Source organism: Rhamphochromis sp. 'chilingali' (assembly GCF_963969265.1).
Source record: "Rhamphochromis sp. 'chilingali' genome assembly, chromosome: 5".
NCBI classification, from domain to species: domain Eukaryota; kingdom Metazoa; phylum Chordata; class Actinopteri; order Cichliformes; family Cichlidae; genus Rhamphochromis; species Rhamphochromis sp. 'chilingali'.
The window spans coordinates 23,792,145-23,924,407 of NC_137932.1; the positions used below are offsets into that span (position 1 = coordinate 23,792,145).

At 40.0% G+C, this 132,263-nt stretch overlaps 6 protein-coding genes and 1 long non-coding RNA gene across 12 annotated transcripts; 2 read left to right on the forward strand and 5 right to left on the reverse strand.

The window, feature by feature from the left end:
* Positions 1–23,779: 23,779 nt before the first annotated feature.
* LOC308397029 lies at positions 23,780–35,414 on the reverse strand. 2 transcript variants are annotated; one of them, XR_013971684.1, is made up of 3 exons: positions 35,337–35,414; positions 30,874–31,143; positions 23,780–26,613 (listed from the first exon to the last, which is right to left on the reverse strand). It is a non-coding gene; the product is annotated as an uncharacterized lncRNA (long non-coding RNA). The 2 variants fall into 2 exon arrangements; XR_013971685.1 differs by lacking the exon at positions 23,780–26,613 and adding an exon at positions 29,224–30,692.
* A 6,922-nt stretch (positions 35,415–42,336) lies between these two features.
* LOC308397496 (uncharacterized protein) lies at positions 42,337–46,742 on the reverse strand. Its single transcript, XM_080883426.1, has 7 exons — positions 45,726–46,742; positions 44,976–45,157; positions 44,724–44,837; positions 44,434–44,462; positions 44,199–44,240; positions 42,898–42,969; positions 42,337–42,613 (listed from the first exon to the last, which is right to left on the reverse strand). The coding sequence occupies exons 2-7, from the start codon at positions 45,154–45,156 to the stop codon at positions 42,527–42,529; spliced, it is 525 nt and encodes a 174-aa protein (XP_080739552.1). The 5' UTR covers position 45,157; positions 45,726–46,742; the 3' UTR covers positions 42,337–42,526.
* Positions 46,743–57,061: 10,319 nt separating this feature from the next.
* Positions 57,062–73,125, reverse strand: flvcr1 (FLVCR choline and heme transporter 1). Of its 2 annotated transcripts, none has more exons than XM_080882467.1 (10): positions 71,480–73,124; positions 70,869–71,013; positions 69,989–70,129; positions 67,201–67,268; positions 64,964–65,067; positions 63,933–64,043; positions 63,428–63,533; positions 62,987–63,098; positions 62,794–62,861; positions 57,062–60,972 (listed from the first exon to the last, which is right to left on the reverse strand). In XM_080882467.1, the coding sequence occupies exons 1-10, from the start codon at positions 72,176–72,178 to the stop codon at positions 60,874–60,876; spliced, it is 1,653 nt and encodes a 550-aa protein (XP_080738593.1). In that variant the 5' UTR covers positions 72,179–73,124; the 3' UTR covers positions 57,062–60,873. The 2 variants fall into 2 exon arrangements, with proteins under 2 accessions (XP_080738593.1, XP_080738594.1); XM_080882468.1 differs by lacking the exon at positions 57,062–60,972 and adding an exon at positions 61,035–61,547 and having other exon boundaries at positions 71,480–73,125.
* An 8,419-nt stretch (positions 73,126–81,544) lies between these two features.
* Positions 81,545–87,402, reverse strand: tatdn3 (TatD DNase domain containing 3). 3 transcript variants are annotated; one of them, XM_080881996.1, is made up of 10 exons: positions 87,235–87,401; positions 87,055–87,087; positions 86,759–86,832; positions 86,241–86,325; positions 85,134–85,196; positions 83,197–83,306; positions 82,709–82,764; positions 82,528–82,640; positions 82,357–82,437; positions 81,545–82,269 (listed from the first exon to the last, which is right to left on the reverse strand). In XM_080881996.1, exons 1-10 carry the CDS (start codon positions 87,289–87,291, stop codon positions 82,135–82,137), a joined length of 807 nt encoding a protein of 268 aa, XP_080738122.1. In that variant the 5' UTR covers positions 87,292–87,401; the 3' UTR covers positions 81,545–82,134. The 3 variants fall into 3 exon arrangements, with proteins under 3 accessions (XP_080738122.1, XP_080738123.1, XP_080738124.1); XM_080881998.1 differs by having other exon boundaries at positions 82,130–82,269; positions 82,357–82,450; positions 87,235–87,402; XM_080881997.1 differs by lacking the exon at positions 85,134–85,196 and having other exon boundaries at positions 87,235–87,402.
* Positions 87,403–87,446: 44 nt separating this feature from the next.
* Positions 87,447–95,547, forward strand: nsl1 (NSL1 component of MIS12 kinetochore complex). Of its 2 annotated transcripts, none has more exons than XM_080881999.1 (6): positions 87,447–87,686; positions 89,256–89,328; positions 89,433–89,566; positions 89,823–89,877; positions 94,600–94,667; positions 94,762–95,547. In XM_080881999.1, exons 1-6 carry the CDS (start codon positions 87,495–87,497, stop codon positions 95,017–95,019), a joined length of 780 nt encoding a protein of 259 aa, XP_080738125.1. In that variant the 5' UTR covers positions 87,447–87,494; the 3' UTR covers positions 95,020–95,547. The 2 variants fall into 2 exon arrangements, with proteins under 2 accessions (XP_080738125.1, XP_080738126.1); XM_080882000.1 differs by having other exon boundaries at positions 87,449–87,686; positions 89,436–89,566.
* A 676-nt stretch (positions 95,548–96,223) lies between these two features.
* On the forward strand, positions 96,224–98,631 carry batf3 (basic leucine zipper transcription factor, ATF-like 3). The gene is made up of 4 exons (XM_080883803.1): positions 96,224–96,618; positions 96,962–97,066; positions 98,044–98,088; positions 98,265–98,631. Exons 1-4 carry the CDS (start codon positions 96,544–96,546, stop codon positions 98,406–98,408), a joined length of 369 nt encoding a protein of 122 aa, XP_080739929.1. The 5' UTR covers positions 96,224–96,543; the 3' UTR covers positions 98,409–98,631.
* Positions 98,632–115,615: 16,984 nt separating this feature from the next.
* Positions 115,616–120,083, reverse strand: atf3 (activating transcription factor 3). Its single transcript, XM_080883356.1, has 4 exons — positions 119,674–120,083; positions 118,247–118,505; positions 117,996–118,103; positions 115,616–117,824 (listed from the first exon to the last, which is right to left on the reverse strand). The coding sequence occupies exons 2-4, from the start codon at positions 118,502–118,504 to the stop codon at positions 117,522–117,524; spliced, it is 669 nt and encodes a 222-aa protein (XP_080739482.1). The 5' UTR covers position 118,505; positions 119,674–120,083; the 3' UTR covers positions 115,616–117,521.
* Between the last annotated feature and the right edge of the window lie 12,180 nt (positions 120,084–132,263).

Here is a 132,263-nt window from a genome sequence, read left to right on the forward strand (position 1 = left end):
TAGCAGCTGGGAAAGAACAATTTTTAGTCATATGACACCGGTTATCCTCAAATAATTTTTGCGTGGGAGGTCTTTCGTTATGAATTTGGTCAAAACAACAGCAGAGCTCTGGAGGTGTTACCCACAAATGGACAAAATAATCATGAGGTGTGAACACACTGATGTTAGTTTTAACTTGCATGAGAAACTCAAACACTGTCATGAACTGGCTGTGTGGCAGGGACCATGACAAACACAATGCCCCTCTTTGGAAACTTGGAATAGTATGTTTTGTTTTGTTTTAAATAGCATAACAGTAAACAGCTGCGTCAAGACAATAATTAGAAATGACTATTTCTAATTATTGAAAACTGATATTATCAGTTCCAAGAGTAAGTTTGGGTGTGTTTTTGTGTGCACTGGTTAGATTAACTAAGGTCGATTCAGAGGATGGTGAGAATGTAGGTAGAAGAGCAGCAGGCCTGTAGTTTTAGTCTCTAACAAAAGCCACATGACTCATTCATGGACATTTGAGGCCAGTCGGTCAGTATAATACACCTTCCTATAATTCACAGCATCTGTGATGTGTGTTTGTTTCTTTGTCCACTAACTCTGGTGCACAACTGGGAGCTGAGAGACAAACTTTGCAGGTACACCAAGGCCTCTTAGCATCCCTGTCTAAATTATACACTGTGATGCCATCATGTTGTCCACAGACTACCTTGCAACACGCTGAATAAAGCTATTTTTAGCATATACTGTACCCACATATACTATGCCTATATGTTTTTCACACTAATGGATTTTACTGATGTTACCAGCTTTATTTTAACTAATATTGTAGTGTCCCTCCAACAGAAGATGGTATTAGGTATTCCGTTTACTGGCTGTTTATTAAGAACAGTAACACAGTCAACTGCGGACCGTAGCCAATGCCAAAACAACAGGGAAAACGCTCTCTCCAGAATCAAAACAAAACAAACAAGTCACTCTCTCTTCACCTTTTCATGATCCTTTTCCCTGCATAGACCAAAGGCACACTCTCTAACACCCACCCCCCAAACACTCTCAGCCAACCACACGCATGCTATCCTACAGACTCTCTCTCATGATCTGATTGACAGGCCCAACGGCCTCTAGCACTAGATTTACTAAACCTGTGCAAATTTGCGTAACTTCCCTCAACCCAACACCTCCTAGAATTACTGGCTTTTTTATTTTCTGGTGCAAGTCCCGAGGTGTTAATCACCCCTGCTGAGATTTTCACAGGTCGTCAGCTCGTTTCTCCTCCAGCTTTTGTTGTGCAAACCACCCATTATCCTTGAGGCCTGGCACATTTGCATTTGCTCACTCAGAGTTGCTCAGATCCAAGTCAGGCCAAACCTCTGTGTTACAACTTTCAGAAATGCCTGCCGTATCTATACAAAATATCCCACACATTGACTGACCTGCAAATATAAAAGACACACATTCACACCTTCCTTGACTCTCAGCACAGATCTTCCATTGTTCCATTGTCACTGTGTATGTGAGGAAGAGGCATTGCTTGACTACAGCACAGTACTGTGCATAAAAGCAGACCGACCAGGCGGAAGAATCATTTCTTGTTCACATTTCTGAGAACGCACATCAGGATGGCCTCCGTATCACTGCCACGCAGGAAGAACCTCTCTGTGCAACAGGCTTTGGCCTGGCTTCAGGAAATGGACAAAGCAGATTTTGATGGAGGAGAGGTTTCATTTGTCCAGCAGGCCACTGATACCTCCTCAGAAGAATCTGAAAAGGAGACGGAACAAGAACCCAACATGATTCCACGGAAGAGGCACCGTGGTACTGGAAAGCCCTGTTTGAGCCACACGGCAAAAGATGGCACTGTGTGGATGAGGAGGACATTGGAATGCCCAGTGCAGTAGCAAATCGCTCGTGCTTCACTGTGCAAGCTGGACCCACAGAGTCTGCTAAGGTTTGTCACTGCACAGCAAATCCAGCATGTCCAAATTAACACTGTCAGATTAGATTTCAACACTATTAAAGTGTCTATATGGGTCCACATCAGAGAGTGTTAATTTAACTCTTTTTGGAGAGTTGGTACGTTAACTCTGATTTAGTGTTAAACACCAAATCTATCTGGAGTTGATAATTTAACATTTACTAATGCTAACTAGGTGGTAAGAGTTTATATATTAACTCTCAAAGAGTATTTTAGTTTAACTACATAAGAGTTATCTTCTAATTAATTCTAAAAAGTGGAAATTTTACTGTTCTGAACTTCTAGAAATTCCTTTGGAAATAAACAGTTATTAAAAAGATGCAATGGTTTTTGAAAAACATTTATTCTGAACTGTGCACCACAATTTCAAAACATTTTCTGAAAGATGTAACAGTGTACATGTTCTCACTTTCATTAGAATTTTGTTTGACATAGATGAGCTGGTAAATGCAAATAACAGCGTTCTCATCACTTATTTCTTCAATACAATATGCATGTCCTTCATTCATCACTTTGTGGAACTTCAACGCACTTCTGCTGTCCCCCATATTCCATCTTCATATTCACAGCATATTCTGTGTGGAGATCAGAGAGTAACGCGTTACTGTAATCTGATTACTTTTTTCAAGTAACGAGTAAAGTAAGGGATTACTATTGCAAAAACGGTAATTAGATTACCGTTACTTTCCCGTAGGAACGCTGCGTTACTGCGTTACTAAAACTGTGATTTTTTGCGAGAATGTCTCACGACAGTGACGTAAGCGAGTGCGCCGTTAGTGACAACAGCTGTGTGCAGATCAACAATGGATCACATATCGAGTGCGGGAGAGAGTATGAGCGTGCAGCGTTTAAAGCGTGGAAGTACTGACCTTACTTTGAGTTTGATTCCATAAAAAGTGACAAAAACATTAGCGTCCATCGTGCGTGGGAAGAAAACTTCTTTTTACAGCGAAAAAAACCCCTAAACTTCCAAGCAAGCACCGAGTGCGCTATGACGTAATGGGAAATTCACAGAGAAACTCGCGGATTCTTCCATTGACCACGGCACACCTGCACCAGGGTAAACCTCCGCCTACCGCAGTCCTGCTTTACAGGTGAAAATAGAGCAACAGGACCGCTGAGTCTTTGACTTTATTTATTTTCTGCTGTGTTTTACTTGCATCTACTTGAAAGACTGAGTGTAAACACAAAAAATATTTTATTTTATGTGCTGGAATGTGCAGAAAATAGGTTTAAATGTTAAACTAATTTATTCAAGTCAGAGAATGTTGCCTATAGTTTAATTTTTACTTGATGCATAAAGTTAAAAGATTAAAACTGATAAAACAAGTTAAAAAAGAGACTTTTCCATTTGATTACATTTTGTATGATGGATTATGCAGAAAAAGTAGAATTGGGCTGAAAGATCTATCTCTTTATCACCTCTATCAGGTTGTAAATCGTGTTTTTAAAAAGTAACTAAGTAATTAATTACTTTTGAAAATAAGTAATCAGTAAAGTAACGGGATTACTTTTTTGGGGAAGTAATCAGTAATTAGTTACTGATTACTTTTTTCAAGTAACTTGACCAACACTGGTGGAGATTGATTAAAAATTGATTAAAAATTAGTTGACACTAATTAATTGCACAAATAATCACAAATAATCATAGTAAAAAAAAAAAGGAATAATTTTTGAGCCATTACTTGTGTAAAGTATTTTCCCAAAAGACAAGGACACAGACAACAGGTAATACTGAACTAAATTTAAAACCTCAACCTTTTTAATTTTTACCTAAACCGTGTGCACAAAACTCTGGAGGGATCTAGATGCTAACGTAGAACCCAGTCAGGACATCTGCTACTGCTGTTTGCTCATTTTTTTATGGGAGATCGTTTTCAGGCTTCAAGTAGCACCATTATACCAACATTTCACATTCTAGACATTGTTTTAGGTGTATTTAAGTTGACCAAAAATTTGACTGAAAATTCACATGTAAGCTTTTTTTCAGGACTGTAGTATTTGCCCGCAAACAATACCTTCCACCTAGCTAAAACAGAATATTATGCTATCAGCGAGCAATATGGCTAATGCCTTTCACATAGCTTTGTCTAAACTCCAAAGAGCCACAGAAGTAAAAGCTAATAATAATAATTGAAACAATCTTTGAAAAAATGACTTACCAAGCATGGCAAACAACTCAAATATGTAGAGCAAAATGTTCTGAAACAGCTGAAAACAGACAAATTTGCGGCGATCTCCGACATCTGGACATGCTTCAACAAGAACTGTGCTAAGAGTTTCACTCCAGGAGAACATATGACCATAGATAAACAGATGTTCCCTACCAAGGTTCCTTGTCCATTCACACAGTATATCGCAACCAAGCCAGAGAGATTTGGAATCAAGTTCTGGATGGCCACGGATTTGGAGACCAAATATGTCTGCAACGCATATCCTTACTTGGGAAAGGACGCCAGTCGTCAGAAGGGAGAGAGGCTGGCAGAGAACGTGGTCATGAAACTGATGGAGCCGTTTTTGGATGATGGGAGAAACGTCACAACGGACAATTTCTTTACTTCACTGTCACTGTCGCACAGACTACTTCAGCGCAAAACAACATTACTGGGCACGTGAATAAAGTCCGGTGTGAACTTCCTCAACTTGCAAAAGATACTGCAAAGCGAGAGATATTCTCGACTTCAGTGCTTAGAAGTGGCATGTTTACCTGTGCAACATGTCACAAATTCACCTGTGCCAAATGCAGGGATGATGGACACTGGGTCTGCCAATGCTGTAAAGTTTGAAACACTTTGAAATAAAACAGACTTGTGTACCCATATATTGTGAATGTGTGTCTTTTGTATCGATACAGCAGGAATTTCTGAAGGTTGTAACACAGAGGTTTGGCCTGCCTTGGATCTGAGTAAACAAATGCCAATGTTGCACACACACACACACACACTGCTCTTGCTCTTGACGAAGGCGGTCGCACAGAAGATCTTGGAGAACGCACGGCTGCCGTGAATACTCAGAACAAGACCTCTGAGTGAAAAACTGGATTACATCTGGAGGGGCTAGCTCGAATAACACCTTTGAACGCAAATTCGATCACATCTTGGGGAAGTGCACTGCGGTCGTGAGTTCTCAGAACCTGCTCTTTGAGCAAAAAGAATGAAAACATCACAGAACGTAAGTTTGGATAACATCAGCTCGCGGCTCTCCAACAGGAGATTGAGAGACCAGTGTTGGACTGTTAGAACAGCTTTGAAATTCATAAGAGTTGTTCGCACTAAAGTAAAAACCATCATCACTTCATGCGGAGACCCCTTCGGCACCAGCTGCGGTCTCAAGGCTGGAGCTGAACAAAACACCCTAAAAACGACTGTGTTTAGACTGTTCCCCCCATTCCATGCAAGGCCACCTGGGTTGGCTGGAAGACTGTTTACTTAGCCTGGCGGAGCGAAGGACACTGTCTCAGCTGAACTCTGGACACACACACACACACACACACACACACACACACACACACACACACACACACACACACACACACACATACACTGATATGCACACACTGATCCCCCCTCCCTTTCCAAACGCCTTCCATGCTTGTGCCCTACCGGGGAAGATGGCAGTCGACTGGACCAGCGCAGACATGCTGCAGGACCGGATGCGCTGTCTACACCGGCTCTCTCTTACCCTTTACCCACCCCTGTTGCTTGTCTTGTGTTTCTATGGTGTATTGATAGTCATTTTGTGCTGAGGTGTTTTTTCTGTTATCAAACTGTTCTCCCACTAGGAGCTCAGTCTGAGTGGAGTTTTTTTTCTCCTCCTCTTACCTCATGTTATGTATTTTCGTTGTTTTTTTCCTATCAGCCTACCTTTCTGACATGTCTCCCCAATGTGATGTTTGTGTAAAGTTGGTCAGAAGGTTCCTTTGTAAGTGCGCATGCGCCATTAGCGTGCTGCCTGCTGTAACCCTAATTTCCTTCGGGATTAATAAAGTATTCTGATTCTGATTCTGATTGCCTACTCTTTCTCTTGTCTATTGTGGTGAAACTTATAAGGCGCAAATTATCTGTTCACATCCGTTATAAGGCTTGTGCGTAGTATCTGCGTCATTTGAATAATATCGAATCTTGACCGACATTTGCCGTCATGTTAAATGTTGTTGTGTGTTTTTGTCTCCACCCACGCTTATCCTGAGTACTAATGCCATAATATATTATCCTGATTACCTCATCTTCACTTACCAGCTGCAGATACATAAACGACGGTTTTATGCCGTTATAAAGATTGTGTTCCTGCTTTGAAATGTAACCCATGGTCTCTATGGCTATTGTTTGAAACTGTATTAAATCAACTTCTTGGTGGTGGTGGTGGGGGGGGGGGGGGGGGGGGGTGTCCTCTGTTGTTTAGATGATGTTTTTTGGGGGCAATATTTTTGTTTGATGTTTCCAGGATGTGCTTCATCATCAGAGAAAAACATAGATAAGCTATTTTAATTGTGTGAGACGTGATGTAATTTTCCCGAGAACTGAGTAAGCGATCTTTCATAAGAACGTAATGACAAGAGCAGCAGAACTTTGTACGTTTCTGCCTGATGTCGGGTTTGATTCATGCCACTTCTTACTATATGGAAACCCATGTGCATTAGACACAAGTGTAGCCGGATGGGCTACTCGCATTTCTTTTTCTCTCTCTCCCTCGCTCGCTCTCCCGCCCTCGCTCTCTCCTGCATTCGCAACTAGGTTAATTGGGAACCCACCTGCATATTGATTGCAGGGGGGCATCAGTCCGTATAAAGTGAAGCCGGTCTTCTCCTGGTTTATTCCTCCCATGCCTTTCGCGAAAAGCAGCAGTAATGCTGGCACACCGCTACGGATTGATCAGCAATTATTAATCCTTTATTTATCCAGGTAAAAAATCTCATTGAGATTAAAAATCTCATTTCCAAGAGAGACCTGGCATCATAATTGAGCAGATCATGTGACAGCTACAGCGCGGCAGCTTCTGTTTTACTCCAGCGTTGCGGAGAGAGGTGCTAGAGTTATCTCCACCAGTGCAGTATAGCGCCTCCAGTCCAGGGGGTTTGATTGCTGCCTTCACCTCTCCGTGGCAAATCGCCCAACCTTAATTGGAGAATCGAGACGCCTGCCTAGTCGCTGTTTGAGGGCTCCTCCTCAGTGCAGCTGCTGTCTTGTCTTGTCTGGTGTCATCTTTTATTTTCCTGGAACTGTTTTTATTAAGTGGGCTTACCTTTCTTTGGTCCACCTGGTTTTATTCTATTTTATTCTGGATTGCTGCTTGTCCCCACGCCTCCGTGATCGGGCTAGAGCGATCCTCTGCCCAAGTGTCGTGTTGGGAACTTTAAACTTTTTTTAAACTCCAAAACACATGCAAACTCCAAAACACTTGCAAATTCCAAAACACAACGGAAGTGCTCCAGGACGCTAGGGGCAGTGTTGAGGTTTTGTTACCTAGTAACTACACAAGCCAGAAAGTACCAATGACCGGATTTAGGCTGTATCCCAATTCAGGGTCTGCGGCCTTGAAGGCCGCATTTTAAGGCCGATTACGTCACAGCGACACGACGAAGGCTGTCCCAATTCAAAGGCTGCTTGAAATGTGGCCCCCAAATGCGTCCTTAATTTCTCTGAATTTTAAGGATGGGTCGGTGTAGCCTTCATGGCCCAACATATCCCAGATTTCATAGCGCGGCGGTGGTGTGGATAATTTTGCCGAAAAAAACGGCGGAAGCGGAGGCCTGGACAGTTACCACCAACCCAAGCTGTGGTTTGACTCGTGGGATGTAAGGCGTGTGTGTGTGTGTGTGTGTGTGTGTGTGTGTGTGTGTGTGTGTGTGTGTGTGTGTGTGTGTGTGTGTGTGTGTGTGTGTGTGTGATTTCTTTTATTAAAGCTATTAAAGATGATATGTAGCGAGCCTGATGCTCAGCGTCCTTTTATTCTTTTAACGTGTTGTTCTGTGTTTTATTTCAGTGAACAGAGGACGTGCCAGTGGTCCAGGGACCTCAGGTGGTGGGTCGTTTTCACACTTCCTTTTGTACAACACTGGGTGCCAGCTGTAGTGATTTTCTTTTTGTGTGATTTTGTTTTGGGTCCACGGCTGCTGGTTAGTCCAAGTTCCATGATTGTTTTATTGCACTTTTAGGACACTGTCAACTACGATGCTACATTAATGTATTAATTTTATTCTTTATTTTAACTATAAATAAAACTGTATTAATATTGGAGCCAACCTGCCTCGGTGTGCATCCTTGAATATGTGCGGCCTCTTTTATTTATTTTTCTTAAATATATATATTTCCTGGAGGTGAAATTCCTCTTGGTGGCGTTGTCATGTTATTACTATTTCTTTTATAACTCCGCCGACCACTTGGTCACACAAGCATTGCCCTATATGAATTTTTTTTTTATCACTCTTTCTTTTTTTTCATTAGTCAATTCAGTTGTGGTTGTTATGTCTTAGAATTTGCACAATCCAATAGCAGAATTAGCTAAGAATCAGAAAGGCCCAAAAAAGAAAGCATGGAGCATGAAAAATGCAGACAGTGGTGGCAGAGCACACTTTTCATTATTTTGAACACTGGTTTTCACTTCAGCTCTTTGTGTGTTATAGCTTCACTCTTCTTCAACAATAGGGTGATGGATCAACAACAGCACAAACAAGAGTACCCCACAGACCATTGGTATCCCTGGCAGACTGCCTCCACTGGCAGCAGAACTCTCTGTAGGTACATTTGCCATCATTAGATTACCAGCAGACCGCTTCTGTCACCCCTGAACCATAAATTCTAAATATGGTCATGCTTACGACTGCCTGTTAAGAGTTGGGCTGCAGCATCTGAACAAACTGAAGATGAGAGATCAGAGCCTGGCTGATACCAAAATGAAGACTATTACAGTACTCAACCCTGGATTAAATAAATGCACGTATCACTTTCTCGAAGTTAGCAAATGATAAAAATGTTCTTAGTTTTTGCAAGAGCCCTGAACTGGAAGAAGCTGGCTTTTACAACAGAGTTTCTTTGTGTCTTAAATGAAAAAAGATGAAGGACACAATCAGATTTTTTTGAAATGGGAGTTCTGGACTTTTCCAGAGCCTAGGTCACCGTTAAGAGAAAAACGAGGGTCAGAAGGTCCAAATAGTACAATCTCAGTTTTTTGATCGTTTACATTCAAAAAATGTAATGCAAACGACGATTTAATATCAACAAGGCAGTCTAGCAGAACATTTTTAGAGAGTCTTTAGAATTCTTTTTAAGAGGAAAGTAGGTTTGATAGACATTGGCATAACAATGAAATGAGATTTCATGTTTCCTGAAAATAAAGCCTAATGGGAGCATGCAAAGTGAAAAGAGTACTGGGCCACAGATAGATCCTTGGGGGGGACCCCACATGTAAGGTGCGTGGATGTGGATAAAGAGCTACCGGACCTGACCGAAAAACTTCTATCAGTTAAATAGGATCGAAACCAGTCAAGTGCAGTTACCCACACAGACCAGGTCACTTCTTCACATTTGTTATGTCTACTTGAAATATGTCAGATGATAGAAGCTCAACAAATACACACATAAAGAAAAAATATACGAGTGACGAGACATTAGATATCACAAATATACACACCAAATTTTAATCGCTATTTTAAAGAGATAGTAAAATGATAATAGGACAGCTTGAGAAAATAAATTTCAGCCATATATGTCTTTTAAATTTGTATTTGAAAGTTTTTGTTTGCTTGAAATATGCATTAAACTCACCCTATTTAAAGATAAATACCATCAGTAATATCAAAACACATTACTGATCTCTGTGTAAATATGTTTCTTTGACTGGAACACCGTGATACAGACAGACCATGAACTCAATGTTAAGAACATCCACCTGAGAGTCTGTAACTGATTGTCCTGATCTGAATCATGGTGTAAGGACCATGATCCTCTGATGTGACCTTTATAACCAGAGAACAGTGTGCTGTAACACTCAGTGTGTCTGATTTAGATCCAGCTTCTTTCTGAACCGTACCAAATTTACGTTGGTAATTGAATTCTTATCTATCTCAGGCAAAGTAACTCCATCTCCAGCTCTAACAGAGAAGCTGGAACTGGATGGCTGAGATGGAACTGCTGAGAAAAAATAAATAAATAAGGAGAGAGAGAGAGAGAGAGAGAGAGAGAGAGAGAGAGAGAGAGAGAGAGAGAGAGAGAGAAATGTAATACCTTTATAGGTTTTTGATAGGTTACGGGTCTGAAAAATACACTAAATTTGCCATGTTAAAAGAATAGGAAGAAAGAAAAGAAGAGGTTCATGCATAATATCAATGATATTCAGCTAGAAATTTCCTGAAAGCAATACTGTGTTAAAACCTTTTCTTGCACCTTTTCTTCACTCACCCAGACCCAGCTTAGCCTTCCTCCTCTCACAAACCTCCACCTGCCATTAGGGATGGGTACCGGTATCCGGTGCCATTATGGCATTAACGGTAGTAACCAGACCGAGTTGTCACACACTTTGGATTCTAGCCAATCATTTTACCTTTGCAAGGATAGTAGGCGGGCCCAGGTACGTACGTTCTTTTAGAGCAGACCTACAGATAAAAAAATCCCCAAGGCGAAGTGGTCAAAAGTCTGGCTGTACTTCACAGCAAAAGATGCAAACTCAGCAGCCTGCAACAAGTGCTTTAAGGTGATACTGTGCAAAGGAGGTAACATCTCGAATCTGGTGAAACACCTGGCGACACATGGCGTTTTTTTAAAAGCCGAGAAATGCACCATATTTGATAGCTTGCTGCGAGACCTCACACCGGCACATCTACTGCGGGTGTGGTGCCTGTTATCGACCCGGTGTTAGCAACATCCCCCAAGAACCCGAAGACGAGAGTCCTGGCCCCTAGCCCTGCCAGTGTAGCAGAATTGATGACGGATGATGATGGCAGCAGCAGCCGTTCTTCTCTGGTGAGTAGCTTAATGTTGTTCGTGTGTAATTTACGTTGAGTAGGCTAACCACGTTATTACATTAATAAGGTAAGGTGAACTAGCAAACACCGTCATAGTTACATGCGGCTGTCTTCTTGTTTGTTGGCAGATACTCCCTTCACCCTGGCCAAAAAGGCTAAAATGACCAAAGAAAAAGTGGGAAACAGCTAAACATGAGAGGTTTTTGGACAAAGTTGGTGTTTTTTCCAGTGTTTAAGCACTGCTTCCAGCCAAGAGTGATACAATATATGCCCTATAACTGCAAGGCTAATATTGTTATCTTTTTACAAAAAAAAACAGCTAACTATGAGAGGTTTTTGGACAAAGTTTGTGTTCTCCATTCTTTAAAACACCAGTTCGAGCACCGTTTAAGCACCGGCACCGTTTCAAAAGTACCGGTTTGGTACTGGTATCGGATAAAACCTAAACAATACCCATCCCTACCTGTCATCAATGACCCTGTACACCAGCTCATTACCTCTGTCCCCTCAGGTTCTAACTCTGTCTCTAGCCCACAGCCTCCATTCCCAGCCCTGATGTAGATTTAGTGTCTTGTTTCCTATTCAGGGTTATAGTCACAGCGTGTGTATATAGCACTTCATGTTCCTTGTAATAGTGTATGTAAATAGTGCCTCAATCGTTCTCAGCCATTGATTCCCATGTATTTGTTTATTCTCTAGTTTTGTTCACTGTTGCACTTCCTGTCACATTCTTGTAAATATCTCCACAGTCTCTCACTGTTGTAAATATTCGCATGTTGCAATCTTCCACTGTTTACCTTGGTATTGTAAATAAACGCTGTGCACATCAACTGCATCTCGGTCTTTATCTGCTTTCTAGGTCCATCTTGGGGTTCAGCTCTTTCAGTCGTGGCACAGGGAGCCTATGCTGCCCTCCCTCTTTGTATCTAAACCAGTTTATCCAGTTAACTAAACAACTCTCAGACTGAGAAGTTTGTGCTGCTGTTCTTCCATCATGTATTATAAGCATCCTGCTGTACCATGTGCTCTCTCACTTCTAGTGAGCCCCACCGTTTTACTTCCTGCTTCAATAGGGTGGAAGTATTTCACAAAAAAATAAGGGTTCTCTGAATATATCGCTTGGGCCATGGCATACAGAGGCCATGATAGTACCATTGCCTAGCCCAGGGGTGGGCAACCTGCGGCTCTTTAGTCTTTATGCTGTGGCCCTGTGGTTAGGGAGAATAAATTGTAAAAGTATTTAGCTGAATTGTATTTTATTTGTGTTAGTTCTTTTTTAACTTGTAGTTCTAAATTGAAGGATTATCATGATCTTGAAATATAAAAATAAAATTATATTTTATTATTTTTCGTTGCTCAAAGTAAGAGTCACACTCGTGGAAGCCGGTATACCAGCCGAAACCCGCCGTGCATTTATTGAGACTTTCAACCCCAGGTAGGCCAAGTATGGAGAAATGTAAAAAAAAAGAAAAGGAAAATATCTGAAGAAAATAGAAGATGTAATGATGCCTGTGCAGATTTATTTACTTCTGACGAGAGCTGCCTAACAGTATGCCTAATTTGTGGATTGTCGATCTTCGGATCCACATACGTGTTTGAGCAGCTATTCCCCACCATGAACAATGATAAAAACAAAAACCGCTCATGCCTTACAAACAACAGCTTACAGTCCTGCGTAAAGATGAAAGTGACATTGTACAGCCCCAGTCTGCAGAAGCTGTGCGCAGAGGTTCAGGAGCAGAAGTCCTATTGTAAAGATATCACGGCAGACCCGACGATGTTTGCATGAACATGTTTTACAGTTTCTCTTTGTTGATCAATTTCACACACGTTGCTGTACACATGCAGCTGGGTTTAGCTTTCCAGCACACAGCCCGACACATAACACAACAGCAGAGACAGCACAGACTTTAAGGCAGCGAGGCGTGATTGTGGATGACGCTCAGGTGTGACCACCTCTCTTGCAGCGGCACTGCAGGCCACGCCCTGCCACTGATTAATATAAGTATTTATTCAAAATATAGCAAAAAAATTAAAAGTGTAAAATGTTTTGCCTGTTAGCAAAGTTTGGAATTCAGATCACGCAAAGTAAATTGACAGAAAATATCTCATTTTTTTTATTAAACATAAGATGTCCGAAAAAGAAAAAAATGTTACAATTATAAGTTGTTGTTTTTTGTTTTGATTTTTGAAATTTGTCTTTATGAATCATTTAGGGAAAAAAAGGATTTATGTAGGTTCCTAAATGATCATCACAGTAATATCAAATAATATAAAGCATATTCTGATCATTAAAAATAACTGCCCCTGGATTTTTGTATGCTTTTCATGTTCATGTAGATCCTGTTATCATTATTGGAGGCTTTGCCAAAGGTGGAGAAAGTCAGTGCATCATCTTTATGGTCATTACTCTGAACCTGTAAAATATAGGAAAGCAGCACACACACACACACACACACACACACACACACACACACACACACACACACACACACACACACACACACACACACACACACACACACACATAAATACATAATAAATACACACATAAAAAAACTGCATAATTTTTCAGTCATCAGAAATAAAAAAAAATATCTATACAAAATGTTTGCTGCTGTGATTTGTTCTTGATCAATACTGGTACTTACCTGGGTTTTATTCCTGGACTTTTTGATGGAGGAATAGGAAACATCAACTGCAGGATTAGCCTAGACATTAAAAATAACCAGAGGTGATATGTTAATATTTTTGATATCAAATTTCTTGTGATTAACCTGTGCCTTCTTTTAGTATTTCCTAGTGTGCAGATTCAGAAAGATTTCTAGATTGAATTTACAGACATTTAAATCTCAAAAGTAATGATTGCAGATAGATATTATCTATTATTTATTTTAGAGGGACATACTTAAAAAATTTAGATTTTTTTTTTTGAGACAATAAACTAGTCTAGTTTAATAGTTGAATAGACCAGACTGGTGAAGTCATTGCTTTTTATACTTTTTTTGTTCTTCATGAATTTCAAACATGTGTGAGATGTGTTATTTTTGTTCATTGCACCCTTGATGCTTTGATTTAATCTGCTGTAGGGGTTTTACACACACACACACACACACACACACACACACACACACACACACACACACACACACACACACACACACACACACACACACACACACACACAAATCCTAACGCATAATGTAAGTTTTTTTTCATTCAACACAATTATACACAGCAAATTCTAATTGTTGAAATTTGTCTTCATGCAACAAAACTAACATTAAGTATAACCAGTGAGACAGCTTACTGGGGCTTTGTAGGTCTTGTTTCTGTTACCAATGGTATGATAGTAAGCAGGATCAGCCTACGCAGTAAAGTCAGAAAAATATAGAAAATGAACATAAATACTCAAATACACCTCATTACTTAATTTCTAGAGGTACATTTATAGTATATACTTTTTTACCATTTTCAAACTATTTTGTACTTTTACTCCAACACCATTCAAAAAAGGTGACACATTTTTTTTAATCATTTGCATTTTTTGTGAAGTTGCATTTAGGCAACAGGAAACTTTTTTTTTTTTTAAATATATTTGAGTATAGTTCAGTCAAATATAATCTGAGAAAAAAATGTCTTTTGATGTCAGTTTTATATAGATTTCAAATTCCTTATAAACATTTATAAGGAATTTGTAAGGGGCGACCGTGGCTCAGGGGGTTGGGAAGTGCATCTGTAACCGGAAGGTCGCTGGTTTGATCCCCGGGCTCTCTATCCTGGTCGTTGTGTCCTTGAGCAAGACACTTTACCCTACCGCCTACTGGTGTTGGCCAGAGGGGCCAATGGTGCCTCTGGTGTTGGCCAGAGGCACCTCTGGTGCTGGTGCCATCGGCCCCTCTGGTGTCAATCTGCCCCAGTGCTGCTGTGGCTACAGCTGTAGCTTGCCTCCACCAGTGTGTGAATGAATAGTGGCATTGTAAAGCACTTTGGGTGCCTTGAAAAGCGCTATATAAATCCAGTCCATTATTATTATTCTTTGTATCTGGACACCCAACCATCTACCCCTGACACTAAGGAAAATGGAAATGTAATGAGTACCATTACTTTTAATAATTGGTTCAGTGTATAGTGTGTGTGTGTGTGTGTGTGTGTGTGTGTGTGTGTGTGTGTGTGTGTTAGAGGATAAATATATCATAAGTAAAATATGAAACAGGTGTAATTTGCACTGGTGTGTGATCTCACCCCCTTCTGACTGGTTTGTGGTATACCGCAGTAATTCATGCTCAGTTCCTGAACAAATAGAGGTTGTTAGATATTTTTCATTTAAACCACTGATACTTAAAATAAAGTGATGTTATAGCCACAGAGAAATTAACTATAGAAGTCCTCGCTGTATAAACATCTTTGACTATTCAGTTTAAAACTCACAATTTCATCACTCTTCTGTGTTTTGTTCCCTAAAGAGACAAAATAGGGAATTCCAACAACAACAATTTAAGTCCAACAACTTTATTTAAAAAAAATATTTGTGTTTCTCAAATATAAATGTGGTGTTCTCACTTTTATTTCTCTTCCATCCAATGAGTGCCAGGATTATGAAGAGTACTAGAAAACCACCTGCTAAAATGATCAGCATGTGTTTGGTTTGAACTGGAAAAAAAATTTTATTCAGAAATTAACAAAATATAGCTATTAATTACAATACTATGTATTTATTAAACCAGTTATCAACATGGTAAATGATTTATATCCAGTGTATTTTCACTAAATGGGAGAGCGAGAGAGATACCCTTTCTTATTGCTCTAATTGCACCTGTGCAATATGGCAGCACGTGGCACTACCTGTCAGTATTTCATAAGATTTGATAAGTGTTGATAGGGCTTGCTAAAAAAAAGACTGCTACTTCCAGCCTATGTAAATTGTGGAAATAATTTATGTATTTTTAGTTTTTTAAAAAACATTTTGCCTGATTGAGACAATGTGCTACCAGAGTAATGTTAACCCTGTTTTTGGTGATGGTTTGATCTGTATTATTTACTCAGAAACAGCTTTTTTATTAAATAAACACATACAGTTTTAATTTTTAGATGCTCACACTGTACCTGTTTTTGAGGGTTTCTCTGGTTCTGTGGTTGATGTAGCGCTTTTAGATTCAGGGGCATTTGCTGATATTGCAGTTTTGGTTGTTGTTGATGTAATTATTCCTTTTGTTGTGTCCCCTTCTGAAATGTTAAAAAATCCAGTGAGAAAATATACACATTTACTATCTACAGTCATTAAACAAAAAACAATGGGTCTAAAAATTACAAATCTATCAATATAAAAACAAAACAATTCAGTATGAAATCTCTTCAAACTTTTTATCATATTCTCACTTGTATGCAACAGCACTACTGTACTATAAGATATGCAATACTTTGTATATACTGTAAATCACTCAAACAGAACAAATAGACCAGACTGGTGAAATCATCACATTTTTTATTTTAAATCATTTGTAAAGAATAAAAACTAATGTTTTATCTTTATACTGAATCATGGAGGGGAACATATTGAGCTTAATTAGATCAGAAAACTTATCCATGATTATAAATGAGCTATTAGATCCACTCACTGTAGGCGTTAATGTTCAGATTTTTCCTTGATTTTTTTAAGCTCTCATTAAATATACAGGTGTCAGCATAGGCCAAGATAATGTACTTATTTACTGTACTTTGAGTGCGCTGTAACAAAGCAGTTAAAGGTGAAAACAGTAATGTCAATACTCACTGTTAATAACAGACATGTAAACCAAAGAGTCTGTAAATTGCTCTCCTGATTTGAACTGTCTGCAGGTGTAATGACCATCATCCTCTGATGTGACCTGCTTTATAATCAGAGAATAGTCCGGTGTAACACTCAACCTGTGTGATTTAGCTCTGAGACCACCGTTAAACTGCCCATGTTCAAACAGTGACACTGTTTCATTGCTTCCTGAACCACTGAAGAGCCAAGTAGTACTGTTATAGCTATTGTGAAAATCTTTTCCATTTACACAAGGCAACATGACTTCACCTCCAACTTTAGAGCTTAATTTGGTCATTTGAGTAACTGCTGGTGACAAAAGTAGATAAATGAAAATGATAACGTTAGACTCAAACACAGCTTTTATATTGTATGTAGGGCATAATTTTATATTTATATATATAAAATACACATGGTTCAAGAATTTCCTAAACTCATCGTGTTAACTAAAAATAGTAAACAGTTTCAGTTACATGACTATTACGTCCTGAACCATCATTAGCAATGTCAGTATAGGTTTGATACATATTTTAAATATGTTTCTTTACCTGTAAATAGAAGCATCAAAATAAGAAGAATTTTAAATATTGCAAATTCAACCATTGTGCTTCTTTGTCTTCTTCTTTATTATAACCTCAAGTCTCAATGTCGCTGTACTTGTGTCTCAAGACAAGTGTAGAATCCAGCCTACTTCCTGTCTCCACCTCATTGTGACTGGTGGTTTTCAGTCTAGGCAGATCACATTAACGTCTTCATTTTGTTCAGTTTAAACTTATATCCTGTTTAAATCGAATTCACACTGTATTTTTTTAGCATAATATTGATGAATGAATACATTTTAAGAATATAAATGTTTTGTTTCAGAACTAGTCTCTAATGAATCGACCATGCATTACTTTTATATTTCAAAATTAGCATTACGACACAATATAATGAGGGTATTTCTATCCTTTAACCATATATACTCAACCAGCTAGCACAAAAGCGTGTCACTATACAGTATGTGTGCTTCTTTGGGAAAATTGACATTTGTGCTTTTTAAACAGCAGGATTCATGGCATGACGGACAGCACACGGAACTATGAGGGAGTTGAACTTCTAAACCATATTTGACTCCTAGATGTAACACATTAATGTTTTATAGAGGATAACACGGACGAGATATTTTAGTGGTCTGAGAACTGTGGTCATGAGATTATTTTTTTCTGAGAACTCAAATTCAAATTCAAATTTTTATTTGTCACGTACACAGTCATACACAGTACGATATGTAGTGAAATGCTTGGACAACTGCTCGTGACCTAAAGAGAACAAAAAAGGAAAAGGCTATGAATAAGATAGGAAATAAATATGAAAAATTAAAAAGGGTAAATTTAACTAGGAAGGAATAAAATATAAATTAAGGTTAAAAATGAAATAACTGTACAACACAAATTAGAATGAAGGGTAAATTTAACTGGGAAGAATAAGATAAAGATAAATATATAAATTAAAGTTGAAAATAAAATAACTGTACAACAAAATACACAATACACAATATAGAACTATATAAGAATGTATGAAGAAATCTAAATATAAATAAATATATACACAATAACAGCAGCTGTACAAGTATTAACCGGAAATGAAGAATATAGTGACCAGTGTTGTGCAAAAACAAAGTCCAGAAAGTCCAGTGTGTGTGTAAGAACCATATGTGTGGGTCAGTACTGTGTGGTGGTGTGATTGAGAGACCGTATCGCCTGCGGGAAGAAGCTCCTCCTCAGTCTCTCTGTGTTGGTCTTCAGGGAGCGGAATCGCTTTCCTGACCTCAACAGAGAGAACAGTCTGTTGAGGTCAGGAAAGCGAACTAGGGTACTAGGGTAGGAGGTGTTTTGATGACATTGTGGTTAATGTCAGCTCTGTTTGCGTGCCATACACATGACAAAAATAAGCATCAGGTTCAACCACACTGTCATATCTAACTAATTTTAAATTGCGTGTAAGTCACAAACCCACAATCCTACTTATTGGAAATGTAAAATGCTATCCCTCTATCTTTTAGCTACAAGGGCTTACTTCGTCCCACCTGGGTTATTGCTGGGCAGGGAAGACTTTCCACTAACATTGCTTCAGGAACCTCCTAGAATTTGTCCCTCTACGATCTAACATTTAGCAGATAACATATTGAAACATCATTAAGCATAGCTAAGCATTTTTCACCAGGACATATTGACACACACACACATCCTTCATCTAAGAAATAACTAATTTGTATGCATCAGGGACACCTCTAGGGACGCCTATAGCATCTATGTAAGTTGGAGAGTTTTTAGTCAAATCAGAATCTTCTGACATGGTTCTACCAGTTCTACTCACAACGGTCTCTGCAGTAGCATGAGATCCCATTAACACTATAGGGAGCGCTAATCTCACAATAGTACAAGTTCCTGACCAACCACTGGGCAGAGTGTCTCTCACGGTCTTGTCTCCACACCACCAGGAGCGGTCAGCACGAGCAACATTAATGCTGCTCATATTTGCCCATTCAGTGACATCTATGACCTCATTGCACCATGCAGCGTCTGAGTTTCCTATAGGGGTGACACTTACCCTGGTTAAACAGGTGTAATTTCCGGCCCTTGGGGAAAACAGAGGAGGAGTGACACCCTTCCTGACTACTGGGAAAAGTGCACTTAAAATTTGTCATGACCCACCTCCTCCTTCATGTGGAGCTGTAACATGCAGTCAAATCCTGGCCTGTCCTCCCTGAACAATAAAGGGGCAGTCACAGTGAACAGTGTGGGGCGCGCTGTAGAGCAGGCCACACACTCTATCATGTTGTTTGTACTGGCTGTGTATGTTATCCAATCCAGCCAGGTGTTTTTATCTATGTACCCTGTTTCTACCTGTATCATGTCCTCTGGTGAGGATATGTTTACATACCTCACAAATAGGTCTCTGGAGGTCTCGTAGGCCAAATCCGTGACATTCACCCCTTAATCTTTGTGGTGCTGAAGTGCCGTTGACTGGAATGTAACCCCCACCGACAGTTTCCGCCTTAGAGTGAAGAACTACCTTAATTATCCCCATGCTATCTGTGCCTGCCTGGTCTACTCTGATAATCATGTAAAATGAGTCTTCAGACAGATCATAACATCATCCTGAATATGCGATGGACCAGGGATTTTGTTTCAGACCATTTATGGTCAATAGCAAGGGGTTGGATCTGGTCCCAGTCCCACCCGGCCTCTCTTTAATGAGAAAAGCGCAGATTTCGTACCTTGTTTGGGCCCCAATAATTTGGTTGCAAGTGAGACCACACATCGTCCCAGCTACTGCACCAGCTTCGGTCTCCAGGTTCGGGCCATCCCCTTGGTGGCCTACACAAATACAAATCATACCCTCTCCAACTGTCACCCTTTCCCTTACAATTAATCACATTACACAGATCAAAACTTAAATCTTGAGTGGTTGAGTATACATAGTGTAGTTCAAGGCATCCGCCATACTTAGAGATTTGTCTCTCTGCTTGTTGGCAGTTCCTCCTATTGTACGGATGTCTCTGGGCTTTGGCATGGTGTTCAGCTGCAGGTCTTCAGCTGCAGGTCTCCCCAGAGGCTCGACCACAAGGCAGCCCTGTGAATAGCACAAGGGCTGCTTCTCGGTTTGGCACATCATTGCAGGTAGAGGGTAGCCTACTACCTGGATGAGGTGCGAGGATTATTCTGCCCAATGTGTTTTGTCTGGTTGTACTTTCTGTGTCACAGGCAATTCTCCTGTGAAGAGCTTACAATGGCTGACGTGGATCAACTTGCCTCTTTCCGCGACCTTCACTGCTGTCTGTGTGGTCAGCAGGAATTGGAATGGGCCCAACCAGCGTTTTGCCTTCGAGTGTTTCCTTCTTACGCCTTTCACCAGCAACCAGTCACCTGACTTGAAAGGGTGCAGGGGTTCCTCTGCCATTCTGGGAGGGACTGCCTTCGCTGTCTGGTGTATCTGCGAGAGAGTCTTGGGGAGATTTTGACAATACACAATCAGTTCACTGTTACATAGCTCTGTAGACACGCCTGTCCACTTTGGGGTTTCAGCCCCCATTCTGGCAGCTCATCCATACAACTCTTCATAGGGACTGAGGTGTGCTGGAGGTTTTCAAGGAGTCTTTCGCTATTTCTACAGCCCCTCCATGCACAATGTGTTTGTAATCTAAACCCCACTCTCACACTGATTTCTTTCAGTGCCTGATTTACAAAATGGGTGCCATCATCACTTGTGATTTTCTCCAGGATACCCCATCTGGAGATGATCTCTGATAGGAGGGCTTTTGCCACTGCGCTGCCATCTGCATGCTTATATCTAAATATGAGGATAAACCAAAATTTTCCCCATTACAAAGGTCAACTAATAATTTATTGGTTGAAAATTGCCAAACAGCCTTATAAACTTAGAAACTAAGATTGTTACTTAGTGTTGTATGTATTACCAACACAATGGAAGTACTATGTGAAGATTTAAAATATCATGTCATGTCACTACTTCTTCAGTCACCTTTCTCACTCACTGTGTTAATAGACCTCTCTGCATTGAATCATACTTGTTATTAATCTCTCCCTATTTTCCACAGCATGTCTTTCATCCTGTCCTCCTTCTCTCATTCCAACCAGTCGCAGCAGATGGCCGCCCCTCCCTGGTTCTGGTTTCTTCGTGTTAAAAGGGAGTTTTTCCTTCCCACTGTCACCAAAGTGCTTGCTCATAAGGGGTCATATGATTGTTGGGTTTCTCTCTGTAAGTGTTATTGTAGGGTCTACCTTACAATATAAAGCGCCTTGAGGCGACTGTTGTTGTGATTTGGCGCTGTATAAATAAAATAAAATTAAATGTTGACCTCTGACCTGATGGTCTGATGACTGTCTGTAGTCATAATGACCATCATCTTCACCTTTGTCCTTTTATAACGTGAGAAAGGTTTTCTGTAACACCCGCGCTGCTTTATTTAGCTGTGGCATCTTTGGCAGCCGGTGCTAAATTCCTGTGTTACAGCAGCATTATTGTTTTATTGTTTCTCTAATCAATTAGAGCCAGGTATTACATATTACAAACATAACATCTTTCATGAACATCTTTTCCATTTTCACAAGGTAAAGTGACTTCACCTCCAACTATGACAATAAATTTAATTTCTTCCAGGTGCTGCTGTTGAGGAAACAGCAAACACAACACTTTCTGTCAGTAATTAATACTTTACAAAGTAAACTGTAATATAAATACAAGTTTTTGATTGTTGTTTAAATATATGTTATATATTTGTTTCCTTACCTTTAAGTAAAAAAAAAAAATCTAAAATAGAAAGATATTAAAAATCTTTGCTCCAAATTATCAGCTTTTTCTTCTTTTATCTCCTGTTCTCAGTCTAGCATCTCTCAAAGGTTTCTGTTGCACTCTGTCATGAGCAGAAATGTGGTATCTACTTCCTGTGGTTAATGTCTCCTCCCCATGAGACTATAGTGTTGTTTATTTTAAGGTAGGTAAGCTCATAGTATCTCTTTCAGATTTGATTCATAACCAAAGACAAAAACAACATTTTTATTTAAAATGTTCTGAAACATAGTACATCCACATGCACTTACGTAATGTGTCGACAGTTGACTTTAGGAGATGGGAATCATGCATATTTTGTGTGGACATATTGCAATTATATTTGCAGCCTCAGACTATGAACACACAGATTCTGATAATTAGACAGCATTACAAAACTGTGCTTCTGCTGTAAGAGTCTATGTCAATCATATTATTTTACTTCATTGTTTAGTTACCATTTTTTGGATGTTTGATACTTGGCAATGCTGATACTATTTTAGAGGTGTGACAAATGATGCCGCTTCTGTTTTTCTGAGAACTGAGAAGCACTCAGGCAAGTGTGGTCACAAATCACAAGATATTCATCAGGTGTGATCAAAACAATGATGTCAGTCCTAACTGATCTATTATTATTTTGTGAGACTTATTAAATTTAAATGCAAAAAAAATGTTGCTAAACTCTAAATATAATATTTGCTAGAGGCTTTGTACATGTTTGTGTGTGTGTGTGTGTGTGTGTGTGTGTGTGTGTGTGTGTGTGTGTGTGTGTGTGTGTGTGTGTGTGTGTGTGCATTGTGTTTAGACATTGGTACAAGGATCCACAACAGCAGAATATCCTTGTCATCTGATCTGGTCTCACACTGTGTCTGTATAATACAGTTCATGTCAGTTTTATGTATATAGTGCCAATTCACAACAGTCACCTGAAGATAAGGACCCTACAATATCAAAAGGAAACCTTAATAATCAGATGACCCCCTATAAGCAAACACTTAGCGACAGTGGGAAGGGAAAAGCATCCCTTTAACAGTCTTGATGAATGCTCAATCCTCCAGCAGAACCAGTCTCAGGGACGGGCAGCTAGTGGTGGGCAAATGAAGCTTTCTGAAGGATTGAAGTGTGTATTCAAAAGGGGCTCATTACTCTAAACCTTTGAACACAGTCTTCTTTAGTAGCATCTGGTGGTCAGAAATATGAAGTGCGGCTTGCGTCTATAAATTAAAATCAACTTTTTCATTATGATTGTTCACTCTACAGATCTAAGTTGACAGCTTCTTTTAAAATATCACATATAAACAAAATAATGTTATGTCTATTTGAATATTAATTAATAAACCTTCCTTGTTTAAACATGTAAAATGATGTGGTCTCATTTGTACTGTGACTACTTGACATTTGTAAACATGATAAATTAAAAATAAATCAATCAATGATGTATAATAATACACAACACAGTCATATACTAGGTTGGGAGTATGTTTGTGGTGTGAGGTCTCTGCCCCCACATGGTTATGTGATTAACCAGTGGACAGATACATTTATATATAAAATACTATAACTTACATGTATAATGTATTTCTAATTTATTTTTTTAATCTGGGTAAAATAAAAAGTTCAAGTTCAAATTTATTCGCCACATGCAGGTTGCCCTGCAGTGAAATGAACCCGCCCCCCGACCTTACACACACAACACAGACATCACATGGGGATACAAGTCAGAGAACGGTTGCATTGCAGAAAAAAACACTGAAATGTACACTACAATGGGAAAAGTACAAGAGGAAAAAAAGAGACCTCTACTCATGCTGGGCTACAGGAGGACAGCATGTGAACAGGAAACAAAAAAACTCCTCTGCACAGAAAGCACATAAATGTCCACAGTACAACATTATAGAGCACATGACCAGCAACAGGGTTGGGTAGGGGATAAGGAGTAATCCCAGGCAACACAGCAGCCATCCTGCCACTGCGCCGACTCACCAGCACGGGCCCAGACCCGCCTCGTGTTCCCAGGAGGCAACAAGCATCGAAGGCATTGGAAGGGGAGGGGGGATGTGTGAGTGCTTATCAGTGTAAGTGTATGTGTGTGCGTGTCCGTAGTTCAGCTGAGACAGTGTCCTTCACCCTATCAGGCTAAGTAAACAGTCTACTAGCCAACCCATGTGGCCTTGCATGGGATGGGAAGAATAGTCATCACACAGTTGTTATCAGGGAGTTTTTGTTCGGCTCCAGCCTTGGACCCGTGCAGCTGGCGCCGTGGTGTCCGCATGTTGATGTTGTTGATTTTTCTTTTATGCGAGCAGCTCAGGAGAATTTCAAAGCTGTTCTTAACACTCCGACACTGGTCTCTCAATCTCCCATTGGAGAACCGCGAGCCTCCCCATGATGGTATCAAACTTCTGTCCCGTGGTGTTGTCATTCTTGTACAGATACAAACATAACAGATATAAGGTTATTATTTTTGTTGTTTATTTATGAACAGGCCGAAAGTCCTCACTGGCTCCATGTCATTAAGTCACACACTGGTTCGCTATCTCTGGATGGACATACCTAAACACATCACAAATCCCGCCAATGATTCACTTCCTCGTAAACCATTGAATCAGGTACTGAAGCAGTGACATACTGAATTGAGCTTTGGATATCACTGATCACGTGACTTTGACCAGATGAACCGAGCTTCGGCACTGTGCTTCTGAAGTTCTGTGTTGGGTTGTTGTTTTTTGTGGTTGTTTTTTCTGATACCTGGGACAGAAATAATTGGTTTTAAGCCTGATCTAAAATGTAGAGATGGTCTGTCTCCTGAATCCTAAAATGGCAGGGGTCTTTTAAAAACTCTAGGAACAGCAAGTAAACCTACAGTCTGAGAGCAAAGTGCTCTACTGGGATAAAAAGGTAGTACCTCCATTGCTGAAGCTGCTGCACTCAGCTGTGGCTGCAAAGTGGTTGGTGCCTGTGGTCAGGGTTTTAATAGTTTTGCAATGTTCATTAGTTTTTATTTTTATTTAGTTTTGACTTCAGATTTTCAATTTTATATCAGTTTTAATTAGTTTTTACCAATTGTTTGCTAGTTTAGTTTTTATTTTTTTGAAAATCCTTAGTTTCAGTTTAGTTTTGATTAGTTTCAGTTATAGTTTTAGTTGTGTTTGCAATAATTAAGTGCAACAAAATCCCAGTTTCATCATATCAGTCATTCTCTTCTGCTTATCCTTGGGTATGTTGCTATTCCAGCTACCATACCCTGCACTCTGGACAGGTCGCCTGTCTGTCGCAGGGCTAACACGCAGAGACAGACAACTCACATTCCCACCTATGGGTTCTTTAAATAAATAAATAAAGGCAGATGAACAACCATTGATACCAGGCAAATATAAAATTTATATCTTGGCCCCAATGAGACTATTAACTCTTGCAGCACCGGGTGTTCGTAATTTTGGTTCAAGTGAATTGATAAACCTTTTGAAGGCAATTGACTCACACAGTTATGTAGATATCCCCGTCCTGTTGTCTCGGGATGCATCACGCTGCCTTGCCTGGGGTTAGCTTCTGTTTTCTGGGGATGAGGTTTGAGTGCGCTCCCTTACCTTCTCAAGGTAAGCTAGGTTAGCCTTCTTGTGTGAGCTTTTCAAGTGCACTTTAAGGTTTGTGGGATTTTTTTCCCCTTTAGAAATGTCCCTCATAATTTGTCTCTTTCCACTACAAGACACTTGCTTTATCCAAAACACAGTCATATTCAAAGTAATCCCAAATTGGACTCCGGCGCTTTCTCCCGACTTTTCCTGACATGATTCTGCGCGTGGACGGAGCAGCAACACAGACGACTCGACTAACATACTGCCACCTGCTGGCATAATGAGACATAGCAAGAAAAAAATCTGGAAACTAAACTTCATTTTCACCCTTGACTATGACACACACACATCTACGAAAACTAAACACATTTTTGCTATAAATTCAGTTAATTTTAGTTAGTTTTGTGAACACATATTACAGTTTTAGTTAGTTTTCCTTTTTTTGTTTTTATTTTTATTTCCGTTAACGAAAATGTTTTTTCACTTCTAGTTTTCGTTATTTCGTTAGTTTTCGTTAACGATAATAACCTTGCCTGTGGTGGTGCTAAAACCCGAACCACCATGGGTAGATAGCACTGACATTATGAGAGGTTTTATTCCCTCTGATTTAATTTTGGTAAGCTTAGCAGATGTTACTGTAGATGCTCCTGGGGTCAGTTTCTGCCTTCGTCTTCGCAGCAGAATAAGTCACCGCCTCCTCGTTTTTGACCTGCTTCACACAACATTTACATAAGTCAGATCGTTACAAAGATTTTGATGTTGAGTTCAGTTTTTTTATTCAGTTTTTAAACAACTCACTGATTGAAATCAGAGGAGTTGAAGATAAATATATGCTTTGTAATACATCCTATTATATAGCGCTGCAAAGAAAATTTAAGATAAGATCATAATTATTGTAGGAAAAAACTGACAAACTTACCTTTTACTTCAGAGTTTTTTGATTGGAGTGGTCAATTGTGGCGTAGATGATATTCTCCTCTGGCTCGTTCTGATTAGAAACACAGTGGTTTAGATTGCATAAATATCAATACACAGAACTCCGCTCTTGGGTGAGAACTTTGACATCATAAATTCCATTTTAGGTCAACAAAAATACTTTCAGAAACTACAATATGTTGCATTTCTAACAATTATCAGTTTGTGCATTTTCTCTTTACCCTTTTTCTGTTAAAAAAAACTTTGGGGAATCTATAAAGGTGAAAATTCAATATGAAAGGATCAATGTGAACATAACCATAACCCTCATTTGTCTTTCTGACAGGTCAATGGGTCACTGTCTCCTGGTGGATCTTAATAGGTTAATTTAACTTTAATCTTAATTTGGCTGTACTTTAACAAGTATGATCAGATTATTGCAGTTCAATAATCTGCCACATAGGGCAGCACGGTGGCACGGTGGTTAGCACTGCTGCCACACAGCAAGAAGGTCCTGAGTTCAATTCCACCATCAGGCCGGGGTCTTTCTGTGTGGAGTTTGCATGTTCTCCCCGTGTTTGCGTGGGTTCACTCCGGCTTCCTCCCACCGTCCAAAGACATGCAACTTGTGGGGATAGGTTAATTGGATAATCCAAATTGCCACTAGGTGTGAATGTGAGTGTGAATGGCTGTCTGTCCCTGTGTGTTAGCCCTGCGACAGACCGGCGACCTGTCCAGGGTGTACCCTGCCTCTCGCCCTATGACAGCTGGGATAGGCTCCAGCACCCCCTGCGACCCTGAAAAGGAGAAGTGGAAGCAGATGGATGGATGGATAGTTATGAGGAGAATCCTGGAAGCATGGTAAGGTGTTGTAAACTAATTCAGAAAATAAATCAATGTCAAAAAACAAGAATTAGAGGTGGGCAAATGCCATTTAATCTTAGGAGATTTCTAGAGTATAGCACTTTTTTTTTTCTCTAAGTACAATTTTTTCCAAAAATTTGGAGTTTATCCTCAAAATGATCCATCATATTTTTAACCCTCCTGCCATCCTTTAAAAAACTCACACCCATCACCCTAGGGACCATTCTCAGCCACGCCATAAAAAGACCATATATCCATATTTTATTCCACTTTAAATTAGCCAACCTTGTAAAACTACTTCTCCCTGAAATATTCATGTAAAGTTTTAATTATATTTTCGTTGTTTTAACCCTTCAAATCCCAGTGTTATTACATGAGCGCCCTGTGTTATAAGCCCCAAAAACCAAAAAACGAAACTAAATATTTCCACAAAAAACCAGTTGAAGTAATATGTGATTGTCATTATAAGTAGGCCTTTAGATGGACCAAAGATTGGCACCAACATACATTTTGACCTGCCATTATTTTGTTTGCATTTTTTTTGCAATTTAAAAATTAAAACTTCAAGGCCCTGAGTCTTCATTGACATCCAAGAAAAGAAGAAAAAATAAAATCATATGATGATAATTTGGGGTTGAAAAATAGCGTTTATAATGGAAGTCAATGGGCAGAAAATGGTCCCCAGGGTGATGGGTGTGGGGATTTCTGCTGCTCAGCCATTTTAGGCTGATTTAAGGAATTCACACTGGAATATTAACATTGACAGGTAAAAACTATCCTGTGGCAAGTTTGGTTATATTCCACTGAACACAGTGGAAATGGCAGCCATTTAACACATAGCAGTGGCACAAAAAGGTCCCAAGAAGGCAGGAGGGTTAAATGCAGATTAATCAGATTAATGTTGATATCTATCTAATATAGATATTACCTAACTAGCTAATATCTACTATATGTTAATTGTAAATTTGATATTTCAAAGCCATAACGTAAAGATTTATCAAGGTAGCAATGTTACCTCACAGCAAGAAGATCCAGGGGAATTATTATGAATTACTTTGTTCAAGTGATGACAAATATTAAAGCTTAAGAATCATAACTTGGCTTTATTGAGTACCGCTGTACTTTTCAGTGCTTTTATTCTACCAACAGCTACTTAATGGGAAACACCTATACGTTAAGCAAGGCAGCCCTAGCAGAAACTAATAGACAGCATATATGGACCCATTTGAAAACAAGATGTTACACTATAGTCTATAGGTTTAGCCACTAATAATAAACTAATAATTAAATGCAATCATAAATAAACCTGTAGAGCCGGAAAAGGGAGATTTTCTTTTTCATTTTCACCAAGTGTTTAATTGTTGGGGTCTCTGTGTATTTCTAAATGGAAATTATTCAGACATTACAAAAGAAAAAGAACCTAATGATGAAATCAGTATTGCATTAAAGCTTATGTTCATTGGGCCGCCTACAGTCTTCTATAAAAGGTTGGTGAAGACATTTGTCGCTGGATTTCTGTAAACAAGCTTTACATCAGAAAAGGTGATGCCATTTCCTATTTCTTATGAATTAAAAGGCAGAATTTCAGAGGAAGTTATGTAGTTACTATTGCCCAATTACCATTTAAATAACACAAGATCCTAAATTTTGTCATAACATTTTAATTCCTTAATTTGGTATCTTTTGTGTTGATGTTGTTACGAAATCAGTTTCACCCCGGTTCTTTTATTCCTCGGGCATCCAGAGACGGCACCGGACTCAGTAGTCATTTTCACAAAAACCTTTATTAATCTTTATTCATCTTCATTTAAGCATGCACTTCTAGAAGAGGAGATGTGCAAGGCCAGTGTCCCTCTGCAAATCTTCCCTCCTTTGTCTGTGAAACATAGCTTTGTAGAAGCGACCCTATCATAAAACCCCCATGGTGTGCTGCAAACTTGTGTCTGTGTGTGTATACACGAACACGTGAGTGCCTGTGTGTGCACATACCCGTGTGTCCATGTGAGTGCACGTGAGTGAGTGTGCATGTAGGTGTGGGTGTGTCGTAACAGCCAAAGCACTGTGTGTGTGACTTCCTGCCGGTCATAAAAGTAATCTCCTCACCCAAGCTAAACCAAATTCCTTTAGACAACATACAAAACAGAGTTAACAGATTACAAACACTGAGACCCCCACTCTGCATCCACTGGGCCATTGGCCCCTTGTTGTCTTACAGTTACAGATAAGCGTGTGGAGAGTCTCCTGCAAACCTACTTCTAAGTTTATAACAATTATGAGTTTTTATTAAAGGTACAAGCATCAGCAATCCCCAACTGTAGCTTCCTGTCTCCTTTTATGACAGGCAGACCCCCAGTGTCCATAAATTCCTGTCCCTCAACAATTACACACTCTCAGGCCTACAGCTAAGCCAAACTAAAACACACAGACAAATCCTTCCCTGTTCCTCTCATCTACTGCTGGACCCTCTTATCTAAGCAAATTTAACACATTATATTCTAATAATTATTTTCTTGTACTCACAATGTGCAATGCTGCTACATTTTATTCAGCAAGAAGAACTGAAACTGCAGTGAACAAAAGCCCATATCCTTATCATTGTGACAGTCCAAAGGCAGGTAACAATACCGGGGTGAATGACTGGATAATTTACCACAGATGGGGAAAAAATGTGGGGGATTATTAAAATGGAAATTCTTATATAGTGAAGCAAGGTCAGGTTTATTTGTCTTAGATGGGTGGGCAAAACCAAAAATCCAAGTCAGAAATAACAGGGATTGAGCGTGGTTATTATCTTTATCTGCTAACCCAGGCTCTCAGGCCCTCAGGCTCTGCTCTCATACAAAAGAGCATTTCATCATTTCATTTTCTGACCAGGTGAGTGCAACTCAGTCCTAGTTCAGGGATTAGCTGAGAAGTATGATTATTACATTAGAGACAAACAATCTCTAATTTAACTCTGACACAAATAGTAAAGTGCTCATATTGACACAAAGATGTCGTTTGGTGTCCAAAGCTTACTTTGAAATAAGAACACGTGATATAAATTTCAAATTTTTTGAGTTTTTTTTTCATTCACTCTTATGTCTTCAAGTGGCTTTTTGCATCCTGAAAAGGCAGAGAGCACAGCAATTAGATTCAAATGTCAGATTGTTTATCAGTGCTCTATCAGGATCTAAATCGTCTCATCTCTGTCTCTGAGGACAAAAACAGTGATTGCAGTCATTAGGATCACTGCTCCAATGCGAAGAGTCCACATGATGTAGCTCACAGGAAACTGATCTGTGTACTCTATGAAAAACAGTACAAAAAAATGTCATGCTTTTGTAACTTTATTATTAAAATCTGGTCAAATTAATGTTTGAACATTTGGAAACTACAGTAAATTACTTCTACAAATAAAACCAAAGCTTTATTTATTGAAGTGCATAATTCAGATTATTTTGAAATTCATTTAAGCTTCTTATCATACCTATAGGTGTGTAGTGAGCTTCTATCTTCACACTGTTGTTCTTGATATACTGGCAGGTGTATGTTTTGTTGTGGGCCCTCTGAGGTTTCACAGTCAAAAGAGAAACACACATCGGTCCAATGTCCCTCGCACCACTGCCGAGCAGCACAGTTCCTGTTTCGTTCAACCAGACGATGCTGTTCTCGCCACACAATTGGGAGTCAGAGTATTTGAAGAGAGTGCACGTTAATGTGATGTATCCATCCCAGTTTTGCGTCTGAGATGCTGCAACTGAGAGAAAACAGGTGATAAAAGAAATCTAAAACTCTGTAACAGGTCCTCAGAACTTTTCCCACATTTCAAACAAATTTCACTGGATTCACTGGTGAGATTTCCCTTTTAATCTGTTGTTTCAGAGGTCGGCATGAATCTGAAACCTTTTAAATTCCCAAACTAAAACTGTTATATGATGTTTGGTCAAATCTTCGCCTCTTTCACAGTTTGTTAGTCTGCAGTTACTGCTTGCTGAATGTTCTGTGTACGCAGTTAATTTATTAAGACAAAAATGTAGTGAACATAACTGTAGTGTTTGGGAGGAGAGTCAAAGTGAAGAAAAGGATATGAGATTTGTCCAAGCTCAGAATCATTACAGTCTAAGTACTCACTGTTCAAAATATGCAGACCCACAATTGTATCCTGGGCTGTAGTGTTCCCAGACCAACACCAGTAAAGGCCAGCATCTTCAGCAACAATGTTCCTGATGCCCAGGGAGCAGTTACTGTACAGACTCAGTCTGGCTGCTTGAGCTGAGTTCTCCATAATAGCGCCATTCCAAACCATTTCTATTGTCTCAGAGTTATCTCTGTTATAAAACCACGTAATGATGGAGCATGATGAGTTCAATGAGGATGTGTTATCACAGGGGAGAACGACATCATTTCCCAGTGTGTAATAAACATCGATGTAGGTTTCACTGATGCATGCTGCAAAGAAATAAATATGTTTATTCTACTTTCTTTTTTCTTTGAATCCATGTATTTACCTATCAATCAATACCAAGAAACAGGAAACTTAAATGTTCATTTTTTTGCCCACAGCCTATAAAACTAATAGGAACCTCTCATACTCATGCTAATTTGAACTTTCTTTTTTTTTTCATAATCATTTCTGTGATGTAGGTTACGTTCCTTCACTTATTTTTCTGACTTTTATTTGAAGGCTTAAGTTAGGGTGGCATGATATTGTGATTGAAAGAAATCTCCGTCCCGGGTTTCTCCGTGGATCGGGTTTCCTCCAAGGCGTGAGCACCGATAAGCAGAGTTTTGTCCTTTCCTTATAAGATTCCTAATTATTCAAAGTAACGCTCAGGTATGCCGTTCAGCTGGGTTAGTTACGACGTCGGGAGCAGTTAGGAGAACAAAATGATACAGAGACTGTTCAGGTTGCTCTCCCACAATCAACTCAAAGGTTTATTCAGTATACAACAGTTTATATAGAAGAAAAAAAGGTTCGTGTGTCAGCAGGTTCTCAGTTCAAACCGGTACAGACCAAATAAGGAAACGTCTTCCTGCCTTCTGAGCAAAGAAGTATCCTTTGTGTAGTTTATCAGTTCAGCTACAATTTATGATCATCCCAGCAAAATACACTCCTAGACATAGAATACAGAGTTCTTTCATTAGTGAATTCTGAAACAAACCACCTGGCCTTTAACAAGCTCTTTTCTAAAGAATAAGGAAGGGAGGATGGGAGTAAGGAAGTGGTCTCGTCTCTGTGGTATTTTCGACCTTGGGGTACCAGCCTGTGAGTCTTACACATTAATTCTTGGGTCACAGAGAAAGAGAAAAACAACTAGTAAATGGGCCTTATTGAGTAACAGTTTTCCTGTATAATATCACTATAAAACAATATCCTGTAAATGCTACCATGGTATCAAAATATCACAACAGTGATCATCAGCAATTGCTACATTTCAAATGATGTTATATTGCTAAATTATTTTCAGCCCCTGAAAATAAGGGGACCATGTATATAAAACCTGTATGATGTTGGTATATCTCATAGCAAGAAAGTCCTGGGTTTGAATCCGCTGGCCAGCTCAGGTATTTCTCTGTAGAATTTAAGAATTACAGCCATTTATAAATATGGTCCCCTTATTTTGAGTTAGTGAAAATAATTGAGCAAACTAACATAATTTGAAATATAGCACTTGTTTTTAACATTTAAAAATTCTTTGCAGTCAATGGCTGTCTGAAGTCTAAAGCCCATGGACATCAACAAATGCAGTTTTTCCTCCTTTGAGATCCTCTGCTAGTCCAGCCTTCAGTTGCTGTTTGTTTGTGGGTCTCTCTGCATTCAGCTTTGTTTTTAATAATGGAAAAATATGCTCTGTTGGGTTGAGATCAGATGCCTGACTTGGCAAATGAATAACGCTACTGTGGCAGGATGTGGTTTGCAGCTCAGCTGCAGGGGAGGGGTGGAGTAGTGCATTCAATGGACAGTGCCAGGGAAGGCCTGCTGGCGCAGTTGATTTTCATCATCCTAACCACACCTTCCCTATTTCTAGTAGTTGCTGGGGCCTAGAGGAAGAGGCCCCAGAAACTGCCGGGGTTCTGGTAACGAGTGTTACAGTGGTGCCCAACTTCCAGGTGTGACGTGTCAAACCCACAGGTACCGCAGCCAGTTCAGGTGGCCCAGATGATGGGCAGATGCAGGCAGTTGTGAATGGGAGGCAGCTAGAGGACCTGTAGGTCAAGACTGGGCGTGGACACTTCCACCAGGAGTGCCCATTCATGGAAGCCAGCCATGTGTTTGGTGTTGCTGAAGTCCCAACAGACTCCCTGGCTCAGGAGGCACGTACAGGGATCCAGTAAGGTCCCAAGGGGGTACACGCCAGGCTATTGTTGACACGGGCTGTACACAGACCCTTGTCTAACAAACGCTGGTTCAGCCAGGGAGGTTGGAGGCTGAGTTGGTGGAAGTTAGATGTGTGACATACCCAAATATCCCATAGTGCCACTGCAAATTAAACATAAGGGCAAGACGCTAGAGGAAAGACTGTGCATCCCTTAATTCTGGGGACAGACTGGCCAGGGTTTAATAACCTGCTGGGGCAGTGTGCGGGGATGCATGGCCTTTAACAGTATGTAGCAGCTGTGCTGCACCTAGCAGTGACACGGGCTCGTCCGGGAGAGGAGACAGCAAGGCCCTGCTCGCCCCAGGAGATTTCCTACTAGAACAATTTCATGATGACACCCTGCACTCAGCCTTTGACCAATGGATAAAAATTGATGGTCACATGGTACACCCTGATGCAGCGCTGACCTACCAGCATTTTGTACTGATCAGAGATAGACTTCATAGAGTGAGTCATGACATTCCCAGTTGTTGGTTTCTAAAAGCCGCCAGAAAATGATATCGCCGTCGGCTCTAAAACTCCATGGCAAGGCATATGGGATATGAAAAAACTCAGGTGGACTGGCATCTCTACTGCACGTTTTACCATAATTTTGGGTTGGTGCGATTAATGTACATAAGTTTAAGGATATCATGGTTTCATCTGTTGAAAGTTTTTTTTCTGAACTGTGCATGCCCTTGAAGTTTTTACCAGCTCTCTGACAGGTTTCTGTTTTTCTGCCTAATGATGTCCTCCATCACTTCCATTCTTCTATTTGGGCCTCATATTTAGAAATCCAGTGGAAAGCAACAGTTTGAATCAAATTAATATATATTATCTGTTTTATTCGTCATGAGATACAAAAGAAAGAAAAAAAGTCTCCCCCGGCCATGAAACCACTTGCCAGTCAATTGTACAATTGCCTCTACAAAGCCTCTGAAAGTGTAAAACAGCTATGATTTCTGAACAGTTAATGCACAATTTTTATAAGATGCCTTTAAATTAAAGCCAAAAGTCAGCATTGCAATCACATCTTGACTGTTTGAATTAAAATCCACTGGTACTGATGTACAGAGGCAAAACTACAAAAATCTTATCTGTCCATAAAGTTCTTAACTCTACATCATCCCTATCAAGACCTGTGAAAAGATCAGTGTTTTTCTAGTAGCTTCTATCCTGTCATTTGCACCTCTCAGCCAACTGAAGATGTAAACATTATTCTAACACTGATATGCAGATTTCATTCTACAATTAATAATTAATAAACAATAGAAAAAACAGTAATAAACAAGAGAAATATGCTGTATATTCAACTAGAATGAACACTTAATTGATTGCTATGTGCATAGCAGAATCTACAGTAGCCCTGCTTTGTGTGAAGCGCTGGATCATAACCTTTTCAGTTTTCTGTTGCGGTTAAAGTCAATGGAATTGATCAAATTAAGGTCCAAAATCTAAGAATACAAAGATGTTGTCATTTTGTGTTGGCAATTGATGATAATTTTCCTCATGGCTACAACAATTTAAATGTTCATATTTCATAGCAACATAGTCAAGCACAAAAGTAAGAAAAGAAAATCTGAGTAATTACCTTCAAACTGAAGCATAAAAATCAGGATTGTTAAAAGTGAAGAAATGTGTTGTTGCATCTCTCTCTGCAGGCTCAAATTAGGCTCTCTGGCACAGAAGAACAGAAGTGATAACATTTCCTGTTCCTGGTTTCAGAGAAAAACTTGTGAAATAGTCCCATTCGTCACCCAATGTATCTGCAGTTTGACAGGGTATGTATGAATCTGAATGTGGGTCACAGTCCCTGGCATTGGGCACTTTTTTGTTTGATTTTACTGCTGTTCTTGTGCTCTACATTCATTTATTTTTTTATTGTTTGAGATTTGAATTCCCATTTTGATTTTGTTATTTTTGTAAGAGTAATTTCTAATGATACTGTTGAGTCTTTGTCTGTTTTACTGTCCATGTGTTACTCTTCCTGCTCTCTGCCTCATCTTTCTCTGTTCTGTAAAATTAGCTTTGTGTCTCTTTCTTGGTAATGATAACTGGACTTGCTCTCATACTGCTTTTTACTACAAACCACCAAGGGTGATCGTGGCTCAAGAGTTGGGTGTTCGGCTTATGATCGGAAGGTTGCTGGTTCGAGCCCCGGCTCGGACAGTCTCGGTTGTTGTGTCCTTGGGCAAGACACTTCACCTACCACCTACTAGTGATGGCCAGAGGGGCTGATGGCGCGATATGGCAGCCTCGCCTCTGTCAGTCTGCCCCAGGGCAGCTGGACAACTGTAGCCTGCCTTCAATGTGAGAGTGAATGAATAGTGGTATTGTAAAGCGCTTTGAGGGGTCCTGAAAAGCGCTATATAAATGCAATCTATTATTATTAATTCAAATAGGCCTTCAAGCACTTTTTCTAGCAGTCACACACACTCACGGCTACATCCAGGACAATTAGGAGATCAAACCTAGTCAAGAGCAGATGGAACCTGGGACTGAACTACTAATCTTAGAGATCTCTAATTGTTAGAGAACAGGTTCTACTGCCTGAAATCAACAGGTATGTGTGGCGGCGGTGTGATCGCTAGCTAAGCTGCAGGGGAGGACTGGGGCAGTTAGGCTCAAGTGGGTGGTGCCAAGGAGGCTGGAGGGACAGGTGGCGATGATTTGCCTAACAAGGTTTCTCCCTTTTTATATAGTGAAGCTAGAGGGAGGGGTGTTCGCAGATGACTAACTCAAAAGTTGGTGAACAGTGTGCCAAAACATAAAGCCACATGTGTGGTGCTTCAATAAACACTCCTCAAGTGAACAGCATCACAGTCTGTCGGGTCAATCTTTACAGTATGATGTCATTACCTACTGACCAATCAGTTATCTCGAAAAAAAATGTGACCATTCCTGTGAGTACTAGAGTTTGGGGTGGGGGGTTGATGGTATTATAATATCTTTTGTAGCTATTTTATGTATTCACACAGGGATATGGTAGTTTATTAAATAAATTAAAAAATAATCTGTGAATGCTAAAAAAAAATGAGGGCTCATCTCCTGCACTAACATCCTGAGATAACATCATCAGAGCAAACTTATATTAAATTGGCTCAACCAAAAAAGCACCCAACACTGGACACACTTAGACAAAGCTACCTCTAAATGCAGAGCATGCCGATGGTAAAAGTGGGATAGCAACCTCCTTATTCATGGGGATCAAAGAAATGTGATTCAGAAGGAGGTACATTTTTGGATTATTCAATCCTATCTTTAGGGTTTTTTTCTAATTTGCGCAGCTTCATCTCCTTGTTCTACCAGTGACATGGAGATCAGTTTCAGTATCTGTTGTGAATGATATCTCAATTGCTAAAATACATCTGGAGGACAAAGAAGACTGGAGGCTTGCCAGAAAAGCTGTGTTCAATGATGGAGAGGTGCACCCAAGTGTTTTTGCTTTCAGCATATAGCATATTGATTAATGATCTTTGATCAGTGGTTGTTGATCAATGGTCATGACAATTTGCATATTAATGATCAAGGAACTGACCTCACAACCCATTGTTCATTTAGTTGGCTGGTTTCAGTTATTGTCCAAATGCACTGTTTATAAGGTCTCAGCTGAGAGTGATGAGTGACGAAACGTTTCTCCCAGGTGAACAGAATCAACCTTTTGAGATTCAGCATTTAGAGTTTCCAAAAGAAGAATGTGAGGCAGCGCTTTTAGCTGTTGGCCTCTTCTCCTGTGCTGCCAGTTGGGATTTCAGAAGTCAGACGCCATCACTGCTTTAGGATTAGACTCCTAATTTTCATTTTTGATAAATCTCATAGGGATGATTCAGATGACTCTGAATTATCCTTTAGTTATGCTGCTACAGGCTAAGGCTGCTAATGCACTGAGCATTTCTTCTCCATTCACAGTTTTCAGCTTTATTTATCTTCAGGAATCCAAAGTTATATAAGCAAGAAGCAGCATCACTCTATTACTGCAGTTTCAGTAGGTAGAAAGTAAGATTTGACCGAAAAAGACTAAACCTGGTTACAGGTCTATTTTTTTAGTTGGATGGTGTACATTACATTATTGTTAATATACAAAAGACTTAAAGAGAATCTAAGTAGTTGCAAACGGATTAAGAAAATGTTGAGCTGAAGTATGTGCTCTGAAGTTCAATGCAGTTCAGAGTCAGCCAGACTTGCCACATTTTCATAGATCACTGTGCCATCATCGCAGTCACCAACATAATGGACCTGTAAAAAGCACACAAGCAGATGTTTAAGGGAAACTCGGGTGGCCACTGAAGTAATAACTTGAGGATTCATTATACTTCACATAATTGTTACCAAGGATCTGGCAGGTTAAAGATTAAAGTCCAGTCTAACTGTTTAGGACATTTATGTTTTCACATGCATCTTTATCAGGTAAGTCCTAGAAAAATTCAATACTGCCATGCAGGTGTGAAAACAGCTTTATATTAATGGTAACTCACGGTGAACCAACTTTCTCATCATCTGTCTTACAAGCTATTTTAGTTCCTCCTAGGTTTCAAACTAGCCAGTTCACACTGACAAATTGTGTATACATGAAATCTGCTTATCAGAGCCACTTACTGTGTACTGTTTATTGAAAAAATCCTACATAACATTTAAAACAAGATCGTTTTAAACTCACGTTGCTCTCTTCAAGAAGCTTTCTGTTTCCTTAAAAAAAGAGCAGCAATTTAATTCAAACGTATACTTTCAGTAATTATAGTTATTATGTGTAATCTGAATTGGCTCACCTGTGTATCTGATGACTAAAATAGTGATGACAATCATTAGGATCAGTGCTGCCATGCGAAGATGCCACATGGCATAGCTCAGCGGAGACTGGTCCATGGACTCTCTAAAGTCTGCACAAAGCACATGGTTCACAGTATTTCTTCATGCATTTCAGCGTTTGAATATTTGGAAACTAAAGTAGGACTCAAAGTTATTTTTACAAAATGCAGCACTGTGGAATAAAAGAGGCCATTTCCCTAAACATTGGGTTGGGGTTTTTTTTCTATATAAGTTATTGTATGCCTTTATTTTCTGTAAGAGTGGAGACTACACTGTACTCCAGAGGTACATTATAACAGTCAATTTTTCTTGAATGTTCCTAACTGGAATGTGATTATTAGAGCTATTCTATCAATCTGTTTCCTTATCCAAGTCATCATTGTGGAGGGGTTTGAGCCAATCCTAGCTGCCATAGGGTGAGAGGCGGGGTTCATCCTGGACAGGTTAAAAGCTATTTGAATTCTTCAAATACTAAGGAAAGAAGTCTTAAATGCTTTTTTTTAATCACCTCCTATAGCAAGGGATTCACCAGACCAAAACATTAATTAGAGTTTGATTCAGACCTGGTCCTGTATGTTGGTAAGATCTGCCAATGACGTTACAAATTGTTTGAAAATTAGGACACCCTGGAAGGTAAAAAGAAGAGCGTTGTAGAGTTTAGAAGCAGCTGCTTTGAAACCTTGGTTTCAGCTGTGGACCAAAACACTACTATCGTTTTAACCTGGTCTGGCTTCTACTGTCTTTTTGTCTTTTTCTTTGAATCACAATTTTAGGTGGTGGCCAACCTGATGGAAGGCAGCAGGCTTGGGTGGGAAAAGACTGACAGTTACACTCCCAGGTCGGAGCATGGAGCCCACTACCACAAGACCTATGACAACCCTGAGTGTGGTGTCCTTGAACCCTGAACTGGCCAGACTTTAATTTCCAACCCACAAGTTACCATGGTGGTTTTCCCCTCGTCACCGATAGAACTTATTGTCTTTTCAAATCTAAGGCAATTTGCCTTTTTAAAAATGTATTTATAGCAGCGACTTGCACATATTAGGTAGAATTAACCAGCTTATTTATTCTACCTAGAGGTGTGTAATGAGCTATGGAATCTGTGGACTCTGTTCATCAGTGTTTAATAGGTAAAAATCATCTAATCGTTATATATAACCTACCTATGAAGACTGGTGTGTAGTGAGTTTCCATCTTCACATTGTTTTCCTCAACAATCTGGCAGGTGTATCGTTTGTTGTGGTCACTGTGAAGCTTCACTGTTAGAAGTGAAATGCATGTGCGTCCAGTGTATCTGACTTTATTAAGCAGCACAGTTCCTGTGTCATCCACCCAGCGGATGCTTATCTCGTCACAAGGGAGGCTACTGAGTCTGAACAAAGAGCACTTTAATGTGATGTTTCCATTCATCTGTAGGTCGGGGTTTGATGGAGATGCTGAAACTGAAAATGAGTGACGACAGTTACCTCAGCATTAAGAAAAAAGTGGAATGTGAATTTAAATGCAAGTTCTGTAATTTCTTCTTACTGTCACAGGTTTACTGAGTGATTGTCCTGTAGAAAAAGTACTTTTGCACATTGAATATATGTAACTTTCATCCAGATGTTACTGTAAAATCTTGCTCCTTTTATTGCATAGGCATATCGAGTTAAAGCTCAGACTCCACCAAAATGGATTCATTCAGTTACTCCAAATATGCCTAATGATGGATTAAAATCAAGGCTGGATCCCTCACAGAGCCTGTGGGGATGATGGATGTTTAATCCTTAGTGCGGAGTGTCATGCACAAATTTGTTTTTGAGGGAAAGGGCCTCAGAGATTTTTTTTTTTTTTAAAAAGGATATTAATGACCATGATACTCTGCAAAGACCCAAATCATTTATGTTCAAGTACTCACTAGTCAAAATATTTAGATAGACAGTTGTGTCCTGGCCAGTGGTCCCCTCAGGCCGACAGTTGTAAACACCAGCATCCTCAGTAGTGATGTTGTTGATGCACAGAGAGCAGTCACTGTGAAGACTTAGTCTGGCAGCTTGGGTTGAGTTCTTAACATCTCCATGATAAACCACCTGTGTTGTCTGAGATGGCTCTCTGTTGTAAAACCAGGTAACCATGGAGCACGTATCAGGCGCCTTGTCACAGGGCAAAATGACATAATTTCCTGGTCTGTGATAGAGAAAGTATGGTTCACCACTGATTCCTGCTGCAAAGGAAAGGAAAGTTTCTGTGATGAATGACACGCATCATCCATCCTCTTCCCCGCTCACCCGTCCTTTTCAGGATAGCAGGAGCCCATCCCAGCTGTCTTAGGGTGAGAGGCAGGGTACACCCTGGAGTGGTCACCATCAGGGTTAACACAGAGAGACAGACAACCATTCACACCTATGGGCAATTTAAAGTGACCAGTTAACCGAACTGCATGTCTATGGACTGTGGGAGGAAGCCAGAGTATTCAAACTCCACACAGAAAGACCCCAGCCTGATGGTGGAATTGAACTCAGGACTTTCTTGCTGTGAGGCAACAATGCAAATGCAACTAAACAAATAATGAACGTAGACCTTAACATTTGCAACATGCATACATAGTGCATGAGTTCTTATATGAATAACTTTCAATGATATCTAACTTTACTGTACATCTCATGTAATCCAAAATCAAGACTAATTAAAAATAAATTCTACATAAAATTGAGAATCACTCCAAATATAACTCAGTCATTATTACTATTCTTTTTTTTCTCCCAAATACTGGCTACTTTTTAAAAACTGTTACTGAAGCTTATGAAAGTGGCATCTCTTTATCATTTCTGCAAAATTATTCAAAGAAATTTAACATAAACTGTCATGGCATTGCAGGATAGAGGACCCAAATGCAGACCCACGGTGACAAACTGAAGAAACACAAAACAACCTTTTATTTTGGCCTAGCATCATGAAAAAAAAGCAGATTTACCTTCAAACTGAAGCACAAAAACCAGAAATAATTTCCAAAGAGCCATTCTGCACCATTCCCTGTCAGCAGGCACACACTGTGAGGTATTTCTCTATCTTTATGTTGCTGCTGTTTTGTCTTTGAGCCCATCACACGCCACCCATTCTGTCATGAGTTTGGATTTCTTCACATCCGTGTCTGCAAATAGACTACACGCAAGTGCTTTCAATGAAAGACACTGCTAACAGGCTGTTTGATTTATTTGCTCTGACAGTCTTCCAAAATTAAAATATACATCAGTATCATTTACCCAGCTGAGTACTGTGTTGTGGTTCAGTTGTGAGGAACTGTTGCTAGTGCAAAATTTTTCTTTGCATAGTTTGTTATTTCTGTTTCCTTTGTTTATTGCCATTTTGGGACTGCCATCTCCCCTTTTTCTTTTTCCTATATATTTTTATCAGCACCTTAAGCTTAACCTAAAAATAAAATCAGTTGTTTTGAATCTGGACTTGTTGACTTGTTTCCCCATTTGGACATCTAATTGTTATTCCTCCTCATAGTTCTATGATTCTGACATGACTGACTACACACTGTGGACGCTGAGGAGGACAACCCGAGTAAAGACGGAGAAGGAATTAATTTAAACAGGAACTAAGAACTAGAACTTAAGTAACAGAGGCACTCTACACTGAACATCGGAAACTCAATATTCTGCAAAAATCAAGAACAAGTCAACCAAGCTCAAACACCTAGGTCAAATACCCAGGACCATGAGGAGAACAATTTAATTTATGGATGACTTAAACTAAAAAATTAAATAACATGTCAAAAACACTCACACACACAATTATACAAAAACAACTTTTTACTTCTTTAGTTGGATGAACTCATGTATTTTACGGTAATGTTGCCATATTTCATGTTTGTATGTATTTGAAGCTGACAAAGATGTAGGGTTATGTTTATCTCTGACAACAGCAAGCTTAAATAAAAGCAGTGACATTATGAGATGTTTTATTTCCTCTGATTTATTTTTGGTAAGTTTAGCTGATGATACTGTAGAAGCCGCTGGGGTCACTTTCTACCTTTGTCTTCACTGCAGAATAAGTCACCGCTTCCTCCTTTTTAACCTGTATAACAGAAAATTAAAGGATTTAAATAATTCAGACCATAACAAACACTAGAGAGTAGAGTCAAAGGAGCTTGCAAAGATGACCTGGATGACTGAGAACCTTCACAGACACTAGAGAGTAGATTTTTTTTTTTTTTTTTTTTTTGCTTTTTGTGTTTCTCAAAAAATTCACTGATTCAAATCAAATGGGTTAATGAATAAAACATGAATCTACAACTGTTATATAGCCCAAAAGTAATTTTAAAATGGAATATAAGTAAAAAACAAAAAAACAATAGTTACAGTTTTCCTCAGTGAGGCATTTTGATCAGTGTGGTCAATAGTAGCATAGGTGATGCTGCTCTCTGGCTCATCCTGAAAGCAAACACAGTGGTTCAAAAAGCAAAGACATGAATGAAAACTACTTTAGGTTCTATTTCAGACACATGATGATCAAACATAGTCTCAAAAACTAAATGTTAACTTTCAAATAAAGACTTGATTTTGGCTTTACTCTTATTTTAGTAAAATTCTGTATAAAAGGGTGAAACTAACCAAAAAACCCTTTTAAAACGTCCACTAAAACCAGTGAAGTCAGAGAAGAGGAATTACAAGCAGGCTGAGGTTATTATGCCATTGTGCCAAAAAAAAGTAATTGTTGTTCCTCAGTTACTCATTGCATCTCAAACCAGCTTTAAACTGCTGCAAAGTGCACCTGTCCACTTAGTCACAGGTATGTATTTTTTCCCCTCTCTATACATACAGACTTTAAATAACAGATGGATGTAGTGTCCTGGTTTTAATAATTTAATATAATGAAGACAGTACCAAGAGAGGATGCTTTAAATGCATGTGATTATGCATAGCAGATGTTGACAGATGTTTGATATATCTGCCACTGTCGATTTGACTTTTGCACACATTACATATCGCTTTGGTTTCACCTACAGTACTGATTGTAAAATGTTTCCACAAATGCATAAAATTCGACACAACTACACAAGCATTGTTCTAACCTTTTAACCGAACGTTAACGTTACTCTGTCAACAGCCTATTTGTAAATGACCGAGCTAACAGAGCTATGTAAACAGAACGAAGACTGCAGTCGTCAGTAATGCAGCGTAATGGAATAGTCTCCCGATCTTCGCGAAAGTTATAAACAGCGTCCGGAACCCAGTTAAGGTACAAAAAAATCTATTCAACAAGAATAGTGATGCAGTTCAGTCTTTTTTCGCTCAGCCGAACTGTCTCTGTAGTTGTGTGGAGCAGCCTGTGTCAGTCACCTCTTTCACACGTCACTCACTCATCCAGTCATGCACAGCGGTTTCATAAGGAAACTCAGCTTTTTGATATAAAGTTTTTCTTGTTCCCGAATACAAATATATTTTTAAAGTATTTGTTCGAAATAAGTATTCGTAAAAAAACACGTTATTTGTGCCTCTCCGAATACCGTATTCGGGTTCAGCATACACAGTAATCTGATGAATCCAGGTTTAACTGGAATACTTTAGACAGCAAATTAAGCCAATGAATTATATAAATAATAATTTAATTTATTACTATGTTCATTACTATATTTATTATAGATACATGAACTATTTACCGAGATCAGCTGGCCCAAGACTCCTTGAAGTATTTCCTCATTCTAAACAAGAAAAGGGAAGAACACATTGTCATCATATACTGTGGCACGGTCAGCATGTTGCAATTTTCCGAGTGATCAGTGGCAATAATGTGCAAGAAAAAAGTTCATTTGTAAAGGTTATATTAATATTAAACAAAGGTATTTCTGTTATATGTGAAAACATATCATATATAGTGTGTATCAATATACTTACATGTTTGGGTTGGGTGGGTTTTTGAATGTCTGGAAGAAAAAGTAGAATCAATAATCACAATGTAGAGCTTCTTAAATCAATTTTCCAGTGCAAAGTATATTAGACTGAAGTAACCGCAGTGAAAATGTAGCATTTTCACAAGTTAACATTAAGCTGCAATTATTGCAGATTGCTCAAAATGGGATAGAGCTCTTGTAATAATATATAATAGTAATAATAATATTAGATGAACTAGATGATAAGTAGATGACCCAAGAATGACCACATTTATATGTACTATAATTACTAACCCTCTGTCACTTTAGCACGCCTCCTGTATTTGATGAAAACAGCAGCGATGACGGCAACCACCAGCACCAGCATCACAGCACCAATGATGATGAAAGCCTTGTTTGGGGTGGAATCTGTCAGAGGATTCAAAGTAGTCAGCATTAAAAGTCTTTCAAAAGTCATTAAAAAGTATGTAATTCACTTTTTTAAAAGTGACTCACTCTTATATCCCATCTTATCTTAATTTACTTTTCTTATTGATGTTATCCTACCTATGAGGACAGGTGTGTAGTGAGCTTCTATCTTCACAGTATTGTTATCTTCAAACTGGCAGGTGTATCTTTTCTTGTTGCCACTCTGAAGCTTCACAGTCAGAAGAGAAACACACGTGCGTCCAGTGTTCTTCACATCTCTGTCCCACAGCACACTTCCTGTCTCATCCACCCAACGCATACTGTTTTGTTTGCAAGGAGGGAGAGTACAGCAGAGATAGAAATAACGCATTATTGTAATCTGATTACTTTTTTCAAGTAACTTGACCAACACTGATTAGGACCCAAGATGCAGGCTTCTGCTTCTGATGCAAGATTCATTTTTATGGTGAGGGTAGAAACAGCAGTGGTGATAGCATGTGCAGAACGTAGCCTGGCTAAATTAACCAGCCCAGAACACAGATTATCTTTGGGGTTCTTTTAATCTGAATGATAAAGTAAGCGCTGGAAATAAAAAGGTTGTAAAAATAAATGCATTTATTTCTTATCCAGTAACAGCTTTGTGCACTGGTAACCCACTGCTACTGCAGGTTATTTTCTCAACTTTGTCAGCATCTGTAACTCAAAGATGTCTAGCGTCAATGTGTGACTGATATAAACCCATCCAGAAACAAAATCTCAGCAGTGCAAAAATAATTGTAGTGGCTTCTCCTGCTGAAAGACAGAGCCAAGATTAAACAGTTAACAAAGGTACATTTTCCCTCTTACCCACGGAGATATTATAATACAAGTGTGAACTCAAATACATACAGTGCATTAATCCAGTAGAAAAACGGAATACAGATCCCTCTGAGATGAATGGTTGAAGTCGGTTGCAGACACTTCTGGTGCTTCCAGAAGTGTTCCACACTTTGCGTTTCAAACAGATCACGCAGCGAAAAACCGTCGTGATTACATTGTGGGCATTGCACACCCACATTACACCAATGCAAGCTAGCACTTCCGTGAATGTCTCTGTTAGGGTTGCCAACCGTCCCTTAAAATACGGAATCATCCCGTATTTAGAAAAAAAAGTACACGTCCCGTATTGAGCTAATAAGGGACGCACTTTGTCCCGTAATACAGTGAGAATCAAAAGTAGTCTATAAATGTTAATGGAATTAACGCTTTGTTTGAAAACATAATTCCCAGCCTCTCTCCTGCTTTGTGACCAATGAGCTGACAGCACACTTATGACAATTCGAGTATGACAATTCAGATTACCGCTCATCTCATTGGTCGAGGAAAGGTCGCTTGCGGAGAAAATACCGGAAGACAACAGGTGACCACAACAAGAAGCATGGCCAACAGGGAAACAAACGCCGACACTGCGGTGCACGTCTCGGACGACAGTACACCTAAAGCTGGGCAGACACTGTGCGATTTTTTCAGTCGCGATATTCAGCTCCTGCTCAAACTGCACGATTGACTCGCAGGGGTTAGAAGTTCATAGGTCACGATGCAGGTCTCACACTATACCGCCCGATGCTCTGATGCGACCTGAGAGCTCACCCTGTGCGTCCATAAAATGAAGGTTATAACAGAAAATCTGTCGCTCTCTCTCTCTGTCTTTCACTCACACAGACACGCACACCACCACCATCAACTTTGCTAAATTGCTAATGAAAAACATTGATCAGGCAGCTGTGATTGAGCAGCAGTGTAAATCCAACTATTTTCACGGTTGTTGTGGTCGTGATCATTTTGTGATGCCACATCGAAAAGGCTCGGATGAGCTTTCCAAAGTTCTACAAGTTGTGCCTCCATCGCTTGTGTCCAGATCACACGCTGCACTGCCGAGCTGCGCCGTCTTTTTCACCGACGTTTATGTGTTTGCGCGTGAGCAGTGTGAGCGGCTGTGGTGAGATCCTCACGAGCGATTGATGATCGGGAGCTGGTCGTGAGGTGTTAATAACTTCTCGTTACCCCACGTATACTACACGACGCACGATGAAGGCCAAAATCGGTCCGATCACTCAAAAATCGGCTCAAAATGGGCCAAAAATCGCACAGTGTGAGCCCAGCGTTAGAGCAGCAATGTTTGTTCCCCTCAGAGAAAGGGAAGAATGGGAAAAGGAAAACACCTGGCTGGAAAAAGTTAATATGGGCATGTGCAGTGAATATCAGCGCTATGTGGCCAGAAGTGTGATAATATAATTTATTTTGTGTAATAAACAACTGCAAGGATAGATGATTACAACAAATAGATGACTAATACATAAAAGTAATACATAGGTGAATAATGATGGGTTAAGATGCATAATCATGGGAACAAGCGGGTTTACAAACAGGAGCAGCTGATTAGCATTAGAAAAGCTGAAATAATACCTCAGCTGAAGCCAATTGTACTAAATGCACTAAATGTGCACTGTTACAAGAATGTTTTTCTTTCTATTATTTTCTATTATTTTAAGTTAAGCAGGACAGAGTTCTTTTAAAGAAAGATTTACTTATATTCTCAAAAGTTAAGCATGACAGGCTTCTGTTTAAGAAAGAGACCTGTTTTATTGTGTTAATGTTGTCATTTTGAGCTAAAAATAAATGGCTAAATGATCACTTGTTTCACATGTGTTCATATCACAAAGAATAGAATATGCATCTGCTTAAATCAACTTCAAGTCAAATGGTTAAAAAAAAAAAATTTCACACACAAAAAAAGAGCTAGAAAATTCACCACACTGGGAAGGGTGAAGACAACTGGGTCGCCCGGCCCTGGCCACGAGGTGTCCCTTATTTATTTTTCAGGGAGTTGGCAACCCTAGTCTCTGTAGATCCCCATCATCATCTCTTGCGCTCTCAGAGGTACCCCAAAAGAAACAGCGCCATCCAGTGGCATGTCCCATAATACTGACCTTCCACCTGGCTACACTAAGATAACCTAAACTGGAAAAACTAACAAAAACATACCAGAAACCTTTAAACAGAGACGCAGGGAGACTTGGGGAAACAACACAGACGAACCAGCAATGAGCACAAGATGACACACACTGAATACACAGACGGGAACATGAGGGAATGAGGAACAGGTGGCAACACAGCTAGAACTGATTGGGCACAAAGAGACAAGGAAGCAAAGCAGAATGCACTAACGTAAGACACAGACTTTCAAAGTAAAACAGGAAATACACAGAGAGGCAGACTGGAGGGGGAGAGAGAACACTGAGGAGCACGAGGGAGAGCACAGACATGATGGGCTGGGGAAACATGGAATAAAACACAAGGAGGGAAAATAAGGCACCAGAACTCCAATACACAGAGGGAGACACAGGGGGTAAAGACACAAGGGGAAATCCAATCAACTAAACCGAACAACAAAGAATAACTCCTTAGAATGACAAATGATCTTAGCATGATACAGAAACGCAACAAAACTGAGAGTGCTAGGTCAAAATGACCCAGGACCCCAACATACTCATTGCCATTCATTTACCATGTTACCTGAAGTGTTTCACCCACAAGGTCAATCTTATGTCACAGTAGATGCTAAATCAGCTATGGGGACAGTGCGGTGTATAACTGGCTTTTCAATAGAAGCCCAGGGGCAAGTAAAACAAACAAAAGAAAAAACAGGTCTTGGTTAATTTAACCTGGTAGAGTTTCTAAAAGTCTGTAAAATACATGCCACAAAAGAAGGACAAGAAGGCCAAATTATAAATCCTACTCCTTGTATAGCCCCTTTTTATCTTTTGTCTGACAGAAAACGTCTTCATTTATACCTTTATAAGCTTTCTTCCGATTGGCTGCTCCTCATCAACACATGTACCAAAAGTTGAACGAACAACTGTTGTCACATCCAGAGCTGTGTGCCTGAGGTGAGCTTTGCACATACTCATTATTTCAAACTCTGGGCTGCAATTAAATACATATACAGGATAAGACACAAGGAAAGGCAAAATATGCTGAGAACTCTGTTATTCTCTGTATTAAATTAGATTAAAGTTCTTCCCTGGAAATGCAATACGCCAAACGCATGCATATGCATTTGATAAATTTAATTAATAAATTATCTAAAAAGAAGAGAAAAAAAACACACTAGTGGCACTATAGGTCAGAGCAATGCTTCAGTGATCCTTTGGGATTACTGGTGTTATGTGGGCCACTGATTTATTCATCATCCTTTTATTGTCTTCTTGTCATCTCATTAACCAGCTCTGTTGGTCGCAGAATACTCGTCCACGTATATAAAGCCAGAGAAGTCAGAGCGTGGAAGTTTGCAGCTGACATCTTGTTCCCTTTCTCTTCCTCCCTCACCACGGGTATTACCTTTTTGTTTTATTTGTGTATTTTAATTACAAGTTAATCACAATCTAGTTTTGGTTTTTTTTCCATTAGTTTAGCTAGAAACCTGATTTTGTTGACTGTCTCCCTCCTGTCTCTTTTGGCCCTTTGGGCCATGAATTTAGCAGCTATAACAGTTGTTTAACTCATTCACTGCCAGCCATTGGCAGTGAATGAGTTAAACCCATTGACTCATTCACTGCAATTGACGGCTATAGACGTCAATGGCAGTGAATGAGTTAATAGACTCTTTTTTTAGAAGAAAAAAAACGTGTGAATGGTTGTCTGTCTCTCTGTGTTAGCCCTGTGACAGACTGGTGACCTCTCTAGAGTATACCCGGCCTCTTGCCCTATTGCAGCTGGCACAGGCTTCTGGTGCCCCTGTGACCCTGAATTGGATGAGCAGAAGAGAATAGATGGAATTCTGAACGTTTAAATCTGATCTATTTAAAAAGTTAAAGGTTATTCTTAGTAATAAATGGCCTTCAAATAGACTGTTTAGTTCAGCAGTGTAGTTTGCAGCAAATTAAGTCCAAGGAAAAAATGCAGGTTCTGCCTTACATGTATGTCATTTAAGCTTGTTGGAGTGAAAATGCTTTAATGACACAAAAAGCATCTGACTATATTTTATTTGTGTTATTGGTGGAAAAAACGATTTAGCTGGCCAATGATGTGTTTACGTTTTTAAAAGTTTTTTTTTTTAAGTTATTTAAAATTTGACTTGCACCTAGTTTTACTCAAATTAGAGACACATGGTTTTTCAGTGACCATGTGTGCATATGTGTTGATCACTTGTCAACACATATGCACAAGCAGGATCCTGAGGTCTTAACTCTGAGATGGAAATTTCAGAAAGTTTGGTTTCAGAAAAGCTGATCAGGGCATAATTAATGAAAAAAGACTTCTAATATCACTGTTCACCATGAAAAAGGAGCATAAAAAGCACCAAGCCCCCATTTTTTTATCCAGTTGACTGTAGAATACAAATACATATCTCACTGTGAGCAACAAAAATTGCCCTAAAAAAGCAGAGGGAGAAAATTATCCACTTCATTTACCAACCTCATTTTAACATCGGCTACGGGTAAACTCTTCCACATTGTAAACATTTAAAATTTTACTGTGAAGCACAGCAGAAGATGAAGCATTTTCCACTAGATTATTTAATTTTTCTAGAAGTTACACATTGTACAGTGTGTTTCAGTCTTGTTCAGTATCCAAAGGTTTCATGATGTATTTGTGCAGGAACTGAGAAGCCACAAAGCACAAGAAAGAGAAAGTAAACATGATCTTTCTGAAGAATACAAATTATTTATAAAATGATAAAGAACTAAAAAGAATTATGATGACTCTTTGTTCCTGGTGAGATAAAGTTGGTGCTCTGAGCTCAGCACTGCTTTTCAGGGTCACCAAAATCAGCACGTTCACCATCAACCTGTTAAGTAGGGGAGACCGGGGATAGTTGTAACGTGGGTCAGTTGTAACACTTCCAATTTCTCCAATCAGGGCTAAGTTTCAAATGATGTGACTCATCCTGTGCATGCCCAACTCAGTTCTGCTATCACATGTGAAAAATCAGCACATTTTGTCAAACACAGACAATTTAACACGAAAAAAAGTAATTTGTATGCCAAAAAGTAAGTTTTTCTACTTTATTTCAATTTCTAATAGCATTATCTGCTTTGCAGTTAAACTCATCAAACCTAAATTATGTTATTTGTATGTCTATGGGGATATATTCTGTGTAGGTCTTTAGTGCTAATGTTTTAGCCGTTGGCTGTAATGTTAGCTAGTTCATGGCTATAGGAGTCTGGGTCAGTTGTAACAGCAACAGTCTGGGTTAGTTGTAACAATAACGCAGATGTTAAAACTTACCACACTATTACTTTAACTTATATTAAACAAGTTGGGGCAACGACATCAGCAGAGAGAGGTTCACTGGTCGCTTTTGTATATGCGGTTAATGCCATTGGCAACACAATTCCTCCACTGTTTGTGTTCCCACACATACCTTATGCAGACCACTGTGTCAGAGATGGACCAGTAGGAAGTACTGGTAGTGGAAATAAATCAGGATGGGTGCAAGAAACAGATTTCCTCATCTTTCTGAAGCACTTTGCAAACCACACCAAGGTAAGCCATGATAAAAAGTAATGGAATTGCGATGCTGGTGAACAACTAAGTGCATTCATGTGTTGAATAAACAAAGATTACATGTTAATGTTTTGTTAGTACCCTTATTTCATTGTGTTACATTTCACCCCAGGATATGTTACAACTAACCCAGACTATGGGGTTAATTGTAACATTTCACTCTTTGTGTTTGAGGCCATACCATGCAATGGGTAATTGTGCTGCAGAGAAAATAGCTGCACTATTTAATAGCCGAGACATGTAAATACTTTGCATTACATTTTGAATCCACTACCATAAAAGAGCTCCAATTTACAGACAGAAATGTCAAAAATGTTACAACTATCCCCGGTCTCCCCTACAACGCAAGTAAATCTTCAAAAACAGGTGGTGTATTAGATATTACAGACACATAAAAAATAATGCCTGTGTTGTTAATTTAGACGGTTGCTATGTTTGAACTGATATGCTTTGCTTGTTTTGTGCAAACATGATGATATTCTTTGGTTTGTTCAGGTGCCACTTTATAAACCTAAACTGTGCTGCCATATTCTTTTAAGAGACAAGAGGCTTTCTCTCCTGGCAGAACCTCCAGTGAAAGCTGTGCTTTTTCATGTTTGCTTATGCAGTTTTGTTTCATTTTTGTTAAATAAAAATGACACAGTATCAATGGCATATGTTGCTGTTCATCTGAGGTTGCACTTATCTAACTTGAAGGCCCTTTAAAGACCAGATTAGTATGCTGCTACAGTCAGTCATGTAAATGTGCTGCAGTACTGAATGATGCCACAAGGTGGTGCCTCCTCCTTATAGCAAATCCTGCAATAAGACAGGTTTGCATGTCTTTCCTGTACTAACTCATGAGAGTGTTCCTGTAACAGCAAAACTGTGAAATAAAGTCCTAGTTTCATCCAGTATTATGTTTATAGGTTTTCAAAAACTACCAAATTGTTCAAGAGGCACTTTAGATGACTCATACTGCTAACTGCTAACTTAAACTGTAAGCGTTAGCTACATTTTTAAATCAAAAAACCTACATATTTCAAGCTTCAACTCACTTTGGTGTTTTCAAGCTTTTAAAGTAGCTGGAAAAAGTAACAGAACAGCAATTAAACTGAAACGTCTGATTATTTTTGATCAGCGAACCTTATATGATGCAAATGCTGAAATAAATGCTTGATATAGGTAAAAAACATCCAAATCAAAAGGAAAGCCTTCCAAATTGATCCTGTGCTTGAAATTCTGCAGTAAAACTTATATCCTGCAGCTCTGTTAGCATTTAAATTGTCTAACCTCTGTTTCTCATAAGAGCAATGATAGCAATTATTAGGATCAGTCCTGCAATACAAAGGGCCAACATGATGTAGCTCAGAGGACACGGATCTGTGGAATCTGTGAAAAACACACGAAGGAAAATATTAATTCCTAAATTTCTTAAATTTCCTTCTTGTAACCTTATAGTCAATGTCCAGCAACATCAATGTTTTGAACATTTAGAAGCTACAGTAACAAACCAAAGCTATATGTCAAAATCAATCTGTTCTTTATCCTACCTGTGAAGACAGGTGTGTACTGAGCTTCTATCTTCACGCTGTTTTCCTTAAAAAACTGGCAGGTGTATGTTTTTCTGTGGCCTCGCTGATGTTTCACGGTCAGAAGTGAAACACACGTCCGTCCAGTGTTCGTGACACCTCTGTCAAGCAGCATCTTTCCCGTCTCATCCAGCCAGCGGATGCTGTTCTCTTCACAAGGATGGAGGTCAGAGTATCTGAACAGAGCGCACTTTAATGTGAAGTCTCCATCCCCATTTAGTGTCTGAGATGCTGAAACTGAGAGAAATAGGTGATAAACAAAGTAAATGTAATTAGGTCATCACAACTGCTCCCACATCTCAAACTAATTCTAATGTTTAACAGCTTTATGCACATTTCATTGGATTCATCAGTGAGACTTTATTCTTAAGTTGTTGTTTCTAAGGACAGCATGAATCTGAAGTGTTAAAATCCCTCAAACAAAAGCCTTTAATACATTTCATCATCCGTGTTTAGTCAAAACATTGTTTTTTTAGTTTGCTACTTTCCAGTTACTGCATGCTAAAAGTCTTCAATCCATCCAGTTTATTCCACTTTAGGGTCATGGGGACTAAAGCCCATACAATTTTTAATACACTTCAATGTATGCAGCTTCTAACTCTAAATGTTAAACGCTCCACGGCCCATCCCGAGGAAATATTGGACAAATATTGGACAAAGGCTGTTGATTATGGAGCGGCCAGGCTGGAGAAAAAGAGGAAGACCGCAGAGAAGATTCATGGATAGGTGGACATGCAGATTGCTGGTATGACAGAGGAGGATGGTAGGGAAAGGGTGAGGCAGATGATTCACTGAGGCAACCCAATTAAGGAATTAAAAGAAAGAAGAAGACACAAATACATGTAGTGTGTTTTACAGCAGAGTGTAAGTACCCACTATTCAAAATATGTAGATACACAACTGTGTCCTGGTCAGTGTTCTTGCCAGGCCGACAGCAGTAACCACCAGCGTCCTCAGCAGTGATGTTCTGGATGCCCAGGTGGCATTTACTGTGCAGACTGAGCCGGGCAGCTCGGGATGAGTTCTTCTCGATGGCCCCATTGTAAACTATGGCAGCAGTCCCAGATCGATCTTTGCTGTAAAGCCAGTGAACGACGGAGCAGCTTGAGTCAAGTGGGGCTGCGTTGTCACAGGGGAGAATGGCATCATGCCCCGATTTGTAATAAAGGTAGAAGTATCTTACACCAATGCCCGCTGTGAAGAAATAAACATGTTTACCTTTCTACTCATTTCTTTTATAATTCTAATGGAATAATCCATGTAACCTATTCAACCTAATGCTTTGAAACATGTATAATAATCATAAATCAAATTATATTGTGTTCTGTATTTTCGCCATATTTTTATCATTTGGGTTATTTTTTCCTTTTAATTTTAAATGAACAGCCAAATGCCTCAAACTGAATTCTCCACACCAATAAATCATGCTCATATCCTTCTAATGATCTGTCATAATGAAACTGTTTTAAATAAAAACAATAATAATCTTCACATTTTGGCCTAGAAAATTGTTAGAGAATCACATAGACATAAATATGGAGTGTGTTTCATAGGATCAGTTTGGGAAAGAATCAGTCAGTAGGAGGTTCTAAATATCACTAGCAAATCAAGTTCGCTCAGGTCATTGTACTCACTTGTCAGGATATTTAGATACACAGTTGTAAGCAGTGCATTGTTGTCCCCAGGCCGACAGTAGTAAACACCAGAGTCCTTCAAAGTGATGCTTTTGATGCCCAGGAAGCAGTTACTGTACAGACTCAGCCTGGCGGCTTGGGCTGTTTTCTCAATGATGTTTCCATTGTGAACCACCTCTGTAGTCCAAGGTAGCTCTCGGCTGTGAAACCAGCTAACGATGGAGCATGTTGAATCCAAAGGGGGTGCGTTGTCACAGGGGAGAATGGCATCATCTCCAAGTCGGTAATTAAGAGTGATGTATGCTTGAATGCTTGATGTACTGATGCATACTGCAAAGAAAAAAGATGTGTTTATTCTAGTCTACCCAATTATCAAGATGAGGAAGGCACCATGACTCAATAGTAACGGGACAAAGGAACATAATTTAAAATATATTTTTAACAGTTTCATGAAAGAATTTTGCAGACAGTGACTGGAAAACATGGACATGGACATTGTGGGTCTCCGCATTCACTTTTGAATTTAATAACTTGAAAATATGCTCTTTTGTGGCTCTTGGGTTTTGAAGAATACTACATTTCTTTGATTTGAGAAACTCTGGGGTTTCCTAAACTTGCACTGAGCCTTATATTTAAGAAAATACGAAAATAAAATACAAATGAATTCATCGGTGTTGGAGTACAGAGCCATAAGTACTAACTTTTTTGTGTCTTTTTCTAAAAAATTGTGAACGAACTGTATTTCTCTCTTAACCTCCTAGAACCTGGCGTCCACATATGTGGACATCACTATTTGGGTTATTTAGACCAAAATACTCAATTTTGCTCTACAAGGGCCTGATATCCACTTACAAGGACATTATACTGCTACTGTTCTATTGAAATTTTTATCCTCATATGTGGCTCTCATTTTTCTTAGAAAAAAAAAAATCTGGTAATTCTTGTTTTTACATTCATCGGGTCCCAATCAGCCCAAATATCAAAGAGAAATTAAAAAGCATGCCGTGGAAGAGTTCGGGTCTTAGGAAGTTAAAACAACGTTTAAAAGATCAAAGCTTTGAGTTTTTCTAATAGTTTTTCTTCCTTCAGCTGCTTTATATTCAACTGGAATGAACAGTCAGTGAAAGAATATGCACTGTGAGATCCAGGGTAAGATCCCTAGTACACTTTATGCTTTAAGTCAAGTGATCTATGATATCTAAAAACCCTTTACATTCTATTGTCAACCGAATTCAATGGAATTCTTCTAATTATGATCCAAAACCTAAAAATATACTTTACATGTTGGTATTTCTTTTTTTCCACATGGCAACAACAATCAATTAAAATGTATATATTTCATCGCAACATAGATAACAGAACCAAGAAAAGAAAATCGGAATAATTACCTTCAAACGGAAGCATAAAAATCAGGATTATTACAGGTTCTTGCATCTCGCAGGCTCGAAATGGGCTTCCTGGTACACAAGTGATAGTGTTTCCTGTTGATGGTTGTATTTATGAGTAAAGAATTGTGTAACAGCACCAACTCATCAGCCAAAAATAGGTTGAAAGGGCATGTTATAAGACCACTGACATTGGTCACTTTGGAGTTTTTGAATGCGTTTCCTGTCTTGGTTTGACTTTTATACCTTTCTTGGTAAGTACTGATACTGCAAGCCACATTCACCAATACATAAACCAACACCCTCTTTGGAAAATGTACACACATACACAAGGATAGTCCTTCCCAGCTATCGTAGGATGGGGGCCAGGACAGGTCGCCACTCTGACGCAGGGCTATCACAGAGACAGACAACTATTCACGCCTATGGCCTTTTTAAGATCCCCAATTAGCCAAGTACCCAGAGAGAACCCACACAAACATGAGGAGAACAAGTAAACTGCACACAGAAACCAGTGCTAACCACTGCACCACTGTGCTGTTATATGCACCTAATTCTTATTTATTAAAGTCATTAAAGGCTTACATACTACAATCATGGCATCCTGGAAAGAGAGCAGTTCAAAGAAATTGTTAAAAGTCCAGAATTAACAGGAAATTCTTGCTCAGGATGAGTTTTTATAAACTTGTGACCGCAGCTGTAACCATCTATGGTATAACACAGGTACAAAGTCACCGCCTACTGATCAGTTCTCTGGAAAACAGTGTCACAGTTCCTGGAAGAACCCTCCTACCTCAGTATGCTATTTTTATGCAGTGTCTTATAAAGTATTTGTCTTTCTCTGGTAAATATCCGTAATACATTCTTACAACCTCATACTATCAAACTGCCCACAGCTTCAAACAAAAACTTTCCTCTGTCGCTCGCACGCAACTTATTTTGTCTGTTACTTTCAGTCTAACTCACTTTCAGGTAAATGAACTTATAGGTAGATCAGCTTGATTGTTCACTTCTGGGTTTACTTATTGAGTCGAGAAAAAGTCTGTAAGAACAAATATGTTACAGTAAAATGCTTTTATTGACAGTGAAGAAAAACAAGATATTTTCTTGGTGTTTCTTATTTTAAGTTTCACTTGTCTGGATAACAAGTTCTTTGAAAATAAAAGCTACTTTTGGCTACTGTGCTATTTCTTTGAAAATATTCAACAATAATTGGCATTGAGATTTACAATATACATCCTTGTTTCACGGGTAAGTGACATTATTCATATTTTTGTTACAGTCAAAACAGAATTCTCTACAAAGACCCAAAACAAGAAAAAATCCGGTAAAAGTTTTATGTACATCTCTTGTATCCATCCACAGATAAAAAAAATAGTCCTCCACATTTGCAAAAATTCAAATTTTTAACCAGTTTTCTTTATTTTTAACTTTTGGCTGACCATTTGAGAGAATACCAGTGAGCTAGGGGCTCAATGCAGTGCGATGTGCAGCAGCTTGTTTTGGTCTATTTAGCCTTTAAAGATTAAACTTGTGTGGGAGAACAAAAAGTCGCAAACTACCCTCAACTACTTGATTTTTACATGTCAGAAAACAGAAACTGTCAATCATGCAAAAGCATTAAAAACATCTGCTGCATAAAAACTGTTTCTAATGCTGATATAAAATAGCCACTAAATCCAGTGACCCAGTTAATGCAAACAGTATCCCCAAGACAAAGGAAGCATATAATGCTTTACTGATTTCACATAATTTATTTCCATGAAGAAATGTTCAAAACTGGATGTTGACAGTGTAAAATATGAAAATATGAAATACTTTTACCCCAGAGGCTGAAGTCTTTTCAGACTACAAGGCCATGTTATTCACCACCTCATCATTGTAATTGTTAAGTGCTGTTTTCTGTAACATACTCACAGGAAAATAAATAGACTGAAAATAAATAAAATCAAATTATATTCCAGATAAAACCTTTTAGTAGTTTATAAAAATGACAAACATCAGTGAGTCAGAAAAAGTAAAAAAACAAAACATATCTTGATTAACAAGAAGCCAGAAAACAGGAAAAATGCATAAAATAAAAGTATTTTAAAGATTCTGAGAAAAAAGAAAGGTTTAACGGAGGATTTAACAGTTGTTTGGAGAAATACCCTACCATCTCAAAGGTAAGGGTATAAAAAAGTAAAATGTTTGAGGTTGTGGTATCAATATGTAATTGTCAATCAATATTTATTTACTTACAAATTCCAGAAAAACAAAGAGACCCTGTCAACTGACATGAATCCTCTTGGAGTGAAGAGTTGGTGAGATTGCAGCAGAAAGCAGAAAAATAAATGTTTATACCAAAAAATCTTGCACATAGGAGGAAGACAAACGCTCTCTTTCTACATCTTTTCAGTTCTTAGCTGAATTAAAAGAACACAAGAATGGACAGGTAAATGTCTGTGATGGTGAGCCCGATTTTTTTAAGCCCTCCTACCGATCAAGTATGAGGAGTAGCCATAACAAATTAGCCCTAAGGTTGACAAGTGCGGCACATCTACTGAAGAGGCCACCTGGTGCATATGATTTGTTGTGCTTTGTTGCATCCTATTTAGTACATTTGTAATGAGACTTACTCAATAAGTCTGTTATTTATTCTAATTTACAATTTTTAAGTAAAAATAGAATCGAAGTCTGACTTCATGCATTTCACATTATAGACCAGGACTTATGAGGTCAAAATAAGTGAAAACAAATGTGTTTCTTACAAGGTTTACGAGCTTGGACACAAACATGAAACAAGGCTACGTGTCAGCTAAGACCAAAGTATCTGCGTTTATGCAAGACTTTAAAAGGAAAAAGAAAAACTTTTATGGATACAGTAGGAATATTAAACTGAGAATATTCAGATGTCAAACTTTTGTGCTTCTCCTGTCCACTCTGCTTTCCTCGTCCCACAAACGGCAGCTCGACCAGCCATGACATGCATAACGGATAGAGTTAAAACTGAAATCATGTATTTCAGAAAAAGGCCTAAAGTTGTGCCTGTGTTTAAAATTGTGCGCTGAACTGTGCGCTACATTCTGTTTGGTCCAAATTTGGAAAACACTGCAGCACATTCCACTTGTCACATATTTATGAGTTCCACAATCTGTTTTATTGAGCGATATTACCGCCGAGTTACCATGTCATCAGCTTTCGCCTTCCCTCCAAATGATAACTAAACTATTTGCTCTTTGTGACTGCATGTGTTCACATTAGGATATGATTGTGTGCGTCTCTATAAAAAGAGCTTCTAAGATCAAGTGTTCTGATCCTACACTATCTTTGTGTGTAAACAGAAGAAAGAAGGTACAATGCTCAGGGATTATTCATTTCCTTAACTATTGAACCTTTTTGGGGGGGACGTAGCAAGTAGGTGCATTCAGTCACCATGAAATGTCACTGGAGCTTTAAATGTGTCCAGCAAAACAGCACACATCTATACACAATGCTGCGGTAAAAAGAAACTACAGTTAAACGCAATGAGGTCTTCATGGTGATTTTTAGACATCATCTAGCAAAGAAGTGCAATTCCTTGATTGGCCACTTGCCATTGGCGCAAAAAACGAGTCATTTCCCAGAGACGCCCATGTTGAAATGCCCAAATTCAGCATGACATGAAAATAACATATTTACAAGAAACAGCTGGGCGAAGCTAATTTCTCCCACCATGACAACTAAACTAGAGCTGAGTTTCTTTTTAGCTATAACCATCCATCTGGATAAAGTTAAAGGCTTAAAGTGAGGGTGTGGCTCCTTTATTTCACAGGTGTGCCACACAGGCAAGTAACTTTCTGCCAGGCCCCTCGACTATGGAACCAGCTCTAGTTTGGATTTGGGAGACAGACACTATCTCTACTTTTAAGATTAGGTTTAAAACTTTCCTTTTTGCTAAAGCATATAGTTAGGACTGGACCAGGTGACCCTGAATCCTTACTTACTTATGCTAAAATAGGCATAGGCTACTGGGGGATTCCCATGATGCATTGAGTGTTTCTTCTTCAGTCACCTTTCTCACTCACTATGTGTTAATAGACTTCTCTGCATTATACTAGTCATCATACTAGTTATTAATCTCTGGCTCGCTTCCACAACATGCTTTTTACCCTGTCTTCCTTCTCTCTCCCCAACCAGCCGCAGCAGATGGCCCCGCCCCTCCTGAGCTTGGTTCTGCTGGAGGTTTCTTCCTGTTAAAAGCAAGTTTTTCCTTCCCACTATCGCCAAAGTGCTTGCTCATAGAGGGTCATATGATTGTTGGGTTTCGCTTTGTATGTATAAATTTAGGGTCTACCTCATAATATAAAGCGCCTTGAGGCGACTGTTGTTGTGATTTAGCGCTGTATAAATAAAATGTCATTGAACTGAATCTTTTAAACCAACTTCCCTAAATTGACGTCTCCATTGTGCCGATGCTTTGTGAAAGACTTTTAATGGCTGTCTGTGTGGAAAAGCCCATCCAAGCTGTCCGTGAAACTTAAATATTCATTATTATTTTCATAATTTGAAGTCTTTTACTTGGAACTATTTAGGATCAGTGTTTGTGGACCTGTGCACTTTATGGATGCAGTTTGCTAACAAAAGTTAGCTGAGCCCTAGCTAGCACCCCACCCTCTCATCTAAATATGGTCACTTCTGACTCCAAAAGAAACACGGCGTGGCAGCTTCCAAATTGCTAATGCTGAGGTTTCAAACTGTGGGTTGGTGATGTCACAGTGCCTACATCCTCACGCCCGGCGCCTTCAACTTTCCAAGTTTTAAGGAGGAGATTTTTGGCAACAAAAAGCAGGTACTGCTGTAGGTATTTGATGCCAACTTGTTTCCCACGGGAGCAGGGAGATAGTCTCACTTGTTTGTGATTGTGTGACTTGGCAGGTCACAGTGAGGTTTCACGAGAGAAGCTGACTGAGGGCTCCATCTTGTCTCCATTGGATTTCTTTTCTGAAGGGCAGTCTCCAGGACAATCAGTAGTAAGCTGGGACACAAACAAGAAATCAAAATGAACTGTAATGTAATTAATCAGACTTGATGCACACATCTCTTTTTGGGCTTTTTCTAGTAACTGCCAAATAACCCACAAAAGAACAACTCCTGTGACTCTTGTAACTATAAGATATTTCTGTCATGATCCTGGGTCTGCTGACCCAGCGTTTTGTGTTTAGTTTATGTAGCCTTCAGGTTTCCTAAGTTCATCATAATCATGCCTAGGTGTTTCTAGTTATTTTCCCCTCGTGTTTCCACTATGTTAAGTCTCCCCTGCTTTTCATGTATTTCATGTCTGTGGCTTATGTTGTCAGTTCAGGTTGTCATGTCTATATCTCACTGTGTTTCCTGTTTTATTGTGAAGAGGTCTGGTGTGTCTGTGTTCATCATGTTCAGTTACTCTCCCCCTGTGACGTAATTATGTTTATGTGTCAGCTGGGTTCCCATGTGTTGCCACTTCCCTCATTATCCTCCTGTGTCCATTTAGTCTGTGTGTTCTCAGTCATTCTTTGTCAGGTCGTCCGTTGTACTGCTCCGTTGTTTCCTATGTCTCCGCTCCAGGTATCCCTGTCAGTTTGTTATGTTTAGAGTTTTGTATGTTTCGTTTTAGTTCACCCAGTTTAGGTCATTGTTTAGTTTTCATCGATTCCCTATTATTTTGTACCCTCATTTCTTGCCTTAATAAACGGCTTGTTTTGTTATTCACATCTCATTTTGGTCTGCGCTTGAGTCCTTCCCTGCAACATACGGTCTGCCCTAGCCAGACCGTGACAATTTCCTTATTTACATCTCTTCTCATGGTTTTAGGTTTTTCTGAGCTGTGGATTTCAGAAATGTGGCAATTCAGGGTTTTATCCAAATCCAGCATTACTCTTTATGTAATTTATTATCTACTATTTGTAGATTTTGTGTGATTAAATCTCTGTTCTGATTGAAGCTGGCACAGTCCTGTTCTCTATTTAGCACCTACTAAAACGTTATTCTTAACACTGCCACCAGATGGCACCAATAAAAACATGCAGGCATTACTTGTGACCCCTGAAGCAAAGGAACAGTTGGACAAATCATTTTTGCTATTTTATTTTTTGCATTTATTAAATTGTGGTAACCTCATAACCTACAAAAGATTGTGTGAACCATTTTTTTTTTAAAAAAAACTTCAAACGTGATAAAAGCAACGAAGGAGAGCCTGAATAAACTCGCTTCAACTGTGGCTCAGCAGGATGGTGGGAAGGTGGTCTATCAACTGAATGGAGAGTCCTTAAACAGATTTAAAGGCCTGGCTTGTCTAAAGGGTTTTAAGCAAAATGATTAGAAACAACCAGCTGGCAGCAAGATAATGTGCGAAAGATAGGGTTTTAAAGCCTTGTCTGCTTAGAGGACAATTTGCAAGGCTAAATGCCAGAACAGAAACAAAAAGAGACTCAATGTTCAGGGAAAGTAGAGAAAGGTTCAAGAATCTGTCACCTCTGAAGGTCACATTAAAATATCACACAAAGAGACACTCAAACTAAATACAGTCAGCTGTACAGGACACAGAAAGCCAACAACATAATGTAAAAGAGATATTTTGAAAGGTGCCTGTGAATGGTTTCCATTTACTATCAATTATTGCTACTTTTCTGCCATTACAATAAAAATATAATTTTTATTTTCTGTAAGCGTGTGAATTTACATTTGTTTGTTTCCGGATAAAGACTCTACTTTCAAGAGGCAAAGAACTTTATTAGGTTACATTTTATAATACTAATATTTTATTTTACTGTTTAGCTAAACTGTTTAATCTAGTTGAAACATTCCTGGAAGGACTTACCGCTTTCAGGTGATTGCTGTCTGCTCCCATGTTCACATTGTGTCTTTTCAGTTCTGATTTGATTAAGGCTGAAAACAAAACATCATGAAATATTAGAAATCTAATATTTCATTTAATGAACACATGAACACATAGTGACATCCATATAACCCCCCCCCCCACACACACACACACACACACACACACTGCTTACCTGTAAGAATTATTCCCAGGAAGATCCAGGCACAGAGAAAGAGATTTCCAGACAGTGGGCCATGGTCTGTGGTCAGTTTTCCCTGAATCAGAGTGAAAATAATCCCAAATATCTGCAAGATAAGTAAACACCCACATAGCATGTTAGCAACAATTGCTAATAAAGTACATTACATCCTTAAAAAACATTCCAGTCTCTGATCACTGGCAAAGTGATAAGAAGATGTGGAAAATTTGTAGCCAAAAGGTATAAAATGAAAAATAATATTTAGCTTCTTTAAATAAATGCTTCAGATAAAAAAAATGTTTTATTATTAGAGGAATCAAAAGCTGTTTGGAGAAAGAGGTCCAATCTTATGTTTTCTTACTGCAGATGTGGCCCATAGTGCAAATAGAAGGCGCTCCTTAAGTATGAGAAAGTGTTGCACAGCTTCTGGAGTACCTGAGCAAAGGCATTGAGGAGTCCTGATGATGTTCCCTCAGACTCAGGGTAGGTGATCTCCACTCCAAACTCAAAGCCCAGTGGCAAGTAACCTGTCATGAAGAACCTGAAACACAGAAGTCACAGAAACGAGGTTTAGAGTCAAAACAAAATCCAATGACCTGATCTACATAATGTGCAAGAATATGTATTTTCATTTGGTATTTACATGTAAACATCGGCACTGTATCTCCCTAGGGGTGGGGTGTGTTTCAACAAAAAACACTGAAAGATGTGTGGCCTGCAAACAAGCTAATTTAACGTACTAGCATCAGCAACAGAGCCTGCAAAATGAAAAGCAGCTAATCAGTTTGTAACTGAGATCTGTATACTCAGTTTAAAAGGAAGGTAAAGCCTGTTCTCTGTTGGTTTGTTTGTTGTTGTTATTAAATAATATAACTATAACACTAAATATATTCTATGTATATATATTTCTTTAATGCTTCTTAAGAACAGCTGGACCTACCCCAGGACTCCAGCAGTGACAAAGACCAAGTGGATGTTTTTGAGGTCCAGAGTGAAGGTGAAGACCAACATGCCCACAAACGACAGGATGTACACGATCAGTGTGGTGATCCTGTGAAAAAGCAACAGCGCGAACATGAGAGCCCCCGTACTATGGTCACCAAGCACAAACACAGCCTTCATACTTCTCAACATATCAAACTGTTTTTTCTCCCACACAGACCAAAACAAACTGACAAAAACTATGAGAAAACATTAAAATAGAGCTTTAATTGCAGAAACTGAATCATGGCCAAAGTGGCAGGTGTTTGACTGCTTTAATTTACTGTACCTGCCCTCCTGGCTGAGGGATTACCACTCTTTGTGTCAGACATATGAAACAACTCTGATATCCCTCTATATGATCAAAAGTATGCAGCCTGGTCTTAGCTGTCATGAAGGGGAATCTTACTGCTACAGTTCACAATAATATTTTAGTAATGTTATGTCAGCTCTCTGGGGAGGGTTTTTTCCTGTCTCAACCTTAAAATGCTTCCTCCGTTGGTTCAGAGCCTGTTCTCAAACACATTCAAAAGTGCTGAATGTGAAATAGACCTTATAATTCAAGCAAATGCTGCTGTGGCAGTGTCCAGTGAGCAGAGGAGGCTGCCATAGCATGCCATAGCATGCCATAGCAGTTATTATACACTGCAGTGTATAATAACCGCTGAAAAAACACTTTTCACTTTTCAGCAATATGTCTCAGTTTTTCTTAAATCAATCAACCTTTTGTAATATCCCTCAGAAACACACTGGCACAGCTCCTTGGTTTAACAGTCTTACTTCAGTGTCCTTTGGCAGATCAAAGGTAATGTCTTTGTTATTAGGAAGTCTTTCTGCCTTTAATGGATCACCGTTCTTAAAGATGTGCAAAATACACTAATATTTCTGCCATCCAGAAACCATCCTGCAGGCTGATGGGTCATATTTTTGACACCAGCCTATAACATAAACTATATCTATAGCTTGTGTAAGTGTGTAAGTGTCGCTTACTTGTACAACTTTGTGCGGTCCAGCCAAAGGCCACAGAGGATAGATCCAACCATCCCAGCAACAACCAAAGTCAAACCGATTCTACCAGCATTCAACTCCTGGTTCTGAGGAGAGGAGAGGAGAGGAGACGAGAGAAGAGGAGAGGAGAGGAGAGGAGAGGAGAGGAGAGGAGAGGAGAGGAGAGGAGAGGAGAGGAGAGGAGAGGAGAGGAGAGGAGAGGAGAGGTTACAAGAGCCACAGTGCAGACAGCTGATTCAAAGGCATTAGCCTCCGTTTAAACTTATCTCAGTTGCAGGTGGAGATTAAAAAAAAGTCACATGTTTTGTCAGTATGATGGCTGTTAATTGGAGGCTGGGGGGAGGGGGGTCAGAGGTTTAAAATGCTTCTGGTGGGAGAGGGCTGCAAAGTCATCTAACAGTTTAGCCAAGAGACGGAGACTTTTTTAAGGTCATGTAAGGTTGAGGATCTGTGTGTGTGTGTGTGTGTGTGTGTGTGTGTGTGTGTGTGTGTGTGTGTGTGTGTGTGTGTGTGTGTGTGTGTGTATTGCTGAGACAAGCAGCAGCTGAATGAGCATCAGCTTTTCCATCACTCAGTGTGTGTACAGTGTCTGATGGCGACAGAGAAAAAAAGACATGAGTCTTTCAAAGTGACTGAATCAGCCCGCTCTCTGTTGATTTAGCTTTGTGTGTGTGTGTGTGTGTGTGTGTGTGTGTGTGTGTGTGTGTGTGTGTGTGTGTGTGTGTGTGTGTGTGTGTGTGTGTGTGTGTGTTATGGTGGGATGCAGGCATGCATGAAAGCAGCTAATGAACTCAGAGCCATAGACAATAACCTCGTGTCTCATCGCAGCCGTCACAAGTTGCTCTGTTCTTTGCTTTCTCAATAACCTCTGTATATTTCTCCCTCTCAGCCTCTCCATCCACTCTGCAGTTTTCTAACACCTGTTTTATCTGCATTTTACATTCACCAGAGTAACATAAATGACACAAACATGGTTTACAGTGGTCGAAGTGGAGCAGCTGGTGCACATATGTGCTGACAGAGTAACAATTTTCCACTATGATGACAGTATTTTACCCACATTGCGTCCACACTCACGCTCTTTTCATCATAACCTTTAAGAACATGAGGGTCAAATCAAAGAGAAACAGTGAACTGAAGGCTTCACTTTGCCCTTTGGCTCAAAATACAGTACACACAGAACTGCAGCTGCTGATATTAAAGTGCAATATCAGATGGTTTTATGTGTAATTTAAGCGTTTTTTATGCTTAAAGAGTCTATTGAGTTCTGTGTTGTAGAGGTTGGAAATCGGTATATATATTAGACACTTGTATGCAAGGAGGAGAGATGTTTAGCTTTGTTGACTGTCACCAGTTATTGTTTGGGTTATTTTTAAAAGCATTTATGTCTCACATTCATGACTCCCCAACTTTGGTCTCTAGGTGGCTTTTACTTGTTTCTTGAAGTCTCAAAAGCATCAAAACAAAAACAGATGCATCACAGTTATTAGCCTAAGTAAAAAAGCCAGATAAACATGAATAAAGTTAGTAGGTTGTGTGGTATTACTTAACATCTTGCTATATAAGAAAACGGAGTTATCTTACCAATAAGTAAGTAAGCATGTTGATTGCAAGTTTCCAGCGCTTTTACCAAACGAAAGAGCTTCTTAACATCAAAAGTATCAGAATAAGTAAGATGGAAATTTCAAACCAGTGGGTTTCCAGAGTTATTGGGCTTGATCTTGTGCAAACATCAAAATGTCTGCACAAGATTTATTAATATGTTTATTAGTATATCAAACTAGTGAGCAATCCATTGACCAGTTTAATGACACCAGAACCAATCAACCTGATCAAAATTACAAAACTGTGAAGATCGTCATGAGCTAAGAGCTCAGAATAACGATTACTATGTTAATTATTAATAACAACCTCTTCACAATCAGATCAACTTGATTGTGATGAGTGTTTGTAGTCATGGATGTCTGCTACATTATTGTACTGTAATGTGTAACAGCGGTTAGCACTAACTGCCTCACATGCTCTGTGGGGCCTCTCTGTGTGGAGTCTGTTTGCTCTCCCTGTTCCTGCTTTGGTTTGCCTCCGGGTGCTATGGATAACTCCCAGTCCCAAAATATGCATGTTATGTTAACTGGCATTTCTAAAATGACCTCGTGATACTCATAACTTCTCCAGAGTCATCTTGCCCAGTCTCAGCTGGGACGGATGGATGATTTTACCTCATAACAGGCCATGATCATCTGGTTGAGAAGTGTTGAGACAGAGTAGAAGGAGCCAGTCATTATACCTGCAGACAGACAGCAAAGGCAAAGGTGAGCACAGTTTTGCATTTAGCTTAAAATTGAAATAATCCATGAGGATTATGACTGAGCTAGAATTGGATGTTTATAATTATAAATAATAAATAATAAGTATAATTCTGAATGTAAACACCCAAAGCAGACATTAAAATAAGAACCAAACAGTAAAAGTAGCATTAGTAGTAGTGATGTACTGTAAATTGATGTTATAGCTCTTCTTTCATTGAGCCTCTGAGACCCCCAAAAAAAGCAAAATATCAAAGTTTTTGATATTTATTTATTTTTATATAATATAAGTATTGTAGTTGAAAGAAATATGTGACAGTAAAATAAAAAAAATATTTATTTTTAGTCCTATGTAAAGGACATCTGGTCTTGCTTGACTGCAGAATGGTTTAATGTAATGATATTGTTTTCATTTTTGTGTGGGTTTCTGGTAAAATGTATTTTTATTTCATGGACATCAACAGTTAGGTGAAGGTAACATGTCTGAAGACTAAAACATGATTTTAACAAAGAAGTTTTAGCTTAAACTTCGTTCTGCACACCTGATTATCACTAAGGTTGTTAGGTCATATCTCCCACTGATCATGTGTGACATGACAGAGTGATATGAGTGACGCAGAAAGGATTTCACTCAGAATTGTGAAAGGGGACTCAGACTTAGTGCTGTCAGGAGACGAGGTAGAGAAGGGCCAGACAGCAAAACAGGAAAGCTCAGAGGAGGGAATACTAACTTTTGAGGAAATGACTATACCTGAAGTTTATTACTGATACGAAGTGTTGTGTATGTTAGGCTGAAGTTGTGGGATTTGGTTTCTCTGGCACAAAGTGGAGAACAGGACATCTCCTCAGCTACTGATGTAGCACTGATGTAGTCCTGTTGCAGTCCGTTTAAGAGAGGTCTCACCTTCCAGAGGGCATTATTGTTTTCCCCTCAGAGCCAACCTTTAATGTACTTTTAGCAAATGTATTACTAATGACAGAAATCAAAAAAAGTTTTTAATGTAAGCTAAATTTTAGCTCATTATGCATTCTACATTTATGTGTGTGTGTGTGTGTGTGTGTGTGTGTGTGTGTGTGTGTGTGTGTGTGTGTGTGTGTGTGTGTGTGTGTGTGTGTGTTTAGTGTACACATTGTAATCCCAAAAAGCTTTAAAGCCCTGGGTTACAAATTGCTTCTTACCCATAACGGTGCTGTCACTTTTTCTCTGCTCAGGCTCTGCAACAACTTGTACAGCCTCCTCTGCACTTTCACTATCTTGCTCTAATTCCTACCCTCCTCCACTTCCTCTTCTGACTACAATAGGTCTGATTCTCCTTCTACAATTCTGAGCAAAATCCTTTCTACCTCACTCTTTCCTCAGCTTCCTGAAGGAGGGACGTAGGTTGACACCAAGAGTTAGCAAGTCATTTATCCACGTACACTGCCAAGGACACGGAATACCCTTTGTTTTAAAAGGGTAAAACTGATGTATATTTCTGAAATCCTACTAAACTTAATTAACGCACCCCATATCGAAGAAACAATCTGATATGATTTTAGAAAATATGTGATCTGTTAGCCCAACCCTCAGATAGGATGCATCACTACAAAGCCCACAATGTCCTCTTGCCAGTGCAGTAGGACTCATGTAGGGTGCATACTTTGTGCTTGATGCAGAGGCCTCAGACTGATTTCACTCACAAAGCACAAGAATGAATTGCTGCAACTTTAGAAGTTAATGTTTATTTGATGGAAAATTACTAAATGCACAGCTCTGTTTGTGTGTGTGTGTATGTGTGTGTGTGTGTGTGTGTGTGTGTGTGTGTGTGTGTGTGTGTGTGTGTGTGTGTGTGTGTGTGTGTGTGTTAGATTAGCCTTTATTGTCTCCTTTAGGGGAAAATTGTCTTGGACAAATGAGGAAAACACATCATGTAAGATAACAGTTTGATACCCTGTACCTTTTTCTTGAGGGTTTCAACTCATACTCTTTATAAAGGATGTGATTTATACCCTCAGTGATTTTCAGACAATGTTTTATTAATGACTCTTCAAATATCACCTGGAGAGAAGATGAAGTGAGCATCCCAGTTATCATTAGCATATCCAGTTATTATTATTTAAGTATCCCAGTGCTGCTCTTTTTAGAACAAATCGCCCCAAGCATCTTGAAATTTACACACTAGCAAAAAAAGGTTATGAAATTCAACCTTGGTGCCACAGTGTTTGTTTAATGGAGCTTATCAAAGGTGAGACAGCGGTCAGCCGTTTTCTAAGAATGCAGAAACAGAGGTGTGCATAGAGAAGTAATTCTAGCATAAAAAGAAAGCATACCAAATGAAAGAAAATATGTGTAGCAGTACTGTGGGTAATGCTGCTATCTGGAGTAACTTTATAGTGATAAGGTTGTGACATTGTAATGATAATCTGTATAGGTGATAATGGTGGGTGAGAAGAAGTTGCTACTATTCATCATGATGATAACAGCATAGGCCGTAAGTCCGGATAACATAGGTAATGATCGTAGTATTACGCAATCTTTACTGGACTCCTGCTTCATATCATATCAAATAATTGGAGGAAATATCAGGGCTGAATATGCTGAGTGTGGCCAGGGTTTGTTTTGACTAATGGTAATGTATTAGATCTGCTGACCTGAAAGAGTCTCCAAAATGTTACCAAAAATAAAGACAAACAATGTAAAAGTCAGGTGTTTTACACTTGCCATAGGTGATGAGGAGCAGGACAAAGGCTTTATTCTTCACCAGGTTGAGGATGGACTGTTTGTAAGAGTAATCTTCAGGAGGGGAGTCTGGTAAGACAGCCTGTGCTTGACTGGGAGGGAGAGGAGGTCTGTCTTTTATGACTGTGGAAAAGGCAGAAACAGTGAAGTCATGGACCTTTTATGTGAGAAGAAAATAAATCAGAGCCTCTGTGAGCATACAAGAACCAGAAAAGTTAGGAAATTATTGATATGTGGTATCAAATGTAAATAATACACATCTGCGTACATACAGCCCACATTTTGAATTATAAACTATTTATTTAGATTATTTTTGACTCAATTCAAGTATGAGGTTAAATCAGAGATTTGTTATAGAGTCTGAGGTAGTTTCAGGAAGTCAGCTGCCAAAACCAGGAGTTCCTGAAATTACTGCAATGGAACTTTGATAATATGTCAACTCTTGATTGGCTCGTTTTAAACCAGCTGCAGTTTCAACACTGTGTGTTTACATACGGTGTCATAGATATTTAAAGACACCTACTATTAACCCCACTTTACAGAATGATGCAGAATCTTAATCTCAAACCCAATTCATGATCCTGAACTGGATGCTTAGTGTTTTTTAGAATATTTACAATAATCTTAGTCTCAAGAAGACAACCTGGCCCTTAGATGCACAAAAGCTTGCACACCTGTGTACCTGGAAGCAGAGGTGTGCCAGTGTTCTTTGTACCTGCAGGCCTCTGTACACATGTACACAACAGAAGTCTGAGTTTGAGCACCACTCCCTGGCAACTGAAACATTTGGCAGTACCAAGAAAACGTATGCTGCTTTGCATAATGTAAGCCAGCGTGCGACTGTGTGATATTAAATGTGTACCTATCACTGCCAGGACGAAGAGGACCGTGGAGACGGCAGCTGTACCGTAGAACATAATCATGATGTTGTGACCTGTGAGTTCAACATTATCAGGGGTGTTAGGAACCAAAACAGGAGGCAACAAGAAGCCAATGGCTGTCCCCAACTACAAATAAAAGGCACAGGAAGAGAGAGAAGAAGAGATTATTTACTTACACAAATATTACTATTGCTAAACTGAGCATATAAAGAGCTGATAATCTGGTGATGATAGTGTTGTCCATTAGTTGGCTGTGGCTAAGAAATTATTTTTCATCTACTATAGGCCTATTCTTAGGTTTTATTAGTCCTAGTATGTTCCACTGGTCCCTAGTTTTTCTAATTTCTCTATTTCTAGTAATGAAAATGTTGGAATTTAGACTGTTCGTTCGTGGGTACAATGATTTTTGGGGGGTCAATAATTGTCAGTGAGTTCTTGGCTGTTATTATTGTATTTGTTGTTCATTTGCTGTAAAAACTTTGAATGATCACTAAAATAGAATCACGTCTCTATTCCCCCCTGACTCGGTCTGCTCACTAAACTCCACACAAACCTAACCTATCAATAATCTGTGACACGCGCACGCGCTGACCTGATTTCCGAGCACTGCCGTGGCGCACGCAGTGGAAACCTCTCGGGGTCCGAACCACACCGAAGCCACGCGGGAAGGCAGGCCGAGGATGAACACCTGCGCCACGGAGCAGATGACCTGCGCGGTGACGGTGACTGCGAACAGCTGGGGGTTCACGCTCGCGCATTTCAGCCAGGCGCCGGCGCAGTTGAGGCCGGCGCCCAGCAGGGCCGTTAAGCGCAGACCCTTTCGGTCCAGCAGCCAGGTGGCGGGGAAGATGAGCGGCACGTAGGCCACCATGTAGACGATGGAGAGCCAGTCCACCTTGTCGTTGGTCACCCCGTAGTACTGCGTGAACACGTTGGTGATAATGCTGTACTGGATCCACTGGAAGGCGTTCACGAGGGAGTACAGGCTGAAAACGGCCAGCACGGCGAACCGGCGGGCGTACACCCTGGTCTCCAGCCTTTTCTCTTCCTCCTCCTCGCCTTCTCCTCCTCCTCCTCCGTTAGGTAGCATCACCTCTCTTTCATCAGGCGGAGCTTCCTTGTCCTCCTCCAGCTCCTGCGCGCGCTTTGAGATTGTCTCCCCGGCCCCGCCCGCGTGCACCGCTTCGTTTGGCCGTTCCTCGTCCTCTGGCTCCTTCCTGCCGACCGTGATGTCGTCAGGTGCGCCGGTACCCGCGCGCAGATGCTCCTGCACGAGCTCACCGGCGACCATGATGCGTGTTCGCAGCCTTTTGCTCTTTTTGCGCGATGCTGAGTCCAGAGATGATCGACTGAGGCGAGCTGAGCAGGAAACAGAGAGGTTTCCTCATTTGGTTACCGGTGAAAAAGAAGGCTGAGCTGCAGATGACTGAAATATGAACAACTGCTGACTACATATCCTTAAATATGAAAATACTCGAACACTCAACACTCCTTAGAAAACAATACCCGGCTTCTGTCAAACAGCGTGCTGCTCCCGGTCTGACACACTTGATTCTCTCTCTCTCTCTCTCCCTGTCTGGTGGTTTCAATACGTCTCTCTACCTTTTAAGCCGACTCTGACACAAAGCCTTTCGATAACGATGAGCCAATAGCAGAGCAGCATGAGCTTGTAGTAGTATCTAGTAGTGCTGCCTGTCTGGGCGTATGTGTGAATGGTAACCGTGGAAGCTCTGATGCACACGTAAAGAAAAGTCTCTGCTAGGAAGTCAAAACGAGTCAGTTTCGTCACTAAATCATCTTCTCTTTAATCTGCTTTCTAATACCAAAAAAGTAACGCGAGATCATTTAAATGTTTGTGGATGTTAGACTGTTTCTAATTTCTACCAAATTAGATGAGTGAGTTATTTTCATGTAATCTGTGCTTCTTGTGAGATCTCTCGGTACCATAGTCAGCGGCTCCTAGAAACACGGCCTTAAACTGTCAGACTCTCCCGTGGAAACAGCTCAGTTTGGGAGCAATAGACACACCCTCTACTTTTAGAGCCCTGCTTTAAACAAAGTAGAGGCTGCTTTGTTTAAAGCAGGGCTGGAGCAGGCACGCTTGACTCACCTGATATTTATGCTGTTGTATGCCCAGGGTGCTGGGAGACTTCCCATGATGCACTAAGCATTTCCTTCTTTTTCTTTTTACTCCTGCTGCTAATATGCCACTACTCTATGCGACTAATGTTTGGCCACTCTCTCGTGGATTTTATGTTTACACTGTTGTTGCATCTTCAAAAAATAAAAATACAATAACTGAGCCTTACACCGGGGTATCGTTGCACTGGTTTACTGAACCTTACTTTCAGGGCATGTACAGAACATGAGCATCCATTTTTCTACTGCCTCCTACAGGACACACTCTTCTTCCACTTCCTTACACATTAATGTAACACAGAACTAATACTGCCTCTCCTGGCATTACCATTGTAACAACACATTCATTCTGTTTCTTTCAGAAGATTAACAGGAACTTAGGATGTAGGTATCTATGAATAATAACTATTATGTATACTCATATTTATATAACCACTTATTTCTTGCGATACCACATCTCCTCCCCCCTTAAGTCAACAACTCCCTTGACTTACAAAATAACTGTTTATCTAAAGAATGCTTAACAAACAATCAACATGTAATTAAGGTAACCATACAACCATACAACTGTACATAGGTTTCCATGTTTCTCTTTTTTTTTTTTCTAACTAGGAAGGTACGTCCTTCCTGTGAGATCAGAGCGCATTGTTGCTCTATTTCTGGAAGATCTCACACTACTTAACAAAGTCCTTTAAAGTCTCTGGTGGACGTCTCTCTCTCTGGGAACGTCGCAACACGGGTGTCCCTGAGGAGTCTCCGGGAGCTGGAGTCTCCGGAGCATAAGGCAACTCCATTGCCGGAGGTTGTGGCGATGTGTCCAACTCTGATGGCAAGCAGCACTCAGGCACTGATTCTTTGTCAAGCAATGGCTCCACCTCCCTGTCTGGTGTACTGGGAACAGTGTCAGCCACTCTTGCTCTCACCTGATCCACATGCCGCTTCACAGTTTGACCTGATCCAATGGTAACAATGTAAGACACTGGACCCGATGCTCTCACAATGACTGCGGGAATCCACTTCGGGCCATAGGAGTAGTTTCTGATGAAGACCTTGTCTCCTGGTGTGAAACTTCTCAGTCTTTTCTTGGTGTCATGATTTTCTTTCTGTTTCGATTGTTTGTGCTGCACTTTTGTTTTCACATCAGGCATGAGCAAGTCCAAAACTGATCTGAGTCTCCGTGACATCATCAACTCTGCAGGTGATAAACCAGTAGTGGCATGCGGTGTGATGCGATAACTGAACAGAAATCGGGACAGTCTGGTTTGCAAGGTATCACCTTTGACTTTCTTCATCCCCTCCTTAAAGGTCTGGACCGCCCTCTCAGCCAGCCCATTTGAAGAAGGGTGGAAAGGTGCTGATCTTACATGGTCAATTCCATTCTGCTTCATGAATGACTCAAATTCAGCACTTGTGAAGCATGTTCCGTTGTCTGAAACTAACATTTTAGGTAGTCCAAACACACTGAAACTCTGGCGCAGTTTCTCTATAGTTACCTGTGATGTAGAGGATTTCACAGGGTAAATGTCCATCCACTTGGAATGAGCATCCACAATGATTAGAAACATCTCCCCGAGGAAAGGCCCTGCATAGTCCACATGGATTCTGGACCATGGTGACTCCGGCCACTCCCAAGGGTGTAATGGTGCAGTAGGTGGTGACTTGGAGTGTTTCTGACACTCCTCACATGCCTGCACTTCTCTTTCAATGTTCTCATCCATCCCTGGCCACCATACATACGACCTTGCCAAGCCTTTCATCTTCGACATGCCTGTATGAGTCTGGTGCAGGAGTTTCAATATTTTGTCTCGGCCTTTGGTGGGAATAATTACTCGGGCTCCCCAGAGCACGCAACCATCCCTCACACTCAGTTCCAGCTTTCTCTGTCGATACGGCTTTAAACAGGTGTCGGTCTCAGTTGGCCAGGCTTTTAAGGTGTACTCGTGGACTTGCGACAACAAGACATCCTTAGCTGTCCATCGTTTGATCTGTGCAGTGTCCACTAATGTGTCATCCAGTACATCCATCATCAAAACCTGCTCAGCCATCTCTCGCTCAGGTGCTGAGTCTGGTACCGGCAACCGGCTGAGCGCATCCGCGTTTTCATGATGTTTTCCTGGCTTGTACCTGATGTTGTACTCGTAAGCACTCAATGTCACGGCCCATCTTTGTACTCTTGGTGAGCCCATCTGAGGTATAGGCTTCTTTTCATTGAACAGTGAGATTAGGGGTTTATGATCTGTATAAATCGTGAAAACTCGGCCATACAAGTATTTGTGAAATTTCTTGATGCCAAATATCACAGCTAGACCTTCTTTGTCAAGCTGAGAATACTTTTTCTCAGCAGGAGAGAGTGTGCGTGACATGAACCCCAAAGGTCTCTCGCTTCCATCCTCCATCTTATGTGACAATACGGCGCCTACGCCATATGGGGATGCATCACATGAGAGAACCAACTCACGGTCAGCAGAATAATGAACTAACACCTCTGCCGAGTTCAACAGGTTCTTAGATTTCTGGAATGCTTCCTCTTGTCTCTTTTGCCATGTCCACCGTACCTCGTGTCTCAAAAGTTCATGTAAGGGTGCCAACCGGGTTGCCAGGTTTGGAAGGAATTTGTTGTAGTAATTTAGCAAACCTAAGTATGCTTTCAGTTCAGTGACATTTGTGGGGGTAGGTGCGTCCATGATTGCTTTAACTTTCTTTTCCACTGGGTGGAGCCCCTGGGCGTCCACTATGTGCCCCAAGTACTCCACTTTCTCTTGCATGAAGGCACACTTGCACCTCTTTAACCTCAACCCAGCTTCCTCCAACCGGGTCAACACCTCATCCAGGTTCTGTAGATGGCTTACTTCATCCACTCCAGTCACTAAGATGTCATCTAAATACACTGCTACATGAGGTATCCCCTTCAAAAGACTTTCCATGGTCCTCTGGAATATTGCTGGAGCAGAGGCCACTCCAAAAGGCAATCTGTTATACGTGAACAGCCCCCGCGATGTGTTTACTGTCACGTACTTTTTCGATTCGTCATCCAAGAGGATTTGCTGGTAAGCGTGGCTCATGTCTAATTTTGAGAACTGCTTACCCCCGGACAGTGTGGCAAACAAGTCCTCCATTCTTGGTATGGGGTACTGCTCCAGTGAAGCCACGGTATTTACAGTAAGCTTGTAATCCCCACACAGTCTTATTGTCCCTGTGGGCTTCAGGAGTGGCACTACTGGTGCCGCCCATTCAGCATATTTCACTGGCGAGATGATGCCTTCTTTCAACAGTCGGTCTATTTCCTCGTCGACTTTTGCTCGCATAGCAAAGGGGACAGAACGCGGACGGAAGAAGCGTGGGGTGGCATCACTTTTCACCTGAATAGCAGCTTTCATTCCTTTCAGGGTGCCCAACTCCTCTTTGAACACATTTTCATGTTTACTTAACACTTGCTGAAGTGTTTTCTCTGTTGTTTTGACTTGGTGCAGCTTTCTGTTGTTAGGACTGTTTTTCACTTCACCCCAGTCCAATTTAATTTCCTCGAGCCAAGCTCGACCTAGCAAGCTGGGGCCGTCGCCTTCGACCACCACCAGGGGCAGATGTTTTTTCTGCTGCTTGTATTTGACGCTGACTCGTGTTGCACCAATCACCTTAACAGGATCCCCTGTATAAGTTTCGAGCTTGATTTTGATGGGCTGCAGGCTGGGGGGCTTGCTGTCTTTCCCTGTTTCTCTGAATGTTGCTTCGTTCATGACTGTTAGGCAACATCCAGTGTCTATTTCAAAGTTCACCTTTTTTCCATCAATTTGCATATCCACAGTGTAGGGGTCTACTCTTCTTAAGTGTACCGCACTGCCACGCCCTAACTTGAACAGTTTTCTTTTGTGCCCTTGACTGCACTTGACACAGTTCAACATAAAAGAGTCATCTTCAGAGCTATCAGTTTTGTTGTTATCTGCTTTCTCGCCCACATTGTGAGTACTGTAGTGTGAACTCTGCTTTTTTTCTTTCTTTACATATGTCGATCCATACTTTTTCTGGTTCAGTTTAGTCTTGCTTTTACAAGCTCTAGCTATGTGTCCCATTTTACCACAAGCATGACATTTTTCTTGTTTGTACTTACAGTCTGCTGCTGTGTGCTTGGTTCCTTTGCAACGATAACACTCTTTATTTTCTGCTTTAAAGGTACGACTCTCCTGTTGTCCTCTAGCGAGACTGAAACATTTTGCTGACGCCCCTGAAGTCTGCAGATCCTGTGCATTTTTATTTGCAGTCTCCATGGCTACTGCAATTGACAGAGCCTTGTCAAAAGTGAGATCTATTTCTGACAAGAGACGTCTCTGAATTCGGTCATCCTTAATTCCGCAGACGATCCTATCTCTCAACATCTGTTGTAACGTGTTGCCATAGTTACAATCCTGTGCCAGGCGACGCAGCTCCGCTACATATTCCATGACGGTTTCATTCGGCTTGCGGGAGCGAGAGTCGAACTTATACCTTTGCACAATTTCACTGGGCTTCGGATCGAAGTGATTTTTCATCAGAAGCACCAGCTCTTGGAAGGTTTTGTCTTTGGGCTTGGCCGGGCTGAGAAGGTTTCGCATCAAGCTGTACGTCGCTGCTCCGACGACACTTATTAATATCGCTCTTTGTTTCTCTGCATCGTCGATCCCGTTAGCTGCGAAAAACTGCTCGAGTATTTCCGTGTACTCATCCCAAGTCTGATTCTTTGGATCGAACGCTACTAGCGTACCAATTGTAGCCATTTCCGCTTCGAGGTCACTGCCTTCTATTTCCAGCCGAAAACTTTTGCATTCTTTGAAAAGCTAGCCAAACCTGTAGCCGACTCCATCACTTTATTTTCTTCTCTTTTCTTTCAGTCCGATCGCCCAAACTCCTTCCCCCTAAACGTCCTCGTCGCCAAAAAGATGTTGCATCTTCAAAAAATAAAAATACAATAACTGAGCCTTACACCGGGGTATCGTTGCACTGGTTTACTGAACCTTACTTTCAGGGCATGTACAGAACATGAGCATCCATTTTTCTACTGCCTCCTACAGGACACACTCTTCTTCCACTTCCTTACACATTAATGTAACACAGAACTAATACTGCCTCTCCTGGCATTACCATTGTAACAACACATTCATTCTGTTTCTTTCAGAAGATTAACAGGAACTTAGGATGTAGGTATCTATGAATAATAACTATTATGTATACTCATATTTATATAACCACTTATTTCTTGCGATACCACAACTGTCTACACTCCTCTTTCTTTGGTCACAACAGATGGTTGTGCCTCCCTGAGCCTATGGGAGACGTGGATAAAACAGTGTTCTTCCTCACCACAGTCGCCAAGCCCTACCTTAATGGGGATTATCAGATTGCAGGGGTTCTTCCTCTAATACTGTAAATGGTATACAAGTAAAGATGAACAGAACTGATAGAAAAAATATAAAACTAATCAGTGTTCCTTTAGTCTGTAGCTACGCTGCCTGTTCCATATACTCAAAGTAGCCTGTCCATATGCTGAGCATTATCTGCTCTAATCCTAGTGTGACCCAGTGAGACTGGATGCCGCAGCAAGTCTGATCCTACAGGTGATTCACACCTACAGTAAAATCTACACGCATCTGATCTCTTTACTGGACTTTAAAATGCAAAGCAAGCAACATTTCACAGCCCTTTCTGTGTTTCTTTTCCAATGAATGGCAGTGCAGTGTTGTTTGACTTCACTGAACAATGTGTAAATATTCAGCTTGCAATCATTTATAAATCTCCAGCTTGTAAATATCCCAGTTATTATTATTAGGTTCTTTCTCAGTGGGCTTAATCAAACTTCTGTCCACTCCGGACGTCACAACTACGTTAATTATACACAGTGGTTGGTTTTATTTATTTTGTTTTTATGCAGCTGGCTTTACAGGTTCTGCAGACTGTAGAATACCTGAGGTTGAATCTCGTACAAGGCTTGTTTTCTCATGTATCAGTGTTTTATGAAAGCCTGACAACTAAAGAATAAAACAAAACCAAAGGAAACTAAGATCACACCTCGACTAAATTTGAAATTTAATATCTGATGTGGGATTCTTACTCCACATTCTAGTAATCTCGAGGCGAGGGATGTTCTACTTTCGCTCGCACAGAGTGGCTCATCTCCCTTAATAAATTATCTTTGAGACCCCTCTTCCGGTTTCTTGTTGCCCAGGTAACTAGTGCATTCTCACAGCTTACCTTTGGATAATTTATGAAAGGAAATCTAGTCCACATTAATACTTCCTACAAAGATAAAAAGTAATGTCCGGGTATGAGGATCGGGCTCTGCTGGAGCTGAATCAGAGCAGGGAGACGTGGTGTCAGGTGGAGATGAACCCCCGGCAGGGCTGGGAGAGATCACAGAGGAGACATTACCGGAGTCACTTGAAGTCCAGCTCGGTTCTCCTTACAGCTCTGACCGGCGGACCGCAGCGCAGAGAAGCCTGCACCCAGCGGCCTGCCCCCATCAAGCTCCCGGAGAGAAGGCACTTCGAGGAGGGCTGTAAGAAGGCTTCTCTGAAGATTTTACAGAAATGTTTCTGTAGATCTGATATGGACACGAGAAACTGTGTGTCTGTCCCAAATACTTTAAAGATATTAATATTTAATTAGGTAATTAAATTCTAAAAGGCTGAAAGATTCAATATTTTAAAACTACAGCAAACCTGTATCCACAGTTATTTAGTTTATCAAAGAATCCCACTTTCCAGATATTCCAATTTTCCGTATTACGTTATTAAAGATGAAATTTGTTTAGTACCTTCATTTGCTCCACAGTACAGAGAAATGAAATGAAATGTTAGTAATGAGAGATAGTTTGCACACATGCCATTACATTAGGACCCTACAGGTCACCTGTTTTATGACTGCTGTTGTCAAACATGTGGCCTACATGTTTTTGCTGACAGACCCAGCCTCAGTAGGTCCTTTCCACCTCATTGGATGGTTTTGCAGAAAAGGAGAGCATGGCTGTTTAACGTGCTAAATCTGAGCCTCAACCCTGAATCATGGTCAGTTTCTCAGCCTTCTCATTAAAAGATTTTACCCACAATGTGTCATACAACACCTTACTAATCTACTTACACCTAGGAGCCACGCTGATGCCTTTCTCTAACAGTAGACGGGAAAAGTAAAAAACGAGGCGTATTATTATTAGCTTGATGTTAAAAACTTGATGCAGTGGTCTTACCAGTCCAGTCTACTTAAGGTTAAATTGATGGTATGTGGCCCACAAAGTAAAATGAGTTTCACATCACTTACCCAGGCAATCATCTAATGCAAATTTACCACTTGTACTGTAGTTAACTGGCTTAAAGTTTAAAATCTGTAGTGCACCACTTAATTGCTGCATGTCTTGATCAGGCTGACATAAACATATTTATCAAAAACATGAGGTGGAACTATGCTGTATCAATGATTTATGGAGGAAAACAAAACTGATGCTATTCTTCTTGCTTTTATTTAACTGAAATTCTACTTAAGTATTGTTTTGTTAATGTTCAATAGAACTTGTTTGAAAAACAAGTTTGAGAACAGCCGTATTATTTGATTTTCTATAAAGTGATCAAAAAGAAAATGAGCAGCTGTTGACTCCTGAGATCTGTCTCTTCTCTTCCAGATAAAACTCACCTGGTCTAGAGAGCTGCAGCCTTAGAAGATGACCTGAGCTCATACTGCAGATACACCAGGGACCCAGACGTGGGGCAACTTTCAATATTTTATTTTCACAACTAATATATGACGTGATACAAAACCCCAAATACGCTGGAGATCATGGCACATGAGGTCTTAAAAGATTTGATTGTACTTGTTATTGACAGTACCGAAATTAAAAACTCATTTTTAAAAAATAATTTCCATGCATCACTCGCTTTGGTCAAGAAAGACACATCTCATTAATTATTAAAATCATCTGCAAGACTTTGCAAAAAGCTTCTAGCTTGTGTGAAACTTAAAAAAAACCCTCAAAAGTAAAGAAAAACCTTTCTGATATTCAAACGTTAGCAGTGTTCATCACGTGTTTAAAAAAGTTCACAGCCTCGCAGTGAAACACTGAGAGGCGGACAGTAGTAATAGGGCATCGTCACTGATCTCTAGAATCGATTAGATTCCGATTCACAAGGTCCCGAATCGATTCGATTCAATTCGATTCGATTTGAATCTGGGAAATTTTGCCTCAGACAGTCAGAAATATTATATATAGGTGTGAGCATCAGAGCAGATGGCTTTGTGTCAAAGTAGCTGAAGATAAAACACAGAAAAACATGAAGGTGATTTTCCTGGCCTGGGATTTTATAAAAATATGCTGCAGTAGATCAAAAACGAAAGAAAAACATTAATCAACATATGAACATTACCTCTGAAGTTACAGAGGTTTTATTAGAGACACGGCTAAGCGTTTTGCATAATTTAAAAAGTTTAAATTTGTTCAGAAGCCTATTTGAACGGCAGAAATTACATTTTCTTTTTGGAAGTAATTAAGGGGGGGGGGGGGGGGGGGGGGGGGAACAGCGGCCGACAGCGCTGTAAACAACGGTAGACTTGTGCGTAACAAGCAAGCGAATAATGCAGAAAACAGTACAGAGAGAGAGAGAGAGCTGTGCATGAAGTGTGATTTTATCGTGGTGGAAGCAAAACGGCAAAAGTCAGAGTGAATTCATGACACTGTTTATGTGAAGCGTTTGGATCTTCTTTTGCTGCTGGTTCAGTCAATATATTTGGAGAGAGATAAAACTAACAGCTTTAGAATCAGCGCAAAAAGGGCGTAAACACAAAGCGCGACCGCTTTCAGCCCCGAACGTGTCCGTGCCGTCGGGTGAGAAAGGCGACATCTCACTGATTCGTCAGCAGGTCCGCGCTTTGTGTTTACGTCTTTGTGCAGAATCCGTGTTCCTGCTCGCATTTACTGTTTTAGCTGTTTGGTGGTTGTTGAAATTTTGTGAGGTTTAACCTGAGATTCTGGCGTTTTGGGCAAAATAAATTTATATTAAAAAATTGATTCACCCCTAAGTAGTAAAGGGAGTTATCTTTTCCATGACGTCACACACTGGGTGAGCCTTGGATTTCGAAATCACGCTCATGTCACTGTCAGCGTGTTTTAGCTTTGGGGAAGAGTCTGTATGCATTGTGTGCGGTGACCAGCCGAACAGTTTCTGGAGGGAGACCTTTGACATCGGCGATGTAGCGACATGGCAGGATGATGTTAGCGGGCTCATTCCTCACCTGGCAGACAAAAGACAGATTAAACATGTCTGCACTTGTGGCGCTGTGTCTCAATATGATGATGACTTTAAAGCCTTTAAAACTTACATGCTGGTGAAGCCCGAGGGCAGGAGAGTCGGTCTCAAGACAAATGTGCTCCAATGGGATCTGCTTGATTAACTTGTCTCTCTGTGTGGCGGTACTAAAACTGTTTATTCAGGTGACTCAGCAAAAAATGTTAAAAAATGTTTTTCCACAGGACGACATTTTTCATCTCACCTGTTTGCTTCTGCAGACGGCGGGGGGAAAAGAGAAGAGGTAGCCCGCCTTCACACCTTCCAGAGCGACCGATGGCTTCCCCGCAAAGTTATGAAGCAGAGCTCGGCTGATGCCTGACAGAAAAACAGAACATGAGATAACGTTCAGATGTCTGCACGGTTCGCTGGAATCTAACACTCACCTTGTTCCTTCATGGTCTCAATCGTGACCCTAGCAGCTGATCTGGAGTGGACGTTCCTGAACAGAAATTCACAATCGACACGTTACACAGACTTCTATGTGGATTAAAAACCTTCACTTAGCGACTTGTGCATGCTCGGCAGACTGACTGTTTGATTATTTCTGGGAAACACAGGCTCGGGGTAAAAAGCTCAATGTGAGCTTCATATTTTTATTCTTGGACTCTGCATGATTTGTTCATTCATGTTTACACTGAGTCTTGATGCACTAGGACTTCTTTAAGCTATAAGATCTTGTTTGGTCCTAAAATGTGTTAAATGAAATCCGTCATTTAAAAGTTCAAACACTTTAAAAGTTCAAACCTTAAAGCAATGAAACAATGGAATTCAACACAGTGGAGTACACAAATATAAACCCTGTGTTATATTTGTGAAAAGGGAAAGAACTTGAATTTGAACTCTAACAACAGCTATTTTAATTAGTCCTCACACAGGTAAGTCCAGCTCCTTGGCGATGCTGAGCTGTTTGATGAAGACGGTCACTTGGTCATCTCTGTCCTGCTGAGTCGGGGCGCACCAGGGAGTGAAGTCTAAACCAATCTGAAAAATTAAAAGAAGGCTGTTATGGCCCTAGCAGGGCCTCCTGTGAAATTGAACTTGTGTGGGTGTGTCCTGCTCTCTCCTACCGTAGGTGCCACCCTTTTTGCACAGCTGACTCTAATCAGCAATTAGGACCAGAGACAGGTGAGGTCTAGTGCCAAAGAGCCTTGTTGGGTTTTGTAGGTGGCCTGCTCTGTGGAGAGGAGTGTGTTTCGGTGACTAACCCTTTTTTGACTTACTTTTCAGTTTATTGACCAACTACTGGGTTTTGTCGTTTTCCTTCTTTAAAATGTGATAGGGCTTGTCCGTCTCTTTTAGTTGAATTACTAATAAAAACATTAATAAAACCCTTTAATTTAACCATTTTGCCTCCCACGTCTCCTTTAGATATTTCCCTCATCCCCTGGACCCTTTAAGAGTACGTAAAAGTTTGGGGCTGATCCGGGATTTGAAAGTAGGACCTTACACACCCCAAGCCCAAATCGTAAAAAATAAATACTTTTTTTTTAATCAGTCATCCCATCCCAGACTACTATTAATGTAGGAAAAGTTTTAGAAGACCAGAATCACTTTGCATTTCTTTTTCACTATGATCGTTCCAAATTTTAAGTCGTTTTTAGAACAAATTTAATCAAAATTTCATTTCCTGAAAAGGTACACTCAGACTAGCATCTTAATGCTCACCATTAACTTGACATAAACATTTAACGCACTGATCTACAAGTTCAGTATTCAAAGGGTTTATGCATGCTACGGTAGAAACTAAACCTTGGTCTCAGGTTCGCTCTTTAAACTCTCAACTTTGATCTATGTCAGTGAATCGTTACTGATTAAGTTTCATAAGAGAAGAAACATAAGAAATTTCTATAAGAAACAGAAATGAGGCGCACCAAATGCTACATTGGATTTGTGTGTGCCACCTTAAAAACTGACACCTGCTCTGGTGCATGAGCCTCTGGCAAGGAAGAGGTTTAAGTCGCCATCTCTCAAGTGAGTCAGTTCTCACAGAGCTTATGTCCAAATGAAGTCGAGTCAAACTGGTTTGATTGCTCAACCTAAAACCACAAAGTACCCTCAACCACTCAAGCATCCGCAGATTAAAGAAAAAACTGCCAGACCAGATATGAGGGAAAAGGCTACAGATTCAAACTGTAGCTGAACTAAAATGTGCTCAGTGAAGCAGAGGATGGAGCTCTACGTCTCCAACCTAATCCAACAGCTGGAAACAGCAGTAGGAGAGTGTCGATTTAGCCCTGTGACGCCTGAAATGTGCTGAAAAAACACACATTCCTCATTGAGACCATGTAGAAATTCCCTGCACCATCAGCGCCTGCTGGAGAGCAGTTAGTGTGTGTGACTGTCTGTGAGCCTGAGAAAGATTGTTACTGACCGTGTGCATTAACCTTTTCTTACAAGCGAGATTAGCAGGTAAATCGGGGCTTTTAACAAGTTTAATCTGCTTTGCTTCAAGACAGGTTACGTTAACAATGTAAAGATTTTTTTAACATGGGGCAGACACAGTGTGTGTTAGTGTGTGTGTTTGTAACAGTTGAATCCATGACCACCCTTAAGCCTTCAGAAGCTGATATAACTTAAATTATCTATGAAGTCTTCCAGTCATGGAATTATTTATTATATAAAACTTTGGTTAAACTTTTTCCTACTGAGCTCCATTTCATGGAGTCTGAGATGCAGCACACTTCTTAGTCAATTTAAAAAGACGTTTAGCTTAGACATATAAACATGTTTTATTAAATCCGCAGAAAAATTAAAAATAGTTTAATAAAAGAGATTATTATAAGGTTCAGTTAGAGGTTAAAAGTCTACCTCTCCAACAGCGACCAGGCGTTCTTTGTGATTATAGAAGTGTGGAAGGGCGACGTCCAGATCCTGTAGAACATATTTCTTTATTAAAGGTGAGGTTTAAGAAAGAAAAAAAAAAAACATTAAAAAAAATATTTTTCTGGGTATTCAGCAAACACTGATCTACTGGAAATTTCCCACACCATCTTCAGGGTTTACAGAGAATAGTCTGAAAAGGAGAAAACAACCAGTGTGCAGCAGTTCTGTGAGTTTAAATGTGAAGTTAATGACAGTGATCAAAGAAGAATGGCCAGACTGCTGCAACAATAACTCAAACAACCACTTGTTATAGCTAAAGTGTGCAGAAGAGCATCTCTGAGCACACAGACAAGCACTCACAGATACTTGAAGCAAATGCGTAGCAGAAGACCACAATGGTGGTCTGATTACATCATTTCCTTAGGGATTAATAAGCATTCTGTTTCTGATGGGCTGCCGCTCCCGTCAGCGAAGAAAGGAAAACTGACGCTAAAATTAAACAACAATAAATTTGAAAAACAGAAAGCCAGAATTTGGTATAAACAACATGAAATGGATCCTGCCTTGTATTAACTGTTCAAGTCTGCGGTGGTGTAATGGTTTGACACGTTGCACCACCTTAGAACAGATTGAACATCCTTTAAACATCACAGCCTTTCTGATTACTGTTGCTGACCATTTCCATCCCTTTATGACCACAGTGTGCCTGTCTGTTGATGGTTGCTTCAAGCTGGTTGGTACATCCTTGTCAAACTAGTTTCTTGAACATGTATGCAAATGTCCTCCACAGTCACCAGATCTCAATCCAACAGAGCACTTTAGGGTGTGGTGCGGTGGAACAGGAGATTCATATCATGGATCTGCAGCCAACAAATCTGTACTGGATGGATAATGCTATCTTGGACCAAAATCTCTGAGGAATACTTCAAGCACCTGGTTGAATTGCTGCCATGAAGAATTAAGATTTCTACCATAGTAAGCAAACTACATGAATCACTGGATACAGTCTGGATACAGATTTCCTTCCCATTTTTTCATGATTATTTAAGTAAAATATTTAAAAGACAGATGCGCTACACATTGGTTCACTACCTGAGGTTTCACGCTGCGCTGCTGAGGGCCCTCGGCAGCCTGCAGCGGATGGATGCCAAAACACGGAGCCACGAGATCTGGATAGCTGTGAGAAAGGAATTCAACATAACATCAAAGATAATAAATGCAATGCTTTCCAGCTGTGAACAGCTGTGCAGAACAGTATATACACATTTGTTTTCTTTACACTCTGCATGACTGACTTTAGAGGAAAAGTAACACAAGCTCTGTTCTTACTGTGAGCGCACCTCAGTGTGTCTGTGTACTTTTACTATACAAATATTAGTTCAGAAAACCTAACCTTTAGTTGCACCTAAGTTCCTGGATAGTTGTATTTATTTCATCAGCAAATAACTGAAATTTTGTCTCTTTTTCTCCTGTCTTATTTCAGCTTAATGATTCTTTTAGGCTTTATGCTGTTGATGTCGTTTTTCTTCAATTTGGTGTCCTCTCAATAAAAAGCAAGCAGCATAATATATGTTTGTGAGACAGACAATGTGCTTTGCAGACGTGCAGACCTTTCCTGCAGCTGGAGAACTCGGGCAAACTCTCCGACTTCTTCTGTAACTGCAACCAGAGTCTTCACACCAGCCTACACATAGACACACATAACTGCATGCTTACTATTTTAAATATTATATTAAACTGCACTTATTGTACTTGTGTGAAACAAGATGAAACATACAACTACACGTTTTCTTCATCTGTAGTTTCAGGCTGTATTTCCAAATGGCTCTGAAAATATCTACAGGTTTCAAATGGCCAAGATCTGTAAGGCATATGTGAAGGTATAAAAGGAATTCATTATGCTTACCTCCCTCGTCCTCAGGATCACATCCTCGAAATCCTAAAAGTAAAAGAAAGGCTATATTTGAGTAGTATATATAAAGCTAGGAGCTGTAATCAGACTGTAAATAAAAAGAGTAAATAATGCTTCAAATTTCCTGCAGTTCATGAAGAGGTGACGGATAATTTCCAACATGTGACAATTTACCTCTTCAAACTCATGAGCCGAGATATGACAGTGACAATCAACGAAGCCATTCTCCATTGAAAATCAACAAATAAAAGCTAAGAGACCAAATAATATTAGAATAACTTCTCTGCGTTAGTAGCATAGCTAACAACCATCCCGGAACACTCCTCCAGAAATAAACGTTGTTCCTTCACGGTCATTTATGGTAGAAGGACCGGTTCGTTTCTGTTCAGTTCCGGGTTGCGTTAAAAAAAAATATAAACAAGTTGGCGGTAAAGATGGAGGCTGTAGAGAGTGAAATCTTACCAAGTGAGGAAACAAATCCAGAGTACAGGGTCCAGGTAACCTCGAAGAAAGTAGTAAGTGAGCAGGTGAACAAATACAAAGAACTTTTAAAGACGGCTCTGGACGGGCAGCCGGAGGACTTTCCGGAGGAGACGAAGCGAGTTTTACTGCAGGAGCTGCTGGCAGTGAGTCCGAGTCCTTTCTCACATTTTGGGATTGACTGTAACTGAACATGATGTGGGCAATGCTAAACTGTAGATGCCAGGCCGCTGATAGTTGTTTTAATGAAGGCGTATTTATAAAATCTTTGCATATATACTTTACAGCTTGATATTATTAAGCCACATCTGTTAAGCTCACCAGTAATAGTTATGAGGTCAGGCATTAGTGTCTGTGGGCTGTGATGTTAGCAGACCACACTGAGAGTAGGTGGAAGAGGGGAAATGGAGGTATGCTCTGGAAAGTCAGTTGAAGCAAGACAGGATAGATATGTGTGGATGAGAGGAAGGCAGGTGTAGCAGCGAAGATGCAAGGAGCGGATGTAGCGAAGGTAGAGGAGCCTAAATACCTGGGGTCACCTTTCAAAGAAATGGACAGTGCACGCGAGAGGTGGAAAAAGATGATAGTTGAACGTGATGAGACAAAATTAGATATAAGTACGTCAGAAGGACAGCTCAGGTTGAGCATTTTGAGACAAAGTTGGAAAGGTGAGGTACAGATGGTGTGGAAAAGTGCAGAGGAGGGATAATGGCTCTATTGGACAATGGATGTTGAAGATGGAGTTGAAGAGAAGATGAGGATGCATGGGTTAGGATGAGATGGAGACAGATGATATGCTGTGATGACCCCATTTTTTTGATCTAGTTATTTTTACAAATCCTTTATGCACCTATGATTACAGACTGTCTGTGCCAAAAAGAGACAACAGACAGACAGCTGAAAAAATGCCACTATGGTGATTTTTTTTTTTTTTTTTAAATTACATAGAGGAAATCTGATATGGTGACAGTACTAAATTTCACTTAGGGGTAGTCTAAATGCTCTAGGATGGAGAATAATTAAATGGAGAGTGTGTAAATACTGTGTGTTTGTTTGTTTTGTGTTTTAAGTTGTGCTGACTGCTGTGTGGATACTTGCGTTATAAACTTACAATCTACAGATATTGCCGGCTGTCAGTATTCTAACGAATTATTTTATTGTAACCAACGCAGCGTTTGAAGTTTATGTTGTGACTCGTGTCAGTTTTTGCACTGACTAAATCCTCAAAGACAGGCATGACTGTTTTAGTCTTTTTATCACACTATTATTTTAAGTACACAGTAAGTGCATCCCACGTATTTCGAGCTATGTGCTTCATACTGAATCATCATCACGCTGCAGCAGAAGAAACCAAGTTTTCATGGAAATTTGGGGAAAACAGTGTTTCAGTTGTGCAGATTATTTGTAGCCCACTTTAAGCTTCATGTGAACTAAGTACAGAAACAACTGTGATCAACGTTTGACCTTTGTATGGAGGACTGTACAGTGTTCATATAATAACAGCAACAGAGTTTCCTGAAAATGATCCTGGTAGTCTTCTTTGGGACTAGATTAATCAGGACAGTCCTGCAAAATAAAGTGTAATATGGCTTCCTGTGTTGACCAAAATAGAAACGTTATCAAATTGATCTGATCCTGCTGCAGTTGAACAGCTGACATCATATTTTAATGTGTGTTGCCACTGATTGTGTGTTTGTTTATTTGAAACTGTGCAGAATTTTGAGGCTGCTGTTCAGGCTAACGTGTTGGTGAATGGACGGCCTTGGGAGGAGGCGCCCGATGATGAAGGTGATCCTTCGCCCTTTTCATACTCTTGTTTCAATTATTATATTTTAAGGAAAGCTTTATTAAGTCAACTATGCTGTCTGTTTCTCTACCACCAACACCCTCAGCAGAGGATGAAGCTGTAGATCTGGAAAGCCTCCTGGACGATACTATTGTTGAGACCACAAGAAGGCGCCGTACATTCCCCAAAAAGATCCTTCCTCATGTGGTGCATGCCCTCAAGGCTGAACGGAAAATCATGGTGGGGCTTTTTTTTTCTCCTTGTTTATTTTTTGATTTACCAGCTCTGATTATTGTGCATTACTCTCAATTTGAGTTTTTTGTATAAAAATAAACAAATATATTGAATAACTAAAGTGCAAAAGTGGCAAGTGTTTTTCAAAGCAAAGAGTATTTTCTATCTTTGAGAAAATGTTTATTGCTAATTATAGATTTCACAGAATCTTTCATGAACAGATATTTGTCTAAAGATTGAAACAAACTGTTTCATGTTTCAGGGGCTGTATGAGCAGGCCATCAAACCTCAAGAGGTGGTCAAAGATCCTGATCAAGGTAGTAGCCTCTGATCATTTCTATAGACACAGACATTTTTTATTTTAGCTTCTTCCCCAAATCTTTACAGGTATACCAGTGACTGTTCACCTGCAGCTGACTTGAATTGCTGAGCACCAGCTACAGAGTGCTGTACTGCTGGCTCAGGACAGTGTTACTGTCTTACTTTGGAGAGTAAATTTAGACATCTTATGGTTACGTGTAGAGTCAAAAAGAAAAACACATAAAGCGCCCTTTGTTCAGTGAGGGGGTGTTTGCTATTTTAAAGTGCATTTAGGAAGAACTGGTTCTTTTTCAAGGCAGACATGAAAGTTTCAGCATCACTGAAGTGAAATACCTAAACACATCAGTACTTCTTGTTCACCGTTTTTAGTAGAATGAAGCAAAGGCTGTGAATAAAAACATATCGGCAGGTTGTAAATGACTCATGAAGCGATAACAATAGTTTTACTGTAGTATCGCAGGTCACACAGTCATTCATACAGTTGCCATGAAAAATGTTTGTTTATATATATATATATATATATATATATATATATATATATATATATATATATATATATATATATATATATATATATATATATATATATATATATATATATATATATATATATATATATATATATAACTTAAACACCCAGCACGCCCCTGCGGGCGGTTTATCCTTCAAGCTCGGGTCCTCTACCAGAGGCCTGGGAGCTTGAGGGTCTTGCGCAGTATCTTAGCTGTTCCCAGGACTGCGCTCTTCTGGACAGAGATCTCCGATGTTGTTCCCGGGATCTGCTGGAGCCACTCGCCTAGCTTGGGAGTCACCGCACCTAGTGCTCCGATTACCACGGGGACCACTGTTACCTTCACCCTCCACATCCTCTCGAGCTCTTCTCTGAGCCCTTGGTATTTCTCCAGCTTCTCGTGTTCCTTCTTCCTGATGTTGCTGTCATTCGGAACCGCTACATCGATCACTACGGCCGTCTTCTTCTGTTTGTCTACCACCACTATGTCCGGTTGGTTAGCCACCACCATTTTGTCCGTCTGTATCTGGAAGTCCCACAGGATCTTAGCTCGGTCATTCTCCACCACCCTTGGGGGCATCTCCCATTTTGACCTCGGGACTTCCAGGTTATACTCCGCACAGATGTTCCTGTACACTATGCCGGCCACTTGGTTATGGCGTTCCATGTATGCCTTGCCTGCTAGCATCTTGCACCCTGCTGTTATGTGCTGGATTGTCTCTGGGGCATCTTTACACAGCCTGCACCTGGGGTCTTGCCTGGTGTGATAGACCCCAGCCTCTATGGATCTTGTACTCAGAGCTTGTTCTTGTGCTGCCATGATTAGTGCCTCTGTGCTGTCTTTCAGTCCAGCTTTGTCCAGCCACTGGTAGGATTTCTGGATATCAGCCACCTCCTCTATCTGCCGGTGGTACATACCGTGCAGGGGCCTGTCCTTCCATGATGGTTCCTCGTCTCCCTCCTCTTTCTTGGGTTTCTGCTGCCTGAGGTATTCACTGAGCACTCAGTCAGTTGGGGCCATCTTCCCAATGTATTCTGTTCCTTGTCTCATCCTGGACTGTGGTGCTGACACTCACCAGTCCCCGGCCCCCTTCCTTCCGCTTAGCGTACAGCCTCAGGGTGCTGGACTTGGGGTGAAACCCTCCATGCATGGTAAGGAGCTTTCTTGTCTTTATGTCAGTGGCTTCTATCTCCTCCTTTGGCCAGCCTATTACCCCAGCAGGGTACCTGATCACGGGCAGGGCGTACGTGTTGATGGCCCGGATCTTGTTCTTACCATTCAGCTGACTCCTCAGGACTTGCCTGACCCTCTGCAGGTACTTGGTGGTTGCAGCCTTTCTAGCGGCCTCTTCATTGTTCCCATTTGCCTGCGGGATCCCCAGGTACTTGTAACTGTCCTCTATGTCTGCAATGTTGTCTTCTGGTAGTTCAATCCCCTCAGTTCTGACTACCTTCCCTCTCTTTGTTACCATCCGACTACACTTCTCCAGTCCGAACGACATTCCAATGTCATTGCTGTATAGCCTGGTAGTGTGGATCAGTGAATCAATGTCTCGTTCACTCTTGGCATACAGCTTGATGTCATCCATGTACAGGAGGTGGCTGACAACTGCTCCGTTCCGTAGTCGGTATCCGTAGCCAGTCTTGTTAATGATCTCACTGAGGGGGTTCAGGCCTATGCAGAACAGCAGTGGGGACAGAGCATCTCCTTGGTAGATCCCGCACTTGATGGTGACTTGTGCTATGGGCTTGGAGTTGGCCTCTAGTGTTGTACGCCACATCCCCATTGAGTTCCTGATGAAGGCTCTTAGGGTCCCATTGATCTTGTACAATTCTAGGCATTCCAGTATCCAGCTGTGGGGCATTGAGTCATAGGCCTTCTTGTAATCAATCCAGGCAGTGCACAGGTTGGTCAGTCTGGTCTTGCAGTCTCGGCTGACTGTTCTGTCTACCAGTAGCTGGTGTTTTGCGCCTCTGGTATTCTTGCCAATTCCTTTCTGTGTCCCGCTCATGTATTGACCCATGTGCCTGTTCATCTTAGCCGATATGATGCCTGACAGGAGCTTCCATGTAGTACTGAGGCAGGTTATTGGTCGGTAGTTGGAGGGGACCGGTCCCTTCTTGGGGTCCTTGGGGATCAGGACCGTCCGACCTTCGGTTAGCCATTCCGGGTGTCTCTCGTTAACTAGCAGCTGGTTCATTTGTGCTGCCAGACGCTCGTGGAGTGCAGTCAGCTTCTTTAGCCAGTAGGCGTGAATCATGTCAGGCCCTGGTGCTGTCCAACTCTTCATACTGGAGACCCTTTCTTGGATATCTGCCACTGTGATGATTACTGGACCCTGTTCAGGGAGGTCGCTGTGGTCTGCCCTCAGATCCACTAGCCACTGAGCATTGCCGTTATGGGTTGCGTCCTTCTCCCATATGCTCTTCCAGTATTGCTCCGTCTCCAGCCTTGGTGGTGCTGTTCTCTTATTATTGTTCCCTTGCCACTGAGAGTACACCTTTGCTGGTTCTGTGGAGAACAGCTGGTTTATTCTCCTGCCTTCTATCTCTCTGGTGTACCTCCTCAAGCGGCTGGCCAAGGCTGTGAGTCTTTGCTTGGCAGTTTCCAAGGCCTCAGGTATGGACAGCTTGCTGTATTTCTTATGCACCTTCTTTGTCGCAGCTTTCTGCAACTCCGTTAGTTGGCTAACCTCCCTCCGTGCTACTTTGATCTTGCCCTCTAGCCTCCTTCTCCATGGAGGGTACTGCCCCTTGTGGCTGTTCAACTTGTAGCCAAGCATCTCACTGATCACTGCTGCCGTATTGTAGATCAGCTTGTTAGTGTCGGTAATAGTGGTTGTAGGTATTGTCCGTAGTGCTGCATTAACATCATCTAGCAGACTTTCTGAGGGTACTTCACGTAATCTTGGTAACCGGCTACGGGGGATCCAGGTTTCAAGCTATCCTATTTTTCAGGTCAGTTCCTCTCGCACTCAACGATCCCTCTCCTATCGCACTTGGGGCTATGTACCCAATCTCGGGTGGGGGTGATGATATCTCCCCCCTGACCTGGCGTCCTGACTCCTCCTTGCCGTAGCATTTGTGTTGTACCTCGTCAATCTCTAGCTGTGAGAGCAGTCCCTTCTTTCGAATGTTGGAACACTGAGCTACTAGTTGTTTCGCCGTCATTGTGGATGTTGGGTATCGAAGAATCCATAGGTCCGTCATCCTATTCATGTAGCCCCTTCCGCTACACACACACACACACACACACATATATATATATATATATATATATATATATATATATAGCGCCACTTTAAATGGTAAATGCACAGAATTTTCTACCTTATTTTGCCACTCAAAATTTTTATCAGTCATACATATATAAGGTATCACTCATTTACACACTTTCACGTTTTCCTACGTGTTAGTGCATTTTATCATTCTGTGAAACTTGAGATTCAGTATATTTCCCATTGATTCTTGGAGATGAAGACTGGAGCCTTCCAATTAGTACATGACCTACTTCTTGAGCCACAGCCGCCGAATCAATCGCTTTAAAATAAATTTGAATCAACATTAGCTTGAAAACGATAAATGATGCTTGAGGAGCAAATGGCTCAAGCAGATATGTTTATATGGTGTATAAATAGATGAGTTCTTCCACCAGTTTACTTTTAATCATTAGTTGTTATTCATCAATGGCTGCCTTCCACAGTATGTCCTGTCTTCTTACCTTCACCCCCAACCGGTCGCAGCAGATGGCCACCTCTCCCTGAGCCTCGTTTTGCTGGCAGTTTCTTCTTGTTAAAAGGGAGTTTTTCCTTCCCACTGTCACTAAGTGCTTACTTGTAGGTGGTTGTTTGATTGTTGGGTTTTCTCTGTATTATTGTAGGGTCTTTAACTCAAGGTAACTGTTGTTTCGATCCAGTCCTATATAAATAAAACCGCAGTATTTGTCCAGATATAGTCACTGTTTCCTTACAAATTTTATACCAGACAGTATTCCCTTCTGCACACACCTAGAGTAAGTTTAGTTTCAGTATTTCCAATGATTCTGTGACTATTTTGTGATATTCTTTGTGTTAAATCAGTGTGGACAGTTCTTTTTATTTTGCAGCAAATCTCCACAATGCCTAAGCAGACAGACAAGACTAACTGTAGACACAGCTGACGTGCAGTTTACCCTCGATAACAGAGCCGTTCTTGTGTGTTTTACCAGAGAACATCATGAATGATTTGACAGCAGCCGCTCCTAGTGTGGTAAAGCAGGCCATCCAGGTCATAAAGGTAACACACTGAAAGCTCTTAGCAAGTTGTCCTTCATGTATAGAGTCACACCTTCATGTATGGAGTCATTACTCACATATTTTTTTTTCTACAGTCAATCAACACTCTGCAAACACAAGTTGAAGGCCTATGCGAAATCCTCAAAATGAAACCCAGCCAAGCCTCTCTGGAGATACACAGAGAAGTGTTTGGTTTTAATGACCAATCAGAGGCTCCTTTTCCTCCTGCGAAAAGAGCCATGGGAAACAAGCAACCAATCAAGAGAGCTGTAGAGGAAGCAGCAGCCGCAGAGGGCTATGTGCCCCAAGCCAAGAAACCAGAGTGCTGCGTGGGAGAGGACAAGCTCGAGTGACACTTCAAGAAACATTAAACCAGTGTGAAATTCCCAAACACTGCAGTTCCTCTAATGGCCACTTGGCTGATCCCAAGAGCCAGCACATCCATAGACTCCCACATTAAAATGTCTAACTTTACAGCGGAAATAAATGTGCTTTACAAGCTGCTACAAAAATGTTTTGCTCTCTGTAACCTGCTCCACCCTCTTTAACAATTGTACAAGGTTTAGCTTTAGTATGATCTGGTCTGTGTCTGTATGCAGCTTGCCGTCCAAACTTAGCCAAAAACTTTTCACTGCTCTCTCTGTCAGCGCTTCACCAGCACTGTGGTGGCCAAAATAGCAACACTGGGGCCTTAAAATATACCAGATTGTGTCAAAGTGGATACATCCCTTTTTAATATCCAGTCTGTGGCTGAAATTAATAAGTGTAAACATGATCATTCTTTTCCATGAAGCCAAACAGAAGTTTCAGTTCCATGTGTGGGCGGCAACAGAGATACTGTTTGGCAAGTCAAAAGCACAAATAAAAATACCTCAAACTGGCTGATTTGTTTGTCCACTTGCAAGGACTAAAGTAGCATCAGAGGTTTAATCTTGTGGAGTTACGTGCAGCATGTTTTTGCATATTATCTCAACTTGATCAGCATCAGATTTGTTCATTTGTTAGTCTAAATTGATTTTTGTAAAGGAAAAACTGATTAGTGTTGAATCAAATGAAATCATTTATGTCATTTCTGTTATCTTGTGCATGATGTGTATATAATACAATTCCAGGGGCTTTGCTTGTACTTCTTTCTCATATTGGTCACTTTGTGGTCACTTTAATCCACTTTAAAGAGCTTCATAAACCTTAAATTTATGGTTAAAACTCCGTAAAAGCTGTCGGCTTAGTTAAATATATTGTTATGTCATAACTCTTTAAATCCCTTTTCTGTTTTTCAAAACTTTAACTGAGAGAAACTGTAAGTAGTGGATTTATAGTTGTCACCTGCAGAATATGGGAATGATCTGTGCGCACAGTAAAAACAGAAACTTTAAAACATGTTTATGAATGGAAGAAGTGTGTATTTTAATGCACAACATTTCATTCTGTAAATCTAACCAAATAGTTTTGGTGCATAAATCTAATGTGTGAGTGTAAACAGTAGCTGAACCCTAACCTCCAGGGTGAAAGTCCTGCGTCTCACCAGTTTGTTGTTTTTAAATAGAATCTGCTTCGTCTGTTGATTATCTCAGTTGGCTGTCTGGTAGTCCTGAAGACAGACTTCTTCCATATGCTAAATACAGGTTAACCATGGGGCCCCACAAGTCACGTGACTTACATTAACTGTGCTCGCCACTTCTTTAAAAAAGGCAGCGAAATTGAAAAGTAAGCTGAAGTGAAACTCGAGCTAGTTTTCTACCCAGTGTGTTTGAACTTGACTGGACTCAGTGCCCAGCACACACACACACACACACACACACCTATCAGTCTCCTGACAGAACCAGTGTTAAGAACACCGTCGTCTTTCCTTTTAGGTTTTGATTTTAAAGCCTGTGATGTCAGTCTCTGGTTTTTCATGCCAGTCTCAACAGAATAACATCAGCACCAACCAGCTCTGTGAAGGATGGGAGGTAAGAAAGATCACGTCATCGTGTTTTTTCTTAACACGTGTACATTTAGGTTTGTTTTTTTACTGTTTACCTTCCTATTAATCCACGGGGAGGTCAAGGGTCAAGAGGTTTTAAAGATGGTTTAAAACATCATCTTGTGTATATAGGCTGATATCGCTATGGTCGCCCTCGGTGCTTCACATGGAGGTTGTGTGAGAAATAGGCAGATATGTGATGTAACGCTGCCAGTGTCCTCACATGAATCTGCACAAACAAACTCTGGTTAAGCAGTAAAAAACGAGACGTAAAATATCACAATTGTAGAACGTGTCAACGGATTATAGTGTTTGTTTGTTTGTGTCAGTGTTCGGAGGATGAGGGGCGGAGGATGAAGAGGAGAGAGAAGAACAGAGTTGCAGCTCAGAAGAGCCGCAAAAGACAAACTCAGAGAGCCGACCTGCTGCACGAGGTGGGTGAACGTATTTCTGCTGATCAGATTCTGATATATGCATTAAGTCGGTGTGTCAAACATATGGCACTTGGGCCCAAAGTGGCCCACCAAAAGGTCTATTTTTGGGCTCTTAACAGGTTTGCAAAATGTTGCAAATATTTTTTGCACTGTATTTTTTTCCTCCATGAAGGTTTATTTTGCAAGTCACTGAGAACAGATTGTGTCTTTGAGACTGGTTGTCTGAGACGTTAATTTCATCACAGCCAGATGACCGCCCGCTCACCTTTACAGACTTGTTACTGACCATAACACATCGGCTAAAGTGAGGTGGTTAAACCAACGACCATGCCAACACGTTTCTTTGATTTACAGCTGGAGTGTTTCTGGCTGGCTGTTTTGTTTCTCAAACTGTTTTAGGTTTTACTACAGTTCAGATCAAATTGGGCTGTATGTGGCTGATAAACTAGAGTGAGTATTTTGACAGGTCCTTTCTTGCTTGAAGCTGCTGGTTTAAAGCAAACTGTCAGTTGAAGAGCAAATTTACATGTGGACCACCGGGATAAAAATATGAAGTGAAATTGAGTTAATTAATATTACTTTTATAGCTTTTTTTTTTTTTTTAATTTATTAATAAAAAAAAAAGTGATGCGTGTCTCCTGACTGTTTGTTGGCTTTTGAAATAGGGCAAGGAGAGTGCTCTCTGATTTCTCTGTCTCCATATTCTCAAATCCAGAGATGACTGAGTGCTTACAAGCTGGGACTGCAGCAATAAAAATCCCATTGTGCATTTATGCAATGAATGTGTGGCAGCCACATTTATGTGTCTATGCAAAAATCACATTTCCAAAGTTACAATCCCAATCAAAATACCCCAAAGATGAAATGTTCAGTCTAGCTTTTGTTTTCAAATAAATATTTTTTTTTATTCATATGAAAGCTTTTGTTTTTTAATGTAACATGTATTTCCCACATTGTTTCCCCCTCTTCACCTCCAGGCCTGTGAGCTGCTAGAGCAGAGGAACAGGAAGTTGAGGAGAGAGGTAAACACACTGCTAATTCTGTCTCTGTTCGTCTTTTATAGACAATTTTATTTTATACAAACAGCAGCAAGTCCTGTTTGTATGAAATGCATAAAACACAGCAGAAATGAAAGCAAATAGTTCTGGTGTACCTCCATTGCTTTTACACAGCAGTAACAGAGTGAATTCATCTCCAGGTGGATTCTCTGTCAGAGGAGCAGCACCTGCTGACCGAAGCTCTTAGAGCCCACGAGCCCTTCTGTCTCATCATGCACTGCTCCTTTGCCTCCTCCACCTCTTCCACCCTGCAGCCCGAGAACATGGCAGCCCGTTCTGTCTGAGGCAGGGAACAAAGTCTCTGAAGACGAGTTAAACTTCTGAATGTATCTGAGAGTTGGTGTCTCTGTAATGCTGCAGTGAACCTCTAGAGAGCGCTGTTCACCACGCTTACACACAGTGACGATGCAACAGGTTCGAGCTGCTGCTGATCTGAAATCCAGGTGAAGAGCGTCCTCTGGTGGTGCTGTTATAGAGCTGATCATGTTACTGAGAGCAGACCTGAGCTGCAGCAAATACGAAGCTATCAGTCGAAAAGCAACGTCAGTGTAATATTGTTATCTTTGTTGTGATCAGAATAAAATACTGACTCATTCGTATGTGGACATATGTTTAACAAAAAGGATCTGGTTATACATTTTCACTGTTCCTAAATGATGAAAGATGGGCCATTACTATTATCTCCTTCTTCTTCTCATAGAAGCTAGTCTGAAGCCTTTGCTCATAAAACAACATTAGTTTAATCAGGGATAGGGATTGAAAGAAATTACACATTAAGTAGCCACTTTATTAGGTACACCTCACTAGTACAAGACTGGACCCTATTTTAACCCACAGAGCTGCTATAATTCTTCATAGTGTAGCGTAGCTTCAGCGAGGTGCTGGAAAGTTGATGTGATAGCCTCACACAGGTCCTGCACATCCGTGATGAGAATCTCTTGTTTCATGACATTCCAAAGATGCTCTATTGGATTGACATCTGGTAACTGTGGACGTCATCCATGTATAGCGAACTCCCTGTCATGTTTTAGAAACCCGGTGGAGATGAGTTTTGTGACAGGGTGTGTTATCCTGCTAGATCGTGACACACCCTACTCATCAATAATCACTGCTCAGGCTTAAACATTGCTCATTTGGTACTAAGGGGCCCAAAGTGTGCTATGGAAATATCTCCAACACCAGCAGCAGCCTGAACTGCTGTTACAACGCTAGATGGATCCATGCTTTATGTTGTTTTCACCAAATACTGATTCTACAATACAATACCAGCCCAGTGAGCCAGTGTGAACGGTAGCCTCAGTTTCCCGTTCTTAGCTGACAGGAGTGGTAGCTGGTGTGGCCTTCTGCTGCTGGAGCACATTTGCTTCAAGATTGGACCTGTTGCGCATACAGATATTGCCTTCTTTGGTTGTAATGAGTAATTATTTGAGTTCCTGTTTCTTTCCTGTCTGCTCAAAGCAGTCTGCCATTCCCCTAAGACCTCTGACATCAACAAGGCATTTTTGCCCAGAGGACTGCATATTTTCTCTTGTTCAGACCATCCTCTGTGAACCTTAGAAATGGCCTTAGAAAAATCCCAGCAGATCAGCAGTTTCTGTAATGTCCAGACCAGCCTATCTGGCACTAACAACCATACTGAGTGCAATGTAGTGTAAATCAGATTTCTTTCCTCCTCCGATGCTTGGCTTGAACTTCAGCAGGTTTTTCTGACTGTGTCTACGTGGTGTGGCAATACAGTTTCCTAAAGCACAAGACATATTAAAAAACCCCGTTAATAACCTGTTTATTAACTTTAATTCAGAGACAGACAGTTTCTGTGAGAATGCTTCTTCCAGTAGCTGTTTCACTCTGCCAGTGATTAAAAAAAAGTCAAATCTTAAAACCTAATTTTATGATAATCCCTAAAGAAGCTGACACTGAAGTAAAATGTTCCTTTAGCATTATTTTGTGCTGCTATATGCTAATACGCCATGAGCCCTGGTTGAAAGAAAAGCACAGCAATGCACTTTATTTTGCACTTAAGAGACACATGAAATGTTAGCACGTCAAGTACTAAACCCACAGACCACACTTTGAATCAAAGCTTTGTTTTCTAATGCACGGTGGTGCAGCGGTTAGCACACCGTCTCCCCACAACATAAAGGTCCTGGTTTTAAATCTCCTGGTCACATGGGGCCTTTCTGTGTGGAGTTTCCATGTTCTTCCCATGCTTGCCTCTCAAAGTCCCACAGTGACACCACACCAAACAACGAGAACGTTAAAACTGCTCACCGTGAATTGTGTGTGTTTGTGTGGGTCAAAATCACAAAAGGTCAAGCTCACCAGACCTGCATGATGTATGAAAACTGCAAAATCTCTCAATTGTGTCACGGGCTAATTGCGAAGCTAATGCTCACCATCATCAGTTTAAGTAACAGAAACGTCTTTGAGGACATCACATCCTTTTACTTGAAGTCCTGAGGTCATTTTGAGCATATGAATAGAAATCTATAAGTTGGTAAATGCTACCAGTTCTCCATTTTGACCGCAACTGCATCAGAGTTTAAGACAGCACAGTACAGAGCCCACTTCAGTTTTCCTTCCTCCTTCCTTCCTTCCCCCTTCACATGAAGAGGTGAGTGGATCATTTCGACACAGAATATGATGAAGCAAACCACCAGAGACCAACCATTTCGTAGCAAAAGATTTCAGGGAAGCCAAACGGATGCTTTTCTTCCACAAACCTGCTGATGAATTCTTTGAAGACAAAAAGAAACAAAGTGGGAAGGTGAGCTGTTTTCAGCGTGTTAGAATTACAGCTGGCAGTAGGCGGCTCCATGGAAAATCAGTCAAAACAACATTAATGATGTCTACATAATGAATAAATTATAATAATATGTATTATTAAAGAGGTGTGATGAATAGTAGGTTTTAAACTTCTTTAAAACTTTAAATCTACTTAGATTCTGGATATTTTTTAACATTGGTGGAATTTTTTAAATAAACACTTAAAGAGATATGTCACTTCACAGCAAAAAGGTCCTGGTCAAATTCACATTTGGGCCTTTCTATGTGAAATTTGCATGTTCTCCCTCTTTCTGAGGAAGTTCTTTCCAAGTACTCCCACTTCCTCCCATAGTATGCTTTCACAGTTTCAGGATTCCCTGAAACTTTCCCTCTAAAATCCATCTAACCACATACAGGTCAAATTTGACCGGGAAAAGCCTCTTTGCACACTTTAAGAGAAGTCATTAATTTTCAGGTTAAAAGAATTTATGGTAGTGGGGATAGGCTGCAGCAGGTCAAATTTAACCCATACTCTATGTATAGTGGCAGAAATAATTATTTGATCCCACGTAAAACATGTTATAGTACTTAGTGGAGAAAACCTTGTTGGCAAAGCCAGCGATAAGATGTTTCCAGTAGTTGGCACTGAGGTATGCCTTCAGGACCCTAATGTGCTTCTTCTTTAACCACTCCTTTGTTGCCTTGGTGATATGTTTTGGGTCACTGTCATGCTGGAAAACATGTCCATGACCCATCTTCAGTGTTCTTGCTGAGGGAAGGAGGTTGTGGTCCAAGAATTTACGATACACGCCCCTGTCCATTGATCCCGGTGAAGTTCTGTACCTCTAAAAGATAAACAGCCCCAAAGCATAATGTTTTCACCTTCGTGCTTGGCTGCGGGGATGGTGCTCTTTGGGTCATTCTCACCTTGCGGGGCACTGCAAGACTTCAATCTATCAGATCATTAAAAATCTCCATGTAATTTTGGGCTGATCCCCCCCCATTTCTGCATGCGTGGAGCTCCAGACCGAGGGTTATTTTATATCACACCAACAGCTAGCACCTTCTCACTTGCCTTCTTGCTGATGGTCATATTGTCAAATCGAGCCATGTGCGGATCGTCCCTGATGTCCTTTGACGCCTCCTCTGGTCTTGCCCATGGTGATAGACAGGTTGGAATGGAAGAAACTTACTCTGTGGACAGGTGTGCTTTGTACACATAACAAGTTTAGCTCATGAGTATCTGATTTACTGGTTGATTGACTGATTGGAATCTGTGTGTCACATGGGCACACTGCACCTGTGTGAACCAGAATTCTAGCTGTGTCGTAGGGGATCACACACTTATTTCACTAAATGACACAGAAATCAATTTATAACTTCGATGTAATGTGTTTTTTCCTGGAGTTTTGGTTGATATTTTCTCTTTTCATTAAAATAAAACTACCATAAAAATGAGAGACTGGTCATTTCTGCCAAATTCAGTTGGGATCAAATAATTGCTTCCCCCAGCGTGAAGGTTAAAATATTCCACAAGTGGTTTTAAATTATTTCTAATGTTCATTTTATTGTCCATGTATCTGAATACTTTGGAAAATGAGGAAGTTTTACCTTTTACAGCCTGAAGAAACGAATCATGTTAAGCTGTTGAATTTAAGAGAAAATACTTTGCAAGGATATTGGAAAAAAAAATTCTTAGGACCCAGAAAAAGCTGACCTACCGTACATCCACTCATTAATCTGCTGCAATGTAAACACCACTGGCCAAAAAACAGTACAAAATGTTTTCTAATGAAACACAGATCAACAGTTTCAGGGAAAAAAAAAAACTTGGACAACTCCCAGTTGCCTTACTGTGCTGAACTCCACCCATCAAGGTCTCCAAGTTACACAAATTAAACCATATTTGGCCTGGCTTCTCCAGTTCCTCAGACATCCTCAGGAAACTGGCAGCACAGACTCTATGAAACTGAGCCAAGACCAACGTATAAGTGAACCATTCTCTAAAACAACTCACGGTGCACAATAAGTAAGGAAACGCTGCCCAGGCGGAAACGAATATGTCACTGACTTATTCAGAGGAATCCAGTAGGCAGCCTGCTGAGACAGATAATTAAGCTACAAATATATGTTCAATCACACAGAACAAAGATAAAGGCATTCAGGCACCTACACAGCTGTCAAGTAACACCACACACACAAATATCCACAGAGTTCTGCTGAAATTCTGATACAATCTTTCATTCTGTGTACAGATAAAGAATGATGAGAACAGGGCTGTAGGAAATGTTTTAGAAATGCTGAGATCATAAATCAGATGAAATTCCATAGTAAAATTTCCGTTTTTCAGGAAACGTATACTGTAATGGAAAAGTTTATCCAGTGACAGAGGTGACCGATATTAAATTGCAAACAAACTCTGCATGGGAATGGGATCAAGTGTTTGTTTTAAAGGAGGACATTTACTCAGGAGAGTACAGTTTGAGTCCCATTGTTGCCTTTTAGCTTGACAATGTTTAGACAGTATGATGTTGTACAGTATCCCCACACTAAACTTTTCAAATTCTACCAAATTTATAGCTGTTTGTTTGTATTTGTTAAAGTCCATGTTTTTTAGCCTAGGCGTTGTTATATTTTAAACCAAGTCTCTCACAGACTACAGTTTATTTCCCTTTGTGTTGGTATCCTGCTACAAACTGTGATTGGTTATTCTTGGGACAGCCGTGACCTGATTAACTGATTTTAAAAGATCGAAGTGGCTTCACAAAGAACGACATGATAAAAAAAACAGGAAACCTTCATGGTTAAAAGGTGAAGCCAGTGCAGAAATGCCAAAACTGCAGTTCCAATGGTCACATGAGGCTGTCTCCAAAAGTGAGTCAGTCACCATAGTCTCTCATGTTAAAATGTCCATCTTCAGCTGTGAAACAAACATATCTACAGTGTTTCTATAACTATATGCAATACACTAGGATGTTCGGGCTTGCCAGAAAAAAAGCATTGTTGCTGATTACCGACTACTAAGCTTTACTTTTGACAACACAAGTCTTTGAATTATATGAATTGACTGATTTTTAATTATCTGACATATAATTTGGCTCTTTGTGAATGAAAGTCTATTTGGAAAGCTTGCACTTCAGTTTTGTGGGTGAAATGAAAGTTCTTTATTATGTGTCTCTGTGAGCTGCACTCATAAAATAGATGATTATGATACTAAATTACAGCACTACCGTATTTTCCGTACCATAAGGCACAGTGCACCTTATAATCCGGTGCACCTTATGTATGAATTCTGGTTATACTTACTGTCCTCAAACCAATTTTATGTGGTACGCGGCATTCAAAAAAATGTTTTAGTACGACTTTGGTAAGCTACAAAGCTGCACTGCTTGATGGATTGTCAGAGTAGTCAGGAGCCTCGCAGAGTAATCTGGGTCCAAAACTCCGTCTGTTTCAGGTCCCAAATTCAAAAGAACACTGCGGCATCACTGAGAGTTAAAAACTGTCTAAATTGTTTCTAAATTCTTTCTTTAATAAAATGATCAGCGTTGCTGCTTTACCAGGTGTAACAATTAAGTTTCACATCCAGGCAACCACGAAAACAGAATTTATTACATTTAACGGAGTTCACAGTTAGCAGGAAGTTAGCTCGCTAGTTTCCACGTAAACATGATATACCATGTTCTGACTGAGAGATTTCTGAAATAATTAAAACTTACAGCTCTGCTATCACTTTCAACATAAATGAAGACAGATAACTAAACAGCAGTTACTTTTGTAGGGCTGCTGAAGTTGGACTAGCTGGTATATAATGATGTGCCATGTGATCGCTAGCGGCACAGCTATGTTAGCACAACATAAACACAGTGAAGCTGGAAGATGAATGCTAACGTTTTTTCCACTAGGGTGGAAACCCAAGGGTTCCCGATGGTTAGGGACAAATGCAATCGCATGGCAGGATGCTATAAACGGACCAAACTTCAGTCAGGAGAACAACTGAGGTAATGTATCCACAATACGAGGTTAGTCATTCATATACTGCAACAACACGGGAACAGAGCAGCTGCGAAAGAATTCAACATTAATAATAATAATAATGGATTGGATTTATATAGCGCTTTTCAAGGCACCCAAAGCGCTTTACAATACCACTATTCATTCACTCTCGCATTCACACACTGGTGGAGGCAAGCTACGGTTGTAGCCACAGCTGCCCTGGGGCAGACTGACAGAAGCGAGGCTGCCATATCGCGCCATCGGCCCCTCTGGCCATTAATGAATCAATGGTATGGATGTAGAGGAAGCAAGAGTTGAGTAAAGTTTGACTTATCTGTTTTCTTTCATTTAATGCGCCTTATAATCCGGTGTGTCTTATGCATGAAAACAGACGTGTTCATCAATAGTGCGCCTTAAAATCTTGTGCGCCTCATGGTCCGAAAAATTCAGTAAGCTAATGGGTGACCTCAGTGACCATAGCTCAAAAGTTCCTAGGCGAATTATAAAATGTATTCATAAATGTTAATGAGATCAAATTAAATCAAATTACAACTTCTCTGTCTTTTTTAAAGTCGACTTACACCATAACGTTTCTAGCAATTACTCAGTTGCATAATTCAGGGATAGAAAGGGAGATCATGAACATATTATACATTTAAAATGATTTATTTTATCAGTTTATTGGTGACCATCTATTTAATAAAGCTTTCACTAGATTTATTATGAGACCTTAAAATAAAGTGCTAACTTGCTGAGTGGTGGGGTGCATGAAATAGCATTGGAGTAATTCCAGTTTCCTTTAGAAACTTCTCAAAAACTGATGGAAAGCTGAGGGAAAATAGAAATATAAAATAAAAAAATAAAAAAAATAAAAAATGTTATCTCACACACAGACACAATGCACCCACATACTGACATAAAAATTCCATTCACCTCCAACGCATCTACACAGACACACACACACACACACTTCTGCTGAAATATGAACTGCATTCTCAGTAAGTTCCCTAGAAGAGTAGTGGTTGTGCCAATGGACAGATCATCTGTTTCTGCAGTAGTTTAAGTGTCTAAGGTTTTGGTCTGCAACTCACAAATAGATTTAATTTAGTGCAAGCAGCACTAAATAATTATAAACACTTTGAAAGCTTTTTGAATGCCTTTTTCATCACACAGTTCACTCAAATCCTCTTTTAACTCTGGAATTATAAGTGAGGGCTTGTTTTGCTGCTTCTAGCAACGTGTTTACAAAGCCAAAGCAAAATGGTGTCTCTGTCTTTGCACTGGAACCTCTTGCACTTTGATGCAATGTTAACCTTCCACGTAAAGGCCATCACAGACAGGTGCCCTCATTTTTTATATGCGGTATTTCCATTTTTTTTTTTTTTTTTTTACAGGTCTGATGCTGGACGTCATTGACACCATAAGAAACCATGCTTCCTGTAACTACCTGAGCAACTACAGTGGATTCATGTGCCGTTGAGCACAAAAGAGTCTTTCCCAATTTTTTCCAGGAAGGTTATACCATTCGTTCCAATGTTATTTAGAGAGATAGCAAATTAAAAACAATACATCCTACAACCAGTCATGTAATGTAATAGCCACATGTCCCTTCAGGCATCATCTTTTTGAACACCACAGTCAAACTGTATATTGTAATACTACTGCTTTTAGAGGTAAACTTTATTGGATTTCAGTAGTTTTTTGGTTTTTAAACTGTTCCCAGCGCATTCGCCCACAACTTGACTTGGTCCCCTCACAAATAAATAAGGTCAGGTCGAGTTGATTTGACACATCTCGGAAATTAAAGCTACATGCCTGCAATGTTAAATTAGCCTTGGGGTGAAGACTGAAACAAACATGTGAACAATCCACCCTGTAGCTGTTTGTTTACTGTTTGTTTAGAACCCACCCACCACTTTAATCACACTCTAGATCTTGTTTTAACATATGGCATAGAAACTGAACATTTAACAGTGTTTCCTGAAAACCCTCTCCTGTCTGATCATTTCCTGATAACATTTACATTTACAATAATTGATTACACAGCGGTGGAGAGTAGACTTTATCAAAGTAGATGTCTTTCTGAAAGCGCTGTAACTAAGTTTAAGAATATAATCCACCCACTGTTATCATCTTCAATGCCCTGTACCAACACAGAGCAGAGCAGCTATCTGAACGCTACCCCAACAGAGGTCGATTATCTTGTTAATAATTTCACCTCCTCACTACGTACGACTCTGGATACTGTAGCTCCTGTGAAAACTAAGGTCTCTTATCAGAAGTATTTGACTCCGTGGTATAATTCTCAAACACGTACCCTAAAGCAGATGACTCGTAAGCTGGAGAGGAAATGGCGTGTCACAAATTTAGAGGATCATCATTTAGCCTGGAGAAATAGTTTGCTGCTTTATAAGAAAGCCCTCCGCAAAGCCAGAACATCTTACTATTCATCACTGATTGAAGAAAATAAGAACAACCCCAGGTTTCTCTTCAGCACTGTAGCCAGGCTGACAAAAAGTCAGAGCTCTTTTGAGCCAACCATCCCTTTAACGTTAACTAGTAATGACTTCATGAACTTCTTCACAAATAAAATCTTTATCATTAGAGAAAAAATTACCAGTAATCATCCCACAGATGTAATATTATCTACAGCTACTCTTAGTACCATTGATGTTAAGTTAGACTCTTTTTCTCTAATTGATCTTTCTGAGTTAACTTCAATAATTACTTCCTCCAAACCTTCAACGTGTCTTTTAGACCCCATTCCTACAAAACTGCTCAAAGAAGTCCTGCCATTAATTAATTCTTCGATCTTAAATATGATCAACCTATCTCTAATAATCGGCTATGTACCACAGGCCTTCAAGCTGGCTGTAGTTAAACCTTTACTCAAAAAGCCATCTCTAGACCCAGCAGTCTTAGCTAATTATAGGCCAATCTCCAACCTTCCTTTCATATCAAAAATCCTTGAAAGAGTAGTTGTCAAACAGCTAACAGATCATCTGCAGAGGAATGGTTTATTTGAAGAGTTTCAGTCAGGTTTCAGAGCTCATCACAGCACAGAAACAGCTTTAGTGAAGGTTACAAATGATCTTCTTATGGCCTCTGACAGTGGACTCATCTCTGTGCTTGTCCTGCTAGACCTTAGTGCAGCATTCGATACTGTTGACCATAATATCCTATTAGAGCGATTAGAACATGCTGTAGGTATTACAGGTACTGCACTGCAGTGGTTTGTATCATATCTATCTAATAGACTCCAATTTGTGTATGTAAATGGAGAGTCCTCTTCACACACTGAGGTTAATTATGGAGTTCCACAGGGTTCAGTGCTAGGACCAATTCTGTTTACATTATACATGCTTCCCTTAGGCAGCATCATTAGAAGACATAGCATACATTTTCACTGCTATGCCGATGACACCCAGCTCTATCTGTCCATGAAGCCAGATAGCACACACCAATTAGTTAGACTGCAGGAATGTCTTAAAGACATAAAGACCTGGATGGCCGCTAACTTTCTGCTTCTTAATTCAGATAAAACTGAGGTTATTGTACTCGGCCCTGAAAATCTTAGAAATATGGTATCTAACCAGATTCTTACTCTGGATGGCATTACCTTGGCCTCCAGTAACACTGTGAGGAACCTTGGAGTCATTTTTGACCAGGACATGTCCTTCAACGCACATATTAAACAAATATGTAAGACTGCTTTCTTCCATTTGCGCAACATCTCTAAAATTAGAAATATCCTGTCTCAGAGTGACGCTGAAAAACTAGTTCATGCATTTATTACTTCCAGGCTGGACGACTGTAATTCATTATTATCAGGATGTCCAAAAAACTCACTGAAAAGCCTTCAACTAATCCAAAATGCTGCAGCAAGAGTCCTGACAGGGACTAGAAAGAGAGAGCATATTTCTCCTGTTTTGGCTTCCCTTCATTGGCTTCCTGTTAAATCCAGAATTGAATTCAAAATCCTGCTCCTCACATACAAGGTCTTAAATAATCAGGCCCCATCTTATCTTAATGACCTTGTAGTACCATATCACCCTATTAGAGCACTTCGCTCTCGCTCTGCAGGCCTACTTGTTGTTCCTAGAGTATTTAAAAGTAGAATGGGAGGGAGAGCCTTCAGTTTTCAGGCCCCTCTTCTGTGGAACCAGCTTCCAGTTTGGATTCGGGAGACAGACACTATCTCTACTTTCAAGATTAGGCTTAAAACTTTCCTTTTTGCTAAAGCATATAGTTAGGGCTGGACCAGGTGATCCTGAATCCTCCCTTAGTTATGCTGCAATAGACTTAGGCTGCCGGGGGATTCCCATGATGCATTGAGTTTTTCCTTTCCAGTCACCTTTCTCACTCACTATGTATTAATAGACCTCTCTGCATTGAATCATATCTGTTATTAACCTCTGTCTCTCTTCCACAGCATGTCTTTTATCCTGTCTTCCTTCTCTCACCCCAACCGGTCGCAGCAGATGGCCGCCCCTCCCTGAGCCTGGTTCTGCCGGAGGTTTCTTCCTGTTAAAAGGGAGTTTTTCCTTCCCACTGTCGCCAAAGTGCTTGCTCATAGGGGGTCATATGATTGTTGGGCTTTTCTCTGTATCTATGAAGCGCCTTGAGGCGACTTTTGTTGTGATTTGGTGCTATATAAATAAAATTGAATTGAATTGAATTACTAGGAACAGGAATGTAGAACCACCCTTCGTAACAAGAATCTGAGTAAGTAAGTAATACGTTTCTGTGTAATTTTATCTTATTATTTCATCTGTGTAATTTCATATCTTTATCTCTTACATTTCAGTGGGGGGGGGGGGGATTTTGGCCCTCCCTTCTTGATAATATTGCGTCAGTTCATTCAGGACTACAGGCATTTATTTGTACGCGGCATTTCAATCAGTTCAAGATGTGGACTTTGCCTGGGCCATTGCCAAATCAGACCGTTTATCTACACTCTCCTTCTGTATTTTGACAAATAAAGAGATAATGACACAGGTTGTAATTTTTAAAACCTCATAATGACCAATATTTTTTGTGCTGTTAAATCAAACCTTATAAGAGGATGTGCTGTGTTTTTACCACAAAATACAAAATACACAATCAAAGCTGTTGAAACTGGTTTTGACACCAGGGTGACTATATTAATTAAATCAAATGTTTTGACAGGATACTCCTACATTAATAATGCAATACATTCCAGTGTTACCAAATCATTTCCCAGATGTTAGCGGATACTTACCCAGACAGATTCTTTGAAAAATGGAGCCCTTTGGATGCCAGATTTTCCTCATATTTCACACTCATCTTTCTCGTATTCTGTTAATGCGTCAGTAGCTAAGTAAGCAGCTGTGATGATTAGAACAGCGAATGCACTGAATGTAGTTTCGTTAACCGTGAACTGCTCCCTTAATGACCTTTTAGTCTTCATTGGACCTTTTGACCACACAGGGTGACATTGGTTAGAGATTATGACACTGCTGTTTCATCAGTTGTCTTTCCTCTGCTTGTCACTGAATTGCCTCAGTTTCCCTCTCATTTAAGCAAGTGACCAACCATCCTTCCTCTCCATTACAACCCCCCTTCTTCCTGCCTGTGTGTACTTTGGCTCCATATTAGCCAACAACTCATGGGACACACTCAAGACAAACAACCAGCAGTTGAGACCACAGGCAGCAATACGTGTTTGCCAGTGAAACAACCAACTATGATCAAACATAGAGGTAGAAACTGAGTTCGCCCTCTGGAATGACTTAACATGATGTCACCTTTTGACCCCAAAAAGACCCAAGGATAAACTGTCCTCTGATTTCGCAGCACTCAGGGTGTGTCAAAGCATGCACTTCCCACTTCTACTTCCGCTTGAAATTTGAGAAACAAAGTTACTTTTTAAAAAGAAAAAAAAAAGAATTTAAAGAGAAACAACCCATAAAGGATGTTAATTTGTGTTTCAGTTATTTTTGAGTTAAGTTAAGTTACAGATTGATTGCTGTTGAAAATATAAAACTTTATTTCAGCAGCTTATTTTTTTTAACTTAATTATTTATTATTAATGAATTCAAAATGGCATTAAACTGAGCAATGAAGCAGAACAGTTCTCATCAGGTTGAAAACATCAGCCATTTTCACTTCTTGTAAATAAACTTTTATTCATAGACTAATGTTCAAACAAACTATAATGATTACAGAAGGAAAATATTCTTAAATCTCCAGCATCATTGGTGTCTGACATTTCCTAAAACATGGCCAAACATCACTGTAATCAACAGGTCACAGGCACTATAGAGCAATGAACTTTAGGATTGGTAGAGGAGGGGAAGTACAAATTCAAACAAACTGATTATTATGTCACATAGTGTCAAATGAATTGAAACAGAGCCAGGGACAAGTAGTTGTCTATTTTTAAAGTCTGTTTAGAATCAGGCTGAAGAACGGACGCACAATTTTTTCGTAACTTGTCTCAGAGCACAACTCGGACCCAAACAGATGTGTGCATGCTTATAAAACCATAACACTTATGTAAGCCACCCTGCCCTTAATGGTGTTGCCATTAAACTTGTCCCAACAACTTTGTTGACCTGCCAAAAGTAAACATTCCTGCATGGCAACAAGCAACATAAAAACTCAACTTAAAAGTTATGGGCCAGAAATAATGTTATCTGCCACATATTATGCCCTTACACTATAACAGTTTAGCAATGTTTGTTAATTTTGTGATTGTGTGCAATGAGATTGCGGGGCGATCGTGGCTCAAGAGTTGGGAGTTCACCTTAGTTACCATTACTAACACTTTAATGAGTTTGAAAACTATTGTCATATCAGTGCATAACGACACTCCCCATGCCTGCATACTGTGAAGTAGTGCAATCTTAGTTCCTTTTTAACGAGCGCACAAAAAGATTGACCAAATAGTTGGAACTGTTTTTTTTCTCAAAAGCAAAGGAGAAATCCCATTTGCATTACAAACGCCTTCATGTGAGATGCTGTTCTGCTGATGTATCTCCTCCTGACATTCCCACTGAACCTGTTAATTACAGCCTGCAGCTGAAGAACGCTGAACCTTGGCTCACCTCTGAAAAGATCCCATACACAGTTTTGAACTTTTTATTGTAGTTTTTTATGACACAGGAGTATACCTTAAGCCAATCTGAAGTCATCTCTTTACAAGATGATAATAATGAAACTAAGGTGTTTATACAGATGTGATAAATTGGTCACAGCCCCGTTGTTGTTCATCCCAGCGTTCTAATAAACTGAATAATGAGGAGTGGAGTCCTCTTTTATTCTATTTGTTGCACTCATCATTCACTAGCAAGTACCAAAACCCCACATGTGAATGTTTTATAATAATGAAGCAACAAAGCTTGGAGCCTTATGAAGTATTGGCAGCAGCTCCCTGACTGATACCTTTGACAAAGTGCGCGTGAGAGAGGGTAGGGCATAGAAACAATGAGAAACGTATGTGGGCACAGAGGCATTTATAGACAGGAGTGTTTAGGGTGTGGATTCAATTCTGGACTTAAGATAAATTCTTCTTCTTCCAGTCGCTCCCTTTAGGGGTCTTCCCAACAGATCATCTGCCTCCATCTAACTCTATCCCTATCATCCTCCTTTGTCAAACCAAGTCTTTGCACGTCCTCCTTCACTGCATCCACAAATCCTCCGTGGTCTTCCTCTTTTCCTCCTTCTGTCTGGGAGCTCCATCTGTAAAAAATAAAAAACTACATCCAAAATCCAGGCCTCAATTGTACTCTGCTGCCGGAGCTGGAGAAGTAGTTCCTTTGAAGTCAAAAAAGTTGTCATATCGTATGGTCGGTACATTGTAACATGATGTAAATGATCTGTCGACAAGTCTGTGCAGTCACGAAAATTGGCAAGCATGCAGACATCCACATGGACCCTCGGTCTCAATGTCTGATGACTCAGAGCCAAGCAGATCCCAGCGGTCTCATGAACAACTCTGAATGTCAGCAGAGACAGGTATCAACAGAAGTGAGTGTCAGTGAACCTGGACTAGCCGGCAGATATGATCTGTGAGCTATTTTTTTTACAGGAAATTGTAGAAGGATACATTTCTCTAAAATGTCAACAAGTTGAAAGTCTCTCATGTTCAAACATCATTTGAGAGCATAAAAACATCAAAAATGGACTAAACGCCAGCCAAGAAATGCCTGAGATGAGCACACACACAGCACAAGGTTAGAGATTTATATATGGGCGCAAAGATCCTGAACCTGACCTTAATATCCACTGAAATCTTAGGTAACCCAAGACTGATACTACTGATGTCCACATATATCTGGAGGCTGGGACACCACCTGTAGGGCTGCAGTGTACAATAGACTCAAAGAGTGTCGTTATTTCATCACTTCAACAACTAGATTGATAAACGATAAGAGCTGTTGTGAAAGGCCTTGAATAATTGACATGTGAACACAAAAAATGCCACCGAGCTCAACATCAAAAAGGTTTGCTTCTCCCTATTAGGAGAAGTATTTGGGGAAATTATTAAAATGTCAATATGGAAACAGAGCGGGAAGAAACTTGAGAGTAACTGGAATGTTATTTTTGGTTTGTGATGAGTTGTAATTAACATACCAGTTGTGTAAATTAAACTGATGGGCAGGTTTAGACATCACCTTCGGTAAAATGCTGCCCCACCCACTTTTTCTCACGCTGCTTGGTTTATGAGAATCTTACTCACAAGGATTCTTCTGAAAATATCAGCACAATTGTGAACTGAACTCTTTCTTTATTGATTGTTTTCACTCTTTTATTCCATGCATGGTTTCCTGAAATGAGATGACTTGCTCTTTAAGGAGTTTAACAGGAAATCAGAATACTTGTGATAGGAAAGAGGCGGAACGTCATGTGTTCTCTAGGTTCTGGGCAGCTTACCGGAATACTAACTATTGGTACCGTGAAACTCACTAGGACAGGTGCAAAGTATTGATTACAGTGATTGTATACCTGGATGTTTGCTTTCATCCACTTTCAGTGACAGCTAGGTGGGGTCAAACCATAGCAGATCTCGGGCTGGCAATTATCTGTTTATACACTTTCAGTTTGCCGGGATTGTTTAGAACACATATGTCACGTTTCATCAGAAAGCTAATTTGAATGGTTTCATCGGATTAATTCCCTATCACATCATTCACATCATTCTATGTTGCAACTTTGGCATAACTATGTATTGAAAAAAAGACGGGAAACAAATGGATTTGATTTTGCACATTCCACATATTGGCTCGTGTTTGAACACGCTTGTTTACGGTGTGATGTACCGCACATCTCTAAGGCCAGTGGCCTTATTGGGCGGGTTTGTTGTTATTTGAACTGCATGTCAGAGCCTTCTTGGACAGATACTGTAGAAAACATCCAGTCATATCTAACAAGGCAGTGTTACCTCACCCTTCTGCCTGCCTCTACCTCTTTGAAGAGAACATGTTCAGTCTTGTCCTTCAGCTCCATCACATGCACAGTTGCTCTGTGATTACATGTAGGAATTCTGTCGGAGATTTTTGTAAGCAAACGTTTATGTTGTGAAATTGTTCCACTTGTGGAAAAAAAACATGGTGATAGAAGTACAGCAGCTTCCTAGTACCCATGGGTACTAGGAAGCTGCTAGTACATCTGGGAATGTAAGCTTTTAAAACATTTTAAAACCGAGTATCCTTCAAGGAAACTGTGTTATTTTTCCTGATATTCATAACACACTCTTTATTTTAATGAGAGAGGGCCCGGTGCTGATGTAACTGTGTTCCTAAAGTAAAGCAGAAGACCACAGCTGCAGAGTTAGTTTTCTAAAGATCAAGCATGAGTTTTGTTAGTTCTGCTGTTGTCATTTTCAGACATGGAGAACATGAGACATACGCGAGCGGGTTAATGGCTACAAAATGAAAATCATTGTTTCAAAACTGATCTGATGCAATCCAAAGCAACTGACCGGTCAACTGCATTGTCAGAAAGTGGTGATTATTGATGATAAGCATTGCAAACATTTGTTTTACAACGTGTTGCATCAGATGGCACATGTTTTCATAAGTGCAGAAAGTCTATAGGTATATGATATTGTACAGCTCCAACAGCGAAGAGCAAGGCACTAATATTTCTGTTTCTGCTCTGTTTAGTGTTATCAACGTACTATCACAGCTTTTTTTCCAACAGCATCATGTGAGCTCACTGTAGCAATAATCATATCATAATTTAATTTAAGATTATCATAAGAAATCAGCTACTCAGCCCACTTCCACTGAGCTTCAGGGAGCTTGTTTTTGGTTCTACAATTATTGCTGCACATTTATTAAGCTCTAACCATTATTATTATTATTATGTACTACTGATATGTTAATAACAATTTTTTTTGCATTTTTGTCCCAGTTACATGTTTCAGATCATCAAACAAAATATAATATTAGAAAGAGATAACTAGTCGCTAACATCTATCAGTCTGGACAGGGTGACAAAGCCAAATGTTTTCAATAATGAGTCCCGTTACATCTGGTGTGAAACTAACACAGCATTTCATTAAACGACAGCCAAACATGGTGGTGTCAGGGTGACGGTCTGGGACTGCTGTCCTGTTTCAGGACCTCACTGGTTGCTGTAATTGATGGAAACATGAATTCTGCTCTCTACCAGAAACTCCTGATGTCACATCTGCCCATCCATTTCCAGAAAAGGCATCTCACAGGTCGCATTTTCAGTTCACATCTTTAATTATCAAAGTATCAAAAATCAAAACAGAGATGGAAGTAGTTACACAGTGATAGTAGCAGTGCAGTTGTACCTGACATCCTTTATTTATTTCTGCTATGACACAGCTATAGAGAAAAAAAAAAGTCTTCAGTAGTAGAAATAGGCACAATATGAATACATGCACTCAGTGCTCAGTGACTATCTAGTAATGACTAGCATCGGGACAACAGGTGACAAAAGTACTATGACCACAAAGACGCCTGCGTCCCTTTAACAATGTGACTCTCACACAACACATACAACAATATAAACCTTCTAACAGAGGAATACAACTTCAGTCTACAAAATTCATTATTATTCTGTCAAAGGAAACCCCTTCTGGTATGTACTCATCCTTCGCTTTGTGCGTCAGAGTTTCAGTTTGATTGAGAATGAGAAGTTAGAGTGTCGCTCAGGAATAAAGGGCTTCTGATCTCATGTTTGGCTTTATTTTACTGCCAATAAACAACAAACAGCAATCATCGTGCTTGTCAAATTTCTGTTTGAGCAATAAACTGCTTTTTTCCTTGGGCTATTTTTTTTTTTTTTTTTTACAATGGAAAAGGGTGTGCAAGTGAACAACAACTATTTTGGCAGTTCGTTTTCAAACAGTGGAAGTTCACGACACACTTAGATTCTAACGTGTCAACAAATCTTGCATAACTTCAGAGTAAACTGATGCAGCGCTTCTGATACCTAGCTAACGATATCTAATGAACACAACATCCGGACCAAATGTTTTCAATAAATACATTTTTAAAAAAATAACTTTTGGTTTTGCTCTGTTGAGACCAAAGGAGGCATTGGTGTTTACATACAGCAGCACATAGTTAATATGCATTTGATACTTTATACAAGACACTGGGTAGAAAACACATCTGTAAAATAACACTTATGTAGCTTCATTGTCACAGAACAGGTTGAAAAAAAATCCCCTTTGCTTTAAGAGAGAACACAGTGATAAATAAAGTGTCCATTGGGCAATTGTGATTGCCATAAAATATTGAATTCTTAAGAAAAAACCCCACAACAAAACACTTATCTATACATGTGATTACACTGTCTTTTGTACTAGGCTTTTTTCATTAAGTGCAGAATTAGAAACCCTGCCTGCAACGTACATTTCCCTTTTGTGTCTGCTACACTCACAGCAAGGAACCCGACCCGTACTCATGCTTTTGGACGAGTCATCTCATATTATGTATAACAAAACGGACGTCTATAGCATACCTAGGTCCTGAGTGGTTAGTAGTAGCAGCGTTTTTAGTAATTCACTTTGTATACAGGACAAGCAGACAGGGTTAAAACAGCAACATCCTAACATACAGTAATCATTTAATAAATATGTCATCTTTGCTGTACACTAAACAGAGACCGCTTCTTTTTAAAGTCAGTGACTTGCATCTGTACACACTCACACAGTCATTCTGAATCTCCTTACTGTCGGGGTGAACTCTTAAATAATGTGCCTTGATCACCTTGAAATCGTGCTTTGGTACAAAAATCAGACCATCGACTATTCAAAATACTAATAAATCAAGAAAAGCTGTTGAACTTTGTTTAAGTGCTTTAGCATCTGTTCTTGGCCCTGACTGTTTAAAATGTTTAAAAAAAAAAAAGAAACACAATGCAAGTCAAAGTGCTGTCCATCATTTCTCACTCCTGTCCAATCAGCAGCTACGGGTTCAGGGAGCGGAAGGTGCTGAGGTCACTTTACACCGCTCTCTTTTTCTCTAGCAGCATTATGGACGGCAGGTGGGCGTGAGGAGTCATAGGTGGCGTTTCATTCTCAGGTCATAAGTTTGTATGTGGCAACTCCACCTCCTGCGAAACCAGTCAGTCCTACATCAGCAGCAGGAGATGGAAGAATTGCAAGCCCTAGATAACACTCTGGGCGATCATAAGTGACTGGGGCACTGGACATGATCGAGAGTCAGAAGTCCTCCGCCGAGAGGCGCTGCTGTGGACGTGGATGCGGATGAGGTGGTGGTGGAGGTGAGGTTGTGGAGTTGTAAGGTGCTCTCCTGGATGTGCTGGATGAAAAGGTTTCGCTCGTCCTCGGGCGTCTGGGGGTTCTGGGCTCGGACGATGCACGTCGGCCGGTGCAGGTTGAGCATGTAGACCAGCTGCTGCTTCTGCTGCTTAAGCTCCTCAATCTGAGCTTTTAAGTCAGCATTGATGCTCTCCAGCTTTTCAGACTCCTGCAGAGAAGGATGGAAGAAGAAGACTGTTATTCACCCGAGAAACATAAGCTACTTCTCACCGCAAGCTGCGAATGTCATGCTTTATAAATTGTCTAACTGTGAGGGTGCAAAAAGCTAAGAGTAGGTGCAGAATAACCAATGCTCAGATTGATGAAAGTGGAAAACTACCTTCTGGAGTGATTCAGTCTTTTCCTTCTTCTTGTTGCGGCACTTGGCGGCAGCGATTTTGTTTCTCTCCCTCCTCCTTTTCCTTCTTTCATGCTCCTCAGATGTCAACTAAAAAAAAGTGAGAAATATAGACCATTAAGAAAAAAATACTCTCTCTCTCTGTGTATGTATGTATGTATGTATGTATGTATGTATGTATATAACAGACACATTACAGATAACTACATGCTGTAATTCCCCCTCTGCCTTACCTCTCGCTTGACCCCGTTCCTGTATGAAGTTAGCTCAGAGGCTCGATCCGAGCTGGAGCTGGCACCATCGGAGCTCATGTCGGTGCTAAGCCCGTTGGACAGTCGCTTGCTCTGGATTGCCAGCCGGAGCTCCTCTTTCACGATGGGTGTGAAGTTGGTGAAGTCGTCCAGGGTGAGTGTGCCTTGAGGGGAGAAGCAAGGAACCAAGGCGGAGCAGCTGATGTCAGCCAGAGAAGGACCCGAGTGCTGAAGCATCATTCTGTAAACGCAAGAGATGAAAATCATCAGGTGGGTTAGAAACACTTAATATAATTCAAAAGAAACTGAGCTAAAGTCATTATGAACTCAACGCTGAAAGTCACAAGATAAATAATGTGGGAAGAATAATAAAGGAATGTTCAACTTTTTGCTGAGTAACAATGACACAAATGTCAGAAGGAAATCCAAAGCTAAGATCGGTTTGAAAGGTCAACATGGCATGTTAAGGAGGACAAACAGATTGTGATGACAAGACAAATAGCTGTGTCATTCAAAACTGAGCAAATATTTGCTTTGTGGAAAACATGCTGTAAAAAAGGCTCATTAATTAGGGAGGTGTGGATGTTTGTTATCTAAACGGAGAAGTGAAAAGAGTTGAATTATGGCCATCAGCCAGATAAGAAGGTGTTTACATCAGCTCTGAGACCAAAACCAAAACAAGCACATTTATATTATATTCTTATGTTCTCCAGTAATAAATCATTTGCAACGAAGTCATTAATGATATGGTTTGTATTAGTCTGCACACAGCTGCACCTTCTTAGAATTAAAAAAAAAAGTTTTAAAAAGTCTTGTTAGCTCTACAAATATTTTACCACCGCCTCCCTCTGTTCCCTTCAGTTTCGTTATTATGTGTTCAGGTAATTATAAAAGAGAATTGTGCTATTCATATGTTTGTTTTGGTTTTGTTATTATAAAGTTAACTCAAAAGAAAGAAGAAAAAAAAGAAACAACAATATTAAAAGTCTCGTCAAAAGTGAGGAAACAAGTGCAAAAATCCGAAATACCTGATTATAAATAAGTTACAAAAAAAGTGTAACAAAATGCATTCAAGCAGAATCCAAGAAAAACGTCGCATGATGTCATATTTGAAACAAAAACAATAACAAGTTTTTATAAATACAAAATACGCTAAAATTAAAAAAAAAGAAAAAAGAAAAATCGTTAGTGCAAACTGCTCCAAAAAGATGCGCTTGTTTATATATTTTATATTTTCACGCAAAAACACGCGCGGAAGTTTTCGCAGTGTCCCGGGACGGAGCGCACGGAGACACCGGCTCTCTGCGCTTCTCACCGGGATCAAAGAGCGACAACACCGCCTCTCTGCCCCTCACACACACGCTCAAACACCCCCGTCCTCCTCCACGGGAAACAGATCTCCAGCCTACCTGTTAAAGCTGTGAGTTTCCGGATCGGATGAAGTGCGCCGTGAAGAAAATAAACCTTCTCTTATGTCTGTGCGTTCCGCTCTTCCTGTGTCGGCTTCCTGCTCGTTGGCTACGGTTGCTCTTGTGGCCTTTACGTTGCGTCACCTCGCGCTTTTAAATTGGTTGAAGGGGCGGGACACATGACGCAACGCAACGCTACTAGAGAGCGAGAGAGGGAGGGTGCTAGGGTTGGGAGCCTGAGAGTAGGGGGGGTGACGTCATCCTATTTTTAGAAGGCTGATCCGGCGATGATGCAATCTAGCAACCCCGAGTGTTCTTCTCTGCCATAACAGGACAGGCGTCCCCTCCCTCCTCCTCCTCATGTTTTTTCCTCCTCTGCCTATCCTCCCGCAGATTTTCAGCTCTTCCTCATTCTCCTCCTCCTCCTCTCTGCTTCCTACCCTCTTCCCACCAACGCGTTATTCCTTTCCCAATCTTTTAATCTTTTTTTTCCTTTTTTGTTTTTATATTTGTCTCTTTTTTCAACACTTCATTCATCATCTCCAATCCTCTTTTTTGGTATAGTTTCTATCCCCCTCCTTTTTTAATCCCCCCCATCAGCTTTGGCCTTTTTCACAAATTTCCATGGTTTATGTCCCAAAATCCCTCTATTCTTTGCCACTCTCATAACATGTTTTTCTCTTATCTTCCCTCCCATCTAATCTCTGTCATCCTATTTCCAGTTGTCTCTTCTCCACTCGTTGCTGTACCTCCTGCACACGCATCTCCACTAATCACTTGAATCTTTTTTTGTTATTGTCTCGTAAATTTACCAAATTTAGAAATACGGGCTAATTTTCCTCTGCGACACCTGGTAGGTTGATGGTATTTACAGATAACCAGTTTAACCTGTTTGATCTTTTTCTTTTTAAAATTGCAGTTTCTTTTATTCCCTTTTTATTTTGTCTCCTGTTTTCTACTAAAAACCTTCACGTCTTTTCCTTTTTCACTCCTCCATCATTATATTTCCAAGTTCTTTCTGCTCACTTTTTCCCAGTATTTACTTTGATACTTTTTTCTTAATTATCCATGTTTTTATATTCTTTCATCATAGTACTTGTACATCTTTCCTTCTTCTATTCACCTGAAGTCTTTTGCCCTCTTTCTTCTACTTCTTTTATCTTATTTCTCTTCTCTCTCTTTCCTCCACTTTTTTCACCCCCATACATGTCCCGTCTTGTACTAATCAGCCTCATTTTATTATTCCTCTTTGCCCTCCATTATTGTTTCCATAAGCATCACCTCTTCACACGCTTCCCTTCCCTCTCTGTCATCTCTCCCTGTTTTGACACTGACATGGATTTCCATTCCAGGCATTCCACACTAACGAGTGAATAAGGCCGTTCAGGCTGAGTGACAGTGGACGGTTATTTATTGTGCGGTTACACCACACTCACCAGCTGGGGTATAAAAGAGGTTAGACAGACATGCAGACAGATATGGACCTTTGCATGGATGGATGGATGGAAGGATTATAATGATTTTCCTTTTCCTGTCTGATGATATGATGACATTTACCTGTCATGTGAGGACAGGTAAAGAAAACTTTCTGCATGTTTTCATTTCTGAACTACTTGTGCTTTTACATGTGTGTGTGTGTCACAGATTTGTAGACTGCCAGTAAATGTAATCTACACGCAGGGATTTTCTTGATTAGTCGTAATCAGATGATCTTGTTTACTCGACTGCTGACACAGATTTCCTGTGAGAATGTTGGTTTTTGGCTTCAGAATACAAAAATATGTGCGAATTTTCACTATTTAACATCTAAATTTAAATTGTAAGTCGTGGCAGCTGTGGAAATACACAACTAGTAAGCATCTATATGTTAATAATATTCAGACATAATAATCGATATTATTAGCAGTCTTTCACACTAGTTTTATGTATTATTATTGATAATAGTTTCAAAGTTACACCTGCAACTTCAGCACTAGCAGTAATGTCCTCGTCCTAGCAGTCAGATTAAAGGAAAATACATTTTAAAGGGTTTTACCTTAGCTATAAAACTCTGCTACTGTAACATAATGTTTATTTTATGCTTACTGAATTGTCCAAAACTGGAAAAGAAGATGGTTCATGAAACGCACGTTTATTTTATTTTATTTTTTTCCATATGGGCTGACCCACATCAGGTGCAGCTGTTTATGTTGGGCTGTTTTAATGTGCAGCCATAAAGCAGAAAGCAGCATGGCTTTAAAGTGCACACATATCTAGCAAAGACAAGCAGAGCATGCTGACGTCATCCTGATTCAGAATCATTCCAAAAAAGAAAGAAAAGAAAAGAAACAGATTGTTTTGTCTCAAATATTTCTGTCAGAAAACAGAACAACGTTATTATTTTGTGTGTGTGTGTCTGTTATGATGCCTACATATCCTGTCAAAGCAGAAAACTCGGCTCAACTTTTGCGTACATGATACAATAATTTCCTGATAGATTGTTATCTAACACGAACCATGCAACAACAGCTCTGCAGTTTTGTAAAATCCTGCTTCCACTAGATTACTCCTACTAGATTTTAAGTGACCTGATTCATGAGGATGTTTTAATTCTGATTAAAAGATGCAAGCTTTTGGGCATCTTGTTGACCTCTACTGCAGTTTATGTGCTTAACTTGTAAGTGTCATAGGTTTTTTTTATTTGTTCGAGTGATTTCACACACTGAAGAAAAGGTTCTTTCCCTCCTATTTCCTTGTAGTCTTTCTATCTTTTCCTTCCTTTTCTCATTTCCTGCCATTTTCAGTATAATGCCCTCTCGGTTTTGTAATTTTGAAACTCCCAGTTTCTCTGAGTGTACCAACAAAATTGACTTTCAGTTTTGCCAACTCAAGACTTCCTTGGAAACAATATTGCTTCACTATTTCATGAAATTATGAAATGTCAAAATCGAGTGATCATCAAGTGGTCACTATGTTTGCATCTCATCTTTTCTTAACTTTACTTGAAATGAAGCCAAGGAGACATGACTTGTCACATGAACGATGACTGCCATGACTGATCTAGAAATTCATGTAACTATGAATCCCACCCAGTTGTAAAGGCCATAAAATGGTTAATAATTAAACAAATGAGTTTCCACTGCTAAGGAAAACATCTGGCCTTATGTGAACCTCTGAAAAAACACTCCCTGACAAAGAAGGTTATGTAGTGGTGACCTGCTGAGGTGTTTTCTCCATTTTTAGACGGTGAGTTTGAAGGCCGAGTTGAACAAGGGAAATATTTCTCTTTGCCAGGAACTGAAAGAAAAGATCTGCTGTTTCCCCAAGCTGTAAATCTGAAACCCTGAAATAGGTTAAAATAAATTCTAATAAAAATTATTTTAATATAATTTAACCCAGCATATATATTCTTATAAATAAAAACATACCACAGATGCTTTTGTCGGCCTCAGACTAAATGAAAGTGACTTCATTGACTTATGCCCTTGAATTCTTCAATGCATTGTCTACGTTTCCTGTGCATGTGACATGTAATGTATGTGCTAACTCACAGTCACATGGCTTGATTTTGTGCTTTTAGTTTTGGTCCAGATGGAAAACATAAATGCAGAGTGACTGCTGTTTGGAAAGTTAAGAAAATGCTCCGACTCAGAACTCCTGCTCAATCAGACATCACAGAGGATAGGGGAGGGGGTTTCCAAAGCAAACTTAGGATCCTAAAAAGCTCTTCCAACGAAGAATACTCACTCACTCAAAGAAAGAAAACATAAATTGTTACAGACAAATCAGAGGCAGGCTAAATAAAAATGAAAGTAAGAAGAGTAATATATTAATAAGAACACTTTTAGGGGCAAATTAAATGAAGGGACTGAGTCTGAGCTGCTCAGCTGCTCTACTGGGAGCAGGAAGAGCCTCAAAAGTAATCAAAATGACAAATCTAGACTATTCCAGAACATACTGGGAGCCAGTTTAAAAATGCCAAAATGGGAGTGATGGGAGGCTGCTGACTTCTTTATAGTCTACAGTCGTTCAAATAGAGTTTTAGTTCAGGAAAGAAAAAAAGGCTGACACATGTAAAAGCACACTTTTAAATCTTAAATGACATCTTTTTTTAATTTTTAAGATGATAAAAGCATGACTGCATTAGTCTCACAATGTGGTGCTCGAAATTTAGGTTTTAATTAAATCAGATTTCAAGATAATTTGCAACCAGCTTGAAATTTTCAGGCCGAGAAGCAGCCGGTGGGAGAATCTGTTCAGCGTGACCTACGACCTGGTGGCAAGTTTCGTCTGAATTTAGCTGAAGGAAATGAAATGACGTCCAGTTCTGAACCTCATAAAGAGTCACATGATCTGAATTAGCCATCACTTACATTTATAACAGTGAGTCATGCAGAGACTCAATGTATGCTTTGATTCAGTGTAGTTTCAGTTAACTCATAGAGTAGGTACGCTGGTTTCAGTTTACTTTTCCCCGTTTAACTGGTTATATTAATACTGTTTAGATGGTTTTAAAACATTAAGCTTGTAGTGATGATTTCATTTCATTGGGAAATTTATTTATATATTTTTATTCTTAATTCAGAACAACTCTTATGATAAAAAGCAAAAATGCGTAACCAACAAAACCTATAAATAAAGATGATTTTTATCTTGACAAAAGCAAAAAAAATAGAAAAGAAAAGTGTTTTCGCACATTTTGAGTTTGTTGCTATCAAAGTGAATACATTCAGTGGAATGCGGAGCCTTGGCTTTTGCAACACATTTTGCAAACTCCCACCAGCTCTGGTTATCCACCTGTCAAAATATGTTTATGTCCTATAGTATGTGATGTCTCATAGCTCAGAGCCCCAGATGGAGAACTTCAGGCCCGGGTGTGCACGCTGTTCTGGAAAGTTACAGTACTCCCCTTCCTCAGCCTGACGTTGGAAAGGTGCTCGGGAGGAGGGAGGTGTTTCCAACATAAATGCGCCAGAGTTTTCCAAAGAAACATATTTAATCTTTTACAGCTGACAACTTCCTTTAAAAGGTCACCAGCCCAGACAACTAACGTAAGAGCAGAACATCACAGTCATTCACAATAACATATACAAACATTATGAATAGAGATGTTATAGGTTTTACTAAAATATTTTTAGTTGAGCTATTTTCACATCTAGTTTAGTTGAATTTCTGTCAACTTGTCTTGAATCTGCCAGAGAAATGCTCGACATATAAAGTCCAGTGTCGTTTGTTCCCAGCTCTGATTTTAAACCGTACCATTAGTTAACTGTGCCTTTTAGAAATGCTACCTGTGCTGATTATCACTTCACAGATCTACTGTGGCGCATGCTTGACCTCGCCTCAAAATACATCCATGTTACACTGCATCTAATTAAAAGCTGACACGCTTGGAGTTGTAGTTTTTATTTTTAGTACGCCAGACAATCGTCAAAATGCTCGAGCTGAATGGCAAAAATGCTCACGCTCGCATTTCCACTCCTCTGTCTTTCTCCGCGAGCAGCCAGACGAGTGTTGAAAAGTTTATGAGGTCAGTGTGGTCATCCAGATTGATGCTGCGACATGAAGTCATTGCTGACACTGTCGCTTATTAATACCATATGATCGGAGTGCTAACCCTCCTCAGCTAAATATTGCATTCTCTATTTTTATGTTTCAAGTGTTTCATGCCAAAGAGCTACGTGTGCTCATATCCACATACAGTATGGAGGAGCAGGCTCTTTGGGCAGCTTTTAAAAAGGAAAATACAGTCTATCAGATTAACTTTCTTAATGTCAAACTTCAAAAAATTCATACCTTTTTAAAATATAAAATCCAATAATGGAAACAGGTGGACTTTAAAAAGCTAAATTAAAAGATAAACAGTGAATTTTAGCTGGTTTCTAAATAAATCTGGTGTAAACACATTACAAAAACATATGAAAACAAATATATTAATCCCAGAAAGTACATAGGGTGATGTATAATATGTAAGTGGGTCTTTGGCCAGTTAACCATAACTTTTCCTTGTGATAATAAATCATTTTGTTTCTATTCAGTTTAACCTAAAAAAAAAAACAGTTCTTCTTACAAGTTGTAAATAAGGGCACCGCAGGATTTCGCCACAAAACTCTCACTTTCACCTGCTATTCTGCTTACAGTTCACATCCTGGACTCCTACCTAATCTCCAAAACAGTTCCTGATGTGAGCTGATAAAGAAAACAGGACAGAGGACGGGTTTCACTATGACAGAAAGGAATGTGAATAAGAGCGAGTTTCTCATTCTGAGAGTTTGCTCTCAGTGGAAGAGAAAGTGAAAACCAAAGAAGAATTCGTAAGCCCATGTGCAGCAGTCTAGAGAAGCAAAGCCTACTTTTTAAACCCTCAGTTAAACACTAAACACCCTGCAATTCGTGGTTCAGGCTGCACATTAACTCACACCTCATTCATGCTTCTGTTTAGTAAAAGCTTCCCTACTGCAACTGTGTCTTATTAAAAAAGTCACCTTCTTGCCTCCAGCCAGTTCTAAATGCAGCAGCAGCTTCTTAATGGTTTTAGCACATGCTGTCACATGTCCTGGCTCTTGTCCATTGGCACCCTGTACGTTTTGGAATTGATTTTAAGATTTAGTGTTAAAGTGTGTCAGCGTCTGCGTTCAAGCTACATGACAGAAATACTGACCTCCGCGTGAGCAGGTTAACAGCCTCAGATCCTTAACTGGGGTTGTAGGGCAGTGAGTAGAACTGGGGCAATGGCTGCACAGACAAAGTAAACAAAGGGCTACATGTTGGATTAACTTAATCAAAATGTAAGAAAATGTTACAAAGAAAGGGATCAAACCCACTGCACTGGAATCAAGTTAAATAGCAGTAAAAACTCACTGCAGCCCTAATAATGATTCAACGGGGGTTCCTTTTAGGACTTTACAGGCTGGCTTTGCTTTTGCTGCTGTGTGACAGCACGCCGCATACCGAGACAATGTCCTGCATGTTCAGTGGCTCTATATTTTACCAACAAGAGTGCACGTGTCACAAGAAACTTGTGGCTGAAAATGTGATTTATGGCTATTGAAACTCAAAGGCGGTTAGCAAACAGAAAAGTAACTGACCGTTAACGGTTGTCACAGTTACTGTAACAGAAAAAAGGAATAGAAAAAGGGAATAAACCACTTTAGCTTTCCTTTTCTGAGTGTAGGAGATGGGAAAATTCAATTAAAATAAAAAGCTTCACATGCTTGATGGCATACTTTTTTTCTGAAACAGGGTTGTTTTGTTTGGGCATTTTTATTTTCATTTTAGTTTTTTTTATTTACCCCCATTTTATTTATTTATTTATTTTAGTTTTTAGTTTTTTCCTTGTTTTGTTTGTTTTTTGGTCTCATGGTCTGGATTTTTGCTTTTCCTTGTCTTGTTATTAGTATAACTTCAATAGACATGGAGAACAGATCAATAAAACAATAGTTCTGGCTCTAATCTGAACTGTATGAAGAATGAAATCTTCTTCAGATCCTATCTCGACCCTTACATGTGTAATTTTAGCTCAGACAGAAAACTCATGGACACGCCTCATATTCAGCACCATCTATATATCCATGTGGTGATACTCATTTATAAATTCTTTGTTTTTTTCCTCCGCATTCACCGGACAATGCTGCAGTTTTTTTTTAAAAAACTCTTTGAGATCAATACTTGGATTGAACAAATGGTAGCTTCATAGTCTTACAATTTGGAATTTCACAAGACCCAGTGAGGCATGGGGAAATTGTCATAATCAATAACTAATATAAGTAGCAGTGTTGCAACAATCAAAGGAAAAGATCCATGATCTACAGTTTTCAGGCCCCTCTTATGTTGAACCAGCTTCCAGTTTGGATTCAGAAGACAGACACTATCTCTACGTTTAAGATTTGGCTTAAAACTTTCCTTGTTGCTAAAGAATATAGTTAGGGCTCAATCAGTTATGTTCCCCTCACTCCCAATAGATCACAGTAGATGGCCGCCCTTCTGTGAGCCTGGTTCTGCAGGTGGTTTCGTCCTGTTAAAGGGAGTTTTTCCCAAGTGCTTGCTCAGAGGAGGTCATCTGATTGTTGGGGGGTCTTTAGCTTACAGTACAAAGCACCTTGAGGCAACTGTCGTTGTGATTTAGTGGTATATAAATAAAATTAAATGGAACTGTCTGTAACAGCAACACTAAGAGGTTATATTAAATTCAGTTCCTTAACATTTGATTTAGATTTATAGATGATACTAGAAAAAAATAATTTAAATGATTTTGAGGTTTTGGGGAAAAGGAGCTCCCAGACTTAAATGATGCATAATGTAAACTAGAAATGAGGAAAATAAACTAATCATCTGCCCTCAAAAAGAAAGAAACTAAAGAAAAAAGAAGAAGAATGCGGGAGAGTTTCTTTATCTGGAAGGGAGAGCCTAGTTTTTCAGCCTCCTTCATACAGAGGACGATCCACCCACCAGTTATTCCAGGCTGAATTTGTTCAACTGGAACCAGAAACCCACCGGCCCACTTGCAGCTGCTGAAAGACACAGTCCACCAACAGCAAACACTGTTCTCAGAGAAAAGATGAATATGTTGTATTCAGGACCGAAATCATGGAGCCTGACATTCCTCCCAACTTCAAATGTCCAGTTGTGAAGCAATAAATAGTGAGTTCACTGCCTGGTACAGAAGACAGTTTGCGCATCATTGGAAAGTTCGATGACAACTACACAGATATTGTTTTGAACACATCAATGTGTCACTGCTTTGACAGACAGGTGTGTTGATCAGGAAGCTGTGAGCATACCTGCAGTGGTTTACCTGTGCTGAATGGAGTCACTGAACACGCACCACTTTTAATTTAATTATCTGACAAATTTCTGTGTTAACTGATATCTTAGCACCCATTTGTCGAGATATGATTAATTCTCACTTCGAAAGGTGAAAAATTATGAAATTATTTGGTAACATCACTTGGTGACATCCATCCTTTATTTACAGGGTATTTTACAAGCACAAACCCATGATTGGCGTTTAATGATGCTGTGATATATGTGGTGGATTGTGTCTGTATAGTATGCTTGTCCACAAGAAAGTTACCAATAAACAGAAAGGTTTTGTAATTATTTTCTAAAGTTAAATGAGGTGCAAAAGCTAAAATGAGTCCATAACTTTGATATAGCGATATCACATAGAATGCTTATTACCTTTATAACAGTGGGATGAAAAAATCCCTTTGTTCCAACAACAGGCCACGTTCAGTTATTTGAACACTTTTCAGAGACACTTACAACTCACGAGAGTCCCGCACTGTTTAATTGAATCATGGAGCATGATCGGACATCGTTTTCATCTTTGCATATGTATCAGAGAAATCTACACATATAAACCTGCAGTTTTAAAGCTCAATTTAAACAAACAAACAAACAAAAAATCTATATTAAAACAGTAACATATATAGCAATTATAACGTAATATACACCTCCTCACTCAAATTTCCAGATTAGGAACAAATGATTTGTTTTTTGGGAAGATCAGCCTTCCTGTTTCCTGTTTCACCTTTAAAATGTTCCGATAATAATATAAAAGTATTTATGGTGAAAACGATAAGTGTTGGAACAGGAGGAGGCTGTTTATCCTGCCGGTGTCTCTTCCCGGTTCCCAGCTGGTTGCCTGGTAAAGCCACCGGGAGGATAAGGGGCATTATTTCCCGGAAAGGGTGACGTAATCCTGGAGGGAATAATAAAAGATGAGGAGGCGGAGGAGCTTTTGTTTACAGTTTTTACACCACAAGGGGGAAATAAATAAATAAATAAATATTCTGAAGAAAACACAAAAACAAGCACAATACATTTTATTGTATTTTTAAAGCCTTATTTAGCTGTTCTAAAAATTGTACTCTATTTATTTATTTATCTTTAAAGAAACATGAACTACTTTTTGTGTATTATTTATAATTTAACAATATTAATTTATACAAGATTTCCACTGGAGTCATTTTCATCAACTTGCTTGCGTTGTATTTATTTGCATTTATTTTTTATTTATAATCATTACTATAATTTAACGGAAAGGATACAGTAGAATCCCTAATATTTAAAGAAACGCAATAGACTTACATATGCAGCTCATAGTAGAGATTCGTACCATATACCTTTTAGCACACAACAATATATTTTATCATAATTCATGACATTTTATATTCTTAGTGAATTAAAATGAAGAACAAAAAAAAAGAAAAGAAAAAACAACCCAACTTTATTTTGTGTTATTAATCTGCTTAATTTAATTCTTCATCATGTCCTCATTTTGCCCTTCCCTTTCTTTCCGGGAAGCTGCAGTTCTTCCTCGCCCTCCTCCTCCCCGTCTTTTGTTTCGTGTTCTTCATCATCTTCACGGGGTATCCGGGAAATCCCCCCCGCCCTTCTGGTCTCCTCTTCCTCCTCCCACTGATGAGAATCTGGGCGTGAAACACGGCGGTTGGGTGGATGCTTAATGCGAGGCTTACAGTATATTGTTAATGTGGTAAACGGGTTTTCGAGTTTACGGCAGCCGGCCCGGATCATTTGCACTTTCGATCTGAGTGATTCAACTCATTCTGGTAAATCTGCATTTCGCTGAAATGGAACTGCGGCACCAGCGGATGCCCGAGAGCTACATCACGAACCGTGCAGATTCATGCTTATTTCTAGAAACAGGCATAACATCATCTGACATCAGCTGTCCTACTTTCCTGTTAAACGGAAGATCGTTCACTTAATTTTCTTAATAAGGGATTTCAGCCAGTTTACATTATCCTGTAATATTAGCCTGTGGCCCACATGCTAGGTAACCACGAAGGGATATACAGTGTAATATTATTTCCACAATAGTATCTCATTCTTGCTTTGAAAATACGAGCTGATACGAGCGTCTTTTTTTTGTTATGCTGATGTAATTAGTCATTAAATTAGCTGAGAGACAGAAAACTACTAACTTTGGTATTAAATCGATTGACTGCTGTTAACCTTACTAAACCTTATTTTGTAGGGAAACAGGAAATGTTTGCATGCAAACATAAAAGGAATTATATAAAGCAAAAACGGGTTATTTAAAATGTGATTTGTGTTAAATCCAAGTTTCTTCCTTTATTGTGGTGATTTTGCTCACACGTTTACTGCCCCTCCATCTGCAGGCCTCTGCACATGAACAGTTCTACATAGTTTCTATATAATTATGCAAATCTGTTTGTAGCATTTAAGTGATGGATTTAAGAGTATGTTTTGTTGCCAGAACATTGAATTTATTACTCTGCCATTACTCTGTTAGACACGCCGCACTATTTTGTGCCACCTGTTGAAGAGCGTTAATGAAAGCGTTACAAAAAACAAGACTTTCACAAAATATTCACACCTCTTTTCTATTTTTGCACACTTCCATGTCTTGTAGATTTTGTCCATCAAGCTACACGAACATTGGAGTTAAAATACTGCAAGTTTCTTAAACATTATAAAAGAACATTTAGACCTTTAATTCGTGCCACAGCTGCACGGCAGAAGTACAGCTGTGGCAGTTGTTTCGCTGTGTTTATTCCCTTTTCTTTGGAATACATTGAGAAGTGGAACCACATGTGAACTTCTGGCTATGGTCTCTGAGCTGAACATCATTCTAGGGATTCGTGCAACAGGTTTTGAGATGTGTTTTCTCTTATCAAAGTTCTTAATCAGCATTAACTTGTATGTAAAACACCCTGTTGAACATCCTGCTGAACATCCTATTTTCTCAGGGCTGACTGCAGCTCAGGGCTCTGTGAGGTTTTAACCCAGTTGATGGCATGCTGCTTGGAGGGACTGCTGGGTTGGTCACATCACTCACCAAGCCCCTTCCAAGTAAGCTAGTCAGTGTGGCCAGATGCTCGACTCTAAGTAAAGTCCTGGTTGTTCCAAACTTCTTTCATGTCACATTTTTTCTTACCTTTGCCCTCACTAAATTTTATGCTGGGGTATGCAGAAAGTTTATTTATCTTCACAGCTTAGATTTTTGTCCTGACATGTAATGAGAATATTTAAAAACTTGCCCAATACCTTCACTTTCCCACAGGTTGTTCTAAACAAGTGACTCCAATTTGAATTGCAAAATGTTATTTTAGCAAATGTTTTGTAAGTAAAAGTTTTTGAAAACCCTCTCGGTGCTCTCATGTTGTCATGATGTGTGACCAAGTGTAGACTGATAGAGCACCTACCCCAAAATCTATAAACACAAGATTGCAGAACATTCTGCAGAGACTCTGGGTATAAATGAAGGACCTGCCTTGATGTTATACTATGCGGCAGACTTATTTGCAGTTATTAAAACAGATCAAAATAACCTGATTATGCAGTAAATTTGATTTTTGGAGTGATTCTGTGGCTCTAGGCCAACTGTGCATTTACTGTATGAATTGAAAAATATGCAAAGTTTCTTATTCTTACAAAAGTTGAAAAGAAACCAAAGACTTGTGTGTGTGTGTGTGTATATGTGTAGTCATTCACTTTTTATGGTCCTATAGTCCGACTGTTATTTGCTATCACAGTGTTTATAATTTGGTTTGAAATTCAGTAATAAAAGTACAGTGATATCATACCCTTGCGCATACGTCATTCCTTTGTCTGTGTTTCAC

Coding starts and splice junctions, on each gene's coding strand:
- LOC308397496 (XM_080883426.1), bottom strand. CDS start 45,156: ATGCGTTGGGTGGATGAGACAGGAAGTGTGCTGTGGGACAGAGATGTG. Junction 44,463..44,723: donor GCGTGCTAAAGTGACAGAGG/GTTAGTAATTAT, acceptor TTTTTCTTCCAG/ACATTCAAAAACCCACCCAA. Junction 42,614..42,897: donor ATGCCTCACTGAGGAAAACT/GTAACTATTGTT, acceptor TCTGTTATACAG/GTTAAAAAGGAGGAAGCGGT.
- flvcr1 (XM_080882467.1), bottom strand. CDS start 72,178: ATGGTCGCCGGTGAGCTCGTGCAGGAGCATCTGCGCGCGGGTACCGGC. Junction 67,269..69,988: donor CCTGCTCCTCATCACCTATG/GCAAGTGTAAAA, acceptor GTCTGTCTGCAG/GTATAATGACTGGCTCCTTC. Junction 64,044..64,963: donor GACCGCACAAAGTTGTACAA/GTAAGCGACACT, acceptor GCTTTTTCACAG/GATCACCACACTGATCGTGT.
- tatdn3 (XM_080881996.1), bottom strand. CDS start 87,291: ATGGAGAATGGCTTCGTTGATTGTCACTGTCATATCTCGGCTCATGAG. Junction 87,088..87,234: donor CGGCTCATGAGTTTGAAGAG/GTAAATTGTCAC, acceptor TTTTACTTTTAG/GATTTCGAGGATGTGATCCT. Junction 82,641..82,708: donor TGAGACCATGAAGGAACAAG/GTGAGTGTTAGA, acceptor TTTTTCTGTCAG/GCATCAGCCGAGCTCTGCTT.
- nsl1 (XM_080881999.1), top strand. CDS start 87,495: ATGGAGGCTGTAGAGAGTGAAATCTTACCAAGTGAGGAAACAAATCCA. Junction 89,329..89,432: donor GGAGGCGCCCGATGATGAAG/GTGATCCTTCGC, acceptor CAACACCCTCAG/CAGAGGATGAAGCTGTAGAT. Junction 94,668..94,761: donor AGGCCATCCAGGTCATAAAG/GTAACACACTGA, acceptor TTTTTTCTACAG/TCAATCAACACTCTGCAAAC.
- batf3 (XM_080883803.1), top strand. CDS start 96,544: ATGTCAGTCTCTGGTTTTTCATGCCAGTCTCAACAGAATAACATCAGC. Junction 96,619..96,961: donor AGCTCTGTGAAGGATGGGAG/GTAAGAAAGATC, acceptor TGTTTGTGTCAG/TGTTCGGAGGATGAGGGGCG. Junction 98,089..98,264: donor ACAGGAAGTTGAGGAGAGAG/GTAAACACACTG, acceptor ATTCATCTCCAG/GTGGATTCTCTGTCAGAGGA.
- atf3 (XM_080883356.1), bottom strand. CDS start 118,504: ATGATGCTTCAGCACTCGGGTCCTTCTCTGGCTGACATCAGCTGCTCC. Junction 118,104..118,246: donor GGAACGGGGTCAAGCGAGAG/GTAAGGCAGAGG, acceptor ACTTTTTTTTAG/TTGACATCTGAGGAGCATGA. Junction 117,825..117,995: donor AGACTGAATCACTCCAGAAG/GTAGTTTTCCAC, acceptor CCTTCTCTGCAG/GAGTCTGAAAAGCTGGAGAG.